Genomic DNA, 144,179 nt, shown 5'->3' with positions numbered 1-144,179 from the left:
GCCCCCTTCCCCCCCCCCCCCCCCCCCCCCCACATGCCTCCCGCCCACACTCCCCTCCCCGCCACACACCGCCCTCCCCCACACCCCCCCTCACCCACAACCCCACACCAGCCCTGCCCCTCAAACCACCCTCGCTCACACACCCCCCCACAACCGTCCCACCCCACACTCCCCTGCACACACCCACCCCGCCATACAGCAGCGGGCCATGCCAGTGGCAGCAGTAGGCGACGGCAGCAGCAGGCCACGTCCCCCCCTCACCAACAAGCCCCGCCTAGAGCCTTCCCTTTCCCCCAGCTGCAGGACGCTCCCCGCCGGCCCCTGTCTGAGGTCGTTCCCCCTCTCCTGGCTAAAGAATGCATCCCGCCAGCCCCTGCCTGAAGCCATTCCCAGCTGCATATACGTGTACAAGCCCAAGAAAAGGCATCCTACAGGCCAACGCAGCGCTCTCCCCCTCCCCAACGACCACCGACAGTCTCCGCCTGAAGCCGTCCCTCTCCCTGGCTGCAGAACGCAACAAGAGATGCAACAAGAAAGAGCGGACTGAATAAATCTCATTTATAATATTTAAATTGTTGTTATATTTTAAGAGTTATTTGCATTTTAAGCTTTAATAAATCCCTTTTCCACTTGCCGTGCTCATCAGCTGCGCTTGCGCAATAATACCTGCGCGTTCTACGTCACAATGGGAACCCAATGGGAGGGAACGGCTGCACCGCCGTAGAGCCGCTAAGAGTGGATGGGTGGGGGGTTGAGGGGGGATGGAGTGAGTACGTGGGAGGGCGGGGGGGCAAGGGGCAGTGTGGGGGGGGGGGTTGGGGGTGAGGGGAGGAGGGGGGATCCGGGTCGTCACAACAGGAACGTGTCTGCCGCGACTACGCAGTTGGGGGTATGCATGAGTGGTGGGATATTGCGTTGGGGGACCAGACCTCCCATTTAGTCTAGTAATGAACAAAGATAGGAATTTATACAGTTTCTTCAGACAGCTCTTTGCTCGCTTTTTCTTTATGGTGAATGTTTTGACAAATCCCATGATTCCTTGCATTTTTTGGAATACCAAACTCGCTTATACTACAAATGCAGGGTCCTTTAAAGCTGCATCATAATAAATGCATCGACTAATGGAAGTAAGCATATCGTGCGCCTTCATTATCAATTCTTCAGACTGATTAATGGGGAGGGAGGAAAGCTGGAAAAAGGGGGAAGCAGGACAAAGTGTGGCATGTAATAGGTCAACATACAGTAGGCAGAGGGCTTTTGATGGGCAGATGGTTAGAACAAAGGCCAAACAAGTGATAGTCCATGGGCTGGATAAAATAAAGCTAAAAAAAAACAATTCCTCCAGTTTGATGACCTCGAAAAGATCATCCACACATTTATCTCCTCCCGCCTAGATTACTGCAACTCTCTTTACACTGGCATCAACCAATCTTCCCTGTCCCGCCTGCAACTGGTTCAAAACGCCGCAGCGAGACTCCTGACGGGCACCCGAAAAAGGGACCACGTCCCCCCAATTCTGGCCTCTCTCCACTGGCTCCCTGTGCGGTTCTGAATAAATTTCAAGATCCTGCTTTATGTTTACAAAGCCCTTAACAGGCTTGCCCCCACCTACATCAAAAATCTGCTTACCCACACCCCACCTCCAGGTCCCTCAGATTGGCCGACTTGGGGTTACTGAACATCTTGGCATAAGCTCAGGGGTGACCGCGCCTTTGCGGTTGCAGCTCCTAGACTGTGGAACAGCATCCCCCTTCCCATCAGAACTGCCCCGACATCGACTCCTTTAAGTCGAGACTTAAAACTCATCTTTACTCTCAAGCCTTTCTTGATGTCCTCTGAGGGAGGGCTATAAGTATGTATTTATGTATGTACTTAATCTATGAACCAATGTGGCATAACGTTAGTACCTCCACCAATGAAAAGCACTTTGGTCAACGAGGGTTGTTTTTTAAATGTGCTATAGAAATAAAAGTGACTTGACTTGACATGACTTGGATCCCTTCTTAGTGTGTAAGAGGGCAGTGCAGAGAACACTGTGAGAGAACAGAACATAGTGCACCTGAATAGCAACAGTGTAGCATGGCTACTTCAATTGTAGGAAATGTGCCCCAGTTAGATTTGGGGTATAATTTTGAGGAATGGACCGAAGTCTTAGAGGCTTGGTTCACTTTCAATGATATCACTGCGGAGGAGAAGAAGAGAGATTGGTTCATTGTCGGCTTAGGAAGCCAGGGTTATCACACCTTACGTGCGTTGCTGCAGCCAGCAAAGCCCAAGGATAAAACGTACGAGGAGTTTAAGGAGGCATTAATTGCTCATTTCTCGCCAAAACCTCCAAGGGCATTCAGAGACAAGGAGCCTGAACTAAAGAAGGCATGGAGTTGATCAAGGGCATCCAGAAACAAGATTCAACTCCAAGAAGTGCTGGAGATGTGGCGACAGCCATGAGCCGGCGAGGTGTAAATTCAGAGATAGTAGGTGATTCAGGTGCTCAGGAACAGGTCACACCAAAAGCTAGTGTGATGCTGTTAGAGCTGACCAACAGCAGTACAGGGCACATGTACTGGACCAAAGTCAAATGCAAATGGACATTGCCATCCAGAGGGCAACCCTATCTATTCAAGCTGCCTTCAGGGGTATGAGGATACGGAGAGAGAGCCGGGACAAACAGAAGGCAGCAACGGTAATACAAGCAACATTTAGAATGCACAGGGTACACCGTCCATACAGGGCAATGAGATTAGCTGCTATAATAGTACAAACCCATTATAGGGCACAACTTCAAATGGAAACTGATCGCAAAACTTACGTGAAGGTACACAGCAGTGTTTTGCTGCTTCAGGCTGCCTACCGAGGAATGGTTGTTCGAAAGCATTTGCGATGCATGCACAAATCTGCGAAGATCATACAGACTCATTGTCAAATGCATAAACAGCGGCAGTATTTCAAGAAACTACGCTGATCCGCAACTCTTGTACAGCAATGATACCGGGCTTGCCTGATATGAGATGCCCATGTGAGCCATTATAATAGTTTGAGAAAACCAGTGGTTTGTATTCAGGCCATCTACCGCGGGGTCAAAGCCAGAGAATTGGTTGGAAAAATCAAGGCAGCACACCATATTAATTCATTCCTAATGATGTGCATTACAAGAAAACATTCCTTGATTCAAAAGGCGGCTATTGTCACTTTGCAAGCTTCAATTTGTGGGTACCGATCAAGATTATGCTACAGAGCTATGCGACAAGCAGTCATTTCAATCCAGAGATGGTACAAAGCATGCAAAATAGGGCATTCCCAGTTTGTGCAATATCAGTCAATGAGGTATGCAACCATTACCATTCAGGCTGCCTGCAAGGGTATGGTGGTTAGGCAGTGGGTTAAGCAAAAGCAGCCTGTTGTAAAAGTTCAGTCAGTACTCCGTATGATTGGGTATAGGAAAGACTTCCTCATACTGAAATATACAGCAATTGTAGTGCAGTCTCACTACCTTGCTTATGAAGCAAGAAAACTATACAGAGCACAAATCAAAGCCATAGTTGTATTGCAAAGACAATATAGATCCTACTTCTTGATGAAGATCCAGAGATGTGACGTAAGAAGACAAATAGATGAACAACAGAAAATGCTTAAACGATACAAAGAACGGTTAATTATATGTGTGACAATGAGTAAAAAGCTGCTAATAGAAAAGTCAAAACAAGAGAGGCTTGCCGGTCGAGACAAAAGTATGCAGGACCGATTGCGACTAGGACACTTCACTACAGTCCGGCATGGAGCCTCCTTCACTGAGCAATGGACAGATGGTTATGCATTTCAGAATCTTATTAAACAACAAGAGCATATAAATACGCAGCGCGAGGAAATTGAGCGACAGACGAAGCTGCTAACAAAACGAAAACCTGCAGTCATGTGTCAGATGTCACCTACAGATAATGAACAGAAACAGAGGAAAACAAAGCGAATATATGAAGCAGAATATGAAATGTTAACTTTAGCAGAATGTCAGGAACAGGAAGAAATCTTCAAATTAAGATTAGGACATTTAAAAAGGAAGAGGCAGAGATACAAGCAGAGCTTGATAGAGGTCTTTAAAATGATGAGAGGGATAGACAGAGTTGACGTGGATAAGCTTTTCCCACTGAGAGTAGGGAAGATTCAAACAAGGGGACATGACTTGAGAATTAAGGGACAGAAGTTTAGGGGTAACATGAGGGGGAACTTCTTTACTCAGAGAGTGGTGGCTGTGTTGAATGAGCTTCCAGTGATGGTGGTGGAGGCAGGTTTGTTTTTATCATTTAAAAATAAATTGGATAGTTATATGGACGGGAAAGGAATGGAGGGTTATGGTCTGAGCGCAGGTATATGGGACTAGGGGAGAATACGTGTTCGGCACGGACTAGAAGGGTCGAGATGGCCTGTTTCCGTGCAGTAAGTGTTATATGGTTATATGGTTAGAGCGATTAGAAATAGTTTGCAATTTACACAGAAGGGAACAAAAAATGATAACACATAAAGCAAGGGGTAATGTAATTGGTTTAAGGAAGATGGGTGGAATTAAAAAAATATAAGTGCTAAGTTTAGATATGATTATTACAGTTATGAGGAGGTATTGTAAGATGATTTAATAATACAATTTTGCAACAGTGTATCAACCAATTATATTTTAGGTAAAGAGCATATACCGTGAAGGTGAAATTGAGTTACCTGCCTCCAAGTTAAAGGGTGAGGAGTGTTATGTATGAAATATAATTAACATATTGGATGTCTTGCGCAATGGTACGCATGTGCAGGGGAGACTCTAGGTGGCAACCTGAAATAAAGTAGTTTGTTAGTTTACTCCCATGTCCGAGTATTATTTAAAGTCCGTTTCAAGCACCAAATACACAACTTCCAATCCCTGGAAGTGAGTAGTAAATATATTGAATTTATTAGCTCTAAGTGATTATAAATTATCTGCTACCATACTTTTCAGAATGCTCCAGTTAACAAAAAATATTGTCCACATTGAATGTTATAAAAGGTACGCGTTTGATACACTGAAGATAGATTAGACAGATGCATCATTCATGGAAATCTTTACTCTTTGATGCTCAAATCACCATGGAGAAGTTTTTAAACACACATGAATGGGAGCTTCTCTTATCTGGTGCGGAATTTTTCACGCAGTTTTAAACTTTTTTGCAGTAAATGTTTTTTTTCTTCAACAAAATTCAGGAATAATATGCCCCTCAGTTGGATCAGTTCATATCCTATAAGTCAGGAGTAAGGACATGCAAGATCTGACCTCTTTTATTTGAATTTGTTGCATTGTAAAACGGAGCATTCAATGAAATGATACAGTCACAGGACACTTTTAGTATCAGCAGGAGTAGCTGTGACCTTCTTACTTGCCTGATATGATGCAGCTTCCATCTGTGAGTGTCTATCAAGTGCCCAGTAAGTTCCACTTAGGTTAAGCATAGTTCAAGCTGCCGTGACAAGCAAAATACTCAAATCAGACATGGTTCTTGAAGGGCATTTACAGATGTCAGGTACCAACAAGTTTCCATTTGATTATTATCAACATATTGCTGACCCGACTCTCACATAAATCACTCAATGCAAGTACATGTATTAGAATTGATAGAGATACATTTTAGTTTTCTGCTGTTGTTTTGGATTCATTTTCAGAATACTGTGTGAAAGTATGACTCAGTCATAAGTTTTAAAGCATAAAATGGTTAGTATGTAACCACAAGGAACACTGAATTATCTAATAAGTCAATAATGGAGTAGATTGTGCTGATAGGGTTAAATGAGATTAATTCCATTTCTGCCCTCTTTACTCGTTGAAAATATCATTATTTCATTGAAGCTGTTTATGATTTGGAAAATGAGATGAAAAGTTTAATAAAAATGCTATTATTCGGAATCTTTGCTTTTACAGATTTTAAATTACTTCTATGCATTAGACAAATTAATTAAACTGGCCCCATTAGATTTAAATAGACAGATGGATTGATTTCAACAGAGTTCTTAAGTTGGTGCTGATTATGGGTGGTAATAAATGACCAGAATACAGAGCAATAACAGTAATTTCATCAGGTCTTAGTAACCCTTTGCTTTTCTTAAAGATCCCCAGATCAGTGAGTAAATTTACAGTGGATACAATACAAATATGTATTGTGAATGCATTCAATTTGCTATTTTTGCTGTTTGTTGTATTTGCATCCAAGGCTGAAGGAAACATGTTCTCACCATTTTGCCTCAATCACAAGGATGTCCTTCCTCAAATTAGGAGACAAAAACTGTGCGCAATACTCCAGATGTGGTCTTACCAGACTCCGATACAACTGCAGAAGAACCTCTCATAACATTGGCCTTCGTATCAAGAGGATTTCAGTATAGGAGTAGAGAGGTCTTCTGCAGTTGTATAGGACTCAGGTAAAACCACATCTGGAGTATTGTGTACAGTTTTGGTCTCCTAATTTGAGGAAGGATATCCTTGTGATTGAGGCAGTGCAGCGTAGGTTCACGAGATTGATCCCTGGGATGGCGGGACTGTCATATGAGGAAAGATTGAAAAGGCTAGGCTTGTATTCACTGGAGTTTAGAAGGATCTTATAGAAACATATACAATTATAAAAGGACTGGACAGGCTAGATACAGGAAAAATGTTCCCAATGTTGGGCGAGTCCAGAACCAGGGGCCACAGTCTAAGAATAAAGGGGTGGGCATTTATGACTGAGGTGAGAAAAAACTTTTTCACCCAGAGAGTTGTTAAATTGTGGAATTCCCTGCCACAGAGAGCAGTGGAGGCCAAGTCACTGGATGGATTTAAGAGAGAGTGAGATAGAGCTCTAGAGGCTAGTGGAATCAAGGGATATGGGGAGAAGGCAGGCACGGGTTATTGATTGAAGACGATCAGCCATGATCACAATGAATGGCGGTGTTGGCTCGAAGGGCCAAATGGCCTCCTCCTGCACCTATTTTCTATGTTTCTATGACAGGGAAACATAGTAGCTAGCATGAGAAGGGATGGCAACTAAGGAATGGAAATGGCACTAGGGAGAGAAGAAACAAACTTACTGTGCAGGAGGACCGGGAGTGGGGAAATAAGTTATTATATTATTGTGTTATTGTGTTTGTCCCTGCAGGATATCAACGAGACACTATCTGGGGAGTGAGGTAAAAGAATGCACAGAACGGGAAGAAGACAACAAAAGGTAATGTAGCTCCCCAGAAACCGGTGACCAGCAGGAGGAACTGATACTGTCCTGCCCCTTTAAGAGATTCGGGAAGGCCAGCAGACAGAGCAAGCTGCTCCTCAGTATCCCTACTCCCTGGGAACTGAAACTACCATCAGAAAAGAAGAAGAAGAAGAAGAAGACCTACCCTAGAGCCCAACTTTAATATCACCTGGCTATTGGAGAAAGAAAATGAAGGAGAGTCAAGGACACTTTATTCATCTTTGAAAGAAACAACACCGACAACCTATAAAGACTTCCGGGACAAGCCCCACTTTAAGGGCTGACTTAAAATAAAAACATTCCTAAAATACCTAATTTGCGTCTAATTTATGGTTATTAGAATTTTTTAAATAAATTTTGATTCCGTCTCAAAATTGTATGGTGATGATTTGGAGGGACTTGAAAAAATTGAGATTTGGAACAGACTTGTGGAATCTGGCTTAGGAATAATTGGAGTTTAATTATTAACTGACATTGTTATTATGTCATCCCCAGAAAGGCAGACAAAGATGGGAAGGATTGTTCAAAGGATATCAAGAAGGATGGAACTTGGGAAGATCTGGTAATAATGAATTATTTTGGGAATATGAGGTGGAATCAAAATTGGGATTAAAATTGGACTTAAAATTGAAAATTAGAATGGGAATTGAAATTGAAATTGGAGTTGGGATTGGAAATGGTCAGAAGAGGAACTGTGAGCAGCAGGACTTCCCTTTAAGAGACCGCACTAAGAAATTATTCAGTAGTTAAGACCTAGTACAAGCGAGAACCCCTAGACAGAGAACGAAGCCAACATAGTGAAGAGTCAATATAGTAAAGAACCAACATTGTAGAGAATCAACATAGTAACGAGTTACCATAGTGAGGATACATACATAAATAAGAAGAGGTACTGGAGGAGAGACTTAGTAAATTGTTGGGAGAAACCTGAATAGGTATTGAGAATAGCAGAGCCGATGTTTATTTAACCGATGGATTTGAATTGTTTAACCCTTGATGGTAAAGTGGCTTCTATTATCAAGGTGGAAAGAAATTGTCCCTGGATTTACAGTCTTGATAGGATTTAGGATAAAATTAACAGCAAAGGAAATTGATTGTTTAAATTTGAACAGCTGGGAATTCCACAGGAATTGAATGGAATTGTATTATCGGCTACAATGCTGTGGAAAGAGAAGGATGAGACGGACACTGACATTTGAAATAGTGAATTGAAGGCTGAGACTGAATTTGGTTAAATTGGAACATTTATTATGGTTTGCTTCAAATTAGAGTCACGCCTGTAGGGAAATCTGCACTGAACCCAGCTGAAATTTATATGATTACCCGTCAACAGATATACATGTTATAACTCCGCCCTCCCACCTCGACAACAGAGGCACCTACGGGAGAATGCTGTTCATCGACTATAGCTCAGCATTTAACGCCATTATTCAATCTGTTCGGTCAGACAACCACGCCTGTACATGGTACTAACACCATCATCAAGTATGCAGATGATACAACGGTGATTGGCCTCATCAGCGACAATGATGAGTCGGCCTATAGGGAGGAGGTCCAGCTCCTAGCAGCATGGTCCGCTGACAACAACCTGGCCCTTAACTCCAAGAAGACCAAGGAGCTCATTGTGGACTACAGAAGGTCTAGGTCACGCACACCCCCATCCATATTAACGTGACGGAGGTGAAACGTGTTTCTAGCTTCATGTTTCTGGGGACAACATCTCTGATTACCTCTCTTGGACCCACAATACCTCAACACTGGTCAAGAAGGCTCGATAGCGTCTCTTCTTCCTGAGGAGACTAAAGAAGGTCCATCTGTCTCCTCAGATTCTGGTGAACTTCTACCGCTGCACCATCGAGAGCATCCTTACCAACTGTATCACAGTATGGTATGGCAACTGCTCTGTCTCCGACCAGAAAGCACTGCAGAGGGTGGTGAAAACTGCCTAACGCATCACTGGTTCCTCACTCCCCTCCATTGAGTCTGTCCAGAGCAAGCGATGTCTGCGAAGGGCGCGTAGCTTCGTCAAGGACTGCTCTCACCCCAGCCCTACAGGCGCTACAGGTCTCTCCATTGCCGGACCAGCAGGTTCAGGAACAGCTCCTTCCCTGCGGCTGTTACACAACTTAACTCTGCACCTTGGCGATTGCCAGTCACCACCCCCCCCCCCCCCCGGACACTCCTCCCCCCAGAAGAATTGCACTACTGCTACTGTATGTACATATATATATATTTTACCGTTCCATTGTTCTATGTTCGCTCTTCTGGGTGAGATGTAACTGCATTTCGTTGTCTCTGTACTGTACACTGCACAATGACAATAAAGATTGAATCTGAATCTCAATCTGAACACCATGTGAGCATGAAGAAGGCTAATTAGTGTTGATCCTAGAATAATAAAGAGTATATTAGGGAATAGAATAGGAATAACGATCTAGTAAAAGGGTAATATAATAGGTTCAAATAGGGATAGTATTGCAGAACTATAGAGAATGCATGGGAAAGCATGAGTGCATGATGGTAACTTGCTTTGTCCCAAGTTTTTCATAATTTTTAGGTTTTAGGTTCGACTGTGGAAGGTGATGGAAGACTGGGCAGCAACACAGATAGAGGAAATTCACGCCCATGAAAACTCGGTAGGTGACGACTCCGCAGACAGAACTTGTGAAGTTATGCCCATGAAAACTCAGGACATTTGAGAAGATTCTGGGAAGGAACATCATCATCTTGTGTTACTGGTGGTTGGGAAATGTAATGGACACATTTATGTATATCTGGTTAGCTGATTATTGAGCCATTTTGGTTATCATAAATGATGGGTTATCATATATATGATAAAAAAAGGAAAGAATGTTAATCCTGGCTAACTTGGAGAGGCTAGGACTTCAAAATGGGGTAAAAGCTTCAGGGCTGCTGGGAGATTTGGTCAATTTGGAATTGCTCCCTGTCGAGCTGGGAGAAGCTGCGGAGTAGTGCCAGTGTGTGTAGAGCCTAGATACAAATTTGCATTAAAAGAATAAGAACATCTGCAGACCCTGCTATTTAGGTGCAAAATGCGTTGGATGGCTGCAAACCAGACATACACCCTGTAAATAATTGTAAATCATATTGCAGATTTCAACTTTGCTGAGTGTTGATTGTATGAGGTTTTGAGCCTTGTCTGGGTTTCTTGCATATCAGGGTAAATGTTTCTAAGTTGGCTTCCTTGTGAAGTCCGGTTTGAATATAATGTATTGAGCAGCCATGATCAAATTGAATGGCGGTGCTGGCTCAAAGGGCCGAATGGCCTACTCCTGCATCTATTATCTATTGTCTATTATTGGGTTAGGGAAATGTCTTATGTATAGGGTTAAACGATATCTGTAATTGGGTTATTAAGAGACCACCCCCATGTGGTATGGTCCCTCGAGGTCCCGGGACATATAAAAGTTCGCTGCCACGAGGTCCAAAGTCGATCTTCTGGGAAAGCGCTCGGGACTGCATGGACTTCTGGAGTGTCTCTGTCTGAGCGAGGCCTACAGGGCTTGAAGAGGCAGATACGATGATCGATCCCGCGGTGGGATAGGTACAGTAGATGAGCTGTAATGCGCTTTTGTTAAAATAACATTTAGTTGTTTCAAGTGCTTGATTCAGTGTTTTGACTGAAACTAGAATGGGGGAAGCTTAGAAATGAGCAATTTACAGATGCACAGAGAATGGTGGGTGCATGGAATGAGCTGCCAGAGGAGGTGGGTACTATAACAACAGTTAAAAGAGATTTGGACAGTTGCATGGATAGGAAAGGTTGAGAGGGATATGGATGAAACGAGGCAGCTGGGACTAGTGTAGATGGGACATCTTGGTCAGCTTGAGGAAAATTGGGCCAAATGGCCTGTTTCCATATGCTATGATTCTATGTTTCTATGTATCTAGTGTCTAATCATCTTGGAAACCAAGATTCAATCTAAGCAATGTTAATTTTTTTGTCTTTTTTCTTGCATAAACAAAAGATTTTGAGATAAATGGGATTCTAGCTGTGTTAACAATGTTTTATGGATGAATCCAAAAACATTGAACGATATTGAAAAAAAGACTTACACTTTCAAAACACTTTACTGACCTCAGGATATCCAAAAGCACTTTACAGTCAATTAAATACTTTATGAAGTGTAGTCACCATGATAAATGTTGCAGTGAATTTGCACATAGCACGAGCCCAAAAATTAACTGAAATAATGCACCTGAAATTATTCCCCTGCTCCTTTTCAAATAGTGGCATGGGCTTTTCTACCGTCACCTCCAAAGACAGATGACTCAGTCACATGATGGTACCTCCAACAGTGCGGCCTTTTTCAGGGCTTAACCCTACAAATCCTGTTAGCTCAAAGCCGCATTACAGACAACTCAAATCATCTTATTGACACAAAATGCTGGAGTCTCTCAACAGACCAGGCAGCACCTCTGGAGGGAACGAAAGGGTGACCTTTCAGGTCGAGACCCTTCAGACATAATATGCAAAATAATTAAACGCTGATTTTGAGTTAAATTTGTTTTGAGAATTTTAAGTTATGTAAGCAAAGTAACTGCAATAAACTGCTATTGAAAGTCTTCCTTCGGATAAGTCCATCTCTTTTTTAAAAAATGCTGCACTTGCAACTATATAACGGGACACTTTGGGATTAAATAAGTCCGTGTATGCATCTGTTGAATTTTCCACACTCATCTAAGTTTTCTTTTATTTATATATATATTTTTTCTATGAAACTATCCACCTATCTATCTATGAATCTATCTATGTATCTATCTATCTATCCTCTCAACTTGACTACTTCCGGTCTGCGTTGTGATTAAATTTGCGCAAAAGTGCTAACCTATAGAGCTAGGATTTCCCCCGCCATCTTACTCACCGTTCTCCTCTAGCTCCAAGCCACCAAGATTTGTTCCGATCGGTGGAAGATTACAAAAGTTATGAAGGTTTAAAAAATCGTGAGATCAGCAGATTGGTCTTCACGCCTGTCAGTCACCCTGTCACGCCCCTTCTCGCCTGTCAGTCACCCTGTCACGCCCCTTCCGGCACCCGCTATTAATCTTTGCTGTTAATCACCGGGCGGGTCGAGGAGAAAAATAACCCGGAGGCGGGGCTGAGTCCACAAGCCGTGCGGAGAAGAATGACAATGAAGCGGCCAGTGAACAGCGCCCGCTGTGAGTCCCCATCGCACCTCCAACCCCTTCCTCTCTGGTCCCCCTCACTGGCACATGACCCCCACCCTGTAACACCGCACTCTCCCCAAGGCTCTTCCCATCTTTTCTCTGAGCTCTCTCCCCCCTGACCACACACCCCTCCCCCCTACACCCCAACTTCCCCCCCTCACACACCCCTCCCTCCCACACACCCCTCCCTTCCACACACCCCTCACAACGCTCCCCCCACCCACAAACCCCTCTCCAACACCCCCCCCACCCACACACCCCTCTCCACCAAACCCCCCGCCTACACATACCCCCCTCCCACAACCCCTCCCTCCAAAACCCATCCCCCCCACAACCTCTCACTGCCCACACCCCCCTCCTCCCCACAACCACCCCCCCCACAATGCGCCCCCCACAATGCCCCACACCACTCCCCCCAACCTCCCTGCACACACACCCCTCTCACCTACAACCCCTCTTCTCTCCCACAACCCTCCCTCTCCCCCACAAAACCCCCCTCCCCCACACATCCTCCCTCCCCCCCACACCCCCCCCCCACACCCCCCCCCCTTCCCCCCCTTACCCCCCCCCATCCCTCCACCTCCCCCCCCTCGCAAACCCTTCCAGCCCACATACACACTTCCTCTCCCTAGACACCCCCCCCCCCCCCCACCCACTACTATGTAGAATATGGTCATCTGTCAGAAATAGGTTTAGAAAAGTCATATCCTTTTGTGTCTAGTGTGCAATTCCTCTGTGCATTACCTGCCTGTATTAAATTTTGCAATATGAACCTAGAAATTTTTTTAATTGGAAAGGGTGCCATGAAGATATGCAATGATGTTGCCAGGACTAGAGGGTCTCAGCTTCCGAGAGAGGTTGAGGAGGCTGGGACTCTCCATGGAGCGCAGTCGAATGAAGGTTGATATTATAGAGGTGTATAAACTCATGAGAGGAATATATTGGGTAGATGCACAGAGTCTCTTGCCCAGAGTAGGTGAATCAAGCACCAGAGGACAGAAATTTAAGGTGAAGGGGTAAAGATTTTTTGGAATCTGAGGGGTAACTTTTTTACACAAATGGTGGTTGGTGTAAGGAATGAGCAAAGGAGGTAGTTGAGGCAGGGACTATCACAATGTTTAAGAAGCAATTGGACAGGTACATGGATAGAACAAGCTTAGAACAAGTACATAGGCCAAACACAGGGAAGTCGGACTAGTGTAGATTGGGCATGTTGGTAAGTGTGGGCAAGTTAGGCCAAAGGGCCTGTTTCCACACTGTATGATTATGACCATGAAGTAAAAAAGAAGTCTGAGAAGAGCATTGTTACGTGTGTGCTGCAACCATAGTAAATCAGAAGGACCTTTTTCTTAATTTTCACCTTTGGTCAGCACAGTGGCACAATGGTTGAGTTGCTGCCTTGCAGCGCTAGAGACCTGGGATCAATACTGATCTCGGGTGCTCACTGTGTGGAGTTTGTACATTCTCCCTGTGACTATGTGGGTTTACTCCAGTTGCTCCACTTTCCTTCCACATCCCAAAGACGTGCAGCTTTGAAGGTTGATTGGATTGGTATAAATGTAAAATGTAAATAATTGTTCCTAATGTTCTTTGGGTGGTGTTAAGGTGCGGGAATCGCTGGTCGGTGTGGATTCGGTAGGCGAAGGGCCTGTTTAAATGCTGTATCTCTAAAATAAAATAAACTAAGATTATGGAAGCTCAGCAATTGAAAAGCGGAGTTGTGACATATATGATCATGTACAATTTACTTTCATGCGGGTATTGGCATATTTGAAGCAAATTAGGTGACTAAATACCACAGGCCTGACCAAATACATCGTCGACACTGTGGGAAGTTAGGGATACAATTGCAAAAGCCCTTGCAGAGAAATGTCAAGAATCAAGAGTGTTTAATTGTTATATATCCTGAATTGGAACAATATAATTCTTACTTGCAGCAGCAAAACAGGTTTGTACTCAAATAGATAATATTATAAACAAATATAAAAAAGGAAGTTCAATAAATTAAAAAAATATATATCATGCAAAAAAATCCCCAAATCAAAGCCCCAAATCACTAGTGCAACCAAGCTAGTATGTTGGAGCTTAGTTGGGGAAACAGCTTCTGAACGTGCAAGTTACACTTTTCCGATTCCTATACCTTCTTCTCTTCGGCAGGAGTGAACTGCGAGTGTAGCCAGTGTGATGTGGGTCATAGTCATAGAGTGATACAATGTGGAAACAGGCCCTTCGGCCCAACTTGCCCACACCGGCTAACAATGTCCCAGCTACACTAGTTCCACCTGCCTGTACTTGGCCCATAGCCCTCAAAACCTGTCCTAATTGTTTCTTAAACAATGGGATAGTCCCAGCCTCAACTACCTCCTCTGGCAGCTTGTTCCATATAGCCATCACCCTTTGTGTGAAAAAGTTACCCCTCAGATTCTTATTAAATCTTTTCCCCTACACCTTGAACGTATATGTTGGGTATAAATGCAGAAGTAGCAAGATGGATTCAACAGTGGCTGAATGGGAGACGCCAGAGGGTTATGGTGGATGGCTGTTTGTCGGGTTGGAGGCAGGTGACTGGTGGGGTGCCTCAGGGATCTGTGTTGGGTCCTTTGTTGTTTGTCATGTACATCAATGATCTGGATGAAGGTGTGGTAAATTGGATTAGTAAGTATGCAGATGATACCAAGATAGGGGGTGTTGTGGATAATGAAGAGGATTTCCAAAGTCTACAGAGTGATTTAGGCCATTTGGAAGAATGGGCTGAAAGATGGCAGATGGAGTTTAATGCTGATAAATGTGAGGTGCTACACCTTGGCAGGACAAATCAAAATAGGACGTACATGGTAAATGGTAGGGAATTGAAGAATGCAGTTGAACAGAGGGATCTGGGAATAACCGTGCATAGTTCCTTGAAGGTGAAATCTCATATAGATAGGGTGGTAAAGAAAGCTTTTGGTATGCTAGCCTTTATAAATCAGAGCATTGAGTATAAAAGCTGGGATGTAATGTTAAAATTATACAAGGCATTGGTGAGACCAAATCTGGAGTATGGTGTACAATTTTGGTCGCCCAATTATAGGAAGGATGTCAACAAAATAGAGAGAGTACGGAGGAGATTTACTAGAATGTTGCCTGGGTTTCAACAATTAAGTTACAGAGAAAGGTTGAATAAGTTAGGTTTTTATTCTCTGGAGCGCAGAAGGTTAAGGGGGGACTTGATAGAGGTCTTTAAAATGATGAGAGGGATAGACAGAGTTGATGTGGACAAGCTTTTCCCTTTGAGAATAGGGAAGATTCAAACAAGAGGACATGACTTCAGAATTAAGGGACAGAAGTTTAGGGGTACATAAGGGGGAACTTCTTTACTCAGAGAGTGGTAGCGGTGTGGAATGAGCTTCCAGTGGAAGTGGTGGAGGCAGGTTTGTTGGTATCATTTAAAAATAAATTGTATAGGCATATGGATGAGAAGGGAATGGAGGGTTATGGTATGAGTGCAGGCAGGTGGGACTAAGGGAAAATAATTGTTCGGCACGGACTTGTAGGGCCGAGATGGCCTGTTTCCGTGCTGTAATTGTTATATGGTTTATATGGTTATATCCTCGGGTCCTCGATTCCCCTACTCTGCATCTACCCGATCTATTCCTCTCATGATTTTGTATAGCTCCAAAAGATCGCCCCTCATCCTCATCCTCATCCTCCAGCGCAAGGTAGCCAATTGGATTCAAAGTTGGCTTGAAGGAAGGAGTACAAGGGTAGTTATACAGCATAGAAGCATATAAACATAGAAAATAGGTGCAGGAGTAGGCCATTAGGCCCTTCGAGCCTGCACCGCCATTCAATATGATCATGGCTGATCATCAACTCATCCAACCCTGCCTTCTCTCCATACCCCCTGATCCCTTTACCCACAAGGGCCACATCTAACTCCCTCTTAAATATAGCCAATGAACTGATCTTAACTACCATCTGTGGCAGAGAATTCCAGAGATTCACCACTCTGTGTGAAAAATGGTTTTCTCATCTCAGTCCTAAAAGATTTCCTCCTTATCCTTAAACTGTGACCCCTTGTTCTGGACTTCCCCAACATCGGGAACAATCTTCCTGCATCTAGCCTGTCCAACACCTGAAGAATTTTGTAAGTTTCTATAAGATCCCACCTCAATCTTCTAAATTCTAGCATGTACAAGCCGAGTCTATCCAATCTTTCTTCATATGAAAGTCCTGACATCCCAGGAATCAGTCTGGTGAACCTTCTCTGTACTCCCTCTATGGCAAGAATGTATTTCCTCAGATTAGGAGACCAAAACTGTATGCAATACTCCAGGTGTGGTCTCACCAAGACCCTGTACAACTGCAGTAGAACCTCCCTGCTCCTATACTCAAATCCTGTTGCTATGAATGCTAACTGCCTGCTGCACCTGCATGCCTCCTTTCCACACCAGGGCATCGGAAATGCCCTCGCTCTTCAGGGAACGGGGATTCCCCTCCTCCACCATAGATGAGGCTCGCACCAGGGTCTCCTCCATACCCCGCAACACTGCTCTCTCTCCCCATCCCCGCACTCGCAACAAGGGCAGAGTCCCCCTAGTCCTCACCTTTCACCCCACCAGCCGGCAAATACAACAAATAATCCTCCGCAATTTCCGCCACCTCCAACGTGACCCCACCACTCGCCACATCTTCCCATCTCCCCCCATGTCTGCCTTCCGCAAAGACCGCTCCCTCCGCAACTCCCTTATCAATTCTTCCCTTCCCTCCCGTACCACCCCCTCCCCGGGCACTTTCCGTTGCAACCTCAAGAAATGCAACACCTGTCCCTTCACCTCCCCCCTCGACTCCATTCAAGGACCCAAGCAGTCGTTCCAGGTGCGACAAAGGTTCACCTGTATCTCCTCCAACCTCATCTACTGCATCCGCTGCTCTAGATGTCAGCTGATTTACATAGTTGAGACTATGCGGAGGTTAGGCGATCGTTTCGCCGAACACCTCCGTTCAGTCCGCAATAACCTACCTGAACTCCCGGTGGCTCAGCACTTCAACTCCCCCTCCCATTCCCAATCCGACCTCTCTGTCCTGGGTCTCCTCCATTGCCAGAGTGAGCAACACCGGAAATTGGAGGAACAGCACCTCATATTCCGCCTGGGTTGCTTGCGTCCGGCTGGCATGAACATTGAATTTACCCAATTTTGCTAGCCCTTGCTGTCTCCTCCCCTTCCTTGACCCTCGACCTGTCTCCTCCCATCCCCCCGCCCTCGGGCTCCTCCTCCTCCCTTTTTCCTTCCTTCTCCCCCCCACCCCCCATCAGTCTGAAGAAGGGTTTCGGCCCGAAACGTCGCCTATTTCCTTTGCTCCATAGATGCTGCTGCAACCGCTAAGTTTCTCCAGCATTTTTGTGTACCTTTGCCTCCTTTCAATGACTGGTGTACCATGACACCCAGGTCTCGTTGCATCTTCCCTTTTCCTAATCGGGCACCATTCAAATAATAGTCTACTTTCCTGTTTTCGCCACCAAAGTGGATAACCTCACATTTATCCACATTATACTGCATCTGCCATGCATTTAGCCACTCACCCAGCCTATCCAAGTCACCTTGCAGCCTCCTAGCATCCTCCTCACAGCTAACCATGCCCCCCAGCTTCGTGTCATCCGCAAACTTGGAGATGTTGCATTCAATTCCCTCGTCCAAATCATTAATATATATTGTAAATAGCTGGGGTCCCAGCACTGAGCCTTGCGGTACCCCACTAGTCACTGCCTGCCATTCTGAAAAGGTCCCGTTTACTCCTACTCTTTGCTTCCTGTCTGCCAGCCAGATCTCTATCCACATCAATACTGAACCCCCAATACCATGTGCTTTAAGTTTGTATACTAATCTCTTATGTGGGACCTTGTCGAAAGCCTTCTGAAAGTCCAGATATAACACATCCACTGGTTCTCCCTTATCCACTCTACTAGTTACATCCTCGAAAAATTCTATAAGATTCGTCAGACATGATTTACCTTTCATAAATCCATTCTGACTTTGTCCAATGATTTCACCACTTTCCAAATGTGCTGCTATCCCATCTTTAATAACTGACTCTAGCAGTTTCCCCACTACCGATGTTAGACTAACTGGTCTGTAATTCCCCGTTTTCTCTCTCCCTTTTTAAAAAGTGGAGTTACATTAGCTACCCTCCAATCCTCAGGAACTACTTCAGAATCTAAAGAGTTTTGAAAAATTATCATTAATGCATCCACTATTTCTGGCGCTACTTCCTTAAGTACTCTTCACATATCTATAAAAACTTTTGCAGTCAGTTTTTATGTTCCCTGCCAGTTTTCTTTCATAATCTATTTTCCCATTCCTAATTAAGCCCTTTGTCCTCCTCTGCTGGACTCTGAATTTCTCCCAGTTCTCTGGTAGGCTGATTTGATGGCTAATTTGTATGCTTCATCTTTTGTTTTGATACTATCCCTGATTTCCCTTGTTATCCACGGATGCACTACCTTCCCTGATTTATTATTTTGCCAAACTGGGATGAACAATTGTTGTAGTTCATCCATGCAGTCTTTAAATGCCTTCCATTGCATATCCACCGTCAACCCTTTAAGAATCAATTGCCAGTATATCTTGGCCAATTCCCATCTCATACCCTCAAAGTTACCTTTCTTTAAATTCAGAACCCTTGTTTCTGAATTAATTATGTCACTCTCCATGCTAATGAAGAACTCAACCATCACTCTTGCCCAAGGGGGCACGCACAACAAGACTGCTAACTAACCCTTCCTCATTACTCAATACCCAGTCTAGAATAGCCTGCCCTCTTGTTGGTTCATCTACATGTTGGTTTAGAAAACTATCCCGCATACATTCCAAGAAATCCTCTTCCTCAGCACCCCTGCCAATTTGATTCACCCAGTCTATATGTAGATTGAAGTCACCCATTATAGCTGTTTTACCTTTGTTGCACGCATTTCTAATTTCCTGTTTGATGCCATCCCGAACTCCACTACTACTGTTAGGTGCCCTGTACGCAACTCCCACTAGCGTTTTCTGCCCCTTAGTGTTTCGCAGCTCTATCCATATCGATTCCACATCCTCCAAGCTAATGTCTTTCCTTTCTATTGCGTTAATCTCCTCTCTAACCTGCAACGCTACCCCACCTCCTTTTCCTTTCTGTCTATCCCTCCTGAATATTGAATATCCCTGGATGTTCAGCACCCAGCCTTGGTCACCCTGGAGCCATGTCTCCGTGATCCTAACTATATCATAGTCATTAATAGCTATCTGCGCATTCAACTCATCCATCTTATTATGAATGCTCCTTGCATTGAAACACAAAGCCTTCAGGCTTGTTTTTACAACACTCTTACCCCTTATACAATTGTGTTGAAAAGTGGCCCTTTTTGATTTTTGCCCTGGATTTGTCTGCCTGCCACTTTTACTTTTCACCTTGCTACCTATTGCTTCTACCCTCATTTTACACCCCCTCTGTTTCTCCGCTCACACATTTAAGAAACCCTTTCCCTTTAGCTCCATCCTCGACTATCCCATTTGACACCCCACCCCCCTTATTCAGTTTAAATCCACCCGTGTAGCAGTAGCCTGCCAGAATGCTGGTCCCCCACCTGTTAAGATGCAATCCGTCCCTTTTGTACAGTTCCCCCTTACTCCAAAACAGATCCCAGTGATCTTAGAATGTAAATCCCTGCCCAGTGCACCAGTTCCTCAGCCACACGTTCAGGTCCCGCATCTCCCTGTTCCTGCTCTCGCCAGCACGAGGAACTGGAAGCAAACTGGAGATAACAACCCTGGAGGTCCTGCTTTTCAGCATTTTTCCGAGCTCTCTAAAGTCACGCTGCAGAATATTCATACCCTTCTTTCCGACATCGTTTGTGCCGACATGCACTACCACTTCCGGCTGTTCACCTTCGCCCTTGAGGATTTTCTGCACTCTGTCCGTGACATCCTGGATCCTGGCACCAGGAAGGCAGCACACCATCCTCGAATCCCATCTGTTGCCACAGAAACCCCTGTCCGTACCTCTCACAATGGAGTCTCCCACTACAATGGCGTTGCCTGACGTTGGCCTATTTGGTTTTGGCTCAACAGCCCTATTTGCTTCGCAAGCCAGTCCGCCGCTTAGTGTAATAACGTCTTCTGTCCCGACAGCTTCTAAGTGGGTGAACCTGATCACAAGAGGTACCACACCCGGGAACGTTTGCATTCCATGCTTCCCTCCCTTTCTCACCGTCACCCACCTTCCCGCTTCCAGTACCTTAGGTGGAACAATCTTACTGTAGGACTTGTTGAGGAACGACTCAGTTTCTCAGACGAACCTGAGGTCATCCACTTGCTTCACCAGTTCCTCAACACGGTCCTTCAGGAGCTGTACCTGGATGCACGTCTCACATTTGTAGCAGCCAGAGGCACCAGCAGTGTCCTTGACAACAGTGTCCTAGAGAAACAGGCCCTTCGACCTAACTCATCCATGTCGACTAAGATGCCCAATCTATGCAAGTTCAATTTCCCCGTGTGTAGTGTAAGGGTTGTCTTATACAACTGCAACATGACCCAACTTCTATACTCAATACTCTGACCGATAAAGGCCAATGTGCCAAAAGCCTCTTTGACCACCCGAGTCAAGAAACGTTGCATCCGCACTTCTAGATCATTCTGCTCTACAATAATCCCCAGAGACTCACATTTCTTTGTACTACCAAACTTGATAGTCTTGCCGTATATGTTCTCATCAGAATCATTTGGTTTTCCTCAGGTAGAGCATGACAATGGTTTGTTGTCTTTGCATGATATTGAGGTTGATGCAACCTAACTTAGAGGTAGAGGTTTATGTGGATAAATGTGAGGTTATCCACTATGTGGATAAATGTGAGGTGGCAAGAACAAGAAGGCAGATTATTATCTGAATGGTGTCAGATTTGGAAAAGCGGAGGTGCAACGAGACCTGGGTGTCATTGTTCATCAGTCACTGAAAGTAAGCATGCAGGTACAGCAGGCAGTGAAGAAAGCTAATCTGACACCATTCAGATAATAATCTGCCTTCTTGTTCTTGCCACCTCACATTTATCCACATAGTTGGCCTTCATTGCGAGAGGATTTGAGTTTTGGGGCAAGGAGGTCCTACCGCAGTTGTGCAGGGCCCCCGTGAGACCACACCTGGAGTATTGTGTGTAGTTTTGGTTTCCTGATTTGAGGAAGGACATTCTTGCTATTGGGGAAGTGCAGCGTAGGTTCACCAGAGTGGCGGGACTGACACTGAAAGAATGTGTAGACTGGGCTTGTATCCACTGGAATTTAGAGGATGAGAGGTTATCTTATAGAAACATATACAATTATTAAGTGATTGGACAGGCTAGGTGCAGGAAAAATGTTCCCGATGTTGTATGAGTCCAGAACCAGAGGTCACAGTTTAAGAATAAGGGATTTAGGACTGAGATGAAGAAAAATGTTTTTACCCAGAGAGTAGTGAGTCTGTGGAATTCTCTGCCACAGAAGGCAGTGGAGGCCAATTCATTGGATGTTTTCAAGAGAGAATTAGCTCTTGGGGTAAAGGAATCAAGGGATATGGGGAAAAAGCAGGAATGGGGTACTGATTTTGGATGATCAGCCATGATCATATTGAATGGCGGTGCGGGCTGGAAGGGCCGAATGGCCTACTCCTGCACCTATTTTCTATGTTTCTGTGTATTTGAAATGGAAGGCAATGTTTCACAGAGGAGAAAATTACTATGTGGTCTTGCAGTCAGAAACAGTTGAATTGATCATGGGGAACAAGGACATGGCAGACCAATTGAATAACTACTTTGGTTCCGTCTTCACTAAGGAAGACAAAAATAATCTCCCAGAAATAGCAGGGGACAAATGAGATGGAGGGACTGAGTGAAATCCAGGTTAGCCGGGTAGTTGTGTTAGGTAAATTGAATGGATTAAAGGCCGATAAATCCCCAGGGCCGGATAGGCTGCATCCCAGAGTACTTAAGGAAGTAGCCCCAGAAATAGTGGATGCATTAGGGATAATTTTTAAAAACTCTTTAGATTCTGGAGTAGTTCCTGAGGATTGGAGGGTAGCTAATGTAACCCCACTTTTTAAAAAGGGAGGGAGAGAGAAAACGGGGAATTACAGACCAGTTAGTCTAACATCGGTAGTGGGGAAACTGCTAGAGTCAATTATTAAAGATGGGATAGCAGCACATTTGGAAAGTGGTGAAATCATTGGACAAAGTCAGCATGGATTTACGACAGGTAAATCATGTCCGACGAATCTTATAGAATTTTTCGAGGATTTAACTAGTAGAGTGGATAAGGGAGATCCAGTGGATGTGTTATATCTGGACTTTCAGAAGGCTTTCGACAAGGTCCCACATAAGAGATTAGTATACAAACTTAAAGCACACGGTATTGGGGGTTCAATATTGATGTGGATAAAGAACTGGCTAGCAAACAGGAAGCAAGGAGTAGGAGTAAACGGGTCCTTTTCAGAAGGGCAGGCAGTGACTAGTGGGGTACCGCAAGGCTCAGTGCTGGGACCCCAGCTATTTACAATATATATTAATGATTTGGACGAGGGAATTGAATGCAACATCTCCAAGTTTGCGGATGACACGAAGCTGGTGGGCAGTGTTAGCAGTGAGGAGGATGCTAGGAGGCTGCAAGGTGACTTGGATAGGCTGGGTGAGTGGGCAAATGCATGGCAGATGCAGTATAATGTGGATAAATGTGAGGTTATCCACTTTGGTGGCAAAAACAGGAAAGTAGACTATTATCTAAATGGTGGCCGATTAGGAAAAGGGGAGATGCAACAAGACCTGGGTGCCATGGTACACCAGTCACATTGAAAGTAGGCATGCAGGTGCAGCAGGCAGTGAAGAAAGCAAATGGTATGTTAGCATTCATAGCAAAAGGATTTGAGTATAGGAGCAGGGAGGTTCTACTGCAGTTGTACACGGTCTTAGTGAGACCACACCTGGAGTATTGTGTACAGTTTTGATCTCCAATTCTGAGGAAAGACATTCTTGCCATGGAGGGAGTACAGAGAAGGTTCACCAGACTGATTCCTGGGATGTCAGGACTTTCATATGAAGAAAGACTGGATAGACTCGGCTTGTACTCGCTAGAATTTAGAAGATTGAGGGGGGATCGTATAGAAACTTACAAAATTCTTAAGGGATTGGACAGGCTAGATGCAGGAAGATTGTTCCCGATGTTGGGGAAGTCCAGGACAAGGGGTCACAGTTTAAGGATCAAGGGGAAATCCGTTAGGACCGAGATGAGAAAAACATTTTTTACACAGAGAGTAGTAAATCTCTGGAACTCTCTGCCACAGAAGGTAGTTGAGGACAGTTCATTGGCTATATTTAAAAGGGAGTTAGATGTGGCCCTTGTGGCTAAAGGGATCAGGGGGTATGGAGAGAAGGCAGGTACAGGATACTGAGTTGGATGATCAGCCATGATCATATTGAATGGCGGTGCCGTCTCGAAGGGCCGAATGGCCTACTCCTGCACCTATTTTCTATGTTTCTATGTGTGAGAATGAGAGATAAGTGAGAGACATCAGGCTAGTGGATATAAAGCCAATAAATAAAACCAGTCCTGGTTGTTGATTGAAAGCCATGAAATGTAAAATGCGCACACAAAATAAAAGATTTTGTTTAAAGTTTGTAATAACTTTAATGTTTGACATTTTAGAAAAAACAAAGCAGATTGCTACCCATTGACGTTGAATGGAGAAAAAAAACAATTACTGACTAAAAGTATCCATTAGTGTTCGACTAGCTAATAACAGAAACTTATAACAGCAAAACAAAAAAATTGGTCTAAAATTATTATCGGAAGTGTTACTTTGCATTTATCAGAGAAAATAAAATGGTCATTTAATTTTATTAAGAAACCTTTAAGCAGTTTCTATAAAATGTAAATGTCATTCAACCAGTTCTTTAACCAAGTTGGGTAAGATTGTTTCTCCTCGGTCGTGTTCCTTGACAATTGTAAATAAGACATTTCAATATCATTTTATTAGAATCACTGATTAAATGTTTTAGGCCTATGAAAATGTTTTGCATCACAATGGAAAATAAGTATTTTTGTTTATTCCAAGGACACAATGCATGATATTTTGAAAATATTATTGTTTCAGTTTTATAATAATGTTAGAAATGTTGCTAATCATTATGTTGATGTGTGAAATAAAATGCATTTAAAAAAGCATTGGTTACTTCAGTGTTCAAATGGTTAACAATCCTGAAAACCAATTTCAGTTTTTCACTGTCTCAACTGAATAAAAATGCAAGTTCTTTTATCAGTCTTTTCTGACAGAATCACTGCTTTCTTCACCTTCACAATACAACCAATACAACGAAAAAAGGTAAAGTATAAAACACCCAATAAAATCATAATGATAAATTGTAACAAGAAACACAACAAACAAAACAAAATAGCAAACTTTCCATAGTGTGCTTTTCAAAGTATCCTCATTTGTGAATAACTCACTATCCAATTGTGAATCAATGCTGTCAACATTACTGTCAAAAGCTTCTCCCACCTGCTCCTCCTTTTGTGTTCCCTCATTACATTCTCTGGATTTTAACTGTTCTGAATTTGGGTGGATATCACCCGTAACATCAGTGTCTGTTTCCTTTCCATCATCCTTTTTAACTGGTGTATTAATCAACATGATAGGATCTAAGCATTTGTGGTGGTTATTCAGCTCTGAATTCTGTTGCGATGAGATTACTCTATTTTTTTTCCCCTTAGTACAATTTATAGTGCACATGGTTGAGTCTAGACTTATATTAACTTTAGGTTGTGTTGCTTCTTGGCTTGTGCTCCTATTTGTTGGTATATGTTGATTGTTATGAAACATTTCACCCTTTTTAAAATAATAATTGTCACCTGGTGATTCAGAAAAAGTATTTGTTGCACCCTCGCTCTGCATACCAGTTTCATTATCTACCCCACTCCTATACTTTTTAACATGATCACATTCTGCACTCATATCATGATCTACTTCTCCTGCTGTCAGTTCACAACTAAGCACAATTTCTGTTGCCACCTGAGATACACTATACATCTGGGTATATTTCATGGATTCATCCGCTTTGGCATACAAAGCGTGCTCCACATTAGATCTTCCTTCTTCCTCAAGATTGACTCTGCCCCCCTCTAAAGACTCTTTCACATCTGATACACTGTAATGATGTGAGTAGTCACTTTCTGAAACACTGCAATTCTGTTTAACCTTTACATACTTTCCATTTTCATTGCCTTTCTCCGTGTCATGCCCCTCCGCTCCTGTGGGCTCTGTAGCACCAACAGCCATCTGCTTTCCAAACACTGTGTGCATTTTCTTCACATCACAATTTTGAAATTCAAAAATATTTTCAGTTGTCTCAGTAATTTCATGAGATAACCTTTTCTGTGCATCTTCCTGAAGTTCAGGAGCCATCTGCACATAATTGGCTGCACCTTTACCAATGTTTGTGGCAGTTGTGCCTCCTCTAGAATCTTCCTCAATCATCTGAAAAGCTGCAGTCAAATTCTGTATCAGTTGTAAAGATTGTTTGCCATTATGAAGTGCATCTTCTAAAGGGAGCGGAGATGCCATTGTGTGCAGACTTACTCTTGAATTGTTTTTTTCCTTTGTGTTTTTCTGCGCAGCTTGAGATGTGATCTTTCCCACTTGCACATGTCTCGTGCTCGTTTCTGTTGCATGTTCACCAAACTCTGAAACATTTTTTGTATTTCCTTCATTAGCAACATGAATGTTTGAAGGCTCTCCATGCATTGATGGCAAATTCAAAACTGTGGTCACTTCCTGGTTTAAATGTTGTTCATCATTTGTTAATGCCTTTGCACTTGGTGATGCAGCTGCTTCAGTCATCCCTTCATCTCCAGTAATTGCAAGCAATGCAGCTTCAGTTGCATCCTTTACCATTGTATCAGCTAACATACACGGCGGGATGCTAATACACTGCTCTGCAATTTGCGGGGCGCCTACTTTATCTTTTTTTTGTTCATCAGCAACATTTGTTTCTGGTGAATCATTCTCTGGAACTTGTGTCAGGGATGGAATCACTTTGTCAGTTCTGTTTGTTGGATTTTGAACGTGTGCACTTTCTGTCCCCTTCTTCTGTGAATGAGGTTTTGTGAATAAATCTTCCAGCTTTTTCGCTTCCAAATTGTCCGCTTCAGTGGAATACTGGGATGACATTTGCGCATCACTTATTCTTGCACTGAATATCTGCATGTCCTCTGATGAGACTGAGCCATGGAACAAGAAACTTATTCTCCCTGGCTCAAATACATCATCAGTGTCGGTGCATATTGCAGAATCATGGAAGGATTCTGATTCTCCAATTGATGATGCATCACCAATCAAATTAACATCTTCGACACTTTTATCTTCAGAGTCTGCAAAATGTTTGACAAACTTTGTAGGATGTGACCTGTTACTAGTGAGCTTACCACATACACCCATAACATCTGGAATTATTACCAAGTTGTTTTGCATATCATTAGCAGGGATTTTGTGTAGGTTGTTTCCCAAGGGTCTATTAATTTCTAGTGTGGAATTAGTTGATGTATCAGTTGCATGTGATGTAACAGCTTCATCTCTATTTAGTGCGAAAGGAATGCTGTCTACATGCTGCAAATGTGATCCATTAATGGCAAACAATTCAGAAGATTGGGTTATTATTTTGTTATAGCTTGTTGCAACGTTACCACTATCTGTTATTTCTTTTGCATTTATATCTCTCTCATGGCTCTGGATTTTGAGATTGGGAGTGCTTCTGTTACTTGCTGAAGGGATTCCAAGACATTCCGATTCCTCTTGTTTTATCGTGTTTTCTGTGCTTGCAAACATGGTATGTTTAACTTCCAAGTCCTCCCGTTCATTGTTTGGTGATTCACTGACTGTAGCAGCATTCTTCTCATTCTCTTCCTTCACGTAATAATGTAATCCTTCCAATTGTGATACATTAGTTTCTTGGCCTCTTGGGTTGGTCAGTGAGATATGCAATGGAGGATCCATCTGTAAAAATAATTAATGGTAAAATTATATAATCACTCTCACTTAATAAATAGTCACAAACACTGCCTTGAAAATAAACACCTCAGTAACAAACCAACTAATCACATTCATCAGCGGTGGGATCAATGTACTGATCAATGGGCCATTGTGGGAGAGAGGCCGTGTTGAGAGAGATGCTCTGTGGAGGGTAAGTTTGAGGTTTTGGCTTAAGAGGCTTTAGCGAGGAGGCCGATACATGGAGGCTGAGCAGAAGGGGGAAGGAGGTAAACGTCCATTCTGCTGTTTCTTTTGTGTGATAGTTGTGCTTTTTTTTCTCTTGGTTTTTAGTACACTAGTGATGGCAGGTAAAATGGTGCAATATTCCTCCCGCAGGATGTGGGAAGTTATGGAAATGGCTGCTGTTCCTGATAGCTACGCCAGTGGGAACTGTCCAGGCACAGCATTAGGGAATTGGAGCTGCAGCTGCAGCTAGGATAATCTGGGAAAATGAAAGCTTCATAGATTGGAGTGGAGGTCATGTACATGAAGCGAGCAGGTGGATGACCATGAGAAAAGGGAGTAGACAGAAAGTGCAGATGATACCTGCGGTCATTCCACTTCCAGAAAGGTTCATTGTTGTGAGGAGTCGGCCACAGCAGCAGTCAGGGCTGAGACACTGAGCCTGACTGAGGCACAGTGGGGAAGGTAATGTCAGGCGGACCACGGTAGTAGGAGACTCATTAGTTAGGGGGAAAATATGAGATTCTGTGGCAGCAATGGAGACTCCAGGATGAAGTACTGCCTCCCTTGTGGCAGCATTCACGATGTGTTGGAGTGACTGCATGGCATTCTCAAGGTGGAAAGAGAGCAGTCAGGAGTCGTGCATGTTGGGAAAAAGACATAGGTATGAAAAGTGGTCCTGCAAAAAATAATTACAGGGAGTTAGGCAAAAGATTAAAAAGCAGGATCTCCAGGGTAGTGATCTCCGGATTACTCCCGGTGCCAGATGCTAGTGAGGGTAGGAACAGGAAGATAGGACATACTGTTGGTTCATGTTGGGATGCTAGATGTTTGGAGCTGGGAAGTAAAAAGGGGGTAATCAGGCAATTGGGGAATTTGTCATATGTGTTCAGCAAAATGTTCTCATGCAAAATGGAGAAGGCCCTCCAAGGGAGAGGGCAAAGCTTGATCAACCTTCTGTATATTGGGAAGAGCAAGTGACCAAAGTGTCTGTGCAAGCCTTTGGGACCAGCGACAACTGTTCTATGAGGTTTACAAGAGCAGCATTCATAAAGAGGAACACAGCAAGGCAAAAGGGAGATAGTTCTGGCAGATAATACTACGGAAAATCTAAAGAGATGCTGTAAGTACATTTATGGAAAGAGGGTAAAAAGAGAAACATAGAAATTAGGTGCAGGAGTAGGCCATTCGGCCCTTCGAGCCTGCACCGCCATTCAATATGATCATGGCTGATCATCCAACTCAGTATCCCGTACCTGCCTTCTCTCCATACCCTCTGATCCCCTTAGCCACAAGGGCCACATCTAACTCCCTCTTAAATATAGCCAATGAACTGGCCTCGACTACCCTCCATGGCAGAGAGTTCCAGAGATTCACCACTCTCTGTGTGAAAAAAGTTCTTCTCATCTCGGTTTTAAAGGATTTCCCCCTTATCCTTAAGCTGTGACCCCTTGTCCTGGACTTCCCCAACATCGGGAGCAATCTTCCTGCATCTAGCCTGTCCAACCCCTTAAGAATTATGTACGTTTCTATAAGATCCCCTCTCAATCTCCTAAATTCTAGAGAGTATAAACCAAGTCTATCCAGTCTTTCTTCATAAGACAGTCCTGACATCCCAGGAATCAGTCTGGTGAACCTTCTCTGCACTCCCTCTATGGCAATAATGTCCTTCCTCAGATTTGGAGACCAAAACTGTACGCAATTTCCAAGTGTGGTCTCACCAAGACCCTGTACAACTGCAGTAGAACCACCCTGCTCCTATACTCAAATCCTTTTGCTATGAAAGCTAACATACCATTCGCTTTCTTCACTGCCTGCTGCACCTGCATGCCCACTTTCAATGACTGGTGTACCATGACACCCAGGTCTCGCTGCATCTCCCCTTTTCCTAGTCGGCCACCATTTAGATAATAGTCTGCTTTCCTGTTTTTGCCACCAAAATGGATAACCTCACATTTATCCACATTATACTGCATCTGCCAAACATTTGCCCACTCACCCAGCCTATCCAAGTCACCTTGCAGACTCCTAGCATCCTCCTCACAGCTAACACTGTCCCCCAGTTTAGTGTCATCCGCAAACTTGGAGATATTGCCTTCAATTCCCTCATCCAGATAATTAATTTTTATTGTAAATAGCTGGGGTCCCAGCACTGAGCCTTGCGGTACCCCACTAGCCACTGCCTGCCATTGTGAAAAGGACCCGTTTACTCCTACTCTTTGCTTCCTGTTTGCCAGTCAGTTCTCTATCCACATCAATACTGAACCCCCAATGCCGTGTGCTTTAAGTTTGTATACTAATCTCTTATGTGGGACCTTGTCGAAAGCCTTCTGGAAGTCCAGATACACCACATCCACTGGTTCTCCCCTATCCACGCTACTAGTTACATCCTCGAAAAATTCTATAAGATTCGTCAGACATGATTTACCTTTCGTAAATCCATGCTGACTTTGTCCAATGATTTCACCACTTTCCAAATGTGCTGCTATCCCATCTTTAATAACTGACTCTAGCAGTTTCCCCACTACCGATGTTAGACTAACTGGTCTGTAATTCCCCGTTTTCTCTCTCCCTCCCTTCTTAAAAAGTGGGGTTACGTTTGCTACCCGCCAATCCTCAGGAACTACTCCAGAATCTAAAGAGTTTTGAAAGATTATTACTAATGCATCCACTATTTCTGGAGCTACTTCCTTAAGTACTCTGGGATGCAGCCTATCTGGCCCTGGGGATTTATCGGCCTTTAATCCATTCAATTTACCCAACACCACTTCCCGGCTCACCTGGATTTCACTCAATTCCTCCAACTCCTTTGACCCGCGGTCCCCTGCTATTTCCGGCAGATTATTTATGTCTTCCTTAGTGAAGACGGAACCAAAGTAGTTATTCAATTGGTCCGCCATATCCTTGTTCCCCATGATCAACACCTGTTTCAGACTGCAAGGGACCTACATTTGTTTTAACTAATCTCTTTCTTTTCACATATCTATAAAAACTTTTGCAGTCAGTTTTTATGTTCCCTGCCAGTTTTCTTTCATAATCTATTTTTCCTTTCCTAATTAAGCCCTTTGTCCTCCTCTGCTGGTCTCTGAATTTCTCCCAGTCCTCCGGTATGCTGCTTTTTCTGGCTAATTTGTACGCATCATCCTTCGCTTTGATACTATCCCTGATTTCCCTTGTTATCCACGGATGCACTACCTTCCCTGATTTATTCTTTTGCCAAACTGGGATGAACAATTTTTGTAGTTCATCCATGCAGTCTTTAAATGTCTTCCATTGCATATCCACCGTCAACCCTTTTAGAATTAATTGCCAGTCAATCTTGGCCAATTCACGTCTCATACCCTCAAAGTTACCTTTCTTTAAGTTCAGAACCATTGTTTCTGAATTAACAATGTCACTCTCCATCCTAATGAAGAACTCAACCATATTATGGTCACTCTTGCCCAAGGGGGCACGTACAACAAGACTGCTAACTAACCCTTCCTCATTACTCAATACCCAGTCTAAAATAGCCTGCTCTCTCGTTGGTTCCTCTACATGTTGATTTAGATAACTATCCCGCATACATTCCAAGAAATCCTCTTCCTCAGCACCCCTGCCAATTTGATTCACCCAATCTATATGTAGATTGAAGTCACCCATTATAACGGTTTTGCCTTTGTCGCACGCATTTCTAATTTCCTGTTTGATACCATCTCCAACTTCACTACTACTGTTAGGTGGCCTGTACACAACACCCACCAGCGTTTTCTGCCCCTTAGTGTTTCGCAGCTCTACCCATACCGATTCCACATCCTCCAAACTAATGTCCTTCCTTTCCATTGCGTTAATCTCCTCTCTAACCAGCAACGCTACCCCACCTCCTTTTCCTTTCTCTCTATCCCTCCTGAATATTGAATATCCCTGGATGTTCAGCTCCCAGCCTTGGTCACCCTGGAGCCATGTCTCCGTGATCCCAACTATATCATAGTCATTAATAGCTATCTGCACATTCAACTCATCCACCTTATTACGAATGCTCCTTGCATTGAGACACAAAGCCTTCAGGCTTGTTTTTACAACACTCTTACCCCTTATACAATTATGTTGAAATGTGGCCCTTTCTGATTTTTGCCCTGGTTTTGTCTGCCTGCCACTTTTACTTTTCACCTTGCTACCTATTGCTTCTACCCTCATTTTACACCCCTCTGTCTCTACGCTCACACATTTAAGAAAACCTTTCCCTTTAACTCCATCCTCCACTATCCCATTTGACACCCCACCCCCCTTATTCAGTTTAAAACCACCCGTGTAGCAGTGGCAAACCTGCCTGCCAGAATGCTGGTCCCACACCTGTTAAGATGCAATCCGTCCCTTTTGTATAGTTCCCCCTTACCCCAAAACAGATCCCAGTGATCTAAGAATCTAAATCCCTGCCCCGTGCACCAGTTCCTCAGCCACACGTTCAGGTCCCGTATCTCCCTGTTCCTGCTCTCGCCAGCACGAGGAACTGGAAGCAAACCGGAGATAACAACCCTGGAGGTCCTGCTTTTCAGCATTTTTCCGAGCTCTCTAAAGTCACGCTGCAGAATATTCATACCCTTCTTTCCGACATCGTTTGTGCCGACATGCACTACCACTTCCGGATGTTCACCTTCGCCTTTGAGGATTTTCTGCACTCTGTCCGTGACATCCTGGATTCTGGCACCAGGAAGGCAGCACACCATCCTCGCATCCCGTCTGTTGCCGCAGAAACCCCTGTCCGTACCTCTCACAATGGAGTCTCCCACTACAATGGCGTTGCCTGCCTTAGGCCTTTTTGGTTTTGGCTCAACAGCCCTATTCGCATCACAAGCCAGTCCGCCGCCCAGTGTAAACACCTCTTCTGTCCCGACAGCTTCTAAGTGGGTGAACCTGTTCACAAGAGGTACAACACCCGGGGACGTTGGCATTCCATGCTTCCCTCCCGTTCTCACTGTCTCCCACCTTCTCTCTTCCAGTACCTTAGGTGTAACAATCGTACTGTAGGACTTGTCGAGGAACGACTCCGTTTCTCGGACGAACCGGAGGTCATCCACTTGCTTCTCCAGTTCCCCAACACAGCCCTTCAGGAGCTCTACCTGGACGCACTTCTCGCATTTGTAGCAGCCAGAGGCACCAGCGGTGTCCTTGACCTCCCACATACTGCAAGCATCGCACTGAATCAGCTTACCTGACATCTCCTTCTTTCGTCTCTACCTCTCAAGCGTATTGCGTGGTCTCCTCTCCTAAGACTCTCGAGCCAAAGACTCACACTTCCCTCACAAGGCCGCTCACTCACTGCCGCTCGCTAAGAGCCGTCTTGCTTAAATTGACTGATAAATTGCCTGATTTACCAATTTACAAACCAAATTCCTCAGTTTTCAACTGTTTTCCCCGCACTGACTCACCTCTCTCCTCCCACTTGGGCTAGAGCCAATCAGTCGTATCTCTTGCTTAACTCCTGCTGCTGTTGCTCCCAAATCTACAGCAGTACAGAACAAATAGGCCTCTCAGAAACCAAAGCGGTCATCTCTGTGAGGAACCACAGGAGATGGGTAAAGTCTTCAATTAGTATTTCTCTTCTGTTTTTACCATAAAGACATGAAGATGGGGTTACTTGGTACAGTCTTGAGGAAGGTAGATAAATCTCCCGACCCTGTTCAGATATAACCGAGGACAATGTGGAAAGCTGGAGATGAAAATTAAGGCACCCTGGCTGAGATATATGAATGATCATTCGACACCGGTGAGGTGCCAGGGGACTGGAGGGTGGCTAATGTTGTGCCTCTATTTAAGAAAAGCTGCCAGGAAAAGCAGAGGAACTATAGACCAGTGACCCGGATATCACTAGTAGGCAAGTCACTGGAGAGTATTCCAAGGAATAAGATACATATACATTTCAATAGACAGGGGCATATCAGGGATAGTCAGCATGGTTTTGCAATTAAGAAATTGTGTCATATAGAGTCATGGAGTGATACAGTGTGGAAACAGGCCCTTCTGCCCACACTGGCCAACTCGCCCACAGCGGCCAACGATGTCCCAGCTATATTAGTCCCATTTGCCTGCGCTTGGTCCATATCCCTCCAAAACTGTCCTACCCATGTACCTATCCAACTGTTTCTTAAACGATGTGATAGTCCCAGCCTCAACTACCTCCTCTGGCAGCTATAAAAGTTACCCCTCAGAGTCCTATTAAATCTTTTCCCCTTCACCTTAAACTTATGTCCTCTGGTCCTCGATTCACCTACTCTGGATAGGACAGGATTGGAGGGATATGGACCAAATGCGGGCAGGTGGGACTAATGGAGCTGCGACATGTTAGCCGGTGTGGGCAAGTTGGGCCGAAGGGCCTGTTTCCACACAGTATCACTCTGACTCTGTAGAGATTGGGAATCAATGCGGTCATCTCTGTGTGGAGCCACAGGAGATGGACAAGGTCCTCAGTGAATATTTCTCCTTTGTATTCACCGAGGAGAAAGACAGGAGCAGTCAGTGCTACAGTTGAAGAGGTGCTGAAGATACTATTGTGTATGAAGGTAGACAATTCTTCAGAGCCCGATCAGATATATCCGAGGACATTGCAGGAACCCAGAGAGGAAATTGCGGGAGCCCTGGTTGAAATTTACGAGTCGTCCTTAAATACAGGAGAGATGCTGGAAGACTGGAGGGTGGCAAATGTTGTGCCTTTTTTCAAGAAGGGCTGCAGGGAAAATGCTGGGAACTATAGGCTTGTGAGCTTAACATCTGCAGTTGGAAAGTTACTAGAGAGTATTCTGAAGGATAGGATATACAGGCATTTAGGCGGACAAGGGATAGTCAGCATGGGTTTGTACATGAGAGGTTGTGTCTCACAAATATGATTGGGTTTTTTGAAGATGTGACCAAAAAGGTCGATGAGGGCCGAGCTGTAAATGTACTTATGGACTTCAGCAAAGCATTCGACAAAGTTCCGCATGGTAGGCTGTTCTGGAAGGTTAGATCGCATGGTATCCAAGGAGAGATAGCTGAATGGATAGAAAATTGGCTTTGTGGAAGGAAGCAGAGGGTGATGGTGGATGTTTGCTTCTCGGACTGGAGGCCTATGACTAGTGATGTGCCTCAGGGTTCGGTGCTGAGCCCATTATTGTTTGTCATCTATAACAATCATTTGGACCAGAACATACAGGGCAAGATTAGCAAGTACACAAGTGGGTGGTTTTGCAGATAGTGAAGATTGTTGTGAAAAATTGCAGCGAGATCTTGATTGACTAGGGAGGGGGCCGAGGAATGGTTGATGGAATGTAAAACAGCAAAATATGAGGTGTTGCAACATGGGCAGGACCTACACATTGAATGGTCGGGCTCTGGGTAATGTTGTAGAGCAGAGGGATCAAGGAGTGCAAGTGCAGGTGGAGTCGCAGGTAGATAGGGTAGTCAAAAAGGCTTTTGGCTCATTGGCCTACATCAGCCAGTATCGATTATAGAAGTTGGGAGGTCATGTTGCAGTTGGATAAGACATTGGTGAGGTTGCATTTGGAGTATTGTGTTCAGTTCTGGGCACCATGTTATAGGAAAGATGTTGTCAAGTTGGAAAAGGTACAGATAAGATTTGCAAGAATGTAGCCAGATCTAGAGGATGTGAGCTGTAGAGAAAGGTTTAGGAAGGAACTGCAGATGCTTGTTTAAACCGAAGATAGACACAAAAAGCTGGAGTAACTCAGCGGGACAGGAAGCATCTCGGGAGCGAAGGAATGGGTGATGTTTCGGGTCAAGTAGGCCGGGACTTTATAATTGGAGCGCAGGAGGATGAGGGGTGATCTTCTAGAGAGGTATATAAAATCATGCGAGGAATAGATTAGGTAGATGCTCAGAGTCTCTTGCCCGGAGTAGGGGAATCGAGGACCAGAGGACACAGGTTTTAGGTGAAACGATTTAACAGGAATCTGAGGGGTAACTTTTTCAAACAAAGGGTGGCGGATGTATGGAACAAGCTGCCAGAGGAGGTAGTTGATGCAGGGACTATTCCAACATTTAAGAAACTGTTAGACAGGTACATGGATGGGACAGGTTACAATACAATACAATACAATACCGTTTATTGTAATTTGAACCTCAAATGAACTTCAAACGAAATTTGGTTTCTGCAGTCATACAACAAGAAAGAACCAAGCCACACACCAACACAATTTACACAAACATCCATCACAGTGAAGCTCCTCCTCACTGTGTTGGAAGGCAAAGTCTTGTCTCTCCCCTGCTCTCCATTCTTCTTCCGATGTCAAAGTCAAAGCCCCCGGCGGGCGATAGTAAGTCCCGTGGCCAATAAGGCCGCACCGGGTGATGCGAGGCCGCGCTCCGGGTCTTGACGTTGGAGCCCACTGCAGACGCTAGCAAGCCCCACGGCTGTTAAAGCTGCGCCGGGCGATGTAAGGCCCTGCTCCAGGTCATTTTCAACCCCGCAAAATTCGGGCGGGAGAAGTTGCCATTGCGAGAGCTCCGAAAAGCGGTCTCCCACATGGGACCGATGTTACCATCCTCAGGGCCTGCGGTTGGAGCCCCTGAGCTCCAGAGTCAGGTCGCAGCTGCGCACCACCACAGCTCTCCACGCTCCGAAGCCGGCCAGCTCCACGATGGGGAGTCCGCAGGCTCCGCAACTGGAGCCCCCAGGTCATTCCTGTTGGAGGCCGCTCCACGGTGCTAGGCCCCAACGACAACGGAGACCCGACAGAGAAAAGGTCGGGTCCCCCGTACAGGGAAGAGATTTAAAAGTTCCCCCACCCCCCACACATACACAGTTAAAAACAACTAGAAAAAGCACTATAAACTATACACTCAACGGGACAAAAGAATTAAAAAAAGACAGATGGACTGCAGAGGCTTTATATAATGGGAAGAGCAGTATCTTAAGTGTCTGAAGTTGTCCAAGACGCAAGTGGTGTGCCTCAGAGATCAGTGCTGTGCCCATTACTGTTTGTGGTTTATATCGGCCAGCTCTATGAAGAGTCCTGGTGGTTCCAAAGTTCTTCCATTTAAGAATGACGGAGGCCACTGTGCTCTTCGGGACCTGCAATGCTGCAGAAATTGTTTTATACCCTCCCCCAGATTTGTGTCTCGACATAATTCTGTCTCGAAGGTCTACGGACAATTCCTTCGTCTTCATGACTTGGTTTTTGCCCTGACATGCACTGTCAACTGTGGAGCCTTATATAGACAGGTGTGTGTTATATAGACAGGTGTGTGTTATATAGACAGGTGTGTGCCTTTCCAAATCATGTGCAATCAATTTAATTTACCACTGGTGGACTCCAATCAAGTTGTAGAAACTTCTCAACGATAATCAATGGAAACAGAATGCGCTGAAGCTCAATTTTGAGTGTCATAGCAAAGGGTCTGAATACTTATGTAAATGTGATATTTCAGTTATTTATTTTTAATTACTTTGCAAAGGTTTTGCTTTTTTATTATGGGGTATTGTGTGTAGATTGATGATAACAAAATCCATTTAATACATGTCAGAATAAGGCTGTGACATAACAACATGTGGAAAAAGTGAAGGGTTCTGAATACTTTCTGAATGCACTGTGAATGCACACTTTTAGCCTGAGAAGTGGAATTGGGAACCAGGGGCATACTGTAGGTTTAAGGTGAGAGGGGAAAGATTTGAATAGGCACCCAAGGCATCTTCTTCACACAGAGGATGGTGGGTATATGAAACAAGCTGCCAGAGGTGGTAGTTGAGGCAGGTACTATAGTAGCATTTAAACAACATTTGGACAGGAACAGTTTAGAGGTATATGGGGCAACGCTGGCAGGTTGCACTAGTGTAGAGTGGGCATCTTGTTAGGCATGGCCAAGTTGGGCCAATATGCTTGTTTTCATGCTGTATGAGTCTAATGCATTTATTGAATCACATTCCCAGCCCAAAAGGATGAAGGCCCAGATTTTGCTATTGAAATGATGTAACAATAGTGCAGGTAACCTATGTTAATTTCTGACCTCTCATTCCATTCATGCCAAATTTGCACATTCCCTCTATGACTGCATGGAATGCCTCCCATGTTTTAAAAGCATGCTGGTAGATTTTTGACCGCTGTAAACTGACCCGAGTGTAGATAGCTGGTGCGTGCATTAGGGCTTGTTACTGGGTATGTGTGAGAGAGAATATCTACATGAAAGTAAGTGGGGGAGTGGGATTGAAGAGATTGCTTTATGAGCTGGCATAGACACGGTGGAATGCACCAGAACCTTATAAACCTATGGAAATAAGGAAGATGATGGGTGTTCACCAATATTCCACCAGGAAATGGATAATGTCTGGAGCCTGCCATCCACAGTGAAAAGTAAAAGTCCAGAAGATGTGGTGTAGGGCTACTTTCTCCAGCGATGGCCTCAGAACTTATTGATCTGATGAGGATTTTAATGATTTGCAAGCTACTTGCACATCAAAAGGTCCTAAACATGTAATGCTCTGGTGTGTTATTAATTACTCAGTCAGCCAAGGGAATAAAATTAGATACATTTCTAGTGTCTGTCATTTTATGTTAGAATTTTATACTTCAGTTTGGTTCATTTGTTTAAGCATCAAACTTAATTTCATAGAGGATCTGATCTTCATTTTGTTCTTTGTTTTAAGAATATTATTTCAATTGCTGCTTTTTAAAAAGTCAGTGGTGAACACTGTTGCTTTGCTGTCGATGGTAAAATCTGAGTCAATTGGAAAATTGGAATCAAGTCACAAACAAGACAATGGCCCAGTTAACTACATCAATTAAATGGCCAAGGTTAAGCTATTAATCAAACACTCAACCAAATTATTTTTTGATCCATAAATTGGTAGTGGCCCTTTATCATCTTATCTAACTTACATGTGAGAAACTGTGGCTCCATGAGAAAATCAAACTTGGGCAATGGTTTTAGAGAGATGCGTGGCAAAATCAGACTAGCACAACATGTTGTTGAGGCTGCATTTAGAGTGAAGATAGATACAAAATGCTGGAGTAACTCAGCGGGACAGGCAGCATTTCTGCTTAGAAGGAATGGGTGACGTTTCAAGTCTCGACTCAAATCGTCACCTATTCCTTCTATCCAGAGATGCTGCTTTCCCGCTGAGTTATTCCAGCATTTTGTGTCTATCTTCGGTGTAAACCATCATCTGCAGTTCCTTCCTCCACATTTAGAGCATTGCGCTCAGTTTTGGTCACCCAGCTATAGGAAGGTGGTCATTAACCTGGGAAGAGAAGAGAAAATATTTCCAGAGATGTTGCCAGGACTCGAGGGCCTGAACTGCAGGGAGAGGTTGGGCAGGAGGCTGATCTTATAGAGGTGTATAAAAACACATGGGGAATAAATAGGGTGAATGAACTCAGTCCTTTACCCTAAATAGGGGAATGAAGAACCAGAGGATATAGGTTAAGGTGAGAGGGAAATGATTTAATAGGAACCTGAGAGGCAACTTTTTTACTCAGAGGATGGTGGATATATGCATTGTGCTGCCAGAGCGGGTAGTTGAGATAGGTACTATAACCACATTTATAACACATATGGACAAATACATGGTTAACAAAGGTTTAGAGAAATATGGGCCAAACACATGCAGTTGAGACTTACAGAATGTAGATGATGCATCTAAATCACATGGACAAGTTGGGCCAAATGGCCTGTTTCAACGATATATAGACTCAATGACTCTTTGTAAAACCAATATAAATGATATAATTTTCCATTCGTTCCTTTGTATTGTACAGAAGATGAGAATTGGCAAGAAGTTTGAAGCATTAGCTTTAAAGTTGAAAATTAATCTTGTGGGTTTTAGGTAGGGATCAGTGGGGGTAAAAATTCCAAGTGGCACTGGCTATTTTAACTCCCTCACCTCATCCACATGCCACCAATCAGTAGCCCACCTGAATTGGGCAGAGTGCTATAGGGGTGGCATTTGAAGCTGGATTGCAGTAAGTCAAATCAAAATGGTTTGTCCAAGTCCCAAGAGAATGAACCATACAGGAAGCTCTAAGGATTTAGCTGAGATGAGGGAAGGGTGGTGAACATCCATGTGATAGGGAGAGCTGGGCTTGCTGACTCCAAGCAAAACAAAGGCTTCCTTAATTTTTCAACAAATGCCATGGAATATTTTACACCAACCCAGTCACGGTGGCACAGCGGAAGAGTTGCTGCCCTACTGTGAATGCAGTGCCAGAGACCCGGGTTTGATCCCGATTACGGGTGCTGTCCATACGGAGTTTGTACCTTCTCCCCGTGACCTGCGTGGGTTTACTCCGAGATGTTTGGTTTCCTCCCACAATCCAAAAACGTACAGGTTTGTAGGTTAATTGGCTTGGTAAAAATGTAAACACTGTCCCTAGTGGGTGTAGGATAATGTTAATGTGCAGGGATTGCTGGTCGGCCCGGACACAGTGGGCCGAAGGGCTTGCTTCCGTGCTGTATCTCTAAACTAAAACTAAACTAAACTAAACTAAAAATAAGATAGAATTAAAATTCAGTCTAATAGATTTCCGAATAAAGATATCTCTGATAAAAAGCCACTCAAGGAGCACTATGTAAGAGCACTCATAATTAAGTGGTCAAGCTCAGGAATGGGACTTAAGTCAAAAAACTCTCTTACTCAGGAGTGTGATTTCTGCCATTGCATAAAGGCGAAGCTATTCATTTGTGGCAATGAAATTAATGAAGAATAAACATTAAAAGACTTCTGATTTTGCATTCCATAATGAATTAGCATTTTCAATGGTTGAAGTTAACTGATTGTTTTGCAGCAAACATTTAAAATTGTGCACTAAACAAAGAATGAAATTGTTGCATTATTTAGTATTAGCTGAAAGTCACATTTAATAAAGAGAGAAATTTGCATATCTAATATATTATTTATAATTTCAATACAAAAAGAAGATTTAAAATGCCATTTCACATCAGATGCACCATTTATTTGACAGACTAATAACATAAGAGTGAAAACCTTTAATCAAGTTTATTAATTTTAATTTGGAATCAAATTTCCATGAAGTCTACATAGATACATAGATAAATAGATAATAGGTGCAGGAGTAGGCCATTCGGCTCTTCGAGCCAGCACCGCCATTTAATGTGATCATGGCTGATCATCCACTATCATCTGCCTGCCTTCTCCCCATATCCCTTGATTCCGCTATCCCTAAGAGCTCTATCTAACCATCAGCCATGATCATATTGAATGGTGGTGCAGTCTCGAAGGGCCGAATGGCCTACTCCTGCACCTATTTTCTATGTTTCTAACTCTCTTTTGAATGCATCCAGTGAATCGGCCTCCACTGCCTTCTGAGGCAGAGAATTCCACAAATTCACAACTCTCTGTAAAAAGGTTTTTTCTCATCTCAGTTCTAAATGGCCTACCCCTTATTCTTGAATTGTGCCCCTGGTTCTGGACTCCCCCAACATCGGGAACATGTTTCCTGCATCTAGTGTGTCCAATGCATTAATAATGTTATATGTTTCTATAAGATACCCTCTCATCCTTCTACATTCCAGTGAATACAAGCCCAGTCACTCCATTCTTTAATCATATGACAGTCCCGCCATCCCAGGAATTAACCTTGTGAACCTATGCTGTACTCCCTCAATAGCAGGGATGTCCTTCCTCAAATTAGGAGACCAAAACTGCACACAATACTCCACGTGTGGTCTCACCAGGGCCCTGTACATCTGCTAAACCTCTTTGCTCCTATACTCAACTCCTCTCATTATGAAGACCAATTAGCTTTCTTCACTGCTTGCTGTACATGCATGCTTACTTTATGTGACTGATGTACAAGGACACTCAGGTCTCATTGTACTTCCCCTTTTCCTAACCTGACACCATTCAGATAATAATCTGCCTTTCTGTTTTTGCCATTAAAGTGGATAACCTCACATTTACCCACATTACACTGCATCCGCCATGCATCTGCCCAACCTGCCCAAGTCACCCTGCTTCCTCATAGCATCCTCTTCATAGTTCACACTGCCACCCATCTTTATGTCATCTGCAAATTTGCTTATGTTAATTTTAATTCCTTCATCTAAATCATTAATTCATATTGTAAATAGCTGCGGTCCCAGCACTGAGCTTCACCGATTGAGAAACAGCTACTTAAAACCAAAAGTCAATTTTATATACATGGCGAAAAATCTGGTAAATTACTCGCTAATCAGTTGAAAGCGGTGTCGGCCAAACGTCAGATTACTAAAGTGAGTAAACGGGATGGTACACTAACTGTAGACCATGACAAAATTAATAAATCCTTTCAGGAATTTTATACCTCCCTATACCAATCAGAATTTCCTCCTGATTCCAATATAATGCATGAGTTTTTAAAGAAACTGAACTTGCCAAATTTACTACAAAATTAGTCTCTGTTGTTAGATGAACCCATCACGGAAGAAGAAATACAGAAAGCAATCCTTTCAATGAATTCTGGTAAAGCTCCTGGTTTATATGGGTTTACAGTAGAATTTTTAAAGTATTTTTCAAGTTTATTGTTTCCCTGGCTATGTAAGCTTTTTATAGAAACCTTTTTAATGAATAGATTACCACAATCCTTTTATGAAGCATCTATTTCTTTAATTCTTAAAAAAGATAAAGACCCTACTAAAGTGACATCATATAGACCTATATCACTGTTAAATGTAGATTCCAAAATTCTTTCCAAAATATTAGCTATGAGATTGGAAAATATTTTACCGCAAATTATTTCTGAAGATCAGACAGGTTTTATTAAAAATCGTTACTCATACTTTAACGTTAGGAGATCAATGAATATCGTCTATACAGCGTTAAATAAAACTCCAGAATGTGTCATTTCACGATGCCGAGAAGGCGTTTGATAGAGTAGGATTGGAATACTTATTTAATGCACTTGAAAAATGTAAGATTGGTCCAAAGTTTATTTCTTGGATCAAGCTGATATATCATATACCTCAGGCTTCTGTACTTACCAATAATCAGAGATCCCCTTTTTTCAGGCTATTTCGAGATACTAGACAGGGCTGTCCTTTAAGTCCTTTACTGTTTGATATTGCTTTGGAACCTTTGACCACTGCTATTAGGGAATCCCTTATATTGTTGGTATTGTCCGCAGGAATAAGACACATCAGCTATCTCTTTATGCAGATGATCTGTTATTATTCATTTCTAACCTTGAGAAATCTATTCCGGCAATAGTAGCATTACTTAATCAATTTAGTAGTTTCTCTGGTTATAAACTAAATCTTAGTAAGAGTGAGCATTTTCCATTAAACAATCTAGTTTCGATTTATGGACAGTTTCCACTTAGATTGACTACCGAGTTTTACTTATTTAGGTATTTACTTATTCCGGAAGTGGCGGCGCTGGTGAACGGCTGCGGCTCGCCTGCAGTCCGTTTGTTTTTACTTTTTTGTGTTGTGTTTTTCGTCTTGTTTAGTTAAGTTTTTGGTTTTTAGGTTTGTGTTATGTGGGGGGGGGGGGGGGGTTGAAACAGGGCTTTCTGTCTCTCCCTTCGGGGGAATGCGACTTTCTTGCCGTATCCCCCTTCTCTACCTCCGTCTGTGCTGAGGCCTAATGGCGGAGCTGGCGACCTCGAGGCTCCGGAGGCAGAGCCTGTCAGAACATGCCCTGGGCTCGCTCCTGTGAGGGCGGCCCGGCTCGGGGCTGGAACGGCGCTCCCGTGAGGGGCTGAGACGCTCCCGTGAGGGCGGCCCGGCTCAAGGGTAACGGCGCTCCCATGAGGGCGGCCTGGCTCGAGGGTAACGGCGCTCCCGTGAGGGCGGCCCAGCTCGAGGGTAACAGCGCTCCCGTGAGGGCGGCCTGGCGCGGGGCTGACGCTCCCGTGAGGGCGGCCTGGCTCGAGGGTGGAACGGCGCTCACGTGAGGGCGACCCGGCTCGGGGCTGGAATGGTGCTCCGGTGGCTGAGATGGCGTTCTGGCGGCGGCGGCTTGAGTCCGGGGTTCGGCCGCGGGCCAGTGGACGACATCGTCAACAGCTGCGTCCGCTGGACTGGAGGGCGGCAGCTTCGACCAACCCCGGGCCACGGAGTTTGATCCGGCCCGTTCGTGGAGCTCGGTGAGCCGTGGGACTGACTTACCATCGCCCGGTGGGGTATCGCCTCAGCGCAGAGGGAGAAGAGGAGGGAAGAGACAGCAGCCCTAAGATTTTTGCCTCCATCACAGTGAGGAGGTGTTTGGTGGACTCACTGTGGTGGATGTTAATTTGTGTTTACTGTCTGTTCTGTTGTTTATTATTGTATGTATGACTGCAGGTAACGACAAATAAAGGATCTAATTAAGATTACTAAGAAACACAAAGATTTATTTAAAGTGAATTTTACGCCTTTAATTGACCATATCAAACAACAGTTTACTAAATGGTCACCAATGTCCTTATCTCTAATCGGCCGAATCAATGCTATTAAAATGTTTATCTTACCTAAATTTTTGTATTTATTTCAGATGAAACCAATTTTTATTGCCAAATCTTTCTTTGATATTATTGATTCCAAAATGTCTTCATATATATGGCAGAATAAAAATTCCAGACTAAGTAAAAAATACTTCCATAAATCAAAAAAAGACGGTGGCTTGGCACTGCCGAACCTTAGATTCTACTATTGGGCAGTTAATGTTCGTTATTTAAAGTTTTGGACAAACGATTTAGAAGATACCCAATGCTCAGGATGGATAAATCTTGAACGTGATTCTATACAAGGGCTATCATTGGCTTCTATTCTAGGGGCCTCGTTACCTTTTACAATTACGAGATTGAATAAATATACGACCAACCCAATAATAAGACATACATTTTGAATATGGTTTCAATTTCGTAAGTTTTTTGGATAGAATGATTTTAACTTATCGAGTCCTATTATATCTAATTTTCTCTTCCAACCTTCTAGTACTGATCAAGCCTTTCTGTTATGGAAGAGGAAAGGATTAGTAGCTTTTCGTGATTTGATTTTAGATGGTTGTTTTATGTCTTTCGAACAACTCTCCAATAAATATAATTTACCTTATTCACACTTTTTTAGATATTTACAAATTAGGCATTTTTTGAAGGCTACTCTACCCTTTTTTCCGTTGCCACATCAAACCGAAATCTTGGGGAAAAATGTCGCATTTGAACCCTTATCAGAAAGGATTAATAATGACTATTTATGAGTTGATTTTGAAATTACAAATAGATATATTTGATAAAATTAAGAATGACTGGGAAAGAGAACTCCAAATGTCTTTATCTATAGAGAAATGGGAGAGGATTCTACAATTAGTCAATACCTCTTCAATGTGTGCAAGACACGCTCTGATACAATTCAAGGTGGTTCACAGAGTTCATATGTTCAGAGTAAATATGTTCCCAGAGTTCAGAGTTCAGAGTAAATATGATAAGTTAGCTCGATTTTATGGTGATATAAATCCTACCTGTGACAGATGTAACTCTGAAGTGGCCTGACTGACCCATATGTTTTGGTTCAGCCCACTTTTGGAAAAATAATGGAAAGAAATCTTTGATACTATTTCTGCAGTTTTAGGTATTGATTTACAACCTCATCCTATTACTGCAATTTTTGGGCTACCAATGTTAGATTCTATTCATTTGTCCCATCCGCCCATCGGCTGATTGCTTTTACCACGTTAATTGCCAGAAGATCTATTTTATTTAAGTGGAAAGACTCTAAAAGGGTAGAGTAGCCTTCAAGGCAGGTACAGGATACTGAGTTGGATGATCAGCCATGATCATATTGAATGGCGGTGCAGGCTCGAAGGGCCGAATGGCCTACTCCTGCACCTATTTTCTATGTTTCTATGTTTCTAATCCTCCGACCACACTTCATTGGTACTCTGAAACGATATCATGTTTAAATTTAGAAAAAATACAGGAGTGACATTGTTGAACCCTTGGTTAAATTTGATAAGACTTGGGGAAGATTTATTTAACATTTTCATAAAACATAAATTGCTCCCTCTCCAACCGTTATAAAAACTATTTTACCTTTATAAGGTGGAACGGACTTGAAGACAAACAGGGGGGTTTTGTTTCCTCCTTTTTTCTCTTTTTTTCTTTTTCTCTTTTTTTTTTACATATATAAGTTTTCTTTTAAACATTTAACAATATTTACATAGAGACCAGGAGGTCTATATTCAATGTGTATTTTGATACTGGACTCATATTTAGGTTATACCTGTTATTAATGTAATCATGATCCCTATGTATCAATATCATTGGTATGTTTATCATTATTCTTTTTGTTTTGTTTTTTGTTTTGTTTTTGTTTTTGGAAAGAAAGCTAATAAAAAGATTTTAAAAGAAAGAAATGTTATTCCTTTTATCATGTATCTGTACACTGTGAATGGCTCAATTGTAAACATGTATAGTATTTCCGCTGACTGGTTAGCACGCAACAAAAGCTTTTCACTGTACCTCGGTACATGTGACAATAAACTAAAATACAGGTTGGACACTTGGATGGTTCATGTGAATTGCAATCAAGCTACAGCAGTCAATTTGAAAAGATCGATGAATATAAATTGTCATTGGAACAAACAATCGTTCTTAAAGTAGAGCAACTGAGGAACAGTGTGGGAAAACATAATCTAGGGAAATGAAACAGATGAATTTGCAAAGACACAGTTTAATTTTTTGGTTGTGATGAAAAAATTAAATTATTAAATAAATATGATAAAACATGATTTTGAAATTAATTCATTGAGAAGGGTACAAACTCAATGGCAAGATGAAGCTTGGATCATCCGCAATCAACATTTCTTGATGGATATTTATCAAGAACACCTGACAATATCATAGAAAGGTTTTGCTGTTTAGTTTAGTTTAACTCTGCAGCGTGGAAACACATCTTTCGGCCCACCAAGTCTATATAGCCCACCAATCACCTGTTATCCCAGTTTTGCATTCCACATACCAGAATACATTTATGGAAGTCAATTAACCTACAAATCTGCATGTCTTTGGAATGTGGGAGGAAACCAGAGCACCCGGAGAAAACCCATGCAGTCACAGGGAGAACGTACAAACTCCGTACAGAAAGCACCTTTAGTCAGGATCGAACCCGCTATAAGGCACCAACACTACCGTTGCTCCACTGAGCAATTATTAATCAGACTATGTAAAATGAACTGGGGTTTAAATTTAACATCACTCTGTCATGAGGAGATCTGAACAGGAGCTGAAGTCCAACCCTTTGAACCTATTCTGCCATTCGTCAAGATAATAGCTGATCTTCTATCACAATGAAGACATTTCTCTTCATCCCTGTCCTAAATGGCCGACTACTTAGCATATCCTTCACAACAGATTTCAGCAATTTCCATACAACTGACATGGGGCTAAACGGCCAGTAGTTCCCAGTTATTTTTCTTATTAAATAGCAGGGGTCACATTTGCTACCTTCCAATCCACAGGAACAAGGATGTATAGCACTTTGTAAAAGGGTTATTAAGGAATTTGTGATCTGGACAACTACTCTTTTAAGACTCTGGGATGTACAAGATATAAAAATGGCTCCATAACTATCAATTTACAAGAAGAGGACTTTACATCTTTGGGTTTGATCATTTGAAGCACAATTAAATCAGTGGTCATTTTTAAGGGAGTATTGGACAAGGAGAGACAAGGATAATTCATCTTTATTAACTTCAATAAAATGAAATATCAGAGAATTAAATAGCACATAGCAGTCTGAAGAAGGGTTTCGACCTGAAACGTTGCCTATTTCCTTCGCTCCATAGATGCTGCCTCACCCGCTCAGTTTCTCAAGCATTTTTGTCTACCTTCGATTTTCCAGCATTTGCAGTTCCTTCTTGATCATAAATAACACATTGATTGTGCCAATGGAGGATGAATTTCTAAGCATTTAATTACAATTCTGTCACATGCTTTCACATGTTGCGAGGTGACGCCTGTGTGGTCGTGAATAATCGCCCAAACAGTCGTAGCTTTTTCTGGGCGACCTGCTGCGACTATGACGGGTGCCGGCAAGTCGCCGAAAAAAATCGCGGAGCGAGTGATGCCTTACCGGGGTCGCCGTGTTGGAGCTCCGGAATGCTGGGACTGCCGACTTTGAACATCGTGGAGCTGTGGTCTGCGGAGCTTCCAGCCGCTGGCGGCATTGACATTCCAGCCACGGACAGCGCTGATTTTAACATCGCGGAACCCTGGGATATCTCGCCGTGGTCGCCAGCGTTGAATCTCTGCCCAGCTTGGCCTGTGGACTTCGGAAGCTACAGTAGGAAGCGGCCGTTTCGGAATCTCTGGGCCACTGAGAGTGTTCTTCCGTTCGAGGGCCTTAAACATCGGGCCCATAGCGGCGACTGCGGAGGCCTCAATAGGCCCCGACCACAGGTGAACAGAGGAAGAGGACTGGACTTTGGTGCCTTCCCTCACAGTGGGAAACGTTGATTCCACTGTGGGGGGATTTTTAAAAATGTTTTATGTTAAATTCTAAAGTGTTGTGTTATCTTATATATGTGCTGCATGGTAACTCAAATTTCACTGCACCAATTGGTGTATGTGACAAAAAATGTCCTTTGTCCTTTGCCCTTTGTGTATGGAACAAGCTGCCAGAGTAGGTAGTTCAGGCTGAGACTATCCCATCGTTTAAGAAACAGTTGTACAGGTACACGGATAGTACAGGGTTATGGACCAAACGCAAACAAGTAGGACTAGGGTAGCTGGGACATTGTTAGCCAGTTTAGGCAAGTTGGACCGAAGGGCCTGTTTCCACATTGTATCACTCTATGGCTCTATGACTCCCCAGAGCCCTGCCATTCCCTGTGTAGGCTCTGCCCGTTTTAAACTTTCCATAATGCAACACTTCACATTCCATCAACCATTCCTCAGGCCACTTGGCCAACTGATCAAGATCTGCTGTAATATTTGACAACTATCTCCACTATCTTCAATACCATCCACCTTTGTATCATCTGCAAACTGTTATTATAAGGCTTGCTTTAATTCAGGCAATGTCTCACTTAATTGGCTAGATAACCGAAAACAGAGGGTAATTATCAATGCTTGTTATTCCAAGTGGTGACAAGTGACTAGTAGAAACCGCCAGTGATCAAGTCTTCAACCCTGGTTGTTCAGATCTTACTGAGATTATTGTAAGCGTGCAAAGTTAATTTATGAACAACTCCAATTAATATGGTGTGCAAATTTCCTGTGAGTGCAATACATTTCAATCATATCTCCATAGGAGAAATAAGATTGAAAAGATGAGGCTTGTATTCACTGGAGTTTAGAAGGATGAGGGGATATCTTATAGAAACTTATAGAAACATATAAAATTATAAAAGGACTGGACAATCTAGATGCAGGAAAAATCGAGGAGGAGGAGCCATCTTGGGGAAGGGCTGCTAGTCAGCAGCCGTCCGTTTTAATTCGCTTTTTTAAAAGTTTTTAGTGATGTTTGGAGATATGGACTTTTTAATGTGGGGGGTAGGGGTAGGGGTAGGGGTCAATTTTACTTCTAGGTCCCTACCTGGTCGGTGAGGCAGCTTTTTTCTCCGGGCTGCCCGTCGACCCGTCCTCATGGCCTACCAGCGGGCTTGGAGCGCCGTTTCCTGGCGAGGACCGCCCAGCACCTCGGCCTCGGTGGCGGCACAGCGCTGAAGCGCTATCGTGGAGCGGAGCGGGCGATGCCTTGCCTGGGTCGCCGCGCTGGAGCTCCGGTGAGCTGTGACCGCCGTGTTCAACACCTCCGGGCTGCGGGTCTGCAGAGAGGAGCGGGCGGCGCCGTCTTTAACATCGGGAGCCTGGGAGCTCCAAACCGGCGCGGCCTTGTCGGCTTCGGAAGCCGCGGTTTCCAGCTAGAAAGCGGCCGTTCCAGGTGGCCCAGCCGCTGAGAGGACTCTCCCGACGCCGGGGCAACACCACCCGGTGAGAACAGCCAGGAACATCGGGCCTCCGTAGAGGCAATTGCGGTGGCCTCAATAGGCCTGACTTTGGGGTGAACCTGGGGTTGGGGACTGGACATTGTGCCTTCCCCCACAGTGGTATCCATTGTTGGGGGGATGATTTTTTGTCTGTATGGTAATCCTGTTAGTCTTTGTCCAAGATGGCTGCCGTGAAGGGAGAATGGACGCTGGCGCGCTTTAGCTGCCGCTGCTCTCTCTTCACATTGTGTTTTTGATTTTTTGTTTTTGGACTGAATTCTGTTTTTAATTTGTGTTTCTGTGATGTCTTTATTATTTATTTTATTCTGATTATATGTTTATATTCCTGTTAATCTATGTAAGGTGTCCTTGAGATGTCTGAAAGGCGCCCTATAAATAAAATTTATTATTATTATTATTAGAATCAGAATTTAAATTCTGAAAGTTTAAATTTTGAACATAAGTTCAAACGAAATTAAGTTTCTGCAGTCATAATACAAACAAAAATAACAAAACACACAATTACACAATTACACACAAACACCTGCGATGGAAAGCAACTTAAACACAAACTGTGATGGAAGGCAAAAGCCTTATCTCTTCCCCGTTCTCTGTGCCCATTCCTGGAGCCCCAGGTCGATTCCGGTTGGAGTCCGCCAGCTCCACGATGTTAGGCTCAATAACAAGGGAGACTCGACAAAGAAAAAGTCAGGTCCCCGTACAGGCAAAACATTAAAAGGTTTCCCCCACCAACCCCCCCCCCCACACACACATATACACAGCTAAAAATAATATAAACACTAAAACCAAGAGATCCACTTAACAGGACAAAAGGAAAAAAAAGACAGATGGACTGCAGAGGCCGCTGCCGACAGGCGCCACCATCTTGTCCAGTTCCCAATGTTGGGCGAGTCCAGAACCAGGGGCCACAGTCTTAGAATAAAGGGGATGCCATTTAAGACTGAGAAAAAACTTTTTCACCCAGAGAGTTGTGAATTTGTGGAATTCCCTGCCACAGAGGGCAGTGGAGGCGAAGTCACGGGATGGATTTAAGAGAGAGTTAGATAGAGCTCTAGGGGCTAGTGGAATCAAGGGATATGGGGAGAAGGCAGGCATGGGTTATTGATTGGGGACGATCAGCCATGATCACAATGAATGGCGGTGCTGGCTCGAAGGGCCAAATGGGCTCCTCCTGTACCTATTTTCGATGTTTCTATGTTTCCAGACATCGGGCAATTTGCGCAGATGAAAGTCAAAAGACATTTCCAACTGAGAAACATAAAGTTATCCACATGGTTTAAAAACAAAAACTAGGGTAATATATTAAATATTACAGCATTAAAAGCCAGTTGTGCAGGTTCACCAAATGTTCAAACTTTCATCAGTGATACAAACATAGAAAGATAGAACAATAGAAAATAGGTGCAGGAGTAGGCCATTTGGCCCTTCGAGCCTGCACCGCCATTCAATATGATCATGGCTGATCATACAACTCAGTATTCCATACCTGCCTTCTCTCCATACCCCCTGATCCCTTTAGCCACAAGGGAATCTAACTCCCTCTTAAATATAGCCAATGAGCTGGCCTCAACTACCTTCTGTGGCAGAGAATTCCACAGATTCACCACTCTCTGTGTAAAAAATGATTTTTTCATCTCGGTCCTAAAAGACTTCCCTCTTATCCTTAAACTGTGACCCCTTGTTCTGGACTTCCCCAACATCGGGAATAATCTTCCTGCATCTAGCCTGTCCAACCCCTTAAGAATGTTATAAGTTTCTATAAGATCCCCCCTCAATCTTCTAAATTCTAGCGAGTACAAGCCGAGTCTATCCAGTCTTTCTTCATATGAAAGTCCTGCCATCCCAGGAATCAGTCTGGTGAACCTTCTCTATACTCCCTCTATGGCAAGAATGTCTTTCCTCAGATTAGGAGACCAAAACTGTACACAATACTCTAGGTGTGGTCTCACCAAGGCCCTGTACAAGTGCAGTAGAACCTCACTGCTCTTATACTCAAATCATTTTGCTATGAATGCTAACATACCACTCGCATTCTTCACTGCCTGCTGCACCTGCATGCCTACTTTCAATTACTGGTGTACCATGACACCCAGGTCTCGTTGCATCTCCCCTTTTCTTAATCGGCCACCATTCAGATAATAGTCAACTTTCCTGTTTTTGCCACCAAAGTGGATAACCTCACATTTATCCACATTATACTGCATCTGCCATGTATTTGCCCACTCACCCAACCTATCCAGGTCACCTGTAGCCTACTAGCATCCTCCTCACAGCTAACACTGCCCCCCAGCTTCATGTCATCCACAAACTTGGAGATGTTGCATTCAATTCCCTCATCCAGATCATTAATATATATTGTAAATAGCTGGTGTCCCAGCACTGAGTCTTGCGGTACCCCACTAGTCACTGCCTGCCATTCTGAAAAGGACCCGTTTACTCCTACTCTTTGCATCCTGTCTGCCAGCCAGTTCCCTATCCACATCAATACTGAACCCCCAATACCATGTGCTTTAAGTTTGCATACTAATCTCTTATGTGGGACCTTGTCAAAAGCCTTCTGAAAGTCCAGATATAACACATCCACTGGTTCTCCCTTATCCACTCTACTAGTTACATCCTCGAAAAATTCTATAAGATTCGTCAAACATGATTTACCTTTCCTAAATCCATGCTGACTTTGTCCAATTAATTCACCACTTTCCAAATGTGCTGCTATCCCATATTTAATAACTGACTCCAGCATTTTACCCATTACCGATCTTAGACTAACTGGTCTGTAATTCCCCGATTTCTCTCTCCCTCCATTTTTAAAAAGTGGGGTTACATTAGCTACCCTACAAATCCTCAGGAACTACTCCAGAATCTAAAGAGTTTTGAAAAATTATCACTAATGCATCCACTATTTATGGGGCTACTTCCTTATGACTCTCAAGAGTTTGAATCCATGTATATTGTACGACTAAACAGTTTCTTAAAGCTGCAAGTTAATATCGGTAACCAGGACAAACAGGCTTGACAATTTCCATATACAGAAGTATGTACAGTAGAGACTTTATTTTATTATATTATTTATTGTTGTGAATCTTTAATAAAATTGTTCATGAAATTGTAATTTTACCAGTCAAATCTGTGAAAGAAACTCCAGTGTATTGATATCATAATTATTTTATAGTCTTGATACACTTGTAAGAGTGTTATCGCTATAAATGATGAAAGTGGCTATATGCAGAAATGCAAATCTCTTAGACGTACTGTATTACTATTATATATTTTGGTGAGTTGCTCTGCTGACAATAATGAGGCTGTTGCTAAGGAATATGATTTTTTCAATTTGCTGCATACAATATAAGCACCAAGCACTCCCTTGACAGGGTTTATCTATGAGGCATAATTCCCTCTGGTCTGTTTCAGCATTAAATCCTAAACCAGCGTGAAAAGCATATGCCTACTGTGCCTGCCTGACATTTTCATTTCTAACATTAACCAATTCATTTCGAATCAAAAAAGGTCAATTTTCCAAATGTGTGCTCCCAGTAGGAGTATACATTCAGACAATTGGTCTGAGTGTCTGCTTAATGCATGACTATTTTCCACAATGGACTCATATGTGTTTGAAATTGGGCTACAACTGAGAGAAGTCATTTTACTTAGAAGCAGCACAGTTGACGGAGATTGATGATTTTGCTTCATCTAACTGGGCTGCTCCACAGAATACCCCCTGTTCACATACAATTTAATGGTGAACTGCAAACAGGAGACTAGAACTAATAATAACTGCAGTTAAGATATTTGCTTCATAAGTAATTCATAAAATTCAAAAATTTTAATTGCATTTCACAACTGACGTTTGCTTGGATAGAGTTTTAAAAAATGCAGAATTCAAGCAAAATAGCCAGAGAAACATACCAGTTTGTCAAAAGCCCAGGTCTAAAATAATTTTAGAATAATTTAGAATTTGCAATACTTTCCCAACAAGCACACAAGGTGGCACACGGTAGAGTTGCTGCCATACAGTGTCAGAGACACGAGTTCAGTCCTGACTATGGCTGCTGTCTGTTTGGAGTTTATATGTTCTCTCTGTGACTGTGTGAGTTTTCTCCAGGTGCTCCGGTTTCCTCCCACATTCCAGAGACATACAGGTTTGTAGGTCAATTGGCTTCGGTAAAAAATGGTAAATTGTCCTTAGTGTGTAGGATAGTGCTTGTGTCGCTGGTCGGTGCGGATTCGGTGAGCCAAAGGGCCTATTTCCACACTGTATCTCAAACTAAACTAAACTAAACTATACTAAACTAAACTAAATCACAGCTGAAGTAGCAAGAATGTGTTGGTAGCGCCATTGAGTATGGCTGCCCCGCCTGCAGCAGTTCGTCCTTTCATCTTATTTTTTTAATTTTTATTGTGTTCAAAAGTTTTGTTTTGGAGGTCTTCTAGTCTTTTTATGGTGTGGGGGGAAGGGGGGGGGGGAGAGGAGGAAACTGTTTGTGGGGGATGCATCTTTCCTCCGAGCCGCATCTTCGCCCCCTCCTCGCGGCCTATCAACTGGACTGGAGCGGCGTTTCGTAGAAACATAGAAAATAGGTGCCGGAGGAGGCCATTCAGCTCTTCGAGCTAGCACCGCCATTCATTGTGATCATGGCTGATCGTCCCCTATCAATAACCCGTGCCTGCCTTCTCCCCATATCCATTGACTCCACTAGCCCCTGGAGCTCTATCTAGCTCTCTCTTAAATCCATCCAGTGACTTGGCCTCCACTGCCCTCTGTAACAGGGAATTCCATAAATTCACAACTATCTGGGTGAAAATGTTTTTTCTCACCTCAGTCTTAAATGACCTCCTCTTTATTCTAAGACTGTGGCCCCTGGTTATGGACTCGCCCCACATTGGGAACATTTTTCCTGCATCTAGCTTGTCCAGTCCTTTTATAATTTTATATGTTTCTATAAGTTCACCCCTCATCCTTCTAAACTCCAGTGAAGACAAGCCTAGACTTTTCAATCTTTCCTCATATGACAGTCCCGCCATCCCAGGGATCAATCTCGTGAACCTACGCTGCACTGCCTCAATCACAAGGATGTCCTTCCTCAAATTAGGAGACCAAAACTGTACACAATACTCCAGATGTGGTCTCACCAGAGCCCTATACAAATGCAGTAGAACCTCTTTACTCCTCTACTGATATCCTCTTGTTATGAAGGCCAACATTCCATTAGCTTTCTTCACTGCCTGCTGTACCTGTAAGCCAACTTTCAGTGACCGGTGTACAAGGACGCCCAGGTCTCGCTGCACCTCCCCTTACATAACCTAACCCCATTGAGATAATAATCTGCCCCCTTGTTTTTGCCGCCAAAGTGGATAACCTCACATTTATCTATATGTGTTTCACAGTTTCCTGCCGGTGACTGGCCAGAGCTTCAGCTTCGGCGGCGGTGCAGCGCTGAAGCACCATAGGATGCCTTACCGAGAATCGCCGTGTGGTAAGCTCTGGAGTGCTAAGACCGCCGACTCCAACATCGCGGAGCTGTGGTTGCAGAGCGTCCAGCTGCAGGCGGCGCTGACTTTAAACACCGCGGAGCCTGGGATCTTTCGCCGAGATCGGCAGTGTTGGAGCTCTGACCAGCATGGCCTGTGGACTTCGGGAGCTGCGGTCTCTGGTAGAAAGCGGCCGTTTCGAAACTCCAAGCCGCTGATAGTGTTCTTGCGACGCCGGAGTTCCATCATCCGGCGGGAAGGCCTGAAACATCAGGCTGCCGTAGCGGCGACTGTGGAGGCCTCAAATAGGCCCCAACCATGGGTGAACATGGAGCAAGTGCCTTCCCTCACAGTGGGAAACGTTGATCCCGCTGTGGGAGGATGTTTTTTATGTTTAATGTTAAATTCTATAATGCTGTGTTTATTTTATTGGTGTGCTGCAATGGCAACTCAGATTTCACTGCACCAATTGGTGTATGTGGCAATAAATGTCCTAATTCCTTTGTTTGGCCTTTGTCTATTTAGGGCGGCACAGTGGAGTAGCGGTACAGCTACTGCTTTACAGCGCCAGAGACCTGGGTTCGATCCTTCCTACGGCTGCTTGTCTGTACGGAGTTTGTACGTTCTCCCCATGAACTGCGTGGGTTTTCTCCAAGATCTTCAGTTTCCTCCCAAAGACGTACAGGTTTGTAGATTAATTGGCTTGGTATAAATGTAAATTATCCCTAGTATGTGTAGGATAGTGTTAGTGTGTGGGATCGCTGGTCAGTGTGGACTCAGTGGGCCAAAGCAGGGCCTCTGAGAGGAATTTTATCAGGGGTACAAAGTTTATTTTGGGCCCCCTTCCCTTCTCCATTAGTCATCCTGTTTTAACCACTACGGTTTTATGCCATGAGCTGAAGCTTGTAAGTCCAAAAAGGGGGTATGGAAGATGAGAGAGGGGTGGAATGGAGCGCTCTGTTGATTTTCTGCATTTGAGGCCTTATGCTCCTAATCTCCGTCCATGATAAACATAAATAAATAAAAGGATCAGAAGGAAGATAGCACATTGGTTTTGAACATCTTTGTTTATGCTACAATATAGATAAGGAGAAAGAATTCACATTGAAACATCCTTTTATATCATTAGAAGACATCATTATTAGTAAAAAAGTAAAAGAAGGTTGATAGGCTTAGTATTTACTTAAATAAAGAGGTTTCCTGGCCTTTTTTGTGAAAATATTTCGAATCACAGCATGAAAATGTATTGCTCTGGCAATGTTTGATTCAATACTTTTTGGCCAAATCCACAAGACGTTCCTTAGACATTGCAGACCTTAAATATTTTTTAATCAGCTTGAGTTTGTTAAATGACCTCTCGGCAGAAGCTACTGTGGCTGGAATTGTTCATAGTATTCTTAAGCTAACACACATTTGGGAACAGGTCACCAAGTCTGTACTCTGTTAACAAGTTCAACAGATTGAATGGCTTCAACTGCGCATTTACAAAATTCACCCTCCCACTAAAACACACACTCAGACACACACTCAAGGGCCTGTCCCACTTACACAACTTTTTCAGCAACTTGTGGCATCTGTCATAGCTCGTTGCAGGTTGCTGTAAAATTTCAACATGTTGAAAATCCAGCGGCGACCAGAATTAGGTACGACTCTTTGGGCGACTACTCACGACCATACAAGCTTAACCCCGCGACATGTCACCATAGTGTCGCCTGTATGGTCGTGTGTAATCTCCTTAGTTGCCCAAAGAATCGTAGCATCTTTCTGGTCGCCGCTGGATATATACAACTATGTAGGCTCACACAAAATGTGAATGCTAGTCTTCACAAAATATATGCAAACATTTTCTGAGATTTCAGGAATTTCCCGGCCCCTCTCCTTTCGCTCTCGGGCCCACTTTTGGATCCCGGGCCTGGGTACGATGTACCCCTTGCACCCCCCTCTCATAGGGCCTCTAAACTAAGCTAAAATAAGGGATAGAAGAGAAAAAGAGGGAAATAGCATCAAAATGTAATTATAGAAATTCTTAAGAACAACAAATAAAAAATCGTTACCTGAGTGTCCCGTTGTTGCTTACTCATTATTTCTTTTTGTTCTATGCTTTGATTTAAAAGGCTTTCAGTGTTCCACCATGGTATTGTCTTAATTTCCAAAATAATCTCTCTGCTTTCCTGTTGTGCTGTAATTAAATGTACAGGACATTACTTGAAGAAAAGTTAGTGAAGGACACAAGGACACGCCCAAGAGATATTATAAATACGTAAGGGCGAAAAGGATAACTAGAGAGAGCGTGGCACCCCTCAGGAATGAAAGCGGTTAACTGTGTGGAGCCACAGGAGATGGGCAAGGTTCTCATCTATATTTACCGTGGAGAAAGACAGTAGGACGGAGGAACTTGGGGCAGTCAATTGAAGTGTCTTGAGAGCAGTCAGTGTTACCGTGGAAGAGATGCTGAAGGTACTATCGTGTATGAATGTAGACAAATCACCAGGGCCAGATCAGATATATCCGAGCACATTGTGGGAAACCAGAGAGGAAATTGCGGGAGCCCTGGTTGAGATTTACAAGTCGTCATTAAATATGGGTGAGGTGCTGGAAGACTGGAGGGTGGCAAATGTTGTGCCTCTATTCAAGAAGGGCTGCAGGGAAAATGCTGGGAACTATAGGCCAGTGAGCTTAACATCTGTAGTTGGAAAGTCATTAGAGAGTATGCTGAGGGATCGGTTATACAGGCATTTGGACGGGCAAGGGCAAATTAGGGATAGTCAGCATGGTTTTGTATGTGGAATGCCGTGTCTCACAGATCTGAACTTTTTGGAGACGTGACCAAAAAGGTTGAGGAGGGCAGAGCTGTCGATTTGGTACATACGGACTTCAGCAAAGCATTCAACAAGGTTCCGCGTGGTAGGCTGCTCTGGAAGGATAGATCGCATGGGATCCAAGGAGACAGCTAAATGGATAGAAAATTGGTTTCATGGAAGGAAGCCGAATGTGATGGTGGAAGGTTCTCATCTGGAGGCATGTACTAGTGGTGTGTCTCAGGGTTCGGTTCTGGGCCCGTTACTGTTTGTTATCAGTATCAATCATTTGGTGGAGGACATACAGGGCAAGATTAGCAAGTTTGCCAATGACACAAAAGTGGGTGGTTTTTCAGATAGTGAAGATAGTTGTGAAAGATTGCAGCAGGATCTGGATTGATTGGCCAGGTGGGCTGAGGATTGGTTGATGGAATTTAATACAGAGAAATGTGGGGTGTTGCATTTTGGAAAGTCTAACATGGGCAGGGCCTACATAGTGAATGGTAGGCCTCTGGGAAGTGTTGTAGAGCAGAGGGATCTAGGAGTGCAGGTGCATGGTTCCTTGAAGGTGTAGTCACAGGTACAGTAGATTGAGTGGTCAAAAAGGCTTTTGGCACATTGGACTTCATCAGTCAGAGTATTGAGTATTGAAGTTGGGAGGTCATGTTGCAGTTGTATAAGATGTTAGTTAGGCAGCATTTAGAATATTGTCAGTTGTTCCGGGCACCATGTTATAAGAAATATGTTGTTGAGCTGGAAAGGGCACAGATACTATTTACGAGGATGTTGCCAGGACTAGAGGGTGTGAGCTATAGGAAGAGGTTGAGTAGGCTGGAACTCTATTCCTTGGAGAGCAAGAGAATGAGGGGTGATCGTATAGAGGTGTATAAAATCATGAGAGGAATAGATCGGGTAGATGCACAGAGTCTCTTGCCTGGAGTAGGTGAATCGAGGACCAGAGGACATAGGTTTAAGGTGAAGGGGAAAAGATTTAATAGGAATCTGAGGGGTAACTTTTCACACAAAGGGTGGTGGGTGTATGGAATAAACTGTCAGAGGAGGTAGATGAGTAAGTGGCTATCCCAAAATTTAAGAAACAGTGAGACAGGTGCATGGATAGGACAGGTTTGGAGGGATATGGACCAAATGCAGGCTGGTGGGACTGGTATAGCTGGGACATGCCGGTGTGGGCATGTTGGGCCAAAGGGCGTGTTTCCACACTGGATGACTCTTCATGACTATGATTGGCATGTACAGCATGAATGCAGAAACAAAGAAGTGCAGATGCTGGTTGACACACAAATGGATACAACTGGCAGGAGTATCTCAGCAGCTCAGGCAGCAACTCTTGATTTGATTTGATTGGATTTGATTGAACTTTATTGTCATTGTCCATAGGACAAGTACTGAGACAACGAAATACTTTTTCACATACAGCCATACGAACAAAAAATAAATAAAAGCACAGAACACGATAGTCAATAACATAAACATCCCCACAGCGGTATCAAAGCTGCCCACTGTGAGGGAAGGCACCAAAGTTCAGTCAACCTCCTCGTTGATGTTATCCTCAGCGGCTTGGACCTCCGAATCGGCCACTTCCTACCGGAGTCCGCTGCTCCCGAAGTCCACAGGTCGAGCTGGGCGGAGATTCAACGATGGCGGCCCTCGGCAAAGGGTCCCAGTACTCCGCGATGTTGGTCAGCCCCGCCCGCGCTGGGAGCTCTACAAACCACAGCTCTGTGATGTTGATGCAGCAGGCCCAACACTCCGGCAGGCTCAACATCAAACGGCAATCCCAGGTGAGGCATCGCCCGCTCCGCGATGTATCCAGTGGTGCGCCGCCGCTGCTGAAGCTCTGGTCCGGTCCCCGGCAGGAAAGGCCGCGCCAATCCAGTTGCTAGGCCGCGAGGAGAGGGGCGAGGGCACGACTCGGAGAATAGTTGCATCCACACCAGGAAATGACTGAAAAACGGTTTCCCCCTTACTCTACCCCCCTCCCCCACATACAACACCAAAAAAATCCTCCAAAACATACTCCAAACAAACTAAAAATTAAAACAAAGATTAAAAAACAAACAGACTGTAGGCAGAGACAGCCATCATGCAGCGTCTCCACATGTTCTTGGGAACATGCATAGTTGATGTTATGGGTTTCGACCTGATACGTCATCTATCCATGTTCTCCACAAATGCTGCCTGACCTGTTGAGTTACTCCAGCACTTTGTGTCCTTTCCAGCATAAATGGAGCGATTTGTACCTTCACTGCTTGGTCGGTTCATGTGGCCATCATCACAGGAGGTTTCCAAGACCCGTTTGCTTTAAATGAAATGCAAGATGTTACGGTTAACATAAGTTAAAGTGTCTTGAATACAGTTTAACCAGATCATTCTTTAATTTCTGATTCATATTAATCATAGTACCTAAAATAAAGTGCAGAGGTCTCGATTTCGATTTGTAAATTGACCTGATATCATGACGAACATTCATTTGCACAGAGAATGACGCCCTCTCCTCCCTCAAACCACCTCACCCATCATCACTCTCTGTCTTCCACTTCCTTTCAACTGTCCTCCTCTGGGAACATTGCTCACTGCACACAAATGAATGAATGAATGAATGAATGAATGAATGAATGAATGAATGAATGAATGAATGAATGAATACTTAATTGGCACATGTGACAAGTCACAGTGAAATTCTTTGCTTATTTACCCAAGGAATGCAAGTCGCAACATAAGGTATTGGTATGACTGTGTGGCAAATTCCTCGTATGTTGCAAAACATACTTGGCTAGTAAAGTATGATTATGATTATGATAATGATAAGGGGAGTCAAAATTACAAATTATACCCAGTATCCGTGCCGTCCTATTTGTTGCCAGGACCTGAGCCCCTGAGCTGTAGGGAGAGACTGGGCAGGCTAGGGGTGTATTCTTTGAAATGTAGGAGGATGAGGGGTGATCCGATAGAGGTCATGAGCAATTAATTGGGCAGATGCACTGAGTCTCTTGCCCAGAGTAGAGGAATCAAGACCCTAACATAGGGTTAAGGTGAGAGGGGAAAGATTTAATGGAAATCTGAGGGGCAACTTTTCACACAAATGGTGGTGCGTATATGGAATAAGCTGCCAGAGGAGGTAGGTGATGCAGAAACTAGAATAACATTTACATAGAACAGAGCAGAGTACAGCACAGGAACAGGCTCACGATGTTTGTGCCAAACATGATGTCTAGCTGACGTAACTCAGCGGGTCAGGCAGCATCTCCGGAGAAAAGAAGTTGACGTTTTGGGTTGAGACCCTTCTTCTCACTGTGTCAGGGGAGAGGAAAATGAGAAATATGAAAAGATACATGGGGAAAATGATGGAAAGATATGCAAAAGGACAAATCAAAGCCAGCAGCGATGATCAAGGAAAGATGCAGCTCACAATGGTCCATAAATACACACCCTATTTGTAAGTCTCAATGCAAATGTAACTGTAGAGAGGGTAAATTAGCTTTGAGGCGAATGTGATTACTGTACATGAAATTATTTGCATCTCTCATGAATACCAAGCAGGACTTTGCAACAGTTGTGGATGATACAAAATTGAAATATATACAGCATGTGAATGAACTGTCATACACATACTTTCTCAATTTCTGTTAAACTATTTCCTGTGCTCAAATCTCAATTGTCTCTTCAAATTTACATAACCAATTGCCAGATGAGAAAACTTTAATGCTTGCTGAAAGTCAGCTTGTCAAAATACAATAGAATTTCAATTAGCCAAACCATGTGGGAGACACAATATTAGCTAGAATCTTTGAGAGGCTGCTTCTACTTAGCAGTGATATACTGTAGTATATACTCAGTACAATGCTAAGTGAATGGATTTATATTTTCCCTTTATAACCATATATAACCATATAACAATTACAGTACGGAAACAGGCCATCTCGGCCCTACAAGTCCGTGCCGAACAATTATTTTCCCTTAGTCCCACCTGCCTGCACTCATACCATAACCCTCCATTCCCTTCTCATCCATATGCCTATCCAATTTATTTTTAAATGATACCAACGAACCTGCCTCCACCACTTCCACTGGAAGCTCATTCCACAACGCTACCACTCTCTGAGTAAAGAAGTTCCCCTTCGTGTTACCCCTAAACTTCTGTCCCTTAATTCTGAAGTCATGTCCTCTTGTTTGAATCTTCCCTATTCTCAAAGGGAAAAGCTTGTCCACATCAACTCTGTCTATCCCTCTCATCATTTTTAAAGACCTCTATCAAGTCCCCCCTTAACCTTCTGCGCTCCAGAGTATAAAGACCTAACTTATTCAACCTTTCTCTGTAACTTAGTTGTTGAAACCCAGGCAACATTCTAGTAAATCTCCTCTGTACTCTCTCTATTTGTTGACATCCTTCCTATAATTGGGCGACCAAAATTGTACACCATACTCCAGATTTGGTCTCACCAATGCCTTGTACAATTTTAACATTACATCCCAGCTTCTATACTCAATGATCTGATTTATAAAGGCCAGCATACCAAAAGCTTTCTTTACCACCCTATCTATATGAGATTCCACCTTCAAGGAACTATGCACGGTTATTCCCAGATCCCTCTGTTCAACTGCATTCTTCAATTCCCTACCATTTACCATGTACGTCCTATTTTGATTTGTCCTGCCAAGGTGTAGCACCTCACATTTATCAGCATTAAACTCCATTTGCCATCTTTCAGCCCATTCTTCCAAATGGCCTAAATCACTCTGTAGACTTTGGAAATCCTCTTCATTATCCACAACACTCCCTATCTTGGTATCATCTGCATACTTACTAATCCAATTTACCACACCTTCATCCAGATCATTGATGTACATGACAAACAACAAAAGACACAACACAGATCCCTGAGGCACCCCACTAGTCACCTGCCTCCAACCCGACAAACAGACATCCACCATTACCCTCTGGCGTCTCCCATTCAGCCACTGTTGAATCCATCTTGCTACTCCTGCATTTATACCCAACAGTTGAACCTTCTTAACCAACCTTCCATGCGGAACCTTGTCAAAGGCCTTACTAAAGTCCATATAGACAACATCCACTGCTTTGCCCTCGTCAATTTCCCTAGTAACCTCTTCAAAAAATTCAAGAAGATTAGTCAAACATGACCTTCCAGGCACAAATCCATGTTGACTGTTCCTAATCAGACCCTGTTTATCCAGATGCTTATATATATTAACTCTAAGTATCTTTTCCATTAATTTGCCCACCACTGAAGTCAAACTAACAGGTCTTTAATTGTTAGGTTTACTCTTAGAACCCATTTTAAACAATGGAACAACATGCGCAGTACGCCAATCCTCGGGGACTATTCCCGTTTCTAATGACATTTGAAATATTTCTGTCATAGCCCCGGCTATTTCTAAACTAACTTCCCTCAATGTCCTAGGGAATATCCTGTCAGGACCTGGAGACTTATCCACGTTTATATTTTTCAAAAGTGTCAGTACTTCTTTTACTTTGAAACTCTACTAGTTTCCCTTACCTCACATAATTCAATATCCTTCTCCTTGGTGAATACCGAAGAAAATAAATTGTTCAATCTCTCCCCTATCTCTTTTGGCTCTGCAGATAGCTGTCCACTCTGTCTCTCCAATGGACCAATTTTATCCCTCGTTATCGTTTTGCTATTAATATAGCTGTAGAAACCCTTTGGATTTACTTTCACCTTACTTGCCAAAGCAACCTCATATCTTCTTTTAGCTTTTCTAATTTCTTTCTTAAGATTCTTTTTACATTCCTTATACTCCTCAAGCACCTCATTTACTTCATGCTGCCTATAATTATTGTAGATCTCCCTTGAGTATTAGAAAGGCGCTATATAAATCCCATCCATTATTATTATTATTATTTTTCCGAACAAGATGTCCAATTTCCCTTGAAAACCAGGGCTCTTTCCAATTTTTACTGTTTCCTTTCAACCGAACAGGAACATAAAGATTCTGTACTCTTAAAATTTCCCCTTTAAATGTCCTCCATTTCTCTTCTACATCCTTCCCATAAAACAAAATGTCCCAGTTCACTCCTTTTAAATCATTTCGCATCTCATCAAAGTTAGCCTTTCTCCAATCAAAAATCTCAACCCTAGGTCCAGTTCTGACCCTCTCCATAATTATATTGAAACTAATGGTATTGTGATCACTGGACCCGAAGTGCTCCCCAACGCATACCTCAGCCACCTGTCCCGTCTCATTTCCTAACAGGAGGTCCAGCACTGCTCCTCCTCTAGTAGGTGCCTCTATGTAATGCTGCAAAAAACTATCCTGCACACATTTTACAAACTCCAAACCATCCAGCCCTTTACAGAATGTGTTTCCCAGTCTATGTGTGGAAAGTTGAAATCTCCCACAATCACTACCTTGTGCTTACTACTAATATCTGCTATCTCCTTACATATTTGCTCTTCCAATTCTCGATCCCCATTTGGCGGACTATAATACACCCCTATAGGTGTTGCTACACCTTTCCCACTTCTCAGTTCCACCCAAATAGCCTCCCTAGATGAGCCCTCCATTCTATCCTGCCAAAGCACTGCTGTAATATCTTCCCTGACTAGCAATGCTTTAGAATTATCATTAAAATAAATGCGTAAATTAATAATGAATATACATCTGAATAATCTTGCGATCGAAGGATAGCCTGATCATTTGAATGATAAGATGTTTGGCTTAGTTTAGAGACACAGCATAGAAACCGATGTGGTAATTTTTGCATATGTGAACAATAAAATGCATTAGTGGTGTTCAATTATGGTGCTTTTAAATCATGATGAATATTTTACTTGGGAGTAATTAATTGCAGTCAAACATCATGATAAGCTTCTCAGACAGCGGTGCAGGGGAGACTTTAACATCGCGGACTCCCTTGCTGGGGTGGCCGGAGCGGCGCTCCGACCTGCGGCCTACCATATCCTGGAGTCTCGGTCTGTGGCATTTCTGGCGGCAAGCGTGGAGCGGACCTTCCATTGTGGAGCGGGCGATCCCTCACCGTGGGTCGCCGGAGAAGAGTTCCGACCGCCGGCCTACAACATCTGGAAGCCGCGGTCTCCGGTAAGGAGGTGGCCGATTTGGGAGCACCGGGCCATGGGGTGTGTTCGACCTGTCCCGACGTCGCTGTTGCGATCATCCCGACCAGAGGGCCTGAACCTCGGGCCGTCCGTAGCGGCGACTATGGAGGGTCAGAGCCCCGACGACGGGTGAACAAGGGAGGAGGAGGAGGACTGTCTGAACTGTATTGTCTTCCGCCACAATGAAGAATGCTGAGGTGGATGGCTGCGTTGAATTATGATGTATATTATGTCCTTTTTTAATTGTAACGCTGTATGGTGAATTCATTTCACTGCACCTTATGGTAGAACAGTACAGCACAGGATCAGGCCCTTTGGCCCACAATGTTTGGGCCGAACATGATGCCAAGTTAAACTGATCTCTTCTGCCAGGTAAATGATCCGTATCCCTCCATTCCCTGCACTTCCATGTGCCTATCTAAAAGCCTCCTTTATGTCATTATCCTAACAGCCTTCACCACCATCCCTGACAGTGTCTTCCAGGCACCCACCATTCTCTTTGTAAAAAAACTTGTCCTGCAGATCTCCATTAAACTTTTCCCCTCTCATCTTATAGATATGCCCTCTAGTGTTGGACATTTCCATCCTGGGAAAAAGATTCTGATTGTTTACCCTATCTATACCTCTCATCATTTTATATACTTCTGTCAAGTCTTCCCTCAACCTCTGATGTTCCAGAAAACAATCTCAGCTCCCTGTAGCTGAAACACTTTCATCCGGGCAACATTCTGACAAACTTCCTCTGCACCCTCTCCAAAGCCTCCATATCATTCCTGTAACGGGACAACCAGAACTGCACGCAATACTCCAAATGTCGACTAACCAAAGTCCTAAAAGAATTGTGTCATGACTCTTATATTCAATACTCCTAGCAATGAATACAAGTATACTATACACCTTCTTTACCACTTGTGCTGCCACCTTCAGTAAGCTATGATCTTGGACTCCAACATCCCTCTGCACATCAAAATGCCATTAACAGTATACTTTCCCCTAATATTCAACCTCCCAAAGTGCAACACATCACACTTGTTCAGATTAACCTCCATCTGCCATTTCTCTGGCTATTTCTGCTAGTGGTCTACATCTCGCTGTATCATCATTACAGCATTCCTCATAGTCTGCAACTCCTCCAATTCTGGCATCGTCGCCACACTTACTCACCAAACCATCTACATTTACATCCAGTGTCATTTATATATATATCACAAACAACAGACACCCCAGCACAGACCCCTGCGGAACTCCACTGGTCATAGACTTTCAGCTATGAATAAGCCAGTACTGAATCCACAATCCAAAATCATCATGAACCCCCTACATCTTAATCTTCTGGATCAGCCTAACATGAGGGACCTTATCAAAAGCCTTATTAAGACCCATCTATACCACATTCTCCACTCTACTTTCATTTCCTTTGTCACCTCAAAAACTAATTCAAGTTAGAAAGACATAACCTGCTGAGTACAAAGCTATGCTGGCTATCCCGAGAAAGCCGACTCTCTTCCGAATGGGAGTAAATACTATCTCAAAGAATCCTCTCCTATAATTTCACTACCACTGATGTTCCCGGATTTGCTTTGCTTCCCTTCTTAAGCAAAGGAATAACATTGGCCACTCTCCGGTCCTCTGGGACCTTGCCTGTGGCCAGAGAAGAAACAAAGATCTTCGCCAAGGCCTCTGCAATCTCCTCTTTTGCCTCCCTCAATAACCAGAGATATTCTATCAGGTCCTGGGGACTGATCCACCTTAATGCTCTTCAAGAGCCTCATCACCACCTCCAGCACAATTTTGAACTGCCCTAGCATATTTGTATTCTCCACATTGTCTCTCTGTCTTCCAGATCCTTCTCCACGATAAACACAGATGCTAAGTACTCGCTTAGTACCTTACCCTTAGTCCTTTAGCTCTCTCCTGTATCCTTGAGCGGTCCGACCTTCCCCATTGCAATCTTCTTGTTTTAAACGTTTGTCTAAAAAGCCTGGTGATTTTCCTTAATCATGGAACATAGAACATAGAACAGTACAGTACAAGAACAGAGCAGCACGGTGGCGCAGTGGTAGTGTTGCTGTCTTTCAGCGAATGCAGCACCGGAGACCCGGGTTCGATCCTGACTACGGGTGCTGTCTGTACGGAGTTTATACATTCTCCCCGTGACCTGCGTGGGTTCCACGCTGTATCTCTAAACAAGTCTTCAGCCCGAAGTGTATGTGGCAAACATGATACCAAGATCAGTCAGTAAACATCTCACGTTAAAACTATGAACTGATTTTGAATTGATTTTGATCCCTCATTTTCTTTACTCATAACTTCAATAAATTAAACTGAGGAATGAACTTGAATGATAATCACACCTTATACATGAATAACATGTCAGATTTTACTTTATAAAATTATATTCTACGATTTTTATTCCTGATTTTTGGATTAAAGTTTGAGTTCACGCACGATATCCTTCGGCTCACCTGAAAATTGAATGAAACAAGAAAACACCCAGAAAGGATACAAACTTCAAAGGGAAACAAACATAAAATTCTGCAATATTAATGCCACTGGAACACAAGAGCACATCTCAATACTGTGTCAAGAAATCAAACAGTATAAAAATGCAAAAATACAGGACAGGCAGAATAATTGCAGAGAGAAGAGTTAACATTTTTATTTGATCATCGGAACACAGCATTGATCTGAAACGTTATCGCTTTCTCTCATATCTGATACTGCTTGACCTGCTGTGTGTTTCCAGTATTTTCTTCTATAGTTTCAGATTTCCAGCACCAATAGTTTTTGCTTCGGGCAGTCAGTAAAATGACTTGGTTGCCTTAAGTGCTGATATTCTTCACCTACTTTATGTTTAATCTGTTTTCAGCAAATGACAATGATGCCTAATTAAAACCAGTGAAAATCCTTTACCTGGGCCAGCATCTACAAATACTAGGCCATCATCTCCCTGACTGGTTCTGATCTCATCATCTCTGGCGATCTCCCTATTCTGTTCTCCAACCATACTCTTCCCCAATGCAAAATGGCTGCTTTTATCTCCTCCCCAAAATTCACATCCAGGACTGCCCTGGCAGACGCATTGTTTCAGCCTGCTCCTGCCCCCACTAAACTCGTCTCCTACTCATCTCCAAATAACCTGATTTCACACTTATCCAGCACCTTCCCACGACATGTGCTCTTTACATGCCGTTCAACTCTTCAATACTTTCAATTTCTAGACCCCATTACCTCATCTTTAGTATGAGCATCCAGTCCCATTACACCTCTATCCCCCACCTCAAAGGTATCAAGATTCTCTGGTTCTTCATTATACACTGACCCAATCACGCTTTCTCTACTAACACTTTCCTATGCCTGGCGGAACTTGGCCTCATCCTCAACAACTTCTCTTTTGACTCCTCTCACTATCTCCAAGTTAAAGTTGTAGCCATGGGCTCTCACATGGGACCAGCTAACCCTGTCCATTTGTTGGTTACGTTAAACAGTCTTTGTACACTGGCACCATCCTCCAACTCTTTCTCTGCTTCATCGAAGACTGTCTCAGGACTTCCTCCTACACCCGTGCAGAACCTGTTGATTTCATTAACTTCACCACTAACTTCACCCTGCCCTCATGTTCACCATGACTATCTCTGACAACTCTCTAAACATGGCTCCCCCTAGTGTCCCAGATGGATCCCTCACCCGTGACTCCTCTGTGACATAGAATTCTGCTCTCGCCCTCCACCCCACCCCCAGATGAAACAAGGATAGAATTCCCCTCATCTTTCACCTCCCCAGCTCCACCACCAGTCACATCTTAGCATCTACACCCCTTTCTGCCTTCTGCAGAGACCACTCCCTCCGCAACTCATTGTTTCAATCATCTCTTCCCACCCAAACCACACCATCCCCGGGTACTTTCCCCTGCAACCACAGGAGCTGTATCACACGTGTCCATCTTTGCACACCTTCATCCAGGGACCCCAGCAGTCCTTGCAGGTGAGACAGCGATTCACATAAACCTCCTCTAACCTCATCGACAGCATTTGGTGTTCCTGGTGTGACCTCCTATACATTGGTGAGAACAAGCGTAGACTCGGCGACCATTTCACCCAACACTTGCACTCTGTCCCGCAAAGCCCACTGGATCTCCCAGTTGATAAACATTTTAACTCCCGTTCCCATTTCCATATTGACCTTTCTGTCCTGGGTCTCATCCATTGCCAGAGTGAGGTCACGCGTAAACTGGAGGTAGCTAACAACCCAATGGTATGAATGTAGTTAGCTTTTAACAACTCCCCCCCTCCCCCTTCTCCCCCCCACCCCCCACTCTCCCCTGTGTCCCTCCTGGATTTATACCTATTTCTCCTCTCCCCATCCACCTACATTCCTTTCTCTGGATTAATTCAGCAGATCCGGCAGCATCCCTGGAGAACGGATAGTTGGCTAGGTTTGTCATCAATCAATAGTCTGTTCCCTCTGAGGGAGACAGCGATATCAAGAAGAGGAGAGAGGTTTCAAAGATAGTCCAGGTGAATTTGTGGGCTGGGTGGAAATTTGTGGTGAAGTTAATGAAATAAGTGAGTTCTGCATGGGTGCAGAATGCAGCCCTGATGTAGTCATCAATGTAGCAGAGAAAGAGTTGGGTGGTGGTGCCAGTGTACAATTGGATTGGTCAACGTAACCAACAAAATCCAGCCCAGAACTAGTTGAGGTGTGGGCAAGGCCGTTTTCGTGCCATTTGCCTTGTTTCCATTGTCGTTATTATTTATTTATCTGATACATTGGAGCTCCGCTCTGGCAGTGCGCCTGGAATGTTGTTGTATGTATTTACAATGACAATAAAGTCTATTATTATTATTATCTGTTGAGCATCTGAAGCAGAGAGGTCAAGGAGGTCAGGGAGGTCGGTAAAACATGACAAGGGTGGGGGTTAGGGTCAGCGGTGGGGAGAGGGGCGGAGGGGGGGCTTGGGTGAGGTATTGCGGGGGAACGATGGGGGCTGAGAGGGGAGGGCGTGTGAGGGGGTGTAAGGGCAGTGGGTGGGAGAAGCAGCATGGTTGGAATAGGGGGAAGAGCAGCAGGACCCACTGGTGCCATTACAGAGGTTCCCTGTTGGAAGGGGGAGCAGTAGAACCAGGAAAGTCAGCAGGAAAGCCAGTCCACGTGATTTTGTTGGAACCTGCAGCATGGAGGCTCTTATCCTGAACTGGGCTTGGAACCCAGGTGAGCTAAAGCGTCCAGTCCGCTCTGTCAGCGGGAGAGACAAGAGCTGATGGAGTAGCCCGCTGGCAGTGGGGAGAGACAAGAGGTGATGGAGCAGCCCACTGGCAGTGGGGAGAGACAAGAGCTGATGGAGCAGCCCGCTGGCAGTGGGGAGAGACAAGAGTCGATGGAGCAGCCCACTGGCAGTGGGGAGAGACAAGAGCTGATGGAGCAGCCCACTGGCAGTGGGGAGAGACAAGAGTCGATGGAGCAGCCCGCTGGCAGTGGGGAGAGACAGCGATCGGTGAAGTTAATGGATCCAGTGGCAGTGGCAGGGCCTGGGACCATGCGTAGAAGAGGTGTAGCAGCAGCAGCTTCAGTTGTCCCGGCCTCAGAGTGACCGGGGAAGCAGTGAAGGGAGGAGAGGTGGTGATCGTTGGAGATGTCACTTCAATCCTTTTGTTTTACACCTTCTGTTTTATTCATCTCTGGCTTTTATCTAACCATCAGCCTATCAAAACCAGCCTTTGCCTGTGTTTTCCTATTACCTGTTAGTTTTGTCCAGCCTCTCCTATCTTGCAGCTTTATTCCCCGCTCCTACAGTCAGTCTAAAGGATGGTCCCGACCCAAAATGTCACCTATCCATGTTCTCCAGGAACACTGACTCATCACTGAGTTACTCTAGCACCATTTGTCTATGAACTTTAGGGGCTTCTGACTGCAATTTCAATAGGGCCTGAACATGGAAGCCTTCATGACTTCCCTGTTACCTAGAATTCCATATGAGCGGGAAGAAGTTGGCATTTCTGGTTCCAATTTCCCACATTCCCCTTCTGTTAGAACAGGGTGAGAAGTGTCCATCGGATTCCACACGGGGAGGTTAGGACCTTCCGCCACAAACCCCCTTCACTTATCTTATGAAGGTAGATGAATCTCCCTAGCCAGATCAGATATATGTGAGGACACTATGGAAAGCTTGAGAGAAATTTGCAGGAGCCCTGGCTGAGATTTATGAGTTGTCATTAAATACAGGTGAGGTGAGGGAAGACTGGAGGGAGGCAAATACTGTGCCTCTATACTAGAAGGGCTGCAGGGAAAAGCCTGGGAACTGCAGTTACTCGAGAGTATTCTGCGGCATTTCGATGTACAAGGGCTGATTGGGGATAGTCAACATAGATTTGTCCATGGGAGGTCATGTCTCATAAATCTGATTGAGATTTTTAAGGATGCGACCAAAAAGGTTGATGAGGAAGGTTAAGTCCCATGGGATTCAAGGTAAGATAGCTGAATAGAAGGAAAATTGGCTTCATGGAAGGAAGCAGAGGATGAAGGTTTTTTATCGGACTGGAGGCCTGTGGCTAGTGGTGTGCTTCAGGGTTCGGTGCAGGGACCACTGTTGTTTGTCATCTATATCAATGATTTGAATGAGAATGTACATGGCATGGTTAACCAGTTGGCAGATGACAGAAAAGTGGGTGGTATTGTAGATAGTGAAGATGTTTATCAACAATTGCAGCAGGATCTTGATCAGTTGTGCAGGTGAGCTGAGGAATGGTTGATGAAATTTAATACAGAAAGATGTGAGGTGTTGTATTTTGGGAGCACTAACGTGGGCAGAATCTACGCAGTGAAAGTTAGGGCTCAGTGGAGTGTTGTAGAGCAAAGGGATCTGTGAGTGCAGGTACATAGTTTATTGAAAGAGCCATCACGGGTAGGTAGGGTGATGAAAAAGTATTTTGGCACATTGGCCATCATTTAGAGGATTGAATATAGAAGTTGGGAGGTCACATTGCAGTAAGAAGATGTTGGTGAGACCGCTTTTAGAGTATTGTGTTCAGTTTTGGGCAAAGATTTATGAGAATGTTGCCAGGACTCGAGGGCCTGAGCTACAGAGAGAGGTTGAGCAGCCTAGGGCTCTGTTCCTTGGAGTGCAGGAGGATGAGGGGGGATCCTTTAGAGGTGTATAAAATCATGAGAGGAATAGATCGGGTAGACTCACAGATTCTCTTGCCCAGAGGACATAGGTGTAAGGTGAGGGGGAAGGGGTAAATTTGATAGGAACCTGAGCGATAAAGGGCCTGTCCCACTTGGCGATTTTTTCAGTAACAGCCGGCATCATTGACAGACGTATCAGGTCACTGAAAAAGTCGCGGCATGATGACATATTGACACCCGGCGTTTCCTCAAGTATCGCAACATTTTTTTGTTACCAATGGATTTTGAAATGTTCAAAATCTTTCAACGACCCTGATAGGTCAGGAAATGATGCCGGCAGTTGCCAAAAAAAATCGTCGTGGGACAGGCCCTTAAATGTTTCACACAATGCGTGGCGGGTGTATTGGAAAGAGCTGCCGGAGAAGGTAGTTGAACAAGGTACTATCGCAACGTTTAAGAAACATTTAGACAGGTACATGGATGGGACGGGTTTAGAGGGATATGGGCCAAACGCAGGCAGGTGGGAATAGTGTAGATGCGACATGTTGGCCGGTGTTGGCAGGTGGGGGTACAGGGCCTGTTCCCACGCTGTATGACTCTATCTATCATGTTTCTTAAACCACTCTCATATAAACTTGCTCCGAGCTGTCATTTTCCTCGGTGTGGCCTTCTGCTGTCTGACCTGCTGCTCTTGCCTGTCTGACAGGTCCCATTTCGGCTCCACATTGGTAGGTGATTAACAGACAGCATGCATATGGGTCTGGGAGTCACGGTCACTTAGATGTCATGGAAACAACATCTGGGGTGGAGTGGCTCGGATATGATTTCCCTCCCCACACCAAATCCCACCGCCTGTTAAAATAGAACAAGGAAATATAATTTAACAATTCCAGCTGCTATGGTTTACCCTTCCCAATTCCCAAATGTCCTTGTAAACCAGCTAGCGTTCTGTGTGAAATTAATCTTACACTGATATAGTTTGGCAGACGTATCCTATATTCATCTACCAGCAGCTTGAATTTAGAAAAGTCATTGAATTCCAATTCAGTGCTTGTGCTGTGTCTCAAAATAGATTTATGTTTTCATTCCTGAAACCCAGGCTTTCGATCACTTTATCATTTTTAAAGATTGCTGTGATTTCATATGTTCAACATTCTAACATGATTGATATGAAATCCACCGAAGAATTTTCAGATCTAGACCTGAGAACTGGAGCTTGTAAATGTGATAGATACTTGCAACGTCATCATTGGTAACTTGGAGCTTCCAAGCAACAAGCCTTTGCAGGATCCAATATCCACAGCAGCGTGGTATTTAAGTTACTGAACATGCACTCAGAAGCCTGAACTATGGAACCAGGGACATGAGTTTAACTTTTAAAAGGCAGGAACAAAAGGCTGGCATGTGCGGTGCAGCAAGGGATGGCCAAGGTCCCCAATTAATATTTCTTCTATGTGTTTATCATGGAGAAAGGCATGAAGACTAGGGAACTTGGGAAAGTAAATGGCAATGTCTGTGTTATATTCGAGGAGGTGCTGAATGTCCTAAGACCGATGAAGGTAGATAAATCACATTGTGGGACACTACCAGAGTGAGGTCACAGGCAAACTGGAGTAACAGCACCTGATGTTCTGCTTGGGTAGCTTAGAACCAATGGAATGACCATTGAATTTTCTAATTTAGGTAACCTCCTACTACGCATCCCTACAAATCCCCCCTTTTCGTCCACACTCTCACCCCCTCCCCCCCTTTTTATCTTGGTCCATGCAGACCACAATGCCCCTTTTATGTTTGGCCTGTATCCCTCTAAACCTTTCCTATCCATGCACTTGTTCAAGTGTCTTTTAAATGCTGTTCTGGTACCTCCCTCAACTACCTCTTCTGGCAGCTCATTCCATACTCCCACCACCTTGTGCCTGCAAATGTTCCCACTTGGTTTGTATTAAATCTTGCTCTGTTCATCATAAGCACATAGAGTGCATTCAGAAAGTATTCAGACCCCTTCACTTTTTCCACATTTTGTTACGTTACAACCTTATTCTAAAATGGATTAAATTCATTTTTTTAATCATCAATCTACACACAATACCCCAGAATGATGAAGCAAAAACGTGTTTAGAAACTTTTGCAAAGTAATTAGAAAGAAAAAACTGAAATATCACATTTACATAAGTATTCAGATCCTTTAACTCAGTACTTTGTTGAGGCACCTTTGGCAGCGATTACAGCCTCAAGTCATCTTGGGTATGACGCTACAAGCTTGGCACACCTGTATTTGGGGAATTTCTCCCATTCTTCTGTGCAGATCCTCTCAAGCTCTGTCAGGTTGGATGGGGAGCCTCAATGCACAGCTATTTTCAGGTCCCTCCAGAGATGTTCGATCGGGTTCAAGTACAGGCTCTGTCTGCGCCACTCAAAGACATTCACAGACTTGTCTTGTCACAAAGCCACTCCTACGTTGTCTTGGCTGTGTGCTTATTGTCATTGTCCTGTTGGAAGGTGAACCTCTGCCCCAGTCTGAGGTCCAGAACGCTCTGGAGCAGGTTTTCATCAAGGATCTCTCTGTACTTTGCTCCATTCATCTTTCCCTCGGTCCTGACTTGTCTCCCAACTCTTGCCACGGAAAAACATCCCCACAGCATGATGCTGCCACTACCATGCTTCACCGTAGGTATGGTATTGGCCAGGTGATAAGCGGTGCCTGGTTTCCTCCAGACGTGACACTTGGCATTCAGGCCAAAGAGTTCAATCTTGGTTGCATCAGACCAAAGAATCTTGTTTAGGTGCCTTTTGGCAAACTCCAAGCTGGCTTTCATGTGCCTTTTACTGAGTAGAGGCTTCCGTCTGGCCCCTCTACCATGAAGGCCTGATTGGTGGAGTGCTGCAGACATAGTTGTCCTTCTGGAAGGTTCTCCCATCTCCACAGAGGAACTCTAGAGCTCTGTGAGAGTGACCATCGGGTTCTTGGTCACCTCCCTGACCAAGGCCCTTCCCCCCCGATTGCTCAGTTTGGCTGGGCAGCCAGCTCTATGAAGAGTCCTGGTGGTTCCAAATTTCTTCCATTTATGAATGACGGAGGCCACTGTGCTCTTCGGGACCGGCAATGCTGCAGAAATTGTTTTTTACTCTTCCACAGATCTGCGATTCGACACAATCCTGTCTCAGAGGTCTACGGACAATTCCTTGGTCTTCATGGCTTGGTTTTTGCTCTGACATGCACTGCAATTGTGGGGCCTTACATAGACAGGTGTGTGCCTTTCCAAATCATGTCCAAATCAATTTAATTTACCACTGGTGGACTCCAATCAAGTTGTAGAAACATCTCAACGATAACAGGATGCGCCGAAGCTCAATTTTGAGTGTCTCCGTAAAGGGTCTAAATACTTACGTAAATGTGATATTTCATTTATTTATTTTTAATTACTTTGCAAAAATTTCTAAACACCTGTTTTTGCTTCTTCATTCTGGGGTTTTGTGTGTAGATTGATAATTTAAAAAAAAGAATTTAATCCAGTTTAAAATAAGGCGGTAAAGTAACAAAATGTGGAAAAAGTGAAGAGGTCTGAATACTTTCTGAATGCTCTGTATTCTGTAGTTTTTGATTTCCCTACCCTGGGTGAAAGACTCTGTATATTCATGCTATCTATCCCCTCATGATTTTAAACTACTCTATGTAAGAGCAAATCCTCAGTGTCCTGCACAACAGGGGATATAGTCCACTTGCCCAACTGATCAACAGACCGCTGTAATATTTTATCATCATCTGCACTCTACACTATGCCACCCGCTTTAGTGTCCTCTGCATCCTCACACTAGTTTTACGCTATTTGACTACTTCCACATTCCCCACTCTCCGCTACAGCTAATTAGAAAATAGAACATAGTAGAGTACAGCACAGGAACAACCTGTTTGGCCCACATGATGCCTGGCTGAATTGATCTCATCTACCTGCACAAGATCCATATCCATCTATTCCCTACACTTCCATGAGCCTCTATTTCCTGAACGTTCATATTATTATAAATGTCTTTATAGTATCTTCTCCACCACCACCCTTGGCAATGCATTCCAGGCCCCCACCACCCTCTGTGTAAAAACCTTTGGCCCGCACATGTCCATTAAACTTTCCCCCTCTCACCTTATAGCTATGCCCACTAGTGATGGACATTTCCAAAAAGGTTCAGACTGTCTACCATATTTATGCCTCTCATAATTTTATATACTTCTATCGTCTCCCCTGAAATTCCAGAGAAACCAATCCAAGCCTCTTCATACTCTCTGTGTAGCTGAAGCCCTCAAATCCAGGCAGCATTCTCGTAAACTTCCTCTGCACCCTCTGCAATGCTTCTTCATCTTGCCATTAATGTAGTGACAAGAACTGCATGCGATACTCCAAAATGACCTTGTTTTATTTCCTTTATAGTTTTGATGAAGGATCTTATGAAACAATAACTCAGTTTCGCATCCCACCAATGAGGCTTGAGTACTTCAACCTTTTCTGTTTTTTATCATGGACAGTAACAGTAACGTCAGTAACATTTGCAAAAGGAGGGGAATGGATAAAATGAATGGCCAGAGCCTTGTCTCCGTTAGAAGCACTAGATGGCTGAGGTTCAAGGTGAAACTGAAAATATTTAAAAGGCATTTTTTTTTTCATACAGAGTGTCGTGGGGATATGGAACGAGTTACCAGATGAATTTGGTGATGCGTGCAATAACAACATTTAAGAAACTTTTTGACGGGTACACGGACAGGACAAGTCCAGAGGGATATGGGCCAAATGCTGAAAAATGGGACTATCTTAGCTGGGACATCTTGGTAGGCAGCGATGAATTGGGTTAAGGATCCGCTTCCGTGCTGTACGACTGTATGGTGATAATATTCATTAAACAATCAGATTGACATATAAACCTCTGTGGTCCATTAAGGTCCTCCAGGGAAGTATATCTGTCATTCCCATCTGCTTGAGCATTCTTAATATCATAACGTCATAGAATCATACCAAATGGAAACAGGCCCTTGGGCCAATCAAGTAGGTACTGATGATCAATCAACCATTTACACTAATTCTACAGTAATACTATTTTATTCTCCCCACATTCCCATCAACTCTCCTTCACGCCCTACAATTCCCTGTGCAATTCCCTCTGCAAAGATGAGATAGCCGAACATTTGGATAGCAGTAACAGGATCGGTCCGAGTCAGCATGGATTTACGAAGGGGAAATCATGCTTGACTAATCTTCTGGAATTTTTTGAAGATGTATCTAGGAAAATGGACAAGGGAGAGCCAGTGGCTGTAGTGTACCTGGACTTTCAGAAAGCATTTGATAAGGACCCACATAGGAGATTAGTGGGCAAAATTAGGGCACATAGTATTGGGGGTAGAGTTCTGACATGGATAGAGAAGTGGTTGGCAGACAGGAAACAAAGAGTGGGGATTAACGGGTCCCATTCAGAATGGCAGGCAGTAACTAGTGGGGTACCGCAAGGCTTGGTGCTGGGACTGCAGCTATTTACAATATACATCAATGATTTGGAGAAGGGATTCAAAGTAACATTAGCAAATGACACAAAGTTGGGTGGCAGTGTGAACTGTGAGGAAGATGCTATGAGAATGCAGGGTGACTTGGACAGGTTGGGGGAGTGGGCAGATGCATGTCAGATGAAGTTTAATGCGGATAAATGTGAGGTTATCCACTTTGATAGCAAAAACAGGAAGGCAGATTACTATCTAAATGGTGTCAAGTTGGAAAAAGGGGAAGTACAATGGGATCTGGGGGATCTTGTACATCAGTCTATGAAAGTAAGCAAGGTACACAAAATTGCTGGGGAAACTCAGCGGGTGCAGCAGCATCTATGGAGCGAAGGAAATAGGCGACGTTTCGGGCCAAAACCCTTCTTCAGACTGATGGGGGGTGGGGAAAGAAAGAAGGAAATAGGGAGGAGGAGGAGGAGCCCGAGGGCGGGCGGATGGGAGGGTGGGAGGAGACAGCTAGAGGGTTAAGGAAGGGGAGGAGACAGCACGGGCTAGCCAAATTGGGAGAATTCAATGTTAATGCCATAAGGACGCAAGGACCCCAGACGGAATATGAGGTGCTGTTCCTCCAATTTCCGCTGTTGCTCACTCTGGCAATGGAGGAGACCCAGGACAGAGAGGTCGGATTGGGAATGGGAGGGGGAGTTGAAGTGCTGAGCCACCGGGAGGTCAGGTAGGTTATTGTGGACTGAGCGGAGGTGTTCGGCGAAACGATCGCCCAACCTACGCTTGGTCTCACCGATGTAAATCAGCTGACATCTAGAGCAGCGGATGCAGTAGATGAGGTTGGAGGAGATACAGGTGAACCTTTGTCGCACCTGGAACGACTGCTTGGGACCTTGAATGGAGTCGAGGGGGGAGGTGAAGCAACAGGTGTTGCATTTCTTGCGGTTGCAACGGAAAGTGCCCGGGGAGGGGGTGGTGCGGGAGTGAAGGGAAGAATTGACGAAGGAGTTGCGGAGGGAGCGGTCTTTGCGGAAGGCAGACATGGGGGGAGATGGGAAGATGTGGCGAGTGGTGGGGTCACGTTGGAGGTGGCGGAAATGGCGGAGGATTATGTGTTGTATTTGCCGGCTGGTGGGGTGAAAGGTGAGGACCAGAGGGACTCTGCCCTTGTTGCGTGTGCGGGGATGGGGAGAGAGAGCAGTGTTACGGGGTATGGATGAGACCCTGGTGTGAGCCTCATCTATGGTGGCGGAGGGGAATCCCCGTTCCCTGAAGAACGAGGACATTTCCGATGCCCTGGTATGAAATGTCTCATCCTGGGAACAGATGCGGCGTAGGCGGAGGAATTGGGAGTAGGGGATGGAGTCTTTACAGGGGGCAGGGTGGGAAGACGTGTAATCCAGATAGCCATGTGAGTCAGTGGGTTTGTAATGTATGTCGGTCAGGAGTCTGTCCCCTGCGATGGAGATGGTGAGGTCAAGGAATGGTAGGGAAGTGTCGGAAATCGTCCAGGTGTATTGGAGTGCCGGATGGAAGTTGGTGGTGAAGTGGATGAAGTCAGTCAGTTGTGTGTGGGTGCAGGAGGTGGCACCAAAGCAGTCGTCAATGTAGCGGAGGTAGAGGTCGGGGATGGGGCCCTGGTACGTCTCGAACAAGGATTGTTCAACGTACCCGACAAAGAGGCAGGCGTAGCTGGGGCCCATGCGTGTGCCCATAGCTACGCCTTGTGTTTGGAGGAAATGGGAGGAGTCAAATGTGAAGTTATTGAGGGTGAGGACCAACTCCGCTAAGCGGAGGAGAGTGTCAGTGGCTGGGTATAGGTTGCTCCTCTGGTCGAGGAAGAACCGGAGGGCTCTGAGGCCATCCTGGTGGGGGATGGAGGTGTAGAGTGACCGGACATCCATGGTGAAGATGAGGGGGTGAGGGCCCAGAGAGTGGAATGCGTGGAGGCGGCGGAGAGTGTCTGAGGTGTCTAGAACATAGGTGGGGAGGGATTTGACCAAGGGGGATAGGATGGAGTCAAGGTATGTGGAGATGAGTTCGGTGGGGCACGAACACGCAGAGACAATGGGTCTGCCGGGAGAGCCGGGTTTGTGGATTTTGGGGAGAAGGTAAAAATGGGCCGTGCGGGGCTGGGGAACGATGAATTTGGAGGCTTGGTCAGGTAGGTCGTGGGAATTAAGCATGAAAGTAAGCATGCAGGCACAGCAGGCAGCGAAGAAAGCGAATGGCATGTTGGCCTTTATAACAAGAGGGATCGAATATAAGAGCAAATAGGTCGTTCTGCAGTTGTACAGAGCCCTAGTGAGACCACACCTGGAGCATTGTGTGCAGTTTTGATCCCCTAATTTGAGGAAGGACATTCTTGCTATTGAGGGAGTGCAGCGTAGATTTACAAGGTTAATTCCCGGGATGGCGGGACTGTCATATGCTGAGAGAATGGAGCAGCTGGGCTTGTACACTCTGGAGTTTAGAAGGATGAGAGGGAATCTCATTGAAACATATAAGATTGTTAAGGGTTTGGACACGCTAGAGGCAAGTAACATGTTCCCGATGTTGGAGGAGTCCAGAACCAGGGGTCACAGTTTAAGAATAAGGGGTAAGCCATTTAGAACGGAGATGAGCAAACACTTTTTCTCACAGAGAGTGATGAGTCTGTGGAATTCTCTTCCTCAGAGGTGAATGCAGGTTCTCTGGATGCTGTCAAGAGAGAGCTAGATAGGGCTCTTAAAAATAGCGGAGTCATGGGATATGGGGAAAAGGCAGGAACAAGGTACTGATTGGGGATGATCAGCCATGATCACATTGAATGGCGGTGCTGGCTCGAAGGGCCGAATGGCCTACTCCTGCACCTATTGTCTATTGTTTACAGTAGATTATTAGTCTAATAATCTCTATGTCTTTTGAATGTTATTAAAGGAAATTATAGGTCAGTAAGTCTGACTTCAATGGTTTGTAACATTTTAGACTCCATTATTAAGCATGAGGTTTTTGGGGTACAAGGAAGCACATGATAAAATAGGCCAAAGTCAACATGGTTTTGTTAAGGGGAGATCGTGCCTGACAGATCTGTAGTAATTCCTTGAGGAAGTACCAAACAGAATAGACAAAGGAGTATCAGTGGATAAGACTCCACTAGACAGCTTTGAATCTAGTATAATGACTAGGCTGGAGGAGAGACGGAGAGAGAGGGGATGCAAGGGTTACTTGAAGTTAGAGAATTCAATGTTCATACCCCTGGGGTGTCAGCTGCCCAAGCGAAATATCAGGTGCTGTTCCTCCAATTTGCATTGGGCCTCACTCTGACAGTGGGGGAGGCCAAGAACAGAAAGGTCAGTGTGGGAAAGGGAAGTGGAATTAAAGTATTTTTTGTCCGAGACATTCATTTGGGGAGGCTTAGATTATAAAAGCAAGAATGTTTTGCTTAGGCTTTACAAAATAGATCAGCTATGATCGAATGGTGGAGCAGACTCGATGGGTGGAGAATGGCCTAATTCTGCTCCTATGTCTTATGGTCTATGTAGGAAGAAGTTGGAGCTCCAAGAAGAAAGTGATGCAATCACAGGCTGGATGTGGCTCTAGATAGACAACAGTAGATCAAAATGAAAACTGGATCACTTGATCTAAGGTAACTGCTCTACCAGTGGCACCACTGTGCACCCCAGAACCTGAATATGTGGCACTACTGCTCTACCAGTGGCACCACTGTGCACCCCGGAACCTGAATATGTGGCACTACTGCTCTCCTAGTGGCACCACTGTGCACCCCAGAACCTGAATATGTGGCACTACTGCTCTACTAGCAGCACCACTGTGCACCCCAGAACCTGAATATGTGCTTCACTTTCTGTTACTTTCTAAAATGGTCTATCCAGCCACTCACTGCAGAGGCAAATTATGGATGAATAAACATCAAATATAGGTTACATTGAACAACTAGGCCTGCACATAATTCATATTGCTCCATTCCCTGCATGTACATATACATAAAAAGATAGAAACATAGGTGCTGGAGGAGGCCATTCAGCCCTTCGAGCCAGCACCGCCATTCATTGTGATCATGGCTGATCGTCCCCTATCAATAACCCGTGCCTGCCTTCTCCCCATATCCCTTGACTCCACTAGCCCCTAGAGCTCTATCTAACTCTCTCTTAAATCCATATACCTATCCAAACGTCTTGTAAATATTACCATTGTATCTGCTGCAACCACTGCTCCCAACAATGCATTCCAGGCACTCACCACTCTCTCTGTAAAAACCTTGCCCCGTGTAATTCAACAAGAAAATTGAAAGAACAGCACCTTGTATTCCAATAGACAATAGACAATCGACAATAGACAATAAGTGCAGGAGTAGGCCATTCGGCCCTTCAAGCCAGCACCGCCATTCACTATGATCATGGCTGATCATCCACAATCAGTATTCCTTCCTTCTCCCCATATCCCTTGACTCCGCTATCTTTAAGTGCTCTATCTAACTCTCTCTTGAAAGCATCCAGAGAATTGACCTCCACTGCCTTCTGAGGCAGAGAATTCCACAGATTCACAACTCTCTGGGTGAAAATGTTTTTCCTCATCTCCGTTCAGGGCTCCCTGAACATCGGGAACATGTTTCCTGCCTCTAGCGTGTCCAATCCCTTAATAATCATGTTTCAATAAGATATCCTCTCATCCTTCTAAATTCCAGTGTACACTCCTTCCTTCAACAAATGACAGTCCTGCCATCCCGGGAATTAAACTCGTGAACCTACACTGCACTCCCTCAATAGCAAGAATGTCCATCCTCAAATTTGGTGACCAAACCTCTAGCTCTTCACCCCTACTTTCAGTTTGAAGAAGAGTCCCAGCCCGAAACATCACCCATTCATTTTCTCCAGAGATGTTACCTGACCCACTCAGTTAATCCAGAACTTTGCGTCCATCTTGCGACTTCAAATGCTTCTGTCGAAAAGAAATCCACAGCTTTTCCATAGTCAGATTGAAAGTAATTCTGCTCATCTCAGTCCTAAATTGGTACTAGAGATCCATTCACCCAAAGGTCCCAGCAGCCAGAAGAATCATCCTCTCTGTAACCAGCTCTTTGAACCCTGTCAGAATAATCAACCCAAGCTCTCTTCATATCTATCCTGGAACCATATAGTAAACTTTTTTCTTACCTTTCTAGAACGATGACAAGGCCAGAATAGCTATATTAAAACATCCTTGCATTTCTGCTCAAAATCTTTGCAATGAAGAACATTGTTCCTCAAGAATATTTTTTGTCTTCATAACTGCATATTGCATCTGACTAAATAGTAATACCCAAGTATCATTGAACATTGATATTTTCCAACCAATCGCCTTTAAAATAGTATCTTACTTCTTTGATTTATCCATATTATACAGCATCTGCCATTTTAATTCACTCAAATTGTTGAAATTTGAGTGAAGCCACCTTGAATCCTCCTAACAGCCACCCAATGTTATGAAGTTGGCAACTTAGGTGAATAGCTGGGACCAAACCACTGATTCTTGTCGTATCCACTGAACACCATGTGTCACCTGGAAAAGACTCATCTATTTCTCACCTCTGTTTTCTGTCTAACTAACTTCCAATATGAGACTTTATCAAAACCCAAATGTCAATATAAATACATCACATCCACTCATTCTCTCTTATCCATTTTAACAAAAACATTCTCAACAACTCCAGTAGCTTGTCCAGGTGAGGTATTTCCAGGTGAGGCAGAGGTTCACCTGCACTTCCTCCAACCTCATCATTTGCATCCGCTGCTCTAGGTGTAAACTGCTCTACATCGGTGAGACCAAGCGCAGGCTTGGCGATCGCTTCACCCAACACCTCCGCACAGTTCACATTAACCAACCTGATCTCCTGGTGGCTCAGCACTTCAACTCCCCCTCCCATTCCAAATCCGACCTTTCTGTCCTGGGCCTCCTCCATGGCCAGAGTGAGGCCCACTGTAAATTGGAGGAGCAGCTCCTCATATTTCGCTTGGGTAGTTTACACCCCAGTGGTGTGAACATTGATTTCTCCAATTTCAGGTAGTCCTTGCTTCACCCTCCTTCCCCTTTCCTTCCCAGCTCTCCCACAGCCCACAGTCTCCACTTCTTCCTTTCTTCATCCCGCCCCCCCTTCCCCCCCCACCCCCACATCAGTCTGAAGAAGGGTCTCGACCCGAAACGTCACCTATTCCTTCGCTCCATAGATGCTACCTCACCCGCTGAGTTTCTCCAGCATTTTTGTCTACCTTCCAGTAGCTTGTCAAACATGATTTCCCCTTCATATAAGCATGTGCTGGGCAATGACACCTCTTTGACTTGTTCAGTCTGAAGTGTCATTTAATTTAAACTGATCCAGTGTCTTTTATTTTGAAGTCTCTAAAGAATGTATACATTGAAGAAAAATTGAAATAAATATTCTCGTACTTCTTCAGATTTCTAAATATCACAGTCACTATAAATATAATCCAGAGCAGATCTATAGGATTTCAATGCATTATTTTTGACGTCCTAAGCATAATTCTAGATGATCAAAGTGAATTATGTTAAAGCTAAAAGAATTTCAACACTCAGAATTTTGTCAAACTAGGTTAACTCGGGGTGATTAAAAATGTTATTCATTGACAAAATGCCACAAAATGAAATACTGTTGTAAGTCAGCAGGTTCTTTACAATCCCATTAAGCCATTAACAATGGAGGATGCACACACTAAGCTGGAGTAATTCAGCAGGTCAGACAGCTGGAGAAAAAGGAATAGGTGACGTTTTGGGTCGAGACCCTTCTTGAGACTGAGAGTTTTCTCCTGACTCTCTGACTGAAGAGACGTCACCTATTCCTTTTCTCCAGAAAAAGCCGTCTGACCTGCTCAGTTACTCCAGCTTCTTGTGTCTATCTTCAGTTTAAACATGCATCTGCAATTCCTTCCTACACGACAATGGAGGATACAATCTTACTTCTTCTCACAATCAATATAATACTTTATTAGCCAAGTATGTATTGCAACATATGAGGAATTTCATTTGCCAAGTCAGTCATACAAATAAAAAGCAGAACATACAAAACATATGTTAACATAAACATCCACCACAGTCACTCTACATTCCTCACTGTGATGGAAGGTGTCCAGAACATCCCCACCTACTGCCTCGTTGGTGCTGACCGGGCCGGTCTGGCTTTCGTGCGATGTAGGAAGTTTTCTACACCTGCACTGTCTCGACTTCTTTCTGCGGCCTTGGAGCCTGGAGCTGACGAGGCCTCCTTTTCTCTCGGAGATCGGAGGGTTCCAACATTAAAGACTGTAGGCAAATCCCTTTCGTTGCTGAAGGAGCAGTGGAGACCAACTGGGATGGACTGCGAAGGCCAGCAGCGCCAGGGAATGCAGGAGAGCCACGAAAACCGGGCAAAGAGGTGGTGACGCAGCGGTTTTTTTGTGGGAGCCGCCATTATCATTGTCCGAGGCAACATCACTCGCTCCCTCCCTTGAACTGTTTCCATGTATGTATGTGGACACTGGCTTTGTGTCATTTGCACTGTCAATATCTGTTTGTTATTTTCTGTAAGTGCTAACAATTGTAGTGTCTGGTACCATGCAGGGTCAGTGTTATGGGGGATTGGGGCCTTCTAGGAGCTATGCTCAGGCGGCTGCTTCAGCTGATTCGGCTGCTCCTCGTGGGGCCCGGATACCCATGAGGAACCTGCCTTTTGAGGATGGGATAAGGTGCAACTTCCCCCCCCCCCAGATGGACTGGGAGGAGGTAGTTGACGGGCGCTTCTGTGTCCAGCAGGATGGGCGTGACTTCACCATCTACTGGATATCGGAGCGCCCAAGGTGCCATGCCTGTCAGGAAGTGGGGCATATTCGGAGGAATTGCCCCAAATCCCGGGCGGAGGCCCAGCTCCCACCCCACCTGTAGTTGAGTCAGCAAACCCTGGGGTTGCACAGAGCATGGGTGAGGGTGGGGAGGGTCAAAAGAAAGGGGGCAACGTGGAGATGAATGTGAAACACATGGGGAACAAAACCCCCAGAGACAAGAACGTTCCACCCATCCCGTCACCTCCCGTTAGGGAGTCTGCTAACCCCATATTCCAGTCGGGGGCAGTGGAGATTGGGCGGGAGGAGGGGGTGCCACAGCGGAAGGTTGCTCAGGTGACCCCAGAGCTGTGAGCTCCTCCCCTTTGAAAAATAGAAGGAAGAATCTCTCTAGGGAGGAGCGGAAGGGGGATGAACGGGAATTCTCCAGGGGGGAGGGGAGTACTGTGGTGGAGGAAGACTCCCGCTCTCTGGTTCGGGCCCCGGTCCCATGTTCTGGAGGGGATTCTGGGGATGGTAGCGATGGGGGCCACTCGGGTGATATGGAGCAGGGGGAGTTTCCTGTTGGGGAGGGAGTCCCGCATCAGGCACCTGAGGAAGCCCAGGACCAACCCACCCAGGATGAGGCACAGAGCACGCATCTGGAGGTAGAGACTGTAGGCGGGGAGAGGGTTGGGGAAACCAGCACTTCTCTCCCTCAGGACCTGGCTCCAGAGGGACTCCCTGAGTTTGGTGCACCAGCGTCTACTCTGGGCCCAACTGGGTGAGAGATAGTCGCCCCCACTGTCGATGGTCTTGACTCCCCGGGTACATCTGGGGAAGGCCACTCTGCCACTGGCCCCAGGGTTGGGACTGAGGTGGAGGAGAGACCAGCGGGTGGGGCAGAGGCAACCGCTGCACAGGGTGAGGTGGGAGTGTCGAGCACTAAGGGTGTGTCCGGGGATGGGGATAGTGTCTCCATCTGCAGTGAGCAGGTGGAAGGGGACTCCTCGGACAATGAGTTGGATGTTCTCACTCCCCCCCGACACCACCCCACTCCACCCCAGAGGAGGAAATCCACGAGTTCATCGAGGCCACCGAAGGAGCCCAACATCGGCCCTGACTGGCCTCCCTCTAGTGGCAAAACCTACACAAGCTAACCGACACTGAATCTCATCCTCAGAATGAGGGGGTGAAGGGGAACGACCAGCGTCAGCTCAGCTCCTTTTTGGACGACCTGGAGAAGGATGACAAGCCCAAGAGCAGCGTTGTTCCTGTTATGGGTAGAGGGACCAGTGGAGCATCCCTTGTAGCCAGGGTCCAGTGAGCAAGTCGCACCGTCACTCCACCTAGGGTCCGCAAGGGGAGGAGTGGCTCTGCTGTCAGCAACTGAAGGACTGGTGACGGGATCTAGGGAGTGGGCAGGGCTGAAGGAGTCCTGGTTGTGTTGCTCCTAGGCCTGGCCAAGCTGACCATTTGCGAGTCATGGCGCCAGGCAGAAGAGGGCTTTGCCCGAGCCAGATGTTTGCCCCTTTACCGGGGTTACGTCCACGCCAGGGTGGTGTTAGAGAGGGACATAGTTGTATAGTCGTTAATTAGTATAGTTGTAAGGATTGTAACATAGTCATTTGAAAATGTAGATAATTTGGTTATTGTGTACTATGGTGGTGGGTGTGATACCACGGTTTGGTTTTTGTATCGTGATCGTTATTAAATTAAAAAAAATTGATACACACGGAACTGGGTATCTCCGCATTCCTCTGCAATTGGATCGTCAACAATGGACCACAGTCTGTACAAATTGGCAGCAACACGTCTTCCTCAATAACCATCAGTACTGGAGCACCTCAAGGCTGCGTGCTCAGCCCCCTGCTCTACTCACTCTACACTCAATCTATATATAAAGAAAGCACATCAACTACTTCCTAAGAAGATTGCGGAAATTTGGTATGTCAGAGAGGATTCTACTCTACAGGCGTAGAGTGGAAAGCAAATTGACTGTTTTCATCACAGCAACTAGCTTTGGGCTGTCATCCGGCAACTAGCACCAGGAGCGAAGAAGACGGCAAAAGTTGTAAACACTGCCCAGTCCATCACGGGTCCTGACTTCCACACCATCAAAGGGATTTACCAGAGTCGCTGCCTCAAAAATACAGCCAGCATCATCAGAGACCCACACCACCCTGGCCACACATTCATTTCACCCCTGCCATCGGGAAGATGATACAGGAGCCTGATAACTGTAACGTCCAAGTTCAGGAACAGTTTCTTCCCTTGGGCCGGTCTATCTAGGACAATATCAATCTGGTCTTTGACCTGGTCAACCTGGCTCAGGAAACCGGTGTGCCGACAGCCTTTCTCTCCCTTGACCAAGAGAAGGCTTTCGACAGGGTGGATCATGAGTATTTGCTGAGGACTCTGCGGGCGTTTGGATTCGGACTGATGAGGAAAGATTAGAAAGACTGCGCTTGTATTAACTGGAGTTTAGAAGGATGCGGAAGGATCTTATAGAAATGTATAAAAATTTTAAAAGGCTGGACAAGCTAATTGCAGGAAAAATGTTCCCAATGTTGGGGGAGTCCAGAACCTGGGGCCACAATCTCAGAATAAAGGGGAGGCCATTTAAAACTGAAATGAGGAAAAACTTTTTCACCCAGAGAGTTGTGAATTTGTGGAATTCTCTGCCACAGAAAGCAGTAGAGGCCAATTCACTGGATGAATTTAAAAGAGAGTTAGATAGAACTCTGCGGTCTAGCAGAATCAAGGTATACGGGGAGAAGGCAGGCACGGGTTACTGATTGTAGATGATCAGCCATAATCACAATGAATGGTGGTGCTGGCTCAAAGGGCCAAATGGCCTCCTCCTGCACCTATTTTCTGTTTCGATGACCGCACTTTGTGTCCCGGATCCAGCTTTTATACACCGCCACAGAGTGCCTCATCAAAGTAAATGGATCCTTGACGGCCCCCATTCCCTTCCAAAGAGGAGTACGTCAGGGCTGCCCCATGTCTGGCCATCTGTACGCCATCTGCATGGAGCCATTCCCTAGTCTGCTTCGGAGGTGGTTGACGGGTATGGTTCTACGCGAGCCGGACATGGAGGTGGTCCTCTCGGTCTATGCCGATCATGTGCTCCTCATGGTCACCGACCCCGTTGACCTGCAGAGGATGCGTGAATGCCAACGAGTCTTCTCGGCCGCCTCCTCTGCCAGGGTCAACTGGGTAAATGTTTTGGACTCTTGGTGGGTCCCTGGCAGGTGGACTCCCTCCCGGTAGGAGATGTGGTCTTTCATGTGGAGCTCCTCACACCTCCTCTACCTGGGAGTCTACCTGAGTCCCGGTGCGGAGACCTGGCTGGCGAACTGGCAAGAGCTGGGGATGAAAGTCGTCACCCGGCTGGGCGGGTCTCCTCAGAGTGCTTTCTTACCGGGGCAGGGTGTTGGTCATTAACCAACTGGTGGCCTCCATGCTCTGGTACAGATTGACCAGATTGGTCCCATCAGCCACCTTTGCTGGGATCATCCAGAAGAAGTTGGTGGACTTCTTCTGGGGCAACGGAAAGCACTGGGTCTCTGCATCGGTCCTGAGTCTCCCGATCGAGGAGGGCGGTCAGTCGCTGGTGTGCATTCGCACCAAGTTTGCGGCTCTCCGCCTCAGGACCTTGCAGAGATACCTATACTCAGGGCATCCTCCCAGGTGGCACGTGCTGGCGATGCATTTTTTCCAACAGGGACGTACACAGATACAGGTGGTGGGCGTCAGCAGTGCTGTCCTGCAGAGGATGCCCAGCTTCTACCGGGACTTGCTAAGAGTCTGGATCTTGCTTGCCGTCAACCGGGCCCCCCCTCCGCCGGCGGAGGTCGACAATCTGGGTTTGAGAGCAGCCGGTCCTCGTCCCGCCCCACCGGGTGTCAGGGAGGTTCGAACGTGTGGAGTACTTGCGGCTGAGCAAACCCCCGCTCAGCTGGATGTACTCATCGGACCCAGGCTCCGTAATCCATCCCGGGAGCCGGTCCCACACAACTTGAGCCGCCTTTCCTCGACATCCTTCGTCTCCCTCCGAGACACAGGGAGGCGTGTCCTGTACGGGCTCCTCCTCCACACCCTGCACTTCCTCGCCCTGGTCCACCGTCCGGACACCAAGTGGCGGTCGGTGTTGCCTTCCGGTCGCGAGGGGGGCCCCCGGTGGGGGTCCATCTACGCAGGGATTCTCCCCCTCTACATCATCGGGGACCTGGGGTGGAGGGTATTGCACCGAGTTGTTCCCTGCAACCTGTTTCTCTCGCAGTTCACAGACTCGCCAGCCGCCTGCCACTGTTACGGGCTGGAAGAGTCTGTGTACCACGTGTACATGTAGTCAGTGAGGCTACAGCCACTGTTTCAATTTCTAAAGGGGCTGCTCCTTGCCTTCTGGCTGCATTTCCACCCACCATCCTCATCTTTGGACATGAGGATGCATCCTCAATAAGGATGGGAAATAGTGATTTAATATTTAAGAATCTTTGTTTACTTTGTATTATGGTGGTGGGTTTGTTTGTATTTTTGTAAATAGTTGATTAAAAATAAAAAACTTCTTCCCGACAACCATCAGGTTATTAAACACTGCAACCTCCAACTAAGCTTCGAACTTAGACTTGGGGGCATTGGTTATGATCTTTTGCACTATTATTGGCTGTTTATTTTATGTGTGTGTATATGTAGATAACATTATAGGTCCGACTACACCGAGCTTAGTCTGCAAACAACAGCCTGACGTATGTGTTTTTATTGTCCAAGTGGTCCAGTGCACGCACACACGCGCACACACGCACACGCGCGCGCGCGCACGCACACACACACACGCACACGCAAGCACACGCACGCACATACACACACACACACACCCACACACACGCACGCACATGCACGCACATACACACACACACACACGCACACACACCCACACACACACACACACGCATGCACCAACACACACACACACACACACCTACACACACACCCACCCACACATACACACACCCACGCACACACAAACGTACACACAAACACACACACCCACCCACACACACACACGCATGCACCCACATACACACACACACATGCACGCACACACACACACACACACACACACCATCCCACACAAACACTCCCAGCCACACACACACACACACACACACACACACACACACACACACACACACACACACACACACACACACACACACACACACATACACACACACACACACACACCCACACAGGCACGCACACCCACACAGGCACACACCCACCCACCCCACACGCACGCATGCACACACACACTGCATGCAGGTACAGCAGGCAGTGAAGAAAGCGAATGGCATGTTGGCCTTTATAACAAGAGGAATCGAATATAGGAGCAAAGAGGTCCTTCTGCAGTTGTACAGAGCCCTAGTGAGACCACACCTGGAGTATTGTGTGCAGTTTTGTTCCCCTAATTTGAGGAAGGACATTTTTGAGGGAATGCAGCATAGGTTTACAAGGTTAATTCCCGGGATGGCGGGACTGTCAAATGCTGAGAGAATGGAGCAGCTGGGCTAGTACACTCTGGAGTTTAGAAGGATGAGAGGAAATCTCATTGAAACGTATAAGATTGTTAAGGGCTTGGACACACTAGAGGCAGGAAACATGTTCCCGATGTTGGGTGAGTACAGAACCAGGGGCCACAGTTTAAGAATAAGGAGTAAGCCATTTAGAATGGAGACGAGGAAACACATTTTCTCACAGAGAGTGGTGAGTCTGTGGAATTCTCTGCCTCAGAGGGCGGTGGATGCAGGTTCTCTGCAGGTACCCCGTTCCTGCCTTTACCCCATATAACCATATAACCATATAACAATTACAGCACGGAAACAGGCCATCTCGACCCTTCTAGTCCGTGCCGAACACGTATTCTCCCCTAGTCCCATATACCTGCGTTCAGACCATAACCCTCCATTCCTTTCCCGTCCATATAACTATCCAATTTATTTTTAAATGATAAAAACAAACCTGCCTCCACCACCTTCACTGGAAGCTCATTCCACACAGCCACCACTCTCTGAGTAAAGAAATTCCCCCTCATGTTACCCCTAAACTTCTGTCCCTTAATTCTCAAGTCATGTCCCCTTGTTTGAATCTTCCCTACTCTCAGTGGGAAAAGCTTATCCATGTCAAATCTATCTATCCCTCTCATCATTTTAAAGACCTCTATCAAGTCCCCCCTTAACCTTCTGCGCTCCAAAGAATAAAGCCCTAACTTGTTCAACCTTTCTCTGTAACTTAGTTGCTGAAACCCAGGCAACATTCTAGTAAATCTCCTCTGTGCTCTCTCTATTTTGTTGACATCCTTCCTATAATTAGGCGACCAAAATTGTACACCATACTCCAAAATTGGCCTCACCAATGCCTTGTACAATTTTAACATTACATCCCAACTTCTATACTCAATGCTCTGATTTATAAAGGCCAGCACACCAAAAGCTTTCTTTACCACCCTATCTACATGAGATTCCACTTTCAGGGAACTGTGCACAGTTATTCCCAGATCCCTCAGTTCACCTGCATTCTTCAATTCCCTACCATTTACCATGTACGTCCTATTTTGATTTGTCCTGCCAAGATGTAGCACCTCACACTTATCAGCATTAAACTCCATCTGCCATCTTTCAGCCTACTCTTCCAACTGGCATAAATCTCTCTGTAGACTTTGAAAATCTACTTCATTATCCACAACCCCACCTATCTTAGTATCATCTGCATACTTACTAATCCAATTTACCACACCATCATCCAGATCATTGATGTACATGACAAACAACAGTGGACCCAACACAGATCCCTGTGGCACCCCACTAGTCACTGGCCTCCAACCTGACAAACAACCATCCACCATTACTCTCTGGCATCTCCCATTCAGCCACTGTTGAATCCATCTTGCTACTCCACCATTAATACCCAACCATTGAACCTTCTTAACCAACCTTCCGTGAGGAACCTTGTCAAAGGCCTTACTGAAGTCCATATATACAACATCTACTGCTTTACCCTCATCAATTTCCCGAGTAACCTCTTCAAAAAATTCAAGATTAGTCAAACATGACCTTCCAGGCACAAATCCATGTTGACTGTTCCTAATCAGACCCTGTTTATCCAGGTGCTTATATATATTATCTCTAAGTATCCTTTCCATTAATTTGGCCACCACTGACGTCAAACTCACAGGTCTATAATTGCTAGGTTTACTCTTAGACCCCTTTTTAAACAATGGAACAACATGCGCAGTACGCCAATCCTCCGGCACTATTCCCGTTTCTAATGACATTTGAAATATTTCTGTCATAGCCCCTGCTATTTCTACTCTAACTTCCCTCAATGTCCTAGGGAATATCCTGCCCGGACCTGGAGACTTATCCACTTTTATATTTCTCAAAAGTGTCAGTACTTCCTCTTCTTTGATCCTCATAGTTTCCATAGCTACTCTACTTGTTTCCCTTACCTCACATAATTCAATATCCTTCTCCTTGGTGAAAACCGAAGAAAATAAATTGTTCAATATCTCCCCCATCTCTTTTGGCTCTGCAGATAGCTGTCCACTCTGTCTCTCTAATGGACCAATTTTATCCCTCGTTATCCTTTTACTATTAATATAGCTGTAGAAACCCTTTGGATTTACTTTCACCTTACTTGCCAAAGCAACCTCATATCTTCTTTTAGCTTTTCTAATTTCTTTCTTAAGATTCTTTTTACATTCTTTATACTCCTCAAGCACCTCATTTACTCCATGCTGCCTATAATTATTGTAGAACTCTCTCTTTTTCCGAACCAAGTGTCCAATTTCCCTTGAAAACCATGGCTCTTTCCAATTTTTACTATTTCCTTTCAACCGAACAGGGACATAAAGATTCTGTACTCTTAAAATGTCACCTTTAAATGTCCTCCATTTCTCTTCCACATCTTTCCCATAAAACAAACTGTCCCAATTTACTCCTTTTAAATCCTTTCGCATCTCCTCAAAGTTAGCCTTTCTCCAATCAAAAATCTCAACCCTAGGTCCAGTTCTGACCCTCTCCATTATTATATTGAAACTAATGGTATTGTGATCACTGGTCCCGAACTGTTCCCCAACGCATACCTCTGCCACCTGACCCGTCTCATTTCCTAACAGGAGGTCCAGCACCGCCCCTTCTCTAGTAGGTACTTCTATGTATTGCTGCAAAAAACTATCCTGCACACATTTTACAAACTCCAACCCATCCAGCCCATTTACAGAATGTGTTTCCCAGTCTATGTGTGGAAAATTGAAATCTCCCACAATCACTACCTTGTGCTTACTACTAATATCTGCAATCTCCTTACATATTTGCTCTTCCAATTCTTGCTCCCCTGACTCCGCTATTTTTAAGAGCCCTGTCTAGCTCTCTTGAATGCATCCAGAGCACCTGCATCCACCGTCCTCTGAGGCAGAGGACCCTTAAGTACAAACCCTTGATTATCTTATGTTTCTATGAGATGCCCTCTCCTCCTTCAAAATTCCTCAGTATACAAGCCCAGCCGTTCCATTCTCTCAGCAATCCCGGGAATTAACCTTGTGAACCTACGCTGCACTCCCTCGAAAGCACAAATTAGTATGCAAACTTAAAGCACACGGTATTGGGGTTTCAGTATTGAGAACTAGCTGGCAGACAGGAAGCAAAGAGTAGAAGTAAACGGGTCATTTTCAGAATGGCAGGCAGTGACTAGTGGCGTACCGCAAGGCTCAGTGCTGGGACCCCAGCTATTTAAAATATATATTAATGATCTGGATGAGGGAATTGAATGCAACATCTCCAAGTCTGCGGATGACACAAAGCTGGGGGGATGTGTTAGCTGTGAGGAGGATGCTAGGAGGCTGCAAGGTGACTTGGATAGGCTGGGTGAGTGGGCAAATGCATGGCAGATGTAGTATAATGTGGATAAATGTGAGGTTATCCACTTTGGTGGCAAAAACAGGAAAGTAGACTATTATTTGAATGGTGGCCGATTAGGAAAAGGGGAGATGCAACGAGACCTGGGTGTCATGCTACACCAGTCATTGAAAGTAGGCATGCAGGTGCAGCAGGCAGTGAAGAAAGCAAATGGTATGTTAGCATTCATAGCAAAAGGATTTGAGTATAAAAGCAGGGAGGTTCTACTGCAGTTGTACAGGGTCCTGGTGACACCACACCTGGAGTATTGTGTACAGTTTTGGTCTCCTAATCTGAGGAAAGACATTCTTGCCATAGACGGAGTACAGAGAAGGTTCACCAGACTGATTCCTGGGATGGCAGGACTTTCATATGAAGAAAGACTGGATAAACTCGGCTTGTACTCGCTAGAATTTAGAAGATTGAGGGGGGAACTTATAGAAACTTTAAGGGGTTGGACAGGCTAGATATAGGAAGATTGTTGGGGAAGTCCAGAACAAGGGGTCCGAGATGAGAAAAACATTTTTCACACAGAGAGTGGTAAATCTGTGGAATTTTACTTCGGAGTCACGTGAGTGATTCCGTGAAGAACCCCGTCCAGTCCGCATGCGCATCATTACGTCAGTCGCTTTGGCGCAGATGGCTGGGAGGAACGGAGCTCCGCCAGCGGCAAGTTTAAAAAATCCTGCAGGTAAGTTTAAACTTACCTTTCAGGTTGTCCGTTGCGGGAATCCCTTTTTCGTAGGTCCCTGCTGGATATCGAGTTGGGCAAAACCCGGTGGACTGTGGGAAATTTGTTGGCCGCGGGGCTGCCGGCTTCGGACCGCGGGAGTGCGTTAGCAGGCGGCCGGTGGGTTTTGCTGGTTGAGTCGCGGACAGAATGGTCCGCAACTCCCGAGGGTAAATTGGCCGCGGGGGTTTTGTTGACCATGGGTTGTACAAGCCATGACCACGATAGTTGGTTGTGGCTGTGGGGCTTGTTGTTCGAGTCGCTGACAGGGAGGTCAGCGACTCCCGAAATGTGTTTAAATATGGGCCGCAGGGTTCGCTAGATCACGGGGATACCGGCTACGGTCCGCGGTAAATGAGGAGCCGGTGGCCGTCGGACATTTTGTTAGTCCCTGGCAGTAGGTCAGTGACTCCCGAGGTCGGGGTGCAGACTGAGCGTGGTGGCGTACCCGACTCATTGAGGCAGGGGGGGGGGGCCCGACTTGGCAGCCCATATGAGGAAACCATGTGGAGCCTGGCCAGGAGTTTCCCTCTGTCATATATGTATGTCCTCACATGTGCGTTATCCTGATATGGTAAGCCATATCAGGAAAGGTCATCAGGGGATTGCGGCAGTACCTGTTTCAGGGCTGCTTACCAATTCCCTCAGTGGAGAGGAGTACAAGGGGTCAGTGTGTAGCTGACCCCAACCCAGGAAGTGAGACTTGTGGTTTATCACCCTTATGTGTCTATGGCAGTAGCATTTTCTGTTATTTCTGTGGAGGTTTCAGGTATAGGTCCAAGCTGGCCTTCAAGTAGAATTTACAGTTCACGCATCCCGGCAGTGCTGCCCTCCAAATTAAGGAGGTGAATGCAACCTACTTCAGGGGCCTTTGGGCTTGCCTCAAGACCACCGGTAACTATGCAGGTACGTGAGGCTGGTTTTCCTGTAACATGGGTTGTGAGGACTGGGTCCAGTGTATTAGTTTCTAGTGGCATGCAGTGCTCACTTTCGCAGCACATATTTAAAAAATTGGAACGATACACAGAAGACTGGAGTAGGCCTGTGCAAGGATGACACGCAAATTTGGGAAGCGTTCAAGAAGGGCAGACATTATAGTCGCCATTAGGTCACGTTGTGACTATCATACCAAGACAGGTGATTATCATCTACTTCAATAAAAGGAAATGGGAAGCCTTGTTGAGCTCTATTTATCAGTCACCTGTGGGAGTTACACCAGGTGGTGTCATAGTAATTCTGCTCATTAAAGGGACTGTGCACATTTCTTCCCCAAGACGCCAGATTATTCATATTAAAAGTAAATAAATCCCAGATTTACTGGGATGGGCGTCTTCATAAATGTCTTTGCCTATGCCATATAACTGTTCAGTTTTGTTCCAGCATTTCACACTATGTCTGATGAACGGGAGCCAGAGGAGCTCCAATCCTTTCCTATAAATGGCGTTGGCATCTGGAAAGAGCACGACTGGAGTCGCTAGCACGTGCAGCCTGTTTGGTGAAGGAGGATACCAACAGAGCATCGATTTGCATGGCTAGTCCTGGCGGCTGCTGTAGGCAGTGACCTGACAATCCCAACTCAGAATGAGTGCCAAGTCAGACATGGTTTCATCTCGTCGCAGTCTGATGACGCTCCATCTTAAGGCATGTCAGGCAGCAGCACCTAGTAAGGGCTGCAAAATTCCTCCCACTCAATCGGAGTGGTCGAGAAGGTGCTACAGGCGTATACACATGTGCCTGAAGCAGCACCTGTTTGCAAGGTTGCCATTCCTCCCACTTGGTTCACCACAGTGGTCGAGATGGTGCAGGTATACATGCACACAGGCCTGAGGCAGCTCCTGTTGCAGGTTGTATAGGTCATCCAACGCGGATGTACAGCGGATGCAGATGGAGCCACACATATAAGATTGTGGGAAATGGTGTCGAACAACATGCTTGGTACAGAGGCATATACAGGCAAATGGAGGAGATGGATGGTGATATCTGCTTCAGCTGCGATTACTCCCACCCTAAAAGAGTGTCTAAGGTTAGTATGGATTAATTCCAAACATGAATCCGAACATGACTATGTGCCGGGATCCCATGCTCAATGCATAAGGCACGACGATCATATGAGGGCAGTGGGCTTTGCCTCTAAAGGTTTCTGCTCAGTCGGAGATGGACAAGCCACTACAAGAGGAGTTGGCCAGCAGCATCAGCGATCTAATGGGAATGACACCATTAGCAGACTCTGCAAATGAAATTTCGTTTGGAACTCCAGCAAAGGTAAGAGACCTGGAGATAGAGATGCTAGTGTAGGTCTCGTTATTTACCTCCATGGAAGTCATTATGGTACGAACAGTATTCAGCATTGATAATGTATCTGGAGTCAGGAGGTTTTCCATGCATTGTCAAGTATCAGTCATACGTATGACATAGCTACATTCGCTACATGCTCAGCTCTAAGTTGATACGCTATGGTGGTGGCAGATGTTAGTCAAATGGCAATCAAGTCAAGTATCCTGTCGTAATTACCTATATCGTTTGCTATTGGTGTATCATCAAGTTCAGATCAATGTCAGATCAACCCAAGTTCAGATCAACCCAGAAGGGGTGTTAAACCACAAGATATTTATGGAATGTTTTGCCTCGACAGTAGGGTCGTTATATGTACATTCTAGATCCCGCTGTAGGGTTTCTATGGTCTGATTGGTCTATGCAATTTTCTTCCCGGGGTTTGTCGGGAATGATAATTCAATTTAGTACGCTTGTGTTTTAGACCTAACCTTCTGCTGATGCAGCCTGTGGCTTGGGAAATCAGTTTTGCAGGATGACTATCAAGGATGGCCTGCATATTCTGAATGGATTGTTTTATGGTTGGTTTGTCACACCGATGCATGGATATGTTCACTCTGGAGTGCGGAGATAGCATCGGGAAAGTAGGACATTTCTTTTCAGGATATGGGATGTGTTTTGTTTCATGCTGATATTACATGTAATATGGTACGGTTTTGATGTCTTAAGAGTTCATTCTTAAATTATAATACAATTGTTTTGGGCCATTTATTGTATCCAATGTGTTTTCTGTCATGTTGGTGGCAGCGAACGGGGTCCACTCTGATGGGTGTCACCCTAGATATCGTGTGTGCAAACAATATCTTCAATACAAGTTCTCCCAGGACAAGCACAAGCAGTATGGATTTGACGTTGTGTTAACAATGCTTCACCAGGTGGTTCCAACTATATCCTTAGTCATGGCTCGAGTATCGACACAATGAGTGTAGACAGTGCAAAAGTACGGCTACACAGGATGGAAGAGGCTGAAGATGCCATTTGTTGCATATCTCATCTACTCAAGCAGTGCAAACCAGGGGTGAGAAGGGTTTAGGATAATATTTTGGCATTTCCCACGGGTTCACTTCCATGGGAAGGGCACACTAGCTAAGATATCAATGTTATCAGAAGCCTTAGAGGTGTGGAATTAGCATTCGTTTTCTGGTTATGCAGGTATTTAGACTGACAGCTCTTAATTACATTTCCACCAGGGCGGCATCGGCGTCAGCAAGCAGGGCATCCCCATCGATCTTATGATTGTGGCCGCAGGATGGTCAAGTGAATTGTTTTGCAAAAATTCTACCATAAAGTCGATTGCCGACAAGGGGCTATTTTGCCCATTCTGTTTGAGTTCAGGTTTTCACAGTTTCCCCTGGGATAGAGGGGTTGCTATTGATTTCATTATGTGGATAAGTCATGAATATGTTTGCAAACAATGACATGCTTAATGCACTTTTTAGTCACTCATTCTGAGTCAATCAATGCAGTGTGACGCCGGATTTGAATCTACGGCATGAAATCACAGAGCTTTGAAATCTTCACGGAATCACTCACGTGACTCCGAAGTAAAATAGTAAGATTAAACGAGAACTTACCAGTTTGAAGTTTGATCTTTATTTTATGAGCAGTTGGTGATTACGTGCCCACCACGTCTAACCCTCTCTCTCATAAAAAGGTAATTTCTTGGTAGTTCTCATGTTGCTGATCTTACAATGTTATTTCGATCTGCTGTTATCTGTGATTTTATACCGCTGCTTTGAAGATTGATGCGCATGCGGACTGGACGGGGTTCTTCACGTAATCACCAACGTAACTCCTCATAAAATAAAGATCAAACTTCAAACTGGTAAGTTCTCGTTTAATCTTACTATTCTCTGCCACAGAAGGTAGTTGAGGCCAGTTCATTGGCTATATTTAAGAGGGAGTTAGATGTGGCCCTTGAGGCTAAAGGGATCAGGGGGTATGGAGAGAAGGCAGGTACAGGATACTGAGTTGGATGATCAGCCATGATCATATTGAATGGCGGTGCAGGCTCAAAGAGTCGAATGGCATACTCCTGCACCTATTTTCTTTGTTTCTATGTTTCTGAATGTTCTTCCTCAAATTTGGAGACCAAAACTGCACACAATACTCCAGGTGTGGTCTCACTAGGGCCCTGCACAAGTGCAGGACCTATACTCAACTATTCTTGTTATGAAGGCCAACATGCCATACGATTTATTCACTGCCTGCTGTACCTGCATGCTTTCATTTAATTGACTGATGAACAAGGACCCCCCAAATCCCGTTGCACTTCCCCTTTTCCCAACTTGACACAATTTAGATAATAATCTGCCTTCCTGTTTTTGCTACCAAAATGGATAACCTCACATTTATAATAATAATAATAATAAATTTTATTTATGGGCGCCTTTCAAGAGTCTCAAGGACACCTTACAAAAGTTTAGCAGGTAGAGGAAAAACATGTAAGGGGAATGAAATAAATAGTAGAGACATGACTAGTACACAAAGTAAAGACAGAATACAATTCAAAACACAATATGAGGCAATTAGTGCACAGATGAAAAGGGAGGGGGACGTGGGGCTAAGGATAGGCAGAGGTGAAGAGATGGGTCTTGAGGCGGGACTGGAAGATGGTGAGGGACAAGGAATTGCGGATCAGTTGGGGGTGGGAGTTCCAGAGCCTGGGAGCTGCCCTGGAGAAGGCTCTGTCCCCAAAACTGCGGAGGTTGGACTTGTGGATGGAGAGGAGACCGGCTGATGTGGATCTGAGGGACCGTGAGGGTTGGTAGGGGGAGAGGAGGTCAGTGAGATATGGGGGGGGGCAGATGGTGGAGGGCTTTGTAGGTGTGGATCAGGATCCACATTAAACTGCATCTGCCATGCATCTGCCCACTCAACCAACCTGTCCAAGTCACCCGGCATTCTCACAGTTCACACTGCCACCCAGCTTTGTGCCATATGAAAATTTGCTAATGTTACTTTGAATCCCTTCATCCAAATCATTGATGTATATTGTAAATAGCTGCGGTCCCAGCACCGAGCCTTGCCACCCGTTAATCCCTCCACTTTGTTTCCTGTCGGCCAACCAATTTTCTATCCGCCAGCACTCTACCCGCTGTGCCATGTGCCCTAATTTTGCCCACTAATCTCCGATATGGGACCTTATCAAATGCTTTCTGAAAGTCCAGGTACACTACATCCACTGATTCTCCCTTGTCCATTTTCCTAGTTACATCCTCCAGTCCAGAAGATTAGTCAAGCATGATTTCCCCTTCGTAAATCCATGCTGACTCGGACCGATCCCGATTCTGCTATTCAAATGTGCAGCTATCTCATCTTTTATAATTGACTCCAGCATCTTCCCCACCACCGATGTAAGGCTGACTAGTCTATAATTCCCTGTTTTCTATCTCCTGCCTTTCTTAAAATGTGGGATCACATTAGCTACCCGCCAATCCATGGGAACTGATCCTGAAGCTATAGAACATTGGAAAATGATCACCAATGCATCCACGATTTCTAGAGCCATCTCCTTAAGTACCCTGGGATGCAGACCATCAGGCCCTGGGGATTTATCAGTCTTCAGTCCCATCAGTTTACCCAACACTATTTCCTGCCTAATGTGCATTTCCATCAGTTCCTCTGTCAGCCCAGATCCTCTGGCCACTAGTACATCAGGGAGATTGTTTGTCTTCTCCTTAGTGAAGATGGACCCAAAGTACCTGTTCAACTCGTCTGACATTTCCTTGTTCCCCATAATAAATTTACCTTCTTCAGTCTTCAATGGTCCAACTTTGGTCCTAACTAATTCTTTCCTCTTCACTTACCTAAGGAAGCTTTTACTATCCTCCTTTATATTCTTGGCTAGCTTACCTCCGTACTTCATCTTTTCCCCTCGTATTGCCTTTTTAGTTATCTTCTGTTGCTCTTTAAAAGTTACCCAATCCTCTGGCTTCCCGCTCACATTTGCTATTTTATACTGTCCCTTCTCACCTTGAACCTATGTCCGCTGGTTTTTGATTCCCCTACCCTGGCTAAAAGACACTGTGCATTCACCCTGTCAATTCCCCTCATGATTTGAAACACTTTTATAAGAATACCCCTTCAGCTCCTGCGCTCCATCGAAAATTATCTGCAGGCCAGCCTTCCTGGATTATTTTTCCATTTGTTCAGTAGCTTATTCTTAATAATAATAATAATAATAATAATATATCTTTTATTGTCATTGCACGTCAGTGCAACGAGATTTAGTGTGCAGCTCCACTGATGTACAAGAAAGGTAAATAAATACAATACATAAATAAACAAGCTGAATTGATTGACGTGACCATCTGAGGGAGACTGTCCAAAGGGGGTGGGTGGGGGGGCACTCATTAGGGCCGGTTCAGAGCCGCTATAGCTCTGAATAAGGTTGTGCAAGCATGTAACTGCTGTTTGTCATACATATAAATTATTTGGACATCAATGTAGATGGGTTGGTTAGTAGCATTGCAGACAACACTAATATTGCTGGAGTTCTAGACCGTAACGAAGGTTGTCAAGATATGCCGTGAGATGTAGGTCAGCAACAGAAATGGGCTGAGAAATGGCAGAGCAAGTTTAACCTGACCTAGTGTGAAGTGCTGCACTTTGGCAGGTCAAATGTAAGAGGAAAATATATAATTAAGGGCGGCCATGGTGGCGCAGCTGTAGAGTTGTTGCCTTATAGCACTTGCAGCGCCGGAGACCCGGGTTCGATCCTGACTATGGGCGCTGTCTGTACGGAGTTTGTTCGTTCTCCCCGTGATTGCGTGGGTTGTCTCCGAGATCTTCAGTTTCCACCCACACTCCAAATGTATGTAGGCTTATTGGCTTGGTGTATGTGTGAATTGTCCCTAGTGTGTTTAGGATAGTGTTAATGTGCGGGGATCGCTGGTCAGTGCGGATTCGGTGGGCCGAAGGGCCTGTTTCTGCGCTGTATCTCTAAACTAAACCATACCAGTGTTGATATAATGAGGGAATATGGCATACCCATCCATAGGTCCCTGAACCTAGCAACATGTATATAGGTTAAGAAGGAACTGCAGATGCTTGAAAATCGAAGGTAGTAAAGTGCTGGAGAAACTCAGCATCTATGGAGCGAAGGAAATAGGCAACGTTTCGGGCCGAAACCCTACTTCAGACTGATGTGGGGTGGGGGGTCCGGGAAGAAGAAAGGAAGCGGAGGGCTGAGGGAGAGCTGAGAATGGGAAGAGACAATAAGGTCTACCGGAAATTGGGGAAGTCAATGTTCATGCCGCTGGGGAGTAAACTGCCCAAGCGGAATATGGGGTGCTGCTCCTCCAATTTCCCGTGGTGCTCACTGGCCATGGAAGAGGCCCAGGACACAAAGGTCAGATTCGGAATTGGAGGGGGAGTTGAAGTGCTGAGACACCGGGAGATCAGGTTGGTTATTGGGGACCTAGCGGAGGTGTTCGACGAAATGATCGCCAAGCCTGCACTTGGTCTCACTGATGTAGATCAGCTGACATCTAGAGCAGCAATAGATGCAATAGATGAGGTTGGAGGAGGTGCAGGTGAACCTCTGTCACACCTGGAATGACTGCTTGGGTCCTTGAATGGAGTCGAGGGGGAAGGTAAAGCAACGAGTGTAGCATCTCTTGCGTTTGCAAGGGAAAGTGCCCGGGGAGGGGGTGGTGCGGGAGGGAAGGGAAGAATTGACCAGGGAGTTATGGAGGGAGAAATCTTTGTGGAAAGCAGACAGGGGGGGAGATGGGAAGATGTGGCGAGTGGTGGGGTCACGCTGGAGGTGGCGAAAATGACAGAGGACTATTTGTTGTATGTGACGGCTAGTGGGGTGAAAGGTGAGGACTAGGGGGACTGGGAGGACGGGGAGAGAGAGCAGTTATGGGGTATTGAAGAGACCCTGGTGAGAGCCTCAACTATAGTGGGGAGAGGAACCCTGTTCCCTGAAGAATTAGGTCATTTCCGATGCCCTGGTATGGAAATCCTGGGAGCAGGTGCGGCGTAGACGGAGGAATTGGGAGTAGATGATGGAGTCCTTACAGGAAGCAGAGTGGGAAGAAGTGTAGTCTAGGTAGCCATGGGAGTCAGTGAGTTTATAGTGGATGTCGGTCAGAAGTCTATCACCTGCGATGGAGATAGTGAGGTCAGAAATAGTAGGGAAGTGTCGGAAATGGTCCATGATTTGAGTATTTGAGTGCCGGATGGAAGTTAGTGGTGAAATTGATGAAGTCAGTGAGTTGTGTGTGGGTGCAGGAGGTAGCACCAATGGAATTGTTGATGTAGCAGAGGTAGAGGTCGGGGATGGGGCCCTGGTACGTTTCGAACAAGGATTGTTCAACGTACCCTACAAAGAGGCAGGCACAAGTGGGGCGCATGCGCGTGCCCATAGCTACGCCTTGTATTTGGAGGAAATGGGAGGAGTCAAACGAAAAGTTATTAAGGGTAAGGACCAGCTCTGCTAGGCGGAGGAGAGTGTCAGTAAATGGGGATTGGTTGGTTCTCCGGTCAAGGAAGAAACAGAGTGCTTCAAGACCCTCCTGGTGGGGGGATAGAGGTGTAGAGTGACTGGACGTCCATAGTGAAGATGAGGGAATGGGGGCCTAGAGAACGGAATTACCGGAGACGACAGAGAGTGTCTGAGGTGTCTTGAACATAGGTAGGGATGGATTTAACCAGGGGTGATAGGATGGAGTCGAGGTATGTGGAAATAAGTTCGGTAGGGCACGAACAGGCAGAGACAATGGGTCTACCAGGACAGTCAGGTTTGTGGATTTTAGAGAGAAGGTAAAATTGAGCTGTGCGGCGCTGGGGAACGATGAGGCTGGAGGCTCTGGGGGGGGGGGGGGAGGGGGTGCAGGGAGCCGGAGTGGATGAAGTCAGTGATGGTGCTAGAGATAGTGGCCTGGTGCTCGTCTGTGGGGTCATGGTCCAGGGGTAAGTAGGAGGAGGTGTCCGATATTTGGCGCGTGGCATCAGCTTTGTTGAGATCAACGCGCCAAACTACCACGACACCCCCCTTGTCGGCGGGTTTGATCACCCAGTCTGGGTTGTTGCGGAGTGAGTGGATGGTTGAACGTTCAGGGGGGGAGAGGTTAGAGTGAGACAGGGGAGTGGAGAAGTTGAGGCGATTGATGCCCCCCCCCAACAGGTTAAAATAAAAAGGTCTAAAGACGGTAGATGGCCATGAGTGGGGATCCATGAGGAAGGGGTCCATTGGAGATGGGAGAAGGAATCATCAATGGGAGGCGAGGACTTCTTCCCATGGAAGAACGCTGTGAGGCGGAGGCGACGGTAGAAGAGCTCCAAGGCACGGATCTCATTGAGGTGGGAATGTCGAGGGACAAAGGTGAGACCTCTGCTGAGGACAGACCGTTCGGTATCAGAGAGGGGGAGGTCAGGGGGGATGGTGAACACACGGCAGGGATGGGGGTTGGGGCCGTAGGAAGGCAGGTGCGTGGACTGAGGCCGAGGCGATGTCTGGTGGAGGGGTAGTGGGTGATCAGGGAGGAGGGGGGTTTGAAGTCTGTAGTGTGGGTGGGGAAGAGCTGGGGTCACATAGTTTGAAGGGGATGGGGAAAACCCAGTGGAACAGCCTCTGAGGTTACCGGGGTTAGGGGGATGAGCACTAGGACCCAGCGCACTCAAACCCAGGGGAGTGAGAGTTTGTAGCATGGAAGCTTCAGGCCCGGTGCTGAGTCCAGGCTGCAGGTAAGGTGACGGCTGCGGGCTGATGGAGGGCAGTGGAGTGGCGAGGGTCAGTGAAATTGATGATAGGAGTTCACGGGGAGTAGAGTCCGGGCCAGCGGGCGAAGCATGGGAGGTCCCGGTGGGTGTATGGTCGGTGGGGCGGCGAGGTTTGGCAGGCCCGGTGCAGTGGCCATGTTCGGTGGGCACAGTGCGGCGGCCATGTTCGATGGGCTTGGGGCGGTGGCCATGTTCGATGGGCCTGGTGCGGCGGCAATGTTCGGTGGGACCCGGTGCGGTGGCGATGTTCGATGGGCCCGGTACGGCGGCGATGTTCGATGGGCCCAGTGCGGTGGCAATGTTCGGTGGGTCCGGTGCGGCGGCCATGTTCGATGGGCCTGGTGCGGCGGCAATGTTCGGTGGGACCCGGTCCGGCGGCGATGTTCGATGGGCCCTGTACGGCGGCCATGTTCGGTGGGCCCAGTGCGGTGGCAATGTTCGGTGGGTCCCGGTATGGCAGCGATGTTCGATGGGCCCGGTGCGGCAGCGATGTTCGGTGGGTCCGGTGAGGTGGCGATGTACAATGGGCTCTGTGCGGCAGCGATGTTCGGCGGGCCCAGTGAGGCGGTGAGGTGAGTGGGCCCCGGTGCGGCGGGGAGGTGGGTAGGCCCTAGCGGAGCGGCGATGTTTGGCAGTCCCGGGGGGCAGCGAGGTTCAGCGCTCATGTTATGGTGGCAATAGTCGGAAGAATCGGGAGGGGGAGATATTCAGAGTTACCGGTGAGGCAGCGAGGCTCGGCATCATCGGTAGGCTGGTGAAGGTCAGCGGCAGCATCGACGTGCAGGTCGGCGAAGGCAGTGTCCTGGTGAGTCCTGGAGCTGCTCCCCATGGCCAAGATGGCGTCGCGGGACTCGGGCAGGTGGCGTGGGCCAGAGTTGGGGCCTGCGGGCGGTCGAGTCGCAGAGTGTCGGTGGTAGGAGCGGCGTGGAGGCGGGTTAGTTTCAGGTCCTTGGTGGAGTTAAGGTGGGCCAGGAATCGTTGATTGAAGACGTGGATCTTCCGGAGGATGAAATATAGTTGGGGTCCGTTGCAGGTCTGGGTGAGTGAGGCCCGAAGTTTCGGGAGAGTCAATGCGAGGTCCTGCTGGTGCCAGCACATCGCAGCCAGAGTAGATCTCAGTGCCCGGAAGGAGAATTGATGTGTATGGCAGCAAATAGCCAGTCGGTATCGATAGTCCGGCTTGGGTCCGAACTGGGAGGTAGGGAACTGGAGCTGAAAACCATGAGGTACAAGATGGAGGCGCAGGCAAATCCCGAGAAAGCAAAAGTGGCTGTGGTATCGGGTCCGGGTTAGGATGTCGTCGTACAGTTGGAGGGAAGGGGAATCACCGAGGGGGGGGGGGGGGCAGTCAGAGAGGAGGTTGTTAAACTGTCTCCGGAGGGAGGAGGAGAACTTCTTCAAAGTAGTCATACCTTGAGGAGATTTCCCAGCGGAGTAGACAAAATGTTTAAGAAGGAACATGTATATAGAGTGGTAAAGAAGGCATGCTTGCCTTCATTGTCTGGGCATAAGAGTCAGGGAGCCACAATGCAATTGTAAGACTTTGATTGGGCTGCATTTGAAGCATTGTGTGCAGTTCTGATTGCCTCATTACAGGAAGGATGTGGAGGTTTTGGATAATTTCCTTATTTCAATGATATTAGTGATGGCCCCTGACTTGGAATAATTTGTGGCAATACCGTCAATGTTCTAGCATGATTGGAGGAACTCGCAGAGTGGATGCAGAGCAGGAGGAATTGCTGAAAGAGGGAGGCGATGAGGATGAAGGGCTCTAAACAGCTGGCCATAACCGAGAATGTATGAGGTAAAACCTCCCGACCTGACCCTCAGTTAAGTTCAATGTGCAAAGTACATTGCACTTAGCTGGACTCCAAGAGAAAGACCAAAGCTTCACGACAAGGATATGATTACAAGGGAAATTACAAATTTTAACATGGGCACTGATACTGGGAAATGGCTGCTGTGGACCGGGGGGGGGGTGGAGTTGGATCTGGTATGAAGCACCACGACAGCATGGGGTTCAACACCATGGACCAGGACTCAACGCCACAAAAAGGTTAACAGCAACAGCTACACACTCCCCAATCCAATGGCCAGACACAACTTCACCTGTGGTCTACCTGTCAAAGATGGGCTTGGTCATCCACAGCAGGACATGTAATCATTGATGAAATATTCCCGACTACAAACAGGACAAGATCAAAGCAGGACATTATCTCTCGCAGATGGATGGATGCTAACACTGCCGTTTATGCTGCAATTAATTTGTGACATTAGTGATTGGAGACTTCAACATGCTTGGCTTCCTAGATGCTGCCCATCACTTTTACACTGGACAAAACTAATTCCATCATCACCTCTAAGATATTTGTCCAGTCGTTCACTATTTACAATGCTTCATCTTCAACCAGTGCCATTCTGTTTACATTTCACAACCCTGATTAGCATGTGAATAGGAAGGACATTCTTGCTATTAAGGGAGTGCAGTGTAGGTTCACCAATTTAATTCCCAGGATGGCAGGACTGACATATGATGAAAGAATGGATCGACTGCGCTTGTATTCACAGGAATGTAGAAGGATGAGAGAGAAATATATTAAATTCTTAAAGGATTGGACAGGCTAGATGCAGGAAAAATGTTCCCCATGTTGGGGAGCCCAGAACGAGGGGTCACAGTTTACGAATAAGGGGGAGGCCAATTAGGACTGAGATGAGGAAAAACTTTTTCAGCCAGAGAGTTGTGCATCTGTAGAATTCTCTGCCACAGAAGGCAGTGGAGGCCAATTCACTGGATGTATTCGAGAGAGAGTCAGATATAGCTCTTAGGGCTAATGGAAACAAGGGATATGGGGAGAAAGCAGGAACAGGGTACTGATTCTGGATGATCAGCCATGATCATATTGAATGGCAAGCTGGTTCAATGAGCCGAATGGCCTACTGCACCGATTTTCTATGTTTCCATATTTAAAAAGATCTATTGCCTGAAATGCATGGGTGTTTTGGAAACCAAGGGATAAAATTATAAATTTTAAATTGGGTTTGCATCATCATCTTAATAATTTTGAGGTATTAATGAATCTTGTAAAACCAGGCTATTTGTTTATGCATTCATACAAAAAAGGTTTTAGCTTGAAATGGTTAATGAGAAAGAAATTGTTAATATATTAAATGAGTTTGACTGAAAACCTGGCAGGAAATGTGTTGGCCTCAATAAAATACACTGAATCTCATTCAAACAGTGTTAAAGTATTGCTTGCAGCAAACCTAATTTGTTTATCATGCAATCATCCAAATGAAATTTGCAAAAATGTTTCGCATAAATTTCTAAAATTCATTGGGAAGGATGGATGAGGGTATGATGGCACCAAATTAGATGCCAGAGTGATGTATAAATGGTGTTGCCAGGATTATAGAAAAGGTTGGCTAGATTAGGTTGTTTTACTGTTTGTCGTACAAGGTAAGGAGTACCAGCAAAGGCTGACAGATATAATTGAGGCACATAACCTAATGGAAGGCTGGATGGTGTGAATAGGAATGGTCTATTTCTCCCAATTGAGACAGTAAAAGTTAGGAGGCACAGATAAAGTGGAAGGATTAGATGGTAGCTGACAAAATATTATTTCATCCAAGGAGTGAAGATCTTGAACTTGCTGCTTGAAAGACAGTTGTGGCAGTAGCTATTTAATTTCTGAATGCGTTGACATTACCTCCAAGGCTATAACCACATGTTGGAAAGCACTAAATTATGTTTTTAAATAAATCCATCTAATTGGCATTGAACGGAATCAATCTCAACAGTTTTATTAACTAATTGCATGCATTTCCAGTGGCCCCATTACAGGAGGTTTTGGAATGAATGCAGAGGAGTTTTACCAGAATGCTGCCTGGATTGGAGGGTTTCAGCTACAGGGAGTGAGTGGTTGGATAGACTTGGATTGTTTTTTCTGGAACATCGGAGGTTGAAGAGAGACGATTCAAGTACATAAAAATATGAGAGATATAGATAGGGTAGACAGTCACAACCTTTATCCCAGCGTGGACATTTCCAGCACTAGAGGACATATCGAAAAGGTGCAGGGGGGGAAGATTTTTTTTGCACTGAGCGCTGGAGGTCTAGTGTGTACTGCCAGGGGTGGTGCTGGAGGCAGATACGATAGTGGCAATTAACAGGCTTTTGGATAGGCACATGGCAGAGAATAGAGGGATATGGATCATGTACAAAGATGAGATCAGTTTAACTTGGCCTTATGTTTCCTGTGCTGTGCTGTACTCTTCTATGTTCTATGCTCTGCAAAACCTATCACAGAACATAGAACTTAGTTGGACAATTGCATGTAATTATTTTGCATTGTAAACATGAATTTTAGTCAACAAATATCTGTACAGATAGCCATATGTGCACTTTTGATTTTATCTTCATGATTTGACATAAAGTTCACAATGCAGTATAATAACATTAACTGGTAATTTATCACAGTTGTTTGAAGTCATTTGTATTGCCTTTGGAAACACTGAACTCTTCCATCTTGCATCCTTATACAGAAATATGAGTGTCTTCAAGAGTATATGCAGTGGAACCAGGTGCCACATATAAAGTGTGCAAAATATATCTCCTCTCATTTGTTTATATTTTATTTTGTTACCTTAAAACACCCTCTCTCAATCATGCTATATATCCTATAAGAGGCAGAGTTCTTTTAAAAAAAACAACCATTTCAAAAATTTCAATTAATTAAAGAATTATATAAATTTGATTAAAAGGGTGATCGTTGGTCGGCGCGGACTCCATGGGCCGAAGGGCCTGTTTCCATCCTGTATCTCTAATCAAAATTAAACTAAACTAAACTAAAAACTAAATTAAAATGGAAGCAAGGTATTCCCAATAAATCCCAATTCTACATCCTCCACAATGGTCTTTATCACATTTCTCTTTATCTCCCCCAAGCAATGTTTGCAAGACAAATTGCTGGATGGGCAGCCTCTGTGGAAGGAAATGGACAGATGACATTTTGGGTCAGGCCTCTTCATGTATCTGAAGAAGGATCCCGACCTGAAACGTGATCTGTCCCTTTCCCTCATCAAATATTGCCTGGCCCACTCAATGCCTCCTTCAGTTATTTATTATGAATTAAAGATATAGCATGAAAACAGCCCTTTCAGCCCACTGAACGATCATTGATCATCCATTCACATCCACTCTCTACAGACTAGTGGCAATTTACAGAGCCCTACCTACATACATTCCTGTAGAAGTGTCCCAACCCGAAACATTACCTAACCATTCCTTCCACAGATGCTGCCTGACCTGCCAAGTTACTCCAGCTCTTTGTATTTTACTCCAGATTCCTGCATCTGCATTCCTTGTATCCTTCAGCCACAGACATTTTTGCTCAGTATTCCAGCATGTACAAATTCCCCAAGTTCACAGCCACCAATAACTTCTTGGCCGATAAGCAAGTTTTTCTCACAAGTTGCCTGCTTCTCTCAAGAGTACATGAGCATAAACTCCTCTCAAGGAATATATATTAATTACTTACCTAGGGAAACAAGTAGAGTAGCTATGGAAACTATGAGGATCAAAGAAGAGGAAGTACTGACACTTTTGAGAAATATAAAAGTGGATAAGTCTCCAGGTCCGGACAGGATATCCCCTAGGACATTGAGGGAAGTTAGTGTAGAAATAGCAGGGGCTATGGCAGAAATATTTCAAATGTCATTAGAAACGGGAATAGTGCCGGAGGATTGGCGTACTGCGCATGTTGTTCCATTGTTTAAAAAGGGGTCTAAGAGTAAACCTAGCAAGTATAGACCTATTAGTTTGACGTCAGTGGTGGGCAAATTAATGGAAAGAATACTTAGAGATAATATATATAAGCATCTGGATAAACAGGGTCTGATTAGGAACAGTCAACATGGATTTGTGCCTGGAAGGTCATGTTTAACTAATCTTCTTGAATTTTTTGAAGATGTTACTCGGGAAATTGATGAGGGTAAAGCAGTGGATGTTGTGTATATGGACTTCAGTAAGGCCTTTGACAAGGTTCCTCATGGAAGGTTGGTTAAGAAGGTTCAATGGTTAGGTATTAATGGTGGAGTAGCAAGATGGATTCAACAGTGGCTGAATGGGAGATGCCAGAGAGTAATGGTGGATGGTTATTTGTCAGGTTGGAGGCCAGTGACGAGTGGGGTGCCACAGGGATCTGTGTTGGGTCCACTGTTGTTTGTCATGTACATCAATGATCTGGACGATGGTGTGGTAAATTGGATTAGTAAGTATGCAGATGATACTAAGATAGGTGAGGTTGCGGGTAATGAAGAAGAGTTTCAAAGTCTACAGAGAGATTTATGCCAGTTGGAAGAGTGGGCTGAAAGATGGCAGATGGAGTTTAATGCTGATAAGTGTGAGGTGCTACATCTTGGCAGGACAAATCAAAATAGGACGTACATGGTAAATGGTAGGGAATTGAAGAATGTAGGTGAACAGAGGGATCTGGGAATAACTGTGCACAGTTCCATGAAAGTGGAATCTCATGTAGATAGGGTGGTAAAGAAAGCTTTTGGTGTGCTGGCCTTTATAAATCAGAGCATTGAGTATAGAAGTTGGGATGTAATGTTAAAATTGTACAAGGCATTGGTGAGGCCAATTCTGGAGTATGGTGTACAATTTTGGTCGCCTAATTATAGGAAGGATGTCAACAAAATAGAGAGAGTACAGAGGAGATTTACTAGAATGTTGCCTGGGTTTCAGCAACTAAGTTACAGAGAAAGGTTGAACAAGTTAGGGCTTTATTCTTTGGAGCGCAGAAGGTTAAGGGGGGACTTGATAGAGGTTTTTAAAATGATGAGAGGGATAGACAGAGTTGACGTGGAAAAGCTTTTCCCACTGAGAGTAGGGAAGATTCAAACAAGGGGACATGACTTGAGAATTAAGGGACTGAAGTTTAGGGGTAACATGAGGGGGAACTTCTTTACGCAGAGAGTGGTAGCTGTGTGGAATGAGCTTCCAGTGAAGGTGGTGGAGGCAGGTTCGTTTTTATCATTTAAAAATAAATTGGATAGTTATATGGATGGGAAAGGAATGGAGGGTTATGGTCTGAGCGCAGGTATATGGGACTAGGGGAGACTATGTGTTCGGCACGGACTAGAGGGGTCGAGATGGCCTGTTTCCGTGCTGTAATTGTTATATGGTTATATCTAAGATTATTCCAGAGGACAATGACAACCTTGTAATTTTTTCCCTGCAGATTTTAAAGGTGTTTGATCTCCAACCAAATGTTCTCCCTCCAACACCACCTCGCACCCCCTTCTCCATCCTCCCTCCATGGGACTCCCCCTTGCCTATCCTTTCCCTCCTCAGAGCCTAATTCCATCCCGAGCCTCAACCATCCCCTGACCTCCCGCCCTCCAGTGCTGAAGGCTCTGTCCTCAGCAGCGGCCTTATCTTTGCACGCCTACGTCCACATTTCAATAGCCTCCAAACCTGCCATGATTTTGAGCTCATCCTCCTTTGCATCCACCCCAGGCATATTTCTTTTGCAAGGGGTCTTTCTCCCCCACCCCCCAAAAAGACAATCCATTATTTCATTTCCAACACATTTCTCCTTCTCTTCCTGGACTCCCTCTACCAGTCTTCTATCCTCTCGGGACCATTTTATTTCCAACTGCTGGCATGAAATGATGGCCCAGTTAGGCAGAGGTGCATTTGCACCTCCTCCAACCTCATCTACTGTATCCGTCGTTCCAGATGTGGACTCGTATACATCAGCGAGACCAAACATAGACTGGGCGATAGTCTCGCTGAACACCTTCGCTCGGTCCGACTGGACCTATGTGATCTCTCGGTTGCCGAACACTTTAACTCCACTTCTCTTTCTCACTCTGACCTTTCTCTCCTGAGCCCCCTCCATTGTCAAAGTGAGGCCAAGTACAAATTGGAGGAACAGCACCTTATATTTCGCTTGGGTAGCTTACAACCCAGCAGTCTCAATATTGATTTTTCTACCTTCAAGTAACCCTTTCATCCCCTCTCTCTCCATCCCTACCCCGCCCTAGTCATTGTACTAGTTTCACTGTTATCCTGGTGAGTTTCATTGTCTGTAACACGTTTTCACCAAGCCCACAGCTAACGATTGCCCCTTTTCTTGATCATCATCAATTTTTTGCAGATCATTCATTTGTTCTGCATCTCCCTATATCACCGTCTATATCTCTCATTTCCCTTTCCCCTGACTCACAACCTCTGAAGAAGGGTCTCAACCCGAAATGTCACCTATTCCTTTTCTCCAGAGATGCTGCCTGACCCACTGAGTTACTCCAGCTTTTTGTGTCTATCTTCCTACAGACAGAGGAGATTAGTTGAACTTGACATCAGGTTTGGCATAGACATTGTGGGACAATGGGCCTATTCCTGACCTGTACTGTTCTATGTTCTATGTTCTAAATCAGCCTCAAAACCAACGTAAATGCAATGTTCTCTTGACTGCCCCCTACCTCATCTCTTTCCTCCACTTTACTATGCATGTTATCTCTAGCTTTAGATCAACAGTGCCCGGTCTTGCATTGCACCCTCTTGAGCAAAGGCATTTAATATAACTGATATTCATGTGATTATAGTGATATGAAATGAAAATATCCACCTATCCACCTTGGTTGGAGAGTTGCAAAAAGTTGTTAAAAGGAGTGATTAGTGATGTCATCATAAGGTCATAAGTAATAGGAGCAGAATTAGGCCATTTGGCCTATCAAGTCTACCACGCCATTAAATCATGGCTGATCTATCTCTCCCTCCCAACCACATTCTCCTGCTTTCTCCCCATAGCACCTGACACCCGTACTAATCAATAATCTATATGTCTGTTTTAAAAACATCCATTGTTTTGGGCTCCGCAGCCTTCTGTTGTGAATTCCACAGATTTACCACCATTGACTAAAGAAATTCCTTCTCATCTCCTTCCTAAAGGAACGTCCTTTAATTCTGATGTGATGACCTCTCACCCTAGACTCGCCCACTAGTGGAAACATCCTCTCCACATCCTCTATCCAAACGTTTCACTATTCAGTATGTTTCAATGAGGTCCCCCTTCATTCTTCTAAACTCCAGCGAGTACAGACCCAGTGTCGTCAAACGCTCATCATGTTAACCCACTCATTCCTGGGATCATTCTTGTAAACCTCCTCTGGACTCTCTCCAGGGCCAGCCTATCCTTCCTCAGATACTGTGCCCCAGAATTGCTCACAATACTCCAAATGCAGCCTGACCAACGCCTTATAGAGCCTTAGCATTACATCCCTGTTTTTGTATTCCAATCCTCTTGAAATAAATGCATTTGCCTTCTTTACTACCAATTCGACTTGCAGATTAATTATTTGGGAATCCTGCACAAGTTCTCCCAAGTCCCTTTGCACCTCTGATTTCTGGATTTTCTCCCCATTTAGAAAATAGTCTATGCCTTTATTCCTACTACAAAAATGCATGACTCCACACTTTGCAACACTCTATTCCATCTGCCACTTCTCTGCCCACTCTCCCAACCTGTCCAAGTCCTTTTGCAGAGTTCCTGCTTTTTCTACACTACCTGCCCTCCACCTATTTTCGTATCATCTGCAAACTTGGCCACAGAGCATTCAATCCCCTCGTCCAAATCATTAATATACAACGTGAAGAGTAGCAGTCCCAGCACCGAGCCCTGCGGAACTCCACTAGTCACTGGCAGCCAACCAGAAAAAGCCACCTTTATTGCAGCTCTTTGGCTTCTGCCATCCAGCCAACCTGCTATCCACGCTAGTATCTGCCCTTTGATACCATAGGCTCGCATCTTCCTTAGCAGCCTCACGGTGGCACCTGATCAAAGGCATTCTGAACATCTAGGTAAACAAATCATACTTTGTCTGTCCTGCTAGTTACTTTTCAAAGAATTCCAGCGGATTGGTCAGGCAAGATCTCCCCTTCACAACACCATGCTGACGTTGGCCTATTTTATCATGAACTTCTCAGTAGCTCTGAGTGATGAGCATCCTGTGAGATGAGTAAAACATGTTAGTGACGGCATCAGAACCTTGCAAGTCTTGCAACATTTGAATTGTATTACAGGCATCTAATTCACCAAAGAACATTGTGTTCAAATTAAACTGTACGTCTTAGTGAAAGTGATGAGTTGTTTTAAGTTTTTCAAACAAACATATCCCAAATATGAGAATGCCCTCACCTATATGACGTCTTTAGGCAACTTTTTAAGTTTCGATCATCGTGTTCTTCTTGTGGTTTCTCACTTGCATTCTGATCATCCTCCTTGTGACAAAGGACCACATAGTTTTTGTGACAATTGTTTGCCCAATAAGTAGCATCGCGGGTTTCATAGCGGATGGCAAATTCGATCTTGGTGCCGTTTCTCAGAGAAGGAGGGACTAGAAGAATGTTAAACGTGAACTGGTCAGTTTGGCCGTCACAGGAATCGGCCACATAATCAGCCAGAATGTCACAGTGACTCTCCCAATTGTCTAATGTCATCCGGATGTACACTAGCTTTTCATACGACATATTGAGTACACGGATCAACCCTTTCATGCAGTTCGAGCCCGGGGGGAACTCTGCTGATTCTAGCTCCACTTTCTGAGCATAAAGTTTCTGCTTCAGTTCCGCGGGGCTGGATGGCAACTGAAAGAGTGGCAGTAGAAGGCATTCTTGCAGAGCTACGGGCTCACCTTGCACCCCCTTGTCCAGCGAGCAGCCCCCCGCTTCCCACCCGTCAAACTCCCGCACAGACACCAGCTCCAGGCCGAATGCATCCGCAAATGATACTTTGCGGGTCAGACTTAACGGAGGCTCCGGCCCTTCGTCCGAGGAGGAACTGCGTCTCCGTGGACGCGGGGACAACTTCGGTTGAATCAAAGCCTCGCTGACATTTCCGTCCCCTGCAAAGACTTCATTGTCATCTGGCAGGTCTAATAAACTGACCGGTAAATGCGGGCGTCGGTTGTTGTCGGCGGGATCCATCGCTGCGCCTTAAGTTTACAGAAGCACGATCTCTCAACTACTGGCTGGAGATGTTTCAGGCAAACATTTTTTTTACCACAACGGCTTTAGTTACAGTTGACATTGTAAGTGAGCTCAGGACTATTAATAGCTCAGCTGGCTTGTGAAATATGCTCGGCTGCTCCCTCGCAGATTCACTCCGAACCAACCCCCTTGTTTTTTTGCACCGCGAAATGCGCTGTGAGTTGGGCCAAACCTCACTTTACAGATAATACAAAATACATTTGTAAGAAGTGTTCCCATTTACAATTAAGGCAAAGGGCAGGCGAAGTTGCTATCTTGTAGAGGCTGCATTAATAACCAGTTTGCCCCAGCAAATAAAATGTCACCCTAATTAAATTCTGATGTATATTAGTTTTGGGATATTTTAAAACATATGTAACTTATCGTAATAGAGGAACACAGCAAAGGTGTTGTTCTGGCAACATATGCAATGATCATGTTATTGCCGAGACAAGATACTTTGTAAGGTGCATTTGCAGTGCAAATTTAAGCATCCAATTTCATCTGGCAATTGCAGAAACTGAAATCTGATTCTCTCTCCACCGATCTGCAAAATGTTCCAACACGTTTTGATCTTCATGTGAATGCAATGGATCTAATCTCGTTCTGGAGCAGAGCAGAACTATAGAGGGGAGACACAAAAAGCTGGAGTAACTCAGCGGGACAGACAGCATCTCTGGAGAGAAGGGATGGGTGACGTTTCGGGTCGAGACCCTTCTTCAGACTGACTATAGGCATGATGTTGATATGTGGCATTATAAATCGCGTCAAACTTCATTTAAACATTCATGAAGTCTTTACAACATTTTGCTTATTTTGATAAATATCTAATTTCGGTTTTGATGTATGCAGAATAGGACCTTCTTTGATCCGACCCCATTCACTTCCTATGTAACTCGTGAAAGTTGTTCCCACCCTCACAACTCAATATGACCTGCATAGTTCCAGTTCCAAGGAAAGGTCAGGCAATGAGAGTTCAGTTCCAACAAACTACAGCTGTTAGTCTGGGAGAAATGAAAGCAGTGGATATGAGCTAATAAATATACTTTAACCTTTGTTGGATCTTGATAATAATAATAATTATTATAATAATAATAATACATTTTATTTAATGGGCGCCTTTCAGACATCTCAAGGACACCTTACATAGTAATTGGAATAAAAACATATAATCGGAATAGAACAGGTAAAAAAAACATCACAGAGACACAAATTAAAAACAGAATTCAATCCAAAAACAGAAAATCAAAAACACAGTGTGAAGAGAGAGCAGCGGCAGCCAAAGCGCGCCAGCGTCCACTCTCTCTTCACGGCAGCCATCTTGGACACAGACCTACAGGACTACAATTAGACAAAAAAAAATCATCCCCCCACAGTGGGTAGCACTGCGGAGGAAGGCACAATGTCCAGTCCCCACCCCATGTTCACCCCAAAGTCAGGCCTATTGAGGCCACCGCAATTGCCTCTACGGAGGCCCGATGTCCCTGGCCGTTCTCACAGGGTGGTCTTGCCCCGGCGTTGGGAGAGTCCTTTTGGCGGCTGGGCCACCTGGAACGGCCGCTTCCTGGCTGGAGCCCGCGGCTGCCGAAGCCGACAAGGCCGCGCCGGTTTGGGGCTCCCAGGCTCCCGATGACAAAGTCGGCGCCGCCTCTCCGCATGCCGCCTCTCCGCTCCGCAGACCCGCAGCCCGGAGATGTTGCTCTCGGCGGTCCAGCTCGCCAGAGCTCCAGCGCGGCGAGCCAGGCAAGGCATCGCCCGCTCCACTCCACACCGCTCCGCTCCGCTCCAGCGCTCCAACGCTGTGCCGCCGCCGAGGCCGAGGTGCTGGGCGGTCCCCGCCAGGAAACGGTGCTCCAAGCCCGCAGGTAGGCCATGAGGACGGGTCGACGGACAGCCCAGAGAAAAAGCTGCCACACCGACCAGGTAGGGACCTAGAAATAAAGTTACACCTACCCCCCCACATTAAAAGACCATATCCCCTACGAACAAAAAAACAGGACTCACTAAGAACTATAAAAAAAACTAATTTAAAACGGACGGCTGCTGGCTAGCTGGTGGCAGCACAACTCCTGATATCTCAGCTATTAGACTGCTATATTTACCATGGGCTTCTGTTGCCTTTTACTTCACTCTACCATTGTGGTATATACATGGATCAAGGATTCTTACATTTCCTGCAATCAACAAGATAATATATTAAGTTCCAATAACCCTTGCCTTCTGATTCACAGAAAACTCAGGGTGCTGAGTCACTGTCCATATTTAAGGCTCATCAGACTCTTGGATAATAGAGGAATGAAGAATTATGGAAATCAAAAAGGGAGTGGAATCCAGGTGGAATGTCGTGGACTGGTGCAGGATTGGGTGCAGTAAGACCTCCTCTTGATTCTTATTGTTATTATTATCATTCTTATTGGGTGTGTCTGTACTTCTAGGAACAATGTGCACCATATGCTATAGCCTCTAAAGCATTGCCACCACCATTAGTTGGATATTGTCAGCCATCAATGTTGAATGTTTGGCAAAAGATTCTATCCCTTGTAGTTTGCCTGACTAAAGAACAATGTAGACAAGAACCTACATGTACTGCATTAATCAATATGTTGGGGAGCTGGTGACAATATGAGAGGTCACTAAATGAGGGAAGATGAAATAATCTGCAACCCTGGGAAAGAAACAGAACCGAGTAGCACAGTGATGGGCAGGAAATTATTGTTAATCGTAGTCCAGATGTATATGAAATGTTGATCACATTCGCAAAACGAACAGCAAATGAGGTCTTATTAACATAGAAACATAGAAATTAGGTGCAGGAGTAGGCCATTCGGCCCTTCGAGCCTGCACCGCCATTCAATATGATCATGGCTGATCATCCAACTCAGTATCCCGTACCTGCCTTCTCTCCATACCCTCTGATCCCCGAATGGCCTACTCCTGCACCTAATTTCTATGTTTCTATGTTAATAAGACCTCATTTGCTGTTCGTTTTGCGAATGTGATCAACATTTCATATATATCTGGACTACGATTAACAATAATTTCCTGCCACAAGGGCCACATCTAACTCCCTCTTAAATATAGCCAATGAACTGGCCTCGACTACCCTCTGTGGCAGGGAGTTCCAGAGATTCACCACTCTCTGTGTGAAAAAAGTTCTTCTCATCTCGGTTTTAAAGGATTTCCCCCTTATCCTTAAGCTGTGACCCCTTGTCCTGGACTTCCCCAACATCGGGAGCAATCTTCCTGCATCTAGCCTGTCCAACCCCTTAAGAATTTTGTAAGTTTCTATAAGATCCCCTCTCAATCTCCTAAATTCTAGAGAGTATAAACCAAGTCTATCCAGTCTTTCTTCATAAGACAGTCCTGACATCCCAGGAATCAGTCTGGTGAACCTTCTCTGCACTCCCTCTATGGCAATAATGTCCTTCCTCAGATTTGGAGACCAAAACTGTATGCAATACTCCAGGTGTGGTCTCACCAAGACCCTGTACAACTGCAGTAGAACCTCCCAGCTCCTGTACTCAAATCCTTTTGCTATGAAAGCTAACATACCATTCGCTTTCTTCACTGCCTGCTGCACCTGCATGCCCACTTTCAATGACTGGTGTACCATGACACCCAGGTCTCGCTGCATCTCCCCTTTTCCTAGTCGGCCACCATTTAGATAATAGTCTGCTTTCCTGTTTTTGCCACCAAAATGGATAACCTCACATTTATCCACATTATACTGCATCTGCCAAACATTTGCCCACTCACCCAGCCTATCCAAGTCACCTTGCAGTCTCCTAGCATCATCCTCACAGCTAATACTGCCCCCCAGCTTAGTGTCATCTGCAAACTTGGAGATATTGCCTTCAATTCCCTCATCCAGATCATTAATATATATTGTAAATAGCTGGGGTCCCAGCACTGAGCCTTGCGGTACCCCTACAGTCACTGCCTGCCATTGTGAAAAGGACCCACAAGATATGTAACAATACAGCACAGGAACAAGCTGTCCACAAAGTTCCCGTCTAACATGATAGGATTAGGATGTGGCCGATTAGGAAAAGGGGAGATGCAACGAGACCTGGGTGTCATGGTACACCAGTCATTGAACGTAGGCAGAAGGCACACAAAAATGCTGGAGAAACTCAGCGGGTGCAGCAGCATCTATGGAGCGAAAGAAATAGGTGACGTTTCGGGCCGAAACCCTTCTTCAGACTGATTGAATGTAGGCATGCAGGTGCAGCAGGTAGTGAAGAAAGCGAATGTTATGTTAGCATTCATAGCAAAAGGATTTGAGTATAGGAGCAGGGAGGTTCTACTGCAGTGAGACCACACCTGGAGTATTGCATACAATTTTGGTCTCCTAATCTGAGGAAGGACATTCTTGCCATAGAGGGAGTACAGAGAAAGTTCACCAGACTGATTCCTGGGATGTCAGGACTTTCATATGAAGGAAGACTGGATAGACTCGGATTGTACTCGCTAGAATTTAGAAGATTGAGGGGGGATCTTATAGAAACTTACAAAATTCTTAAGGGGTTGGACAGGCTAGATGCAGGAAGATTGTTCCCGATGTTGGGGAAGTCCAGAACAAGGGGTCACAGTTTAAGGATAAAGGGGAAATCTTTTAGGACTGAGATGAGAAAAACATTTTTTACACAGAGAGTGGTGAATCTCTGGAATTCTCTGCCACAGAATGTAGTTGAGGCCAGTTCATTGGCTATATTTTTAAGAGGGAGTTAGATGTGGCCCTTGTGGCTAAAGGTATCAGGGGGTATGGAGAGAAGACAGGTACAGGATGCTGAGTTGCATGATCAGCCATGATCATATTGAATGGCGGTGCAGGCTCGAAGGGCCGAATGGCCTAATCCTGCACCTATTTTCTATGTTTCTATGTTTCTATAACGACAGCCATCTTGGACACAAACTAAAATATTCACTTACACACAAAAATCATCCCCCCACAATGGTTACCACTGTGGGGGAAGGCACAATGTCCAGTCCCCATCCCCAGTTCTCCCAAAGTCAGGCCTATTGAGGGCTCCGCTATTGCCTCCATGGAGGCCCGATGTTCCTGGCCGTTCTGGCCGGGTGCTGTTGCCCCAGCGTCGGGAGAGTTCTCTCAGCGGCTGGGCCACCTGGAACGGCCGCTTCCTTACCGGAGACCGCGGCTTCCGAAGCCGACAAGGCCGCGCCGGTTTGGAGCTCCCAGGCTCCCGATGTTGAAGTCGGCGCCGCCCGCTCCGCTCCGCAGACCCGCTGCCCGGAGGTGTTGAACTCGGCGGTCACAGCTCACCGGAGCTCCAGCGCGTCGATCCAGCGCGGCGACCCAGGCAAGGCATCGCCCGCTCCGCTCCGCGATAGCGCTCCAGCGCTGTGCCGCCACTGAAGCCGAGGTGCTGGGCGGTCCCCGCCAGGAAACGGCGCTCCACGCCCGCTGGTAGGCCACGAGGACGGGTCGACGGGGCAGCCCGGAGAAAAAGCTGCCTCACTGACCAGGTAGGGACCTAGAAATATAGTAACCCCCTTCCCCCCACATTAAAAAGTCTATTTCTCCCACAAACAAAACACAGGACTCACTAGAACTACAAAAAAAAAGTGAATTAAACGGACAGCTGCTGGTTAGCAGCCATTCCCCAAGATGGCTGATGATAAATATTCCCCCATTCTCCACATTTCCATGTGCATATCTTAAAGACTCTTAAATACCACTAATGTAACTGCCGTCACAGCAACATCAGGCAGAGGAGGGACCAGAAAGGGATGATCACCTTGTTGGGGGTGTACTACAGACCCTCAAATAATCAATGAGAATTAGGACATATATGCCGGGAAATTGCAGACAGCTGCAGATCAAATACTGTATGGTTGCTGCAGTAGGGGATTTCAACTTTCCCTATATTGACTAGGAATATCATAGTGCAAAAGGTTTAGATGGGCACAATTTGTCAAAAGTGTTCAGGAAAGTTTTCTTCGCAATATGTTGAGAGCCTTACACGGGAACGGGTAACACTTGATCATGTCTTAGGAGATTGGGAAGGATAAGTTGATGAAGTGTTTGTGGTGGACCAGTGACCACTGTTCGATTAGGTTGAATATAGTTATGGTTAGGGACAAAGAGGGCTACGTTGGGGCAGGGCCAACTTTGAGGGTATGAGAGAGTGACTCGCTCAAGTTGATTGGCGCAAATTATTTGAAGGAAAAGCAATGTCAGGAAAGTGCGATGTCTTTAAAAGTGTGCTGACAAGAACTCAGGATATGCACGTCCCTGTTAGAGGGAAGGGCAAGGCTGGCAAACGTAAGGAAGTATGGATGACAAGGGAAATTGAGGTTTTGGTCAAGAGTAAAAAGGAAACATGGAACAGGTATAGGCAGCTGGGATCAAGTGCATCCCTAATGGAGTTTCAGGAACTACGGAAGAAACTAAAATGCGACATCAAAAGGAAAAAAAGGACCAGGAGATAGCTCCTGCAGGTAGCATTAAGGATAATCCCAAGAGGTTTTATAAATATACTAGAGCAAGTGCAGACCTGTTGGGTCTGCTCCCCCAATGCACCGGTTCCCTACCCGTAACCCCCAAGGGAGGCTGAAATCTTCAGTGAAGCTGATCACTGCTAGCCGAGCCATTGTGACGTCATCTTAAGGTCATTTTAAATTCAGTCTATTGATTTTTTTAAAACGTTATTCAGTATGAGTCGAGAAATAAAGCATAAAATGTTCAGTGAAGGCGATCTCTGCCTAGGGGGGAAAATGTGAATCAGAATATGTAAAAATCTTGTTAAAGTTGGGATTTTTAAAGCTTTAATCGTGAATAACATGAAATATAGGATGAAATCTCAAGTGAAGCTGATCACTAGCTGAGCTATTGTGACGTCACTGCAAGCCGGGCCATTCAATTCAATTCAATTCAATTCAATTCAATTCAATTCAATTCAACTTTAATGTCATTGCACAAATACTGAGTATGGGTACAACGAAATGCAGTTTTGCGTCAGTCCGTAGTAGTGCAATATAGAAAATTAAATTAAAAAAAGAGGATACAGAATAATTAAAAATACAGAATAATTAAACAATGGGGACGGAGGGACCGGAGGAATCTATCGGCGGGACTCCGAGTTCAGCAATGCGACGGTATGATTGTAGAAGCTGTTCCTCATCCTACTGGTACGAGACCTGAGGCTCCTGTACTGCCTCCCTGATGGGAGGAGGGCAAACAGTCCATGGTTGGGGTGGGAGGGGTCTTTAATGATCTTCCCAGCTCGTTTCAGACACCGTTTTCGGTGGAGGGCATCCATGGCAGGGAGCGGGGCGCCGATGATGTGCTGCGCGGTTTTCACCACCCGTTGTAGTGCCTTCCTGTCCGCAACAGTGCAGCTGCTGTACCATACCGTGAAGCAGGCGGTCAGGATGCTCTCGATGGTACACCTGTAGAAGTTGGTCAGGATCTGGGGGGACAGGTGGGCTTTCTTGAGCCTCCTCAGGAAGTAAAGGCGCTGCTGTGCCTTTTTGATCAGCTTGGAGGTGTTGAGGGACCAGGACAAATCCTCCGAGATGTGTACCCCGAGGAATTTGTATCAGAATATGTAAAAATCTTGTTAAAGTTGGGATTTTTAAAGCTTTAATCGTGAATAACATGAAATATAGGATGAAATTGTGACGCCATCAGTTGAAGTTGGTTGTTTCAAATGCAAAGGCTTTTGATTTTTTTAAACTTTTAATCAGTAATAAATTGAGAATAAATGCTCTCTGCCTAGAGGGGAAAAATGTCAATCAGAATATGTAAAAAATGTAATTGTTACCGCGTAGTATTTTTACGAAGATGTAAAGACAACCAGATTTACACACACATATACACACACACATACACATGTACAAGATCAGAGTTTTAATAAGTATATGATATGATAAAGGGAAAAAGGGCAACCTGAGAGAGGGACAAGGACCTCTCAGGAATCAAAGCGGTCACCTCTGTGTGGAGCCACAGGAGATGGGCAAGGTCCTCGATGGGTATTTCTCCTCTGTATTTATTGAGGAGAAAGACAGGAGGACGGAGGGACTTGGGGCAGTTAATGGAAGTGTCTTGAGCAAAGCTATAGGATCTTTGGTCTTGAGAGCAGTCAGTGTTACAGTCGAAGAGATGCTGCTCCACTATCCTGGATGAAGGTAGACAAATCTCCAGGGCCTGATCAGATAGTTTACATATGTATAGAAACATTTTCCCAGGTAATTGTAAACAGTCTAAACAAGGCTTCACACTTTAACCAATCCCAAGATAACTGTCCCAAACATAATGAACAGTGTTTACAACTCCCCCTTATCTGAGCATGCATTTGCAACACCTCTGAGCTCCTCTGCAAAGTCCTCATGAATTTTAACAAAGGAAAGGACATCTGGACCTCACCTCATCCTGAATATCCAACTAGGGTCCAGACTTTATGGAGCCGACTCGCAGCTTGCAACTTTTCACTAAAGAGGCCAAGCAGGCCCTGCAAATCCCCCATTGTGTAATACCTCTAATTTGGCCATTATTAACACAGCTGCATAGTTCCTTGAAGGTGGAGTCCGTGTACACTGGTCACGGAAAGTTGGCGTGCAGGTACAGCAGGCAGTGAAGAAAGCTAATGGAATGTTGGCCTTCATCACAAGAGGATTTCAGTATAGGAGTAAAGAGGTTCTTCTGCAGTTGTATAGGGTTCTGGTGAGACCACATCTGGAGTAATGTGTACAGTTTTGGTCTCCTAATTTGAGGAAGGACATCCTTGTGATTGAGGCAGTGCAGCGTAGGTTCACGAGATTGATCCCTGGGATGGCGGGACTGTCATATGAGGAAAGATTGAAAAGACTAGGCTTGTATTCACTGGAGTTTAGAAGGATAAGGGGGGTCTTATAGAAACATATAAAATTTTAAAAGGACTGGACAAGCTAGATGCAGGAAAAATGTTCCCAATGTTGGGCGAGTCCAGAACCAGGGGCCACAGTCTTAGAATAAAGGGGAGGCTATTTAAGATTGAGGTGAGAAAAAACTTTTTCACCCATAGAGTTGTGAATTTATGGAATTCCCTGCCACAGAGGGCAGTGGAGACCAAATCACTGGATGGATTTAAGAGAGAGTTAGATATAGCTCTAGGCGCTAGTGGAGTCAAGGAATATGGGGAGAAGGTAGGCACGGGTTATTGATAGGGGACGATCAGCCATGATCACAATGAATGGCGGTGCTGGCTCCAAGGGCCGAATGGCCTCCTCCTACACCTATTTTCTATGTTAGACACACTGAACTGTTCTGTATTTATGCTTACAATATTCTGTTGTGACACATGACAATAAACTCTCTTGACTTGACTTGACTTGATATATTGCCAGAATAGTGCCAGAAAAATAACCTTGTTCTCAGTGCTACCAAACCAAGCAGCTGTTTGTGTAGGAAGGAACTGCAGATGCTAGTTTACAAAGATAAACACAAAATGCTGGAGTGACTCAGTGGGATAGGCAGCATCTCTGGATAGAAGGAATGGGTGACGTTTCAGGCTGAGATCTTCATTCAGACTTGTTCAGAGCTGATTGTGTGTGGGAGCTAGCACATTATTGATGTAATTAGCATTTTGCAGAGAATGGATTAAAGTCACTCCCAAGATTAGTGTTTCTGATAAAATGGGGGCTGTGAAAGCTGTATCCAGGTGGTCCGTTACAAAGACATTTTTAAAAAAAAATTTATTTATTAGAAGTAGACATATTATAAAATGTAAGGTACACACAATTGCTGGGGAAAATCTATGGAGCGAAGGAAATAGGCGACGTTTCGGGCCGAAACCCTTCTTCAGACTGATGGGGGGTGGGGAAAGAAAGAAGGAAAAGGGGAGGAGGAGGAGGAGCCCGAGGGCGGGCGGATGGGAGGGTGGGAGGAGACAGCTAGAGGGTTAAGGAAGGGGAGGAGACAGCACGGGCTAGCCTAATTGGGAGAATTCAATGTTAATGCCATAAGGACGCAAGGACCCCAGACGGAATATGAGGTGCTGTTCCTCCAATTTCCGCTGTTGCTCACTCTGGCAATGGAGGAGACCCAGGACAGAGAGGTCGGATTGGGAATGGGAGGGGGAGTTGAAGTGCTGAGCCACCGGGAGGTCAGGTAGGTTATTGCGGACTGAGCGGAGGTGTTCGGCGAAACGATCGCCCAACCTACGCTTGGTCTCACCGATGTAAATCAGCTGACATCTAGAGCAGCGGATGCAGTAGATGAGGTTGGAGGAGATACAGGTGAACCTTTGTCGCACCTGGAACGACTGCTTGGGACCCTGAATGGAGTCGAGGGGGGAGGTGAAGGGACAGGTGTTGCATTTCTTGCGGTTGCAACGGAAAGTGCCCGGGGAGGAGGTGGTGCGGGAGGGAAGGGAAGAATTGACGAGGGAGTTGCGGAGGGAGCGGTCTTTGCGGAAGGCAGACATGGGGGGAGATGGGAAGATGTGGCGAGTGGTGGGGTCACGTTGGAGGTGGCGGAAATGGCGGAGGATTATGTGTTGTATTTGCCGGCTGGTGGGGTGAAAGGTGAGGACCAGAGGGACTCTGCCCTTGTTGCGTGTGCGGGGATGGGGAGAGAGAGCAGTGTTACGGGGTATGGATGAGACCCTGGTGTGAGCCTCATCTATGGTGGCGGAGGGGAATCCCCGTTCCCTGAAGAACGAGGACATTTCCGATGCCCTGGTATGAAATGTCTCATCCTGGGAACAGATAAATGTAGTTACATATTATAGTAAAAAAAACTTTTCATATACACCAGTCATACATTATTAAAATTTTCCATGCTCAATTACTTCTGCTTCTAGTGTTTTTATTTTTTATAGAAAGAGGGAAAAAGAGAGGGTAGAAAGTTACAAATAAAAAAGAAAGCAAAAAAAAAAACACAACAGAAAAACAAGGGAGGTGGAATGGGTTACCTGTAATACATCAATGGAGATAGGTTCGTAGGTTATAAAGTATAGCTTTTCATCTGGTCCTGAGTTCAAGTTTCAGCTGGGTCCTCGTGCTGTGCCAATCTATCCCTTCAGATAGTTAATGAATGGAGCCCAAATTTTATGGAAAAGATCTTGTTTGTCCATTAAGACAAGTCTAATTCTTTCTAAGTATAGGGTCTCCGACATTTCCGTAATCCACATTTTAATTGTGGGGGTTGTTGGGCCTTTCCAAAATTTTAATATTAATTTTTTTCATGTTATTATACTGTAATTGAGGAAGTTTCTTTGGTTTGTTGTGAGTGTTAAGCTTTGTTCTGATATTCCAAGTATTATTAATTTTGTGTCTGGGTCCAGTTTTGTATTAATAACTTCTGAAGTTATTTCAAAAATATCAGTCCAGAAATGTTTAAGTTTTATACAGTTTGCAAACGTATGTGTTAAATTAGCCTCTAAATGTAGACATTTATCACAAATAGGAGAGATTTGTGGGAAGATTATATTTAGTTTTATTTTAGAGAAGTGTAGTCTATGTAAGACCTTGAATTGTATTAAAGTATGTCTGGCATTTAATGAACATTGATGTATTTGTTGTAAACTTTCGTCCCACATATCTTTCATGATAGGATGACCTATTTCATTTTCCCATTTGTATCTATATGGTTCGGTCGGTGGTACATCGTTATTTAGTAGGGTGTTATAAATATAAGCTATTAGTTTTTCAGTATTAGGATGCTTGTTCAGACATTCTAAAGTAGCTGTGAACAATAAGGTGTTAAGTAGCTGCACAGCAGTTTAATCCCCGCTGCTCTCTCATCCTGGATTGCAGTTTTTTAATCCGGTGTCTGTTCTGTAAAAGTGATAGTTGAGCATCTCTAATCATGTTCAGTCCTCAGTCCTTTAGTTACAGTTCTATACTTTCTTTGTTTTGTTAGTTATGACAGGGCTGCCAACATTGGGTGAGAGTTGGGAGTGAGAAATTGCGAGAGACCAAGCCCGCGGGGTTGGGGGGGAGGGGGTGGGGGCTCTCTCCCTCCCATTGGTACGGGGCTTTTGTATTTTCCAGCTTGAAATTGTGCAATATGGTGCATACTGTAGCGAGTCTTTTAATATAAACTTGAATGCAATATTTATGCTTTAAATTGGATTAGCTATGAATAAGGTTAGACTAAATTACATTCCTAATTATATTCCACAGTAGAGCCCAGGCTCTGATCAACACGTGCAGCACATGACTGATCTTAGTATATTCATGTATGGAAATTAGATTATAATCAAACACTTGGCTCATGTTGACCAACCTGGTTCTCACTGCACACCGGGTACTAGGCCTGACCCTGACTCCAGTTGCATACCTTCTCTCATTCTTGACCCTGAGTCCAGTCTTACACCTGCCCCCCCCCTCCCCCCCCCCCCTATTCTACCCTGATCATAGCTGCTTACCTGCTTAGGTTCCCAGTGCTGAACACTCCCCTGATCCCAGCTTTGACTGCACACCTAGTACTATTCCAGACCTTGACTCTGGATGCACACTTGGCCTTGCTCCTAGCCCCTCTGCACTGACAATGTATATGGCCCTCACATAAAGCCCCATATCTGATCCCCTGGACTTAACCTATTACGTTCAAGTCCACAGGTGCTTATCTAACACAGTAATCTTTTTTATGGGGCACTTCACAGACCAAATTATCTATGACAAAATGTGTTACATCCATTGACTTCCTTGTTATCTAACATGATATTTACTTTGTCAAAGAAGTCATCAATTGGTTGAACATAATTTATCATCCATAAAATTATACTCACTCAGCTGTATGTATTCTGTTACCATTTCTTTCATTTTCCTAACAAACTGTCCTGAAGTAATTTTCACCCCCAATATTTTCAGTATTTTGCTGTCTTCCTCTCAGCAGGAACATTTTTCCTGCAGTTACAGTAAGTAAAATCTAGCAGGCAAGCAGGGTGCTTTCTCCAACCACTCCCATTTGAAGTCCACTATCTTCCACCAGCGGCGCAACGCTTTCAACGCCTCCGATGGCCCGGGACTCTTGCACTGAGGCTGCTCCACGGCCGGAGTTGCAGTGAGCGACTCGCCAGCCCAGCAAACACTCGCCATCCCCGCTCCCCGTCCGCACATATCCACGCTGCTGCTTCTGCTTCCAACTCCCCTGGCCCATGCAGTTGATATTAGTTTTGACATTTTCGTTGATCACAGAATTTCTCACGACAGAGCACGAGAAATTTGTGATCAGCATGAGAATTTGGCAAAATGCGTGATTCTCACGCTCAATGCATGGGAGTTGGCAGCCCTGCCTCTATAATCCCCCTATCTCCCCCCTCTCTCTCCCCCCTCTCACTCTACCCCCTCTCCCCCTCTCTCTCACCCCCTCTCTCCCTCTCTCTCTCCCCCACTCTCTGTTCCCCCTCTCTCTTTCCCTCTCTTTCTCTCCCCTCTCTCTCCCCTCCCACCTCACTCTCCCCCCTCTCTCCCTCCTCTCTCTTCCGCTCTCTCTCCTCTCACCCCCTTACTCCCCTCCCTCTCTCTCTCTCTCCCCTCTCTCTCTGCTCTCTCTCTCCCTCTCTGTCTCTCTCTCACCCCTCTTTCTCTCCCCTGTCTCACCCCACTCTCTCTCTCCCCTTCTCTCTCTTCTCTCTCCCCCTTCTCTCTCCTCTCTTCCCCTCTCTCTCCATTCTCTCTCCCCCCCTCTTTCTCCCCCTCTCCCTCTCTCTCTCTCTTCCCCCTCTCTCCCCTCACCTCGCTCTCCCCCCTCTCTCTCGCCTCTCTCCTCTCTCTCTCCATCCCCCCTCCCCCCTCTACCCCCTACTCTTTCCTCTCTCCCCCTCTCTCTTTCTCCCTCCTTCTCTCTCCCCCCCCTCTCTCTCTCTCTCTCTCTCTCTCTCTCTCCCCCTTTGCTCTCTCTCCACACTCTCTCTCTCCCTCTCTCTCACCTCTCTCTCTCTCTCCCCCTCTCTCTCCACATCTATCCCCCACATCTCTCCACCATTTCTCCCTCCCACCTCACTTGCTCCCTTTCCCCTCTCTCTCCCCTCTCTTTCTCTTCTGTCTATCTCCTCTTTCTCTTTGGCCCCCTCTCTCTCTCTTCCCCCTCTCTCTTTTACCATCCCTCTCTCTTCCCCCTCTCTCTCCCCCCTCCCTCTCCCCTTCTCTCCTCCCCTCTCTCCTCCCTCTCCACCCCCTCTCTCTCCCATCTCCCTTCCCTCTCTCTCTTCCTTTCTCCCCCTTCCCTCCCCCCCTCTCTCTCCCCCTCTCACTCTCCCCCTCTCTCCCTCACCCTATCCCCCCATCTCTCTCTTCCCCTTCTCTCCCACCTCACTCTCCCCACTCTCCTCTCTCTTCCCCCACTCCATCCCCTCTCTCTCCCCTCTCTCCCCATTCTCTCCCCCTCTGTCTCGCCCCTTCTCTCTCTTCCTACTGTCTCCCTGTCTCCTTCCCCTCTCTCTCTCCCCCTCCCTTTGAGAGTCTCTGTTCCACGGCAGCGGCGCAACACTTCCGATGCCCCAGACGACCCGGGACTCTTGCACTGGGGCTGCTCCATGGCCGGAGCTGCAGCAAACGACTCTCCAGCCCCGCAAACACTCGCCAGCCCCGCAAACACTCGCCAGCCCCGCAAACACTCGCCAGCCCCGATTCCCCGCATCTTCAACACCCACGGCCCATGCAGTTTATATGAGTTTTGAAATTTTCGTTGATCACAGAATTTCTCACGACAGAGCGTGAGAAATTTGTGATCAGCGTGAGGGCGTGAGAATTTCTCAAAATGCGTTATTCTCACACTCAAAGCATGAGAGTTGGCAGCCCTGTAAGTTATGATATGTTCAGTTTATAGTTAAAGACTGCAGATATTTTAATGCTATGCTCTGATGCCATATGATCGTTGTGCTTGAATAAAAAGCTTTAAAATGACTGGACTCGGTAAATCATTGAGAATTCAGTGATCCTACAATGTGGATACAAGGAGCTGCAGATGCTGGTTTACAAACAAAAAAAAGACCAAGTGTGCTGGAGTGCACACCACCATCCACCCCCTCTTACAGTCAGTCGGAAGAAGGGTCCTGACACAAAATGTCACCTATCCATGTTCTGCAGAAATGCAACTTGTAGGAATGTTACAAAATTTTGAGATTTAAAAAATCAAGCCTGTAATTTATCCCATCAGATAAAGCATAAACATAACTTTAATTTGACACCTAATTCACTTTCATATCTTCAGTATTAAAAAAGTTATGGTCATTTTCATACTCGGAAATTAGCATCTTGTTCCCTATTGCTTTTCCATTGACTTCACACAAAAGGTGTGATCGAGGAAGTCAATTGACATAAACGCCCATAACTTTCTTAAAAATTAAGGGAACTGAATGAAATTGTCAGTTATTATAGATTGAGCGCATTCAGCACCTTAGGAAATATTCTTATCAAACTACTTTTTCACACACAGGGTTGTGAATTCTCTGCCTCAGAAGACAGTGGAGGCAAATTCTTTGGATGCTTTCAAGAGAGAGTTAGATAGGGCTCTTAAAGATAGCAGAGTCAAGGGATATGGCGAGAAGGCAGGAACGGGGTATTGATTGTGGATGATCAGCCATGATCATATTGAATGGCCTACTCCTGCACCTATTGTCTATTGTCTATTGTCTACTAGAGTGTATGGTAGAGAGCATACTGACTGGAAGCATCATAACCTGGTTCGGTAACTCGTTCCCTCCGCAACTCTTTGGTTAACTCATCCCTTCCCACCCAAACCATGCCCTCCCCAGGTACCTTCCCCTGCAACCACAGAAGATGCAACACCTGTCCCGAGACCTCCTCCCTCGATTATCCAGGGACCCCGACAGTCCTTTCAGGTTGGGCAGAGGTTCACTTGCACCTCCTCCAACCTCATCTACTGTATCCGTTGCTAAAGATGTGGACTCTCATACATCGATGAGACCAAACGCAGACTGGGCGATCATTTCACTGAACACCTTCATTCAGTCCGCCTGAACCTACCAGTTGCCAAACACTTTAATTCTCCTACCCATTCCCACACAGACCTTTCTGTCCTTGGTCTCCTCCATTATCAGTGAGGCTAAACATAAATTGGAGGAAACATAGAAACATAGAAAAATAGGTGCAGGAGTAGGCCCTTCGGCCCTTCGAGCCAGCACCGCCATTCAATGTGATCATGGCTGATCATCTAAAATCAGAACCCCCATCATGAGAAGAATAGATCTGGTAGACAGAATCTCCTGCCATGGTAGGGGAATTGAGAACCAGAGGACATAGGTTAAAGGTGAAGGAGGAACGATTTAATTGGAATCTGAGGAGTGATTTTTTCACAAAGGGTGGTGGGTGTATGGAATGAGCTGCCAGTGGTTGAGGCAGGGTCTATTGCAACATTTGAGAAACAATTAGACAGGTACATGGATCAGAATTTTCCACCCATTCAGCTATTCAGATTTGTAAACACAAGCTCCCACAAACCATGCTGACAATCCCTAATCAGCCCTTGTCCGGCAGCATTTCTGGTGAGAATAAATGGGGGACGTTTTGGGTCAAGACCTTTCTTCAGAATAATCGGTCTTCACTGGAAATAGTTCTGTACTGAACTCATGGGTTAATATCACAGCTTGAACAGCTTGAACAGCTTGAACTTAGCAGGCTTAGTTTTAGGTTTATTATTGTCAAGATACTGTGAAAAGCAGTGAAAAGTTTTGCATGTTATCCAATCAGAGTTAATATTGAACATAAATATTGAACATAAATCAAGTACAACAGGTAGAGCAGGGAGGACGGAAATGAATTTCCTCTGGCAGCAACATTTAAAGAGGGTGTTCCACAGTCCCACCATGAGATCCACACTCTTCTGAAGACCAGATCCCGAGCATTCAGGTCTGGCGACGCAAAGATCTATAAGAAGTCCAAATACGACTTTGACAAGGCCATCATAAAGGCCAAAAGGAACTTCTGCTCTAAGCTGGAGGATGAGGCGGATGTTCGGCAACTGTGGCGGGGCTTGAATGCCATCACGTCCTACAAGGTGAAATCAGGAGGCAGCTCAAACGACAGCGAAGCATCACTCCCTGCACGCTTTGATAGGGAGAATAGTGCCTTCCCGAGCCCCCATTCACACTGATGGTACAACAGTCACAGTCACAGAGGCTGACGTCAGTAGATCCATCAGAGGAGGTGAATCCTCAGAAAGCGCCTGGAGCCGACGGAATACCCGGTCGAGTTCTCAGAATCTGTGCAGACCAACTGGCTGGAGTTTTTGCGGACATTTTCATCCTCTCACTTCTGAGGTCTGAGATTCCCACCTGCTTTAAGAGGGCATCAATAATGCTGGTGCCCAAGAAGAGTAAGGTGACGTGCCTCAACGACTACCGACCAGTCGCACTAACGTCGGTGGTGATGAAGTGCTTTGAGCGGTTGGTTTTGGTCCATATCAACTCCTTCCTTGACAAGAACCTCGACCCACTACAGTTCGCTAAAGCTTATGTACTATGTTTACATATTCTGTTGTGCTGCAGCAAGTAAGAATTTAATTGTCCTATCTGGGACATATGACAATAAAACACTCTTGAATCTTGACCTGATTGGTGTAGTCAAGTTAGGGCCATGTAGTACGTTTGCTTCTGTTCCCTGCATTCTTTCTCGAGTTGTCACTTCATCCTGGATGTCTATGATGCCAATCCACTCTAATCTGATTTGCCTGCATTAAGTCCACATCTCTACAACTTTCTTAAATTAGTACCTGTCCAAATGGCATATTCAATTAAACTGAAAATTGAAAAATATAGAGTAAATAGTAGATTATCTATCATATCATATCTATATTACTAAACCTCTGATCTTGATCACTTCCTGTTGTTCTGTATATTGATCTTAGAAAAAACGCTGCCACTTACGGCTGTGATTTTTGTCCATCTTACTCAGTCCCCCTCCACTGCGCAGGACAAGAGGATTATTCCCATCTATGAAAAATAAAAGAGTTATTAGTGTTAAAAAAATGTAGAGATTCTCTCTCCTGAAGGCCATGCCCCTTCTGGAGGGACTATAAAACTCGGAAGTGTTGAGTGCCTCAGTCAGTCTTTGCAAGATGGGGGAGCGAGGGGGTCACATCTCTCAGTCTGAGCTGTGAATAACACTGAACACATGTCTACTAAACTGTGAGTGGGTTTACTGACCTGTCAGTGCCCTTAATGTGGTTTGAAAATATAGTTTGGAAATGCTAAAGCTGTGTTGCCTTTGGTTTGGAAATGCTAAAGCTGTGTTGCCTTTGGTTTGGAAATGCTAAAGCTGTGTTGCCTTTGGTTTGGAAATGCTAAAGCTGTGTTGCCTTTGGTTTGGAAATGCTAAAGCTGTGCCTAATTAATGTTGCCTTGCCCAATTAAAGTTGCCTTGCCTAATTAAAGTTGCCTTTGCCTAATTAAAGTTGCCTTGCCTAATTAAAGTTGCCTTGCCTAATTAAAGTTGCCATGCCTAATTGAAGTTTCCTTGACTAATTGAAGTTGCCTTGACTAATAAAATTTGCCTTGCCTTCAATATAATTAAAAGCCCAATCTTGACCACTCTCTGTTTGCGCTTTATATTGATTTTTAGAAAAAACGCTACGACGTACAGCTGTGATTTTTGGCCATCTTACTCAGAGTCCCCCTCCGCTCATCAGGTGCCGAGGATTTTTCCCATTGATGAAAAATAAAAGAGTTATTAGTGTTTTAAAAATGTTGAGATTCTCTCCCCTGTCAATCACACCATGAAGGCCACGCTCCTTCTGGTGGGAGAAGGGAGGGACTATAAAACCCAGAAGTGTGGGCATGGCTCAGTCTCTGCAAGATGGAGGAGGGAGAAGTCATGACTCGCTCTCTTTAGTGGCCTTGCACCCAGCTTGAAATGGTATGAAACTGCACTTGAATTTGGTGGCCTTGCACCCTGCTTGAAGTGGTAAGAAACTGCACTTGAATTTGGTGGCCTTGCACACTGCTTGAAATGGAATTTCAAGGAATAGCTGTGAGTCAACTGCCAGCCCACCAGCCATGAGTGAGTGAGCTGCCAGCACAACAGCATGGAGTAAATGAGGTGCATGAGGAGTATAAAGAATGTAAAAAGAATCTTAAGAAAGAAATAAGAAAAGCTAAAAGAAGATATGAGGTTGTTTTGGCAAGTAAGGTGAAAGTAAATCCAAAGGGTTTCTACAGCTATATTAATAGCAAAAGGATAACGAGGGATAAAATTGGTCCATTAGAGAGTGGACAGCTATCTGCAGAGCCAAAAGAGATGGGGGAGATATTGAACAATTTCTTTTCTTCGGTATTCACCAAGGAGAAGGATATTGAATTATGTGAGGTAAGGGAAACAAGTAGAGGAGCTATGGAAACTATGAGATTCAAAGAAGAGGAAGTACTGACACTTTTGAAAAATATAAAAGTGGATAAATCTCCAGGTCCTGACAAGATATTCCCTAGGACATTGAGGGAAGTTAGTGTAGAAATAGCAGGGGCTATGACAGAAATATTTCAATTGTCATTAGAAACGGAAATAGTGCCGGAGGATTTGCGTACAGCGCATGTTGTTCCATTGTTTAAAAAGGGGTCTAAGAGTAAACCTAGCAATTATAGACCTGTTAGTTTGACGTCAGTGGTGGGCAAATTAATGGAAAGGATACTTAGAGATAATATATATAAGCATCTGGATAAACAGGGTCTGATTAGGAACAGTCAACATGGATTTGTGCCTGGAAGGTAAATGTTTGACTAATCTTCTTGAATTTTTTGAAGCGGTTACTCGGGAAATTGATGAGGGTAAAGCAGTGGATGTTGTATATATGGACTTCAGTAAGGCCTTTGACAAGGTTCCTCATGGAAGGTGGGTTAAGAAAGTTCAACTGTTGGGTATTAATGGTGTAGTAGCAAGATGGATTCAACAGTGGCTGAATGGGAGATGCCAGAGAGTAATGGTGGATGGTTGTTTGTCAGTTTGGAGGCCGGTGACTAGTGGGGTGCCACAGGGATCTGTGTTGGGTCCACTGTTGTTTGTCATGTACATCAATGATCTGGATGATGGTGTGGTAAATTGGATTAGCAAGTATGCAGATGATACTAAAATAGGTGGTGTTGTGGATAATGAAGTAGATTTTCAAAGTCTACAGAGAAATTTAGGCCATTTGGAAGAGTGGGCTGAAAGATGGCAGATGGAGTTTAATGCAGATAAGTGTGAGGTGCTACATCTTGGCAGGACAAATCAAAATAGGACGTGCATGGTAAATGGTAGGGAATTGAGGAATGCAGTTGAACAGAGGGATCTAGGAATAACTGTGCACAGTTCCCTGAAGGTGGAATCTCATGTAGATAGGGTGGTAAATAAAGCTTTTGGTGTGCTGGCCTTTATAAATCAGAGCATTGAGTATAGAAGTTGGGATGTAATGTTAAAATTGTACAAGGCATTGGTAATGCCAATTCTGCAGTATGGTGTACAATTTTGGTCGCCTAATTATAGGAAGGATGTCAACAAAATAGAGCGAGTACAGAGGAGATTTACTAGAATGTTGCCTGGGTTTCAGCAACTAAGTTACAGAGAAAGGTTGAACAAGTTAGGTCTTTATTCTTTGGAGCGCAGAAAGTTAAGGGGGGACTTGATAGAGGTCTTTAAAATGATGAGAGGGATAGACAGAGTTGACGTGGATAATCTTTTCCCATTGAGAGTAGGGAAGATTCAAACAAGAGGACATGACATCAGAATTAAGGGACAGAAGTTTAGGGGTAACATAGAAACATAGAAACATAGAAAATAGGTGCAGGAGTAGACCATTCGGCCCTTCGAGCCTGCACCGCCATTCAATATGATCATGGCTGATCATCCAACTCAGTATCCTGAACCTGCCTTCTCTCCATACCCCCTGATCCCTTTAGCCACAAGGGCCACATTTAACTCCCTCTTAAATATAGCCAATGAACTGGCCTCAACTACCTTCTGCGGGAGAGAATTCCAGAGATTCACCACTCTCTAGGGTTAGTAACATGAGGGGGAACTTCATTACTCAGAGATGGTAGCTGTGTGGAATGAGCTTCCAGTGGAAGTGGTGGAGGCAGGTTTGATTTTATCATTTAAAAATAAATTGGAAAGGTATATGGACTGGAAAGGAATGGAAGGTTATGGTCTGAATGCAGGTAGATGGGACTAGGGGAGAATAAGTGTTCGGCATGGAATAGAAGGGCCGAGTTGGCCTGTTTCCGTGCTGTAATTGTTATATGGTTATGTGGTTAACAGGCTTGAGCGACTGAGCCGCCAACGCAAGAATCCATTCAGCCCACAATGTCCTTACTAGCCCTCTGGAAACCAGTCCCTTCAGCCCACAACACCCATACTAGCGCTCCAGAAAGCCCCCCCCCCCCCACCCCCCCCCACTGGCCACCAATTTCGGAATTGATGGACAGATGGAAAATTGCGTTGAGGGACCAGCCCTCCCGTGTGATGCTGGGACACAACAGGTCCCACTTAGTCTAGTACTTAGTAAAAGTCTGATCTTGTTAGTGTGAATATGTGTGTGTATATGTGGTTGTCTTTTCATCTTCACAAAACACAATACAATACAATACAATCAATACAATACAATCATTTTTATTCAACGCATTGCACATAAAGTGCAAGTGAAATGAATTTGCCAGCAGCGGTACCATGATAAAGAACATACAAAAACACACAAAAAATTTAACACAAACATCCACCACAGCATTCATCACTGTGGTGGAAGGCACAAAATTTGGCCAGTCCTCCTCCATTTCCCCCCGTGGTCGCTGTGGGCCTCCAGATGTACAGACAGGTAAAAGTCCAGGTAAGTCCAAAATCGGCTCCTCCCCACCGGAGATGGTGGCTTCAGGCTGGTGTAGATTTAAAGTTCGCGCCGCAGCCAGAAGCACCGCAGACCGCAGGGCTGGTGGTCGAAGGTCCCCTCCAGGGGTTCCCGGCGAGGGACCCCGCTCCTGATGTTAAGTCCATGCCGGGCCCGCGGTAGAAGTTGGCCACGGGCCGGCGGCGGTGGCATCTTCTTCCCTGGGTCCCCCACGAGGGATCCCAGGCTGCGGACGCCGCCCCGGCCGGAGCTCTGCAGACTGCCGCGGCTTCTGCAGACGGCTTCAGGCTGCCGCGGGCCTGCGATCGGAGCGCTCCCCTCCGGCGAGCCCCGGCGGGGTCTCGCCCGCTCCCCACCGAGACTCTACACGGTAACGATGTACTGGAGGGCAGAGGATCAAAGGGGGTTGAGGAACTGAAATATATTTTCATTAGGCGAGAGATAGTATTGGGTAGGCCACTGGAACTGAAGGATGATAAATCCCCAGGGCCACCCAACCCATCCCACCCTCAAGGTTATTCACCCTCCCCCCCCCCCCCCCCCATTATTCACACTGCTCCCCCTCCCCCCTGGGTTATTTGCACTCCCCCCAGTTTATTCACACTCCCGCCCCGGGTTATTCAGAAATCTCCTCCCCAGGTTATTCACACCCTCTCCCCACCCAGGTTGTTCACACCCCCCGCACCCTCCCCACCTCAAAAAGGCAGCCAACACCTCCACTCCCTCTCTAACCCCTTCCCTTCCCTCTCTATCCCCTCCCCCTCCCTCTCTACCCCTCCCTCTCTACCCCTTCCCTCTTTAACCCCTCCCTCTCTACCCCCTCCCCCTCTACCCCCTCCCTCTCTACCCCCTCCCCCTTTACCCCATCCCCCTCTACCCCATCCCCCTCCCTCTCCTCCCCCCCTCTCTGCCCCCATCTTGTCTGCCACCCTCCCTCACTGTCCTGCTCCCTCTCTGCCCCCCCTCAACCTCTCTACACCTCCCCCCTCTCTACCACCCTCCCCATCCCTCCCTAGTCGCCCCAGAGAAGTTGGGGGCTATGCATAAGTGGATAGGGTGGGGGATGGGGGGAAAAGGAATGAATTAATAATATTAATATAATATCAAGAGGGGGGTTAGTGTGTGTGTGTGTGTGTGTGTGTGTGGGGGGGGGGGGGAGGGTTGGTTAGTGCATATGTGTGATGCCACAGCCACCCCCCCCTCCTGCAACCGCGCATTGAGGGGACGGGACCCAATGGGTCCCCCTTGGTCCAGTTAACAATAAAATCAAAATAAAATTTCATTTCCCTATTTCCAAAATACAAAATATGCCTTGTGCATTCTAAAATGGCTAACAACAAAGCTGGAATTTGTAAAAGCTAGAACATAATTATTTTATTTCTTCATCTAAAATTGAAATGCTGGAAGAACTCAGCCACCAAGCAGCATCTGTGGATAGAGAAACCAGTCAGTTCATTGGGGTGGGATTGAGGTATTTTGTTTACATTTTACAAAGCAGCACTGTGGGGAGGAGTGGGGTGTAAGACAGGTGACCACATAGAGGCAGATTAATTTGGATCAGGTGGTAACGCAAATCACTATTGACTGTTTGCAAGATATTTTAAATAAGTCGAATGAGAAAGGAACATTTCATTTCTTAATCTTTCCAGGTTAGAATCTTTCTTTTCACTCATTGTCATATTTTCATATTTAGATGAAGAATTTCAATATTTAACAGAGGGGGAGAGGGGGAGAAGGTTGAAGGGGGGGAGTGGGAGAGGGGGGGAGGGGGGGAGGGAGAGGGAGAGGGGTTTGTACGTGGTATGTTGTGCACGTACTATATTGAATTAGTTTTTTGAGGAGGTGACAAAGGAGATTAATGAAGGTAGGGCCGTAGATGTTGTATACATGGATTTTAGTAAGGCTTTAGATAAGGCCTCTTATGGTAGGTTGATCCAGAAGATTATGATGCATGGGATTCATAATGACTTGGTCATATGGATTCAGAACTGGCTTATTCATAGGAGACAGAGGGATGTGATGGAAGGAGGATATTCTGGCTGGAGGTCTGTGAACCGTAGAGTTCAACAAAGATTTGTGCTTAGATATCTGCTGTTTGTGACTTGTGTAAAAATGACTTGGATGTAAATGCAGATCGGTCGTTGAGTAAATTTGTTGAAGACACCTAAATTGGAGGAGTTGCAGACAGTGAGAAAAACTATCAGAAAATATAGTAGTAACATAGAGAGATATAAGGATAGAAACATAGAAAATAGGTGCAGGACGAGGCCATTCGGCCCTTTGATGAAGCCCTGCCATTCATTGTGATCATGACTGATCGTCCCCAATCAATAACCCGTGCCTGCCTTTTCCACATATCCCTTGATTCCACCAGCCCCTAGAGCTCTATCTAACTCTCTTAAATCCATCCAGTGACTTGGCCTCCACTGCCCTCTGTGGCAGGGAATTCCACAAATTCACAACTCTCTGGGCAAAAAAGTTTTTTCTCACCACAGTCTTAAATAGCCTCTCCTTTATTCTAAGACGGTGGCCCCTGGTTCTGGACTCGCCCAACATTGGGAACATTTTTCCTGCATCTAGCTTGTCCAGTCCTTTTATAATTTTATATGTTTCTATAAGATATCCCCTCACCCTTCTAAACTCCAGTGAATACTAGCCTAGTCTTTTCAATCTTTCCTCATATGACAGTCCCGCCATCCCAGGGATCAATCTTGTGAACCTCCGCTTCACTGCCTCAATCACAAGGATGTCCTTCCACAAATTAGGAGACCAAAACTGTACACAATACTCCAGATGTGGTCTTACCAGAGCCCTATACAACTGCAGAAGAACCTCTCTACTCCTATACTGAAATCCTCTTGTTATGAAGGCCAACATTCCATTAGGTTTCTTCACTACCTGCTCTACCCGCACGCCAATTTTCAGTGCCCAGTGTACAAGGACACCCAGGTTTCGATGTACCTACCCCTTACCTAACCTAACCCCATTGAGATAATAATCTGCTCCCTTGTTTTTGCCACCAAAGTGGATAACCTCACATTAATCTATATTATACTGCATCTGCCATGCATCTGCCCTCTCACTCAACCTGTCCTGGTCACCCTGCAACCTCCTAACATCCTCCTCACAGTTCACACTGCCACCCAGCTTTGTGTCATCCGCAAACATGCTAGTGTTGCTCCTAATTCCCTCTTCCAAATCATTAATAAATATGGTAAACAGTTGCGGCCCCAACACCGAGCCTTGCGGCACTCCACTCACCACTGACTGCCATCCTGAAAAGGACCCGTTCATTCCTACTCTTTGCATCCTGTCTGCCAACCAATATTCTATCCACGTCAACACCCTACCCCCAATACCATGTACTCTAATTTTTGTCACCAGTCTCCCGTGCGGGACCTTATCAAAGGCTTTCTGAAAGTCTAGATACACTACATCCACTGGCTCCACTTTATCGATTTTACTTGTAACGTCCTCAAAAAATTCCAGAAGATTAGTCAATCATGATTTCCCTTTCATAAATCCATGCTGTCTTGGACTAATCCTTTTACTGCTATCCAAATTATCACCTCTTTAATAATTGACTCCAGCATCTTTCCCACCACCGAAGTCAGGTTAGCTGGTCTGTAATTCCCCATTTTCTCTCTCGCTCCTTTCTTGAAAAGTGGGATAACATTAGCTATCCTCCAATCCACAGGAACTGATCCTGAATCTATTGAACATTGGAAAATGATTACCAATGCGTCCACTATTTCTAGAGCCACCTCCCTGAGGACCCTGGGATGCAGACCATCAGGCCCAGGGGATTTATCATCCTTCAGTCCCATTAGCCTACCCAATACTATCACTCGCCTAATGAAAAATTATTTCAGTTCCTCGACCCCCTTTGATTCTCTGCCCTCCAGTATTTCTGGGAGATTGTTTGTGCCTTCCTTAGTGAAGACAGATCCGAAGTACCTGTTGAACTCTTCTGCCATTTCCTTGTTCCCCATAATAATTTCACCTGTGTCTGTTTTCAAGGGACCCAGATTTGACTTTGCTATTATTTTTCCCTTAACATATCTAAAGAAGCTTTTACTGTTCTTCTTTATATTTCTGGCCAGCTTCCCTTCGCACCTCATCTTTTCAGCCCATATTGCCCGTTTTGTTTCCTTCTGTTGTCCTTTGAAAGTTTCCCAATCCTCTGGCTTCCGGCTACTCTTTACTGTCTTATACATTTTTTCATTAGTTTTATTCTATCCCTAACTTCTCTTGTCAGCCACGGTTGCCTCCTACTCCCCTTAGAATCTTTCTTCCTTTTTGGAATGAAATGATCATGTGCTTTCCAGATTATGCCCAGAAATTCCTGCCATTGCTGTTCCACTGCCATTCCTGCTAGTATCCCTTTCCAGTCTACCTTGGCCAGCTCCTCTCTCATGCCTTCATTGTCCCCTTTGTTCAACTGCATCACTGCCACTTCTAATTTAACCTTCTCCTCAAATTGCAGATTAAAACTAATCATACTATGATCACTACCTCCAAGCGGTTCCTTTACCTTTAGTTCTCTTATCAAATTTGGTTCATTGGACAACACTAAATCCAGAATTGCCTTATCTCTGGCCGGCTCCATTACAAGCTGCTCTAAGAATCCATCTCGGAGGCATTCTACAAACTCTCTTTCTTGGGGTCCTGACCAACCTGATTTTCCCAGTTTACCTGCATATTGAAATCCCCCATCACCACAGTGCCATTACCTTTGTTACATGCCAGTTTTAACTCCTGCTTGCAACTTACACCCTACATCCGGGCTACTATTTGGGGGTCTGTAGATAGCACCAATTAGTGTCTTCCTGCCTGTACAATTCCTCAACTCAATCCACAGTGACTGTACCTCATCAGTCCCTATGTCTTCCCTCGCAAGGTACTGAATTCCATTCTTCACCAGCAGAACAACCCCCCCCTCCTCTGCCCATTTGCCTGTCCTTTCTATAGGATGTATAACCCTAAATATTAAGTCCCCATACCCGATCCTCCTGCAGCCACGTCTCAGTAATCCCCACAATGTCATATCTACCAACCTCTAACTGAGCCTCAAGCTCATCTACTTTACTCCTCTCTACCCCTTCCTCTCTACCCCGTGTTTATCGGCGACCCATATGAAATACACACACATGGTGAAATCCAACTTTATTCCATTAAGTAAACAGGATCATTCAAACAGCCATCTGCTCACGTCTGGCTTCACTGATTTGTGCGTGAGAGCGAGAGAGAGAGAGAGAGAGAGAGAGAGTCTTTGTGTAATACCGTAATACCATGTAATGGGTGGCATGCACATATGTGTGGTGAAGGTTATAAATGGCATGAATTAATAAGGGTTAATCTACATCTTTCCTCTTAAAGAAATAAAGCATGTGTAGTGGTTAGTGGAGCAGATATAAAACACCAGTATAAGGTGCGGCATTTATTATTTTACTGCGTATGAGAGCACATAAAACTAAACAGGTCATGCACAGTTCAGGTATAGCCAGTAAATTTCCCAATTAGCGGGTTTGGTTTGCAGACACGACCTGCACGTGTACGATAATAACCTCCAGCAGACACCTCATCCTTCGCTGGGGAAGCAAGTCCCTTATTGGGTGAACGCGGAGGAGAAGATACCGGTGGAGATTGGGGCACCGGGGAAGGCAGGGATGGCACCGGCACGGGCAGAGGAATCGCTGACGCAGCATTTGCAGAGCGTGAGGGAGGAACGGCAGGCTGGTCCAGGTAAGGACGTGGAGGTGCCGGTTCATTAACCTGAAGGAGGTGTTGGCGGGTTCGCCGATAAATGCCGTTGTCAATACTGACCAAGTACGAGCGTGGTTCTGCGTTGTGGCAGGTGGTGCTGTTTACCTGGCCAGCGGATGATAGTGGCCAGCAATTGTAGTGTATTGTCTGCAGCTGTTTGTGACACTAGGATGTCTAAACCAGCAGATGGGAGGCAGGAGACCATCATGACCATGTACTCCTCATGCTCATCATCGGACAGGTGTTTTTTGCAGGTTGGGCAAGGTGCCCATGAGAGGGTGTCAACTAAGTGCATGTCCTTGCCACGTTTGTAGGTTAGTCTCTGTCATATCTCTGTAGTTCCATCATCATTAAGCGCGCTGATGCCATGTGGATCGGCTTATTGAGGATACTGACCAGGGGCTGGTGATCAATTTCGACTGTGATCGGGTTGCCAAAGATAAAGTCCTTGAATTTCTTGCAGGCAAAAGTTACCGTGAGTAGCTCCTTCTCGATTTGAG

At 45.2% G+C, this 144,179-nt stretch overlaps 1 protein-coding gene and 1 non-coding gene across 2 annotated transcripts; one reads left to right on the top strand and one right to left on the bottom strand.

Moving 5' to 3' along the window:
* Positions 1-24,065: 24,065 nt before the first annotated feature.
* ppp1r3a (protein phosphatase 1 regulatory subunit 3A) lies at positions 24,066-116,195 on the bottom strand. The gene is made up of 4 exons (XM_033038341.1): positions 115,306-116,195; positions 60,089-60,147; positions 57,084-57,208; positions 24,066-27,446 (listed from the first exon to the last, which is right to left on the bottom strand). The coding sequence occupies exons 1-4, from the start codon at positions 116,091-116,093 to the stop codon at positions 24,714-24,716; spliced, it is 3,705 nt and encodes a 1,234-aa protein (XP_032894232.1). The 5' UTR covers positions 116,094-116,195; the 3' UTR covers positions 24,066-24,713.
* On the top strand, positions 96,019-96,125 carry LOC116984283. The gene has a single exon (XR_004414951.1). It is a non-coding gene; the product is annotated as a U6 spliceosomal RNA (small nuclear RNA).
* Positions 116,196-144,179: the final 27,984 nt, after the last annotated feature.

The sequence above is a fragment of the Amblyraja radiata genome, chromosome 19 (assembly GCF_010909765.2).
Source record: "Amblyraja radiata isolate CabotCenter1 chromosome 19, sAmbRad1.1.pri, whole genome shotgun sequence".
In the NCBI taxonomy this organism is placed as follows: Eukaryota; Metazoa; Chordata; class Chondrichthyes; order Rajiformes; family Rajidae; genus Amblyraja; species Amblyraja radiata.
This window is presented reverse-complemented; position numbering and strand designations above follow the sequence as displayed.

Bases quoted from the DNA above. Each gene is read 5' to 3' on its own strand.
- ppp1r3a (XM_033038341.1), bottom strand. From the start codon at position 116,093: ATGGATCCCGCCGACAACAACCGACGCCCGCATTTACCGGTCAGTTTA. The intron at 57,209-60,088 runs GTACAAATCGCT...ATTTAATTACAG, and splicing joins GAACCGACCAAGCAGTGAAG to CACAACAGGAAAGCAGAGAG. The intron at 27,447-57,083 runs GTAACGATTTTT...TTATTTTTACAG, and splicing joins AGCAACAACGGGACACTCAG to ATGGATCCTCCATTGCATAT.